Source organism: Cariama cristata, unplaced genomic scaffold (assembly GCF_000690535.1).
Source record: "Cariama cristata isolate BGI_N322 unplaced genomic scaffold, ASM69053v1 scaffold25936, whole genome shotgun sequence".
NCBI classification, from domain to species: Eukaryota; Metazoa; Chordata; class Aves; order Cariamiformes; family Cariamidae; genus Cariama; species Cariama cristata.
Window position 1 is genome coordinate 3,074 of NW_009620820.1, and position 125,820 is coordinate 128,893.

The following is a 125,820-nucleotide window of genomic DNA, read 5'->3' on the forward strand; positions in this document are numbered from 1 at the left end:
CACTGCTCTTGAGCTGAAGTCAGGGGTAGCACACAGCCAGCCTTAGACAAGTCAATTGTTCTAAACGGCTTGACAAAGCAGTAGCTGAGGGAGGCTTTGGGAGTTGCTCTGTATTATTGTAATAATTGTTACATTAAAAAGCTGGCTTTTTGCTTTTGTAATTCATCTTCCCTCCATTGAAGTCAGTGGTGTTTGTAGTTGGAAGGTCTGTCGAAGCACCTACAGAATGAGGTGACACATTTTCTGAATATCTGGTCTTTAAAAACAGGCTTTTGTGTCTGACCTGATCTTGAGGGAGCATGACAAATGGCCAGCCAGCATGTCAAATTCAGTGTTCTGTTGTTGTCCAATTAATAAACATGAAAAAAATGGCCCTCAAAAGAATGTAAGCACATATCAATTTAGGATAAACAGTTCTAATGCTTATTTAATGCTTGTTTAAATAAGTAATGGTGGCTTTGTTTCTTCTGTATGTCAAAAACACAGAAGTGAAAGATGCAGCATTGTTACCCACTAGGATGATTGGCTTTTAATTACAATTTATTTTCAGATTCAGAATCTCATTTTGAAATTAAAACAAAAAAAATAGTTGAAGCAAAGGAAATTTAGGATCTTTTCTTATCATGCAAGTGGTTTTTTTATTTGAAAGAAGTAGTACTCTGTCACTGAGGAGATGAGCATTTAGAGTCATATATGTTGTCTGTTTATCAAGAATGTGTTTATGGATTTTTATTCCTATGACCTCTGCAAAATCAGCAGGTATTAATGCGAGAGCAGCAGCTTCTAGCCTATCTCTGGCACTCTACATATCTGATGATGGCTTAGGTCAGTTAGAGCTAACTGACTAGTTGACAGCAGTGGACCATATCCAAGTTCTGATACGGCCTTGGAGTCTGTATTAAAGATTACGGTGAAAAAAAAAACTGGAGTCAACCTGGTTTAGCTCTCTGGTCACTTTTGAAATTGCAGAGCTGCTAGTTAGCGATTACTGAACAAATTGAGAGTGGAGTTCCTGTCAGCCATCATTAGTGTCAGCTCTAAATCACTGCATTTAATCAGTGTAGTGTTTATGAAAAGTACTTGTCCTGCATACTGCAGTCTTGCGTAGGATTTACTCATAAGATTAATACAGCAGGATCAGAGGCAAGATAAACATCTCCACATTGTTCATTGTCTTTAGACCTAGACTGAAATGGGACTACCTTAAGAAGTTATTAAGTAGTTCATTTTTTTCTCTGGCTTTTTGGCAGAGACAGACAAAAAGTGCCCTGCTTAGCATCATGTATGGGGCTAAGCAGAGTTAAGATTTTCTTTGGTTGAAAACGTATTCTTTGGAGATTGATCTGTTTGTGCTCCCAAAATTGTGTCCTGCATTTTGGTCTAAGCAGAAGTGTGTGATTTGGAAGTCTGGTATTGAGCAGCTCAGCCATTTATTATCTTCCCTTTAACTTAAGTGTAATTTGTTTTTAAAATGCTAAAATACGTGCCTTGCAAGAAACACTGAAGGCTACTGCTACATACCCTTTTGCCTCATCATTTCAATGAAGCAGTGTGAGGTACAGGAGAGAGACAGCCTGGCTTCAGGCACAGACTGAAGTGCCTCATCCTGGGAATCTGTATCCCAGTAGAGACCACTGGTAGGGTCATCCGCATATACAGTGCCTCTATATGGCGGCTCTGCATTAGGTGTGCTGAAGCCCTTTATTCCAGTGTCTCCATCTCCACTGAGTATGTAGGTATCTGCAGATGCATAAATAACACCGCCTGACTCTAGACCTTGAATTAAAATACCTGCTTCCACTCCCTTATTGTTCTTGTTCTTCCATCTCCAGTATCCCTAGAAATAATACACTTGGTAGTTCTTACCAAAAAAAGACAGAAAATACTAGTGAATATTCTGTTCTTCATTGTTTTTTAAAGAATTGTTTTTCATATCATGAAAAAGTCACTTGTCAGTTCTCTTTAACACTTCGGACTGCATGCCCTCCCAAGCCACATTTTTTATACCTTTAAATATACTCCAACATTATGTTCATACTAGTACTGGGGACACATAGTAGCAATGCAAAATATTGTATAAAAAGAATTGTTATTGGATGGAATGGTTTACAACATTGTCATGCAAAGTTTATGGCTTACTAAAACCTGGCTCAAAGGCATTCAAGTTACCATCTATCTATGCTTACAGTTTTGCACAGCTCCTAGCCTAGTAGTTTGCTCATGCAACTTGGTGGCTCTGAGAATGACAAATCTGCCCACAAAAGAACTTGAAGCTACAGTTCTGTTTTTGTTCTTCAGTTTTTGAGATGCCCATTATGGCATGCTGTTCATTGCTTGTTGCACTACTGTGAGTTTGATCAGTGGTATTCAAAGATGTTTGTGGTTTTAGATAGCAGAAGAAAGAACTCTGAAGACATACCAGATCTGATCTAAATCATTATCTTCATTAAAATCTTGAAGTGCATCAGGTTTTATTAGTTTCCAGTTAACTGTGTCTGTTTTCTAAATGACCTTCGTGAAGTTTTAAGGCTGAAATGGTCATTATGGGTATGCTGTTTGATCCCTCCCATAACTGCATAGAGTGCTTTATGACTTCCACCTATGAAGAGTACCTGTTGGTGATGCTGGGTAGGATATAGTTGAATGATACAGTGATGAGCTGACATTTACTGACTTTCCCATCTGCTTTGATTAAGAGATGCCACGTGTGTAGTAGGGGTCTTTCAAAAGCAGAGAGAATGTTACAGTGTTTAAGAGACATCCCAAGGAACTGTGCAAATGACCCGTATAATTTAGTAATGGTGTGGATTTTACTTAAGTTTTAGAAATTAGACATCTGAAGTCTGCTTTTCATTTGTATGAAAGACCCTTTCATTTTGATCTGTTCCACTAGTGTTAATGTATTCTGGTCTTGCTGATATGCTCCAGTGGTTATGTGCTAAGCATAAAAAGACAAAGGCAAAGAACCATAACTTTCTGGAAAAAAGGAGGCAACCATAGGAGAACATACTCCTTTCAGCACAAAGAAGGTGTTCTGTGTCTCTTATTGCTGAACTGGGCGCTACCAGCAAAGAAACTCGTATTCTCAGTAGTTGTTCCTTGTCTTGCCATCATGTACCTATCTCAGCCCGTTTCCCTGGGCTAGAGGAAGCTGGTCTAATCCTACACCTTACAAGGTCATATGATCAGAGCACATCTAATGTTTTCATAACTTCTGGCTCTGAGTGCTGAGATGGATGTTCCTGCCTGTAAGGATCTGCACTGCACAGCGTACAGTGGCTTTCCTTTACTCTGTGTTCTGTCTACCACCCGTGTGTGAAGTAAGGAGGAGAGGAGGTTTGGTGATGCCGAGAGAGAGGTGTGCTAGCATCCACTGTGTTGCATATCTGCCAGGACAGGCCTCCCTTAGAAGACACAAATCTTTATTTACAGTGTAGTACCACAAAGCTTGTAGCCATTTCCCAGTGTAACATACAGAGGCAGAGGAAGGATGAGAAACATGAGACATTGCTGCAGGAATTAGCAGAAATCTTACTGATACAACAGCAGAACTAACAGCACAATGAATGAAACCTTTCATCACTATGGTATCTGGATGATGTTTTCATAAATGTTTCAGGAATAGAGATCATCTTTCCTGAGAAAACCCATTTTTTGTCCTCTTACCTCAGAACCTTTGCTGAAGGGGTCTGACAGTAAGTCCCTTCTGATCTGCAGTGCTTTAGAATTAGCACCTTCACAGAGAAATCAGACTTACACATGATACGCTCCAGAGATACAAAGAAAACCAGAAAAGCTACTAAGTGATTTGTAGGAAATAAATTCCAGGCTTTAAAATTTTGAGGAAGTCAGGACAGAAGAAGTTGTTTTATTTTTAATTAATTTCCTAAACTTACAAGAGGCCTTTCCAGCAAAATACATCATATTTAGCAGTATTTCCTGACACAAACCTCAGCATTAATATTCCGTATGTAATACATTTTGCATGTTCTGTGACACATTTTTAGCCTTTGTCTTCCATTTCCACTCATTGCTGGAATTTGAAAGTTAGATTTTGCAGGCCAGACAGAATGTGGTGCTCAGAATTTTCTTACTGTCCCAGCTGCAGAAATTAAAAGCACTATTGCCTTTAGCAACAAGTAGGCTCTTCGGGTGACCAGGACCCTGTTTAAGTCTTTGAGCTACTTACTTCTCTATGATGGTAACACAATGCAAACCAAAAGCTCCTGTTAAAATTATGATGTTCCTCTGGTTCAGGGTCTCTCTGGTGACCTCAACCAGGAAGTTGAAGAACCTCCTTGAATCTGAGAGGCAGCCTGTAAAAAGCTTTAGCATTGAGAGCTGTGGTGCTCTACTGAGCATATGCACTATAAACAGTGAAGCTGGGACTCCAATTGTCTGTCCTGTTTCTCTCCCAAACACTCCCCCAAACCCAGTTGGGCTGGGACAGCTCTTAGTGATAACTGTGTGTTCATGTTGCTCAGTTCTAGCTGTCCTGGAGTGAAAGAAGATATTCAGAAGATAACTGAGCAGTGACAGCTGGCAGTAGATGGGCCAGGTCATGAATTGTGTTTGTCCTTTTGGAATTAATAATTCTGTTCATTTTTTTTTTCCTGCTTTTTTAAAGTAATGAATGCTTAAAAGAAACACAAAAGAAACAAATATTTGGCATATGCAGTAGTCAATAGTAGTGTGTATGCTTGGTCTGAAAATACATGAAGATTAATTACGTATTCAGTAAAATATTTTGAGTCTCTTTTTTATTATTAGCAAAAGACCAGAGCAATGCTACAGAAATCAAGTAGCATCTTGGTTATATTAATGATGGAAATTGCTCACACACCAAGAAAACAAGTTTTTTTCATTTTTCAAATCAAACTGGGATCTGTTGGCAAGACAATACTTTGAACATAGCACACAACATAGCAGGATATAAGGCCTCCAGTAACTTTCCAAAGTCCTGATAAACTACGTGTAAAAGATTGTACAGCAGCAAGAGCTGAGGAAACAGCTGTGTACATAATGTGCATTGTCTTTTAATGTCCCGTTTAGAAGACCTCAGAATGAGAAAAATGAAGGATTCCTGTGTTAGTTGTTGCCTGAAAACTAGGTGCTTTCTGTTCATTCTAATTCAGAGCTCAAAACTGCAAGCCACACTGTTTCCAGTCACTAAATCCAACGGTCCTAGCACTTACGTGAAACAAGCTTGTAGGTCACAATTCTATGTAGTAGCTCCTGTCATTGCAAAGGCAGTAGTGGGTTTGGGTTTGTGGGGTTTTTTTTGGATGGTGCAGGGAAGACAATGTCTGTACACAATGTGAAGATGATTGTCTTAGACTTGGAGTGCATAGTTTTGCTCTCTGAGATAAGAATGGTTTACTCATTTTTCAAACTGTACAAAATGCATGAAATGGCACTTTTTAACTGTGCAATGGTACTTAGAGAGTTGAAAATGTGAGACACGCATTAGAGGCAGAATCCATGGTGTAGAAAGAGGGAAGAAGGTCAGGTTAATAATAAATGCTAAGAACTGGAAGTCAAATATGTTCCTCCCGTATCACGAAACTACAGAATCACTGAATTGTTGTGGTTGGAAGGGACCTCTGGAGACCATCTAGTCCAACCTCCCTGCTCAAAGTGTGGTCTACAAGATCAGATTGCTCAGGACTGTGTCTGGTTGGGTTTTGAATATCTCTGGGGATGGAGATCCCACAACCTCTCTGAGAAACCTGTTTCAGTGGTTGATCACCCTTTCAGTAAAAATGTTGTTTCCTCTGTTCAAGTGGAATTTCCTGTATTTCAGTTTGTGCCTCTTGCCTCATGCTACCAATTAGAAGAATCTCGATCCATCTTCTTTACTCCCTGCCTCATGAAGTTTATGTACATGCATAAGAAGATCTCAAGCCTTCTTTTCTTCAGGCTAAACAATACTATATCTGTCAGTCTTTCCTCAGATGACATGCCCCTACATTTCCTGGTCATGAGCATGCCTGCCTTTTTTACCTGTGTGCTTTGATCCATAGAGAGAGGATGTCTGACTCAGTTCTGAGACTTACTCAGGTCATACCTGCCAGTTACTTAGAGATGCTTGGAAGGTAGGTGGTGTGGCTAAGCAAAAAAAAAAAAAAAAATTTAGTTAGGATTCTTGGCACTTTCTTACTGAGAAGAGATTGGAAAGTTCATTCTCAGTTATGCAAAAAACACATACAAGTTGGAAAAAGATAAAAGCTAAGTGGAAGACAACCACATGCAGAGGGGTGACACTGTGGAAAGAAAAGATGAATGTTGAAGATAGAGGGGATGAGAAGAATAGGAAAGATGAAAAGATACATGCATAGATTAAGGACATGATTTTGATAACCCACCCATTGTTACACAAATCAATTATGAGAAAATAATTGGTAGAGCTTGTATGTTATTTAACTGAATGAAAATCACTGTAATACAAGACTCGACCAGCATGAAATGACTGTATTTTAAATAACCTTTTTTTTCTTTCTTTTTTTTAATTTCTTCTCAGTTATCTTCATCAGCCTATTACTTGTAGCACTATTTAAATATCCAGATTAATCCTACAGATACATCTTTTCCCTGAGTTGTGAGTGCAGTTCCTGCTAGGAGAATATTCAAGGAAAGCTTTTGTATTAGTTAATTTCTTCTATATAGGTAACGGTTCACTCTCTAGAGCTTCTGTAGCAGTGCAGAAGAAAATGGTGAAAGGTAACAATTGGAAACCAGAGCCTCTAACGGTGGAGTATCTTTTAGTTCCTCTCCTGAAAGGTGTGATGAGACCTAAAGAGGGGGTAAGATTTATTTCAGTGGAGCAGTGAAAGTAGCAGTGTTCTGTGACTAAGAGAAAAGGTGAAGTCAGACCTTTGCTGGGTTGAAGATGGGCCAGAGGAGGTGTAGCCAGCTCTTTTATGTAGAGAAATATGTATCATGATTAAGGGGAACAGTATTTGTCACCCTCTAGCTTTGCATTTCTCTTGTGAGATAACCGATTTCCTTAGGATTGCTCAGGATTCAGTGATAAGATGCCTCAGCTCCACCAAAAGCTATGGTTGATCCCAGTACTGATTTTTTTTTTCTTTCCAGAATATTTATTTACATAAAATTTCCTGCCAGATTGGGACTTTTTTACCTGCAGGAAGGTTGAAAGCAAAGGAACCTTGAAACAAAGAGTGAGCTTCGCAAAAGGGTTTAGCATTGCCATTTCCCTTTGTGAATGACATGCAGATCCGCTTCTGAAGCCATCCATGAGAAATTAAGACATACTGTTTTAATATTCTGCTGAATGTACAGGTGAAATCTATGCAGTGTTTTTTGTAATAAAGTATAATTTATTCATTTTAATATCAGTTTAATAGTGATTATGTTGTATGATACATAGTTATATCAATGCTGTAATATTATAAAATGGGAATTATTTCTTTTATAGTGAATAAGTGATCCTCTGGGAAAAAGAATTGTCTCGTTCTATTCAGAACTCATCCCATGGTGTGCAGGTTTTATGCAATTGCTAGGGTGAAAACAAATTAGTGTAAGTGATCTGCTGGTATAGCAGAGCTGAATGACTTTTTAATGGAGGGCTTTCTGTTTCACTTCTAAGGTGCGGTGATGGTTCTTCCTAACCTATAACAAGTAACATTCCCTTTGTAGCCCTTAGGTAACGTATTCCCTACAAGGTATACAAGGAGCAGTGTAATTTTTGTGTTGAGTGCTTGAATAATGTTATTTTGAAAGCTAGATTCCAACTTAAACCTTTTAAGGCAAGCTTCTCCTGGCAAGGGTCCTGGGGCTGTCTGATGTTATCTAAGGCCTAGTTTGTAAAGTGAGACAGATTAACTAATTTCAGTTTGTTCCCCTTTAGACAGATGTATTAATAGCCAATTCTGTATGGTCAAAATCTTCTTTAAAAGCAAAACACTGAGAAAGGACAGAGATCAGGCCCAAGATCAAATAGCTATGGATTAGATGCAGAACATATAATCGAGGCAGTAACAAAGAACCTTTGACGACATCATTGCTGTGGCTATGAAATGGCTGAAGAAGTCTTTGGTCTTGGGTGCTACTCATCCTCTGATTTTGTATTATAAACTCAATATTAAAAACAAACACAGAAGTTAGAGGTTTAGTTGTTCTTGTGACTGTACTGATGGGATTTAATTTTGCCTTACACTAGTGAATTTCTAGAGGACAATTTTGTGTGTTGCACAAGACTTCATTTTTTAGTTCTAAGGACTGTTATTGGCACAAATTAAATGGTGAGTCTGCCAGATATTTGTACACACTAAACAGAGACTGAATACAATACAGATGGTCATAACTTTCTGCTAATATGAAAAGAATGTTTTATTTGAGATCTGGAAGTATTACTGAAACTGACTGATCTATCACTCCTGTGAAAGAAGTTTAGACAAGAAAATAGGTACTAAAATGGCCAAAGACAAGGTGTTTCTAGTGACCTCATGCATTTCTTTGCAGTCATCAAAAGCATGAATTATTTTGTTTTGTTTGTACTTATCCCTTATTATTAATTTATAGTAGTGACCGACTGGTCTATGTTCTCAATTAAACAGGTCATTCAGCACCTTATTTTGAGTTATGGCTGATGCTCAGTTTCATTTGATGGTAAAATCAGAAGCAGATGTGGATATTTGTAGTAGAAAAGGAAGTTCTCAGGATCCTTTTAACTTCCGAGTACTGTTTAGTGGGCTTTTAAGCTTTATTTATTTAAGAACCTGACAATTTATGAAAGGCCTGCAGAGCCTTGTAATGAAAAAAGTCATCTTTAGATACAGTCCATGAAGTTGATGGGAACTGGTTAAATATGTGGAACCACCTCTGTGTATGCTTACAAGTTTACAGGTCAAGTGAACAGACATTTTAAAATATATGACATTTCTGGAGGAAAAAAAGGGCTTTCAGAATGACTTTCTGGAGAGGGAAGAAGAGAGGTGTCTCCGAATAGAGGAATGTGGGTCAGGGTTAAGGGAAACAAAAATGACGTGAAATGCCACACAAATATTGAAGAGAAGAGGCAGAGCAATGCAAACCGTTACTTGGATTGTCAGCAGCTCTGGGTGGTGGCCTGTCCCTTATGTCACTGTGCTTTCACAGTGTGAAACAAAACACTAACTGGACCACCAAACATATACAGATTATTTAAAAATAGATTTATGTCTCCCCTCGCCGGCCCGCCCCCTCAGATATTGAATGTTTCTTTCTTTCCCTTGTTCTTTTCCTCTGCTGTCATACAGCAGGGATTCTGTGTCTAGAGTTGCAGCTGCAAGACAGGAGGGCCAAGCTGTTCAGTGGCTTTGTTTTGTTTTGATTTGTAGGGGCAATATGTAGCAATCCTGTCTGTTCCTCTGTCTGTTTCTGTACTTGGATCCACTGGTGCCTGAATATTTGAGTCTGTCAGGAAGCAGAAGGACAGCTTTGTGCTCTCTGACTTGTTAGCTCAATTTGTGTCTGTGTGTGACAGAGGTGCTGCCCCAAAGAGGAGGTTGTTCTTTTAGAGGCAGAGGACAGAAAAGCTGTTGGCTGCTTGCCTTGTCTCAAGGTCACATAGCTAAGGGATATTTGCCCCTCAAAAATGGTCTTTACCTGACGCTTCCCACTTACTCTAACTAATGACCTGCATTTTTTAAAAGGGCTTGGTAAGCTATTGTTCATGGGACCTACAGCCAGGGGACATTTAGTGATCACACAGAAAGACATGACGGGTTTATGTACCCTGCATGGCAGTTTGAGAGGGCATTGGTGGCAGCCTGGTTTTGTAAAGCAGAGATCCTTGCTAATTTACTAACCAGAATTAAATAGTCCTTTCTGAGATCCGTGTTGTCCTGGCTAGACTATGGGGGCCTAAGCTAGTTTGTTCATTGGCCATGCAGACATGTCCCTGTATTTAGGGAAAATGCAGAAGTTTGATTGCTATCTGCGTATCACTTGCTGAAAAACTAGGGTGATGTGTAATGCCATCCACTACCTTCATCTGCAAAGTTTGTGCAGCTTTGTGCTATGCACAGAGGGAAACAGAGCTGAAAGGATATTACTGAAATTGCAAAGCCACATCCTGCCAAAACTAAGCTTTGGTCCCGCTTCTGTACATATTATAACATAATCGCGAGTTGAAATCATATTCTGCTAGAGCAAGCTGCGTGCAGGTGGGATAGTCAGGGATTTGCACTTGCAATGTCCATTATATCTCTTAGCATTGTGCAAGTTATGTTTTCTTCCTCCATTACACAAGTTCCACAACTTGCATGTATTTGGGGCCTATTTTTCCACCTTTATTATAAATGCGATGTGCAGATTGAAAGGTCCTGTAGAGCTCAAAGACGCTACAGTTGCCAAAACCAAGTATGGATGGAACATATGTTTTTCCTCATCCTGTTTTTTGAAATAAAAGCCATTTTCACTGAAGAAGCTTGAGACAAACATCCTGAATGGAAAATTTCAGCCTGAATACTTAAGAAGTTGCGTAGAACTTTAAGTTGTTTACATTCTATTTTAAAATAACACAGTTAATGCTAAATATGTTAGGTATATGTGCTAATGATAAATAGCGGTACCTTTGCTGCCTGCAATGCCACTTGTCATAGACCGTCCGTTTCAGAATGTGTTTTGAAATGAGGCATTTGTATTTTTGTCCTACTATTTGTCTTCATATTGTCTTTTGCCTTGTCTTTATCTTCCTGATTATTTTCATTCTAGTTTTCCATTTCATTCTGGTTTTTCACTTCATTCTGGTTTTCCACTTACGACTTAAGCAACATGAGGAACGGTAGGTTTGGTTTGTGAAGGGTATTTCTGTCTGCAAGAGAATTTGGTTTCACTCCCTTTGGGATTTGCATACAAGTAGTAATGAAATCAAGCCCAACAGCAAAACACTTCTTGTCAGTCTTTCAGACCATGGAGCCAATGGTCTGTGCTTTGGTTTATGGTGTGTATGCTTGTTTTTGTTTAGTATCTACCTGAAATCTGTGCATTGCTAAATCAAAATCAAATTGTCCTGAAATATGGCCTGGCTTACTGGGAGAGGTTATAGAATCTCTGCACGTTCTTTGGACTGGCCTAACTTGGAAGCTTTTGATTGAGTTGGAAGCCAGACAATTTTACTTTATAAGTCTTACTTTAAGATTTTGCAATAAAGCTACTCAGATCAGTTCACCTCTGGTTTTGGAGTTTGTGTTTGTTAAGGTTGACTTAAACACATTTACTAGTCATCATACAATGACGTGATTTTTGGAGTATCATTCAAAGGTCTGTCAAATGTGTTCTGTTGTATTGATTGCAGCATGGTACAATGTATTATTGAAATAAACGCGGTAGTAATTTACATGCTACCGTGTTGAAAATCTGCATCTAATTCCTTCCAGGTAAGTTCACAGAGGAAGGAGAAAGTACACCTTCACAATTCCCAGCTTTAGGGCCACAGACAGCACCTGGCCACCAAGATGAGATTGGTGGTGGTCCCACATTTACTCATTACTGGACTGTGGCTATTTGTGACAGCAGTAAGTCCATAGGGTGGTTTCTAGTCCATAGCACATTAATACTGCATTTTTGCGGGCGCTCTGCCTGTTGTCCAAGAACCAATGTACTCGGAGAGTAATTAGCACTAGCACACTGTCAGGCTGGAAGGATGAAATGAGCAGGAATCAGTGGGGCATGTCCTCACTTAGGCATTAGTGAATATTGTCACAAATGTTTTGTGTGAAGTATTAGAAGGAACGATCCTTGAATCTGTAGATGGCAGCAGCATGGAAGGGACTGTGGGCAGTTTTGGTGGCCATGACAGACAAGCTAAAGTGATCTTGGCAAACTTGTAAGGGAGAAAAGCACAATTCACCAGGGGCAAATGGGGAATGCTGTGCTGGGGTTAAAATAACCAACAATACAAATGCTTGTTGGGAGGAGACTACCAATAAATCAGAAGTGGGCCTTATAATTTAGTGGATCAAAACATAAGATGACATTAAAATATGTTAGATCATCTTTGTTACCTCAGACTTTCGAGAGAAACAAAAATGTATCACTAACAGAAAAGGCGTTGCCATGGTGGGAGATACAGATAGAAGGATTTTGATCTCTTAGGAGCAAGCAGTTTGTACACAATAAAAAAACCTGAGTGTTCCTTTAGTCATTTGTTTCTTCAGCTGATTTCCTGGTTAAACTTCGTAACTAATTGTCTCTGGCTTGACATTCAGGCCTTGAATGCGTGATGCCATAGGAAACTTTGATGATTGTTGTCATGCTTTGGGTTTTGTTTTCCATGCATAAAATCACAGTTTTGAGGACTGCTTATTTTTCCAGGTTCCAGCTTCCTGGTGCAGTTGTGCTGGTAGTGAAGATTCAGTAGCTGACTGCAGGAGGCATGCTGAGGGTGCATTTAGGGAAACAAGTCACCTTGTGCATGGTCACTCTTTTGAAGCTTGTTTAACAGGCACTATACCCAAATTCTTTGCTTTTCATTTGTAATTCACTAGCCTGGCAATGAGTAGAAACTTGTTTCTAACTATTCCCATGTTCTCATCTGTTTGTAAAACCTGTTCAATTTCCCTTCATGGAGGGAGGTTTATGAAGCCTCATTGGGCACAGCTATATTTTTGCATTGCACATCAGATATCTGAGATGCTTTTGTTTTAAGACCACTGTTCCTAACAGAATCTCTTCCACCTCACTACCTTTTCCTTCATACCCATGCACTTGTATGTATGTGCTTTGTTGCATGTTATCTGCCTATGCGTACACTATTAAATTTCTTGTGGGCTTACTGGATAAACAACTCTTTTCCATCTGCCTTACATGGGAAGAGAATGACACAGCCACTGTTTTGTTTTCCAGAAGTTCAGTAGATTTCACCTTTTAGACAAGGAAATGGTAGAGGGAAGGTGGGAAGGAACATGTGGAAATACAAAATTTGCAGACCTGTGGCCATATAATCACAGTGGAAGATTTAATGGCTCATAGATTCCTCATATAAAAAGTTGATACTGTGTGTGACAGCTGTTTCAACATTTGTATCTGTGGTTTTGACTGATTCTTCACGTTTAATTGATCTGTCAATCCCTACGATTTTTCTAATTAATCTGTGGATTTATTTGGAACAAAGTAGTCACTAATAAAATACTTTTAGTTCTTAGTTAGCCTTACAAACTGTAGAGGATTTGTCCATAAATTACATACTGAAAGCCATGATAATGAGAGTGAGTGTGCCACCATTTGCAGCACATTTGCAGCACATTTTCACAGTGGGATATGGTGAGTTTTCTCTACTTGAATGGTCCAGCAAGTTTGGAACCGAATGGCGTTCATGTACTGAATGGAAAAGCAACATGGACCAAACTGGCAGCTGATATGCCTCCACATCACTCCCATTGCACTGAGACTGTTGGCAGCATCTGAACTTCAGTCCCATGGGTCTTCCACTAGATTTTCAGTGTTTTTATTACCTATTCAAACTGCAGTCTGAAGGAAGTTGCTAAAGCAGTGGTCAGAATCACTGCTGCCTGACGCCTGGGTGACTTAATCAGTCAGTGTGAAAAGTGTCTGATTTCAGATTGTGTCATGATTTCTGTGATTGTGCAGACTGTGACCATCTGAAGTGTGACTCAATGGTTGTCCTTGTCTAACCACAGGCTCTACTTGCAGATTGTTGATCTTCATTATAGAGAGTGGCTTTGCAAGGACTTAATCTAGCTGTATTATTTGAATTAAAGGATCCATATCATGGAGGAAGTAGTGTACAGATCAGCCACTGCTAACCCTTTGCTGAGGTGTGCAATTTCATTTTCTCTTCCAGCAAATATTACGGCATGCCCGTGGAAATGCCACAAAGGTGATATTTCTCATTACTGATGGATATTCCAATGGGGGAGACCCAAGACCCATCGCAGCATCCTTGCGTGAATTTGGAGTGGAGATCTTCACCTTTGGGATATGGCAGGGAAATATCCGAGAACTGAATGACATGGCATCCCATCCAAAAGAAGATCACTGTTACCTTCTTCATAGTTTTACTGAGTTTGAAGCTCTGGCACGCAGAGCTCTTCATGAAGGTATTAATGTATTAACCACACAAGTCTACAGAGAGCAGAGAGGTCTGAATAGAAGGATCTCCAGTACAGTCTTGTAATTACATTTAATGTAGTGTTGATTACTTTTTTATTTTTTTTTAATTTTTCCTCTTACTTTCTAGAAGAGGTGTTCATTCCTCAGGTACAAGAATAAACTGTGTTTAACTAACTCATCATCAACAAAACGTGAGCCAAATTCTCCTCCATGGTATATACACACTTAACTTCATTCAACTCGGTTTTGTCCACAAAGAACAGACTGTGGGCTTCGCTCAGTGTGACTTTTGCTTGAACAGATGAGCCTTGTAGTCAAATACATGATTGTCCAAAAGAGGCACCTAATACACTCCTTAGGACTAGCCTTAATGCTTGTTAGTATTTTACACAGCAACAAAAGCTAGTCTGTTCAGAAGTGGTTTAGATCTCTGTGTATATGGGTAAATATGATTTATGTTTATGACATACATTCAGTAAAACTAGAAAGAGCAAAGGGTAGAAGGAGAGTTTGGACTGTGGTTTTTACCCTTTTTTAGTATACTGTATTCTAAAAAAAGTTCTTCCTGAAAAATAGCGTAACTTTAGACTAGCAACTGAGAACACATAACTAGACCTTTGTTTGTGAGCCAGTGCTGCTTGGTTGAGCCTTAGAACATGCATCAGACTAGCCATTAGCATTTATTTGCTATGTTTAATTTTTAAAAGCATGCTACTTTTAAGTAAGAAGTGTGCTTTACTGCCATTCTGTTTGTTCCACGTAAGGTGTAATTGGTCTATGTGAATGTGCCAGAGGAAAGATTTTTTTTTTTAATATATCCACCTGGTTATACATGCTGTGACCAAATGCTCTCCTGATGCCAAAGATGGCATCCACCAAAGTGGGAAAAGCTGTCTCAGCAGCTTCTGTTGGGAGTGAAACTGCATTCTGGCAGTGTTAGACTCAAAAGAAACCGAGTGACAAAAATTGAGGATCTTTGCACCATGGATTTCAATGAGCCTTTCTCCGGAATAAGAACACCTTTTTTTTTTTTTTTACAGTTTGAGTGTAGCAAGGCTCTGCTTCATCCTGCCATGAGTACTGCTCTAGAACTAGAACCTAGGGTTTTTAAGAAGCATTTCACTAATGACATAATGTGAGACTGTGGGGGGAATTTTGTTCGGATTTTTTGTTAATAAATTAATACCATTTCAGACCTGCCCTCTGGCAGCTATATCCAGGAAGATATATCGCATTGTTCATATCTCTGTGAGGCAAATGAAAACTGCTGCGACATCATGGCAAGCTGTAAATGCGGCACTCACACTGGCCAGTTTGAGTGCATCTGTGAAAAAGGATACTATGGGAAAGGACTACAACATGAATGCACAGGTGAGTCTCATGTCTCAGTGCTTGGGTTTCTCTGTATACCCTGAATACACAGCTAATCTAGTTGAGAGCAAAATGTTGTCTTTGGGATTATGGCTATGAACCTGGATCAGAATGCATGGAAAACTCCAGCTGAAGACATAGAATAGCTGTAGCAGTCAAACTTGCCTCGTACCTTGTCTCCAGCAATCGCACAAAGTGATGCCCAGGAAAGAGGTAAGAATAGGGCAAATGTTCTGACACAGTAAAACTTGCCTGAAATGCAACTCACCAAAATTTGTAACTGGAGTTTACCGAGTCTGAGGTAATGCCTTTTGCACTCATGTGCTCTTAGTAAATTTTTCTTTCATGAATTTTGCTGATCACTTTTTGAACTTTCATGAACTTTCCTGTTTGGAAAGGGGCTGTGTATGTGGATCTTTACAGGATAAATCCTTGGCAAATTTGCAGTCAATTGAATGTTCTTTAATTCTCTCATGTTGACTTTCACTTACTAAAGAGGAAGAAAGCATTTGGGTCACTAAACAGAAACTTGTCGTCACATTTTGCTAAGATTGTTGTTACTGCTCTTTGGACAAGTCCTTTTTCTAGTATGCATTCAAAGTCTACAGTTGAAATAACAACAATTTACAGTTCTTTATGGTCAGAGAAGGTATGCAGGTTTTATCCAACTCCACTGATTTTTTGTAGGACAAAAGTTTCAAAATTGTTAGAGCTTATCTGAACTCTGTTACATTTGTTTGTGAGCTGAACAAAAGGAATACTTAAATATTTCTCAACTGGAAACAAAATACAGTATTTATATTGATCTTGTTTGTATTGTCATATTCTTACTTGTTTTCTGCGTATCACAGTTCTCATGGGATGTTTCCTCATGAGATGTGAACTGAGTGCAGTGGAGATCATGGTTATATAGCTGTTTATGAGGGCCATGCTGCTTTTTTAAATGTGATTTTCACTACATGTAGAGAATCTCTTGAAGTAACTTCTAAGAGTTGGTGGTTCTGTTCAGAGAATAGACACAGGCAGGTTTGTGACTAGAAGCTGAAGAATTCCTTCAGGGGAAGGTTTAGCGGTGGCTGTGATTGTTGTATGCCCAGATGAGGAGGATTGTAAGAATACACTGAGGGATCCAAACTATACATAAGCGCATGATGGGAGAAAGGTGTTGTCTGTCACCAGTGTAAGAAAGGGCTGAGATACCCCAGTATTTGTGTTAGGAAGTTGATTGGTTGTATTATAATCCCTGCTAGTTATCACCTTGTAATTCACCTTGTGCCTCTGGAACATCTTCCCATTGTTCTGTATTAAGAGAAGTAGGTAAGCAGGAATTCATTAGGTTTTGCATGCAACATAAGTAGGGGAATTGTCAGTGCTGGCACATTGGATCAGCATCCTATTTTATGTAAGTGGGTGCAGCTTTCTTGTGTGCTCAATTAACTGTAAACAAAGACATGCTATTCCATTTCGGTTATTTTCAGTTGTAATTCTAATTTATTTCAGACAAAACCAAGTTTTCATCGTAATTTTTTCATTTGTGTAATTCAACTCAATTTCCTCTATGGTGAGTGCCCTAGTAACCTACAGAAGAAAATAAATGCAGCATTTCTGCCTCTGTCAATAGCTTGTATCATTAAATATTGTTTTGAGCTATTCCTAATGATAGAGGGCCTATCATTTTAGAATTTCCCTTTCTACATGAAAGGATCTTCTGATGGGGTAAGCATACCTTTTGAGTGCCACCAAAAATGATAGAAGTCTGATTTCTTTAAATGGCTACTTCGCAGCTGCAGAGGAAATAATCAGCAGGTGCTTCTAAAATAAGTTTTTAAAAGGGCATGGTATTAGATACACTGCAAATAAGCTGATGATTGCATGCATCTGCTGTATATGTAAAGATAATGGAAGATGCATACATGCATTTTAGGGAGAATTTGACCTGAGTAGCTCAAGCCTGTTCTTTAAAATATGTCTGCTCTACTCCACTATTGTATTCCTCTGTAAGACAGACAGAAACAAAAGGCAGCATGTGTTCTTTAAAGGAAAAACAGGATATTTTGAAATCGTTTATTCTGAAAAGGATTCCAACCTTTTTTTTTTTTTAACGTTTCCCAGCTGAGCATAGCTGTGGCTTTATAAAGCATAAGGAATCTTAAGAATGCATCTTAACTTTTCTTCCTTGTATAATGTGCAGGAGGACTTTTGGCAAGTATACAGTGACAGGACTTATATTTTAATTGGACTACTTTTAGCTTTTGATTGGTTAAACTTGCAGACACTCTGCTAGCCTATGTTTACTTAAGACAGTAGGGCTTTTTTTAAAGAGTTTTCATTAAGACAGGAGATTGTTCTTCTGTGATATATCTGTTCTTTTTGCTGTTTTAGTTATTTTCTGTGGTTATTTTCTGTATGCTCTTGTGCTTATGCATTATACCACCTTACTGTTGTATGTGGTTTTAAATGTGAGGCATCATAATAACTATGTAAAAATTTGTAAAAGTTCTTTACTTTCCTAATTACCTGAAAACTCTCTCTCGAAAGCTTCCATAAAATAAAATAAGAGCCACATGCTTTGTGCTGAAAAGCAGACATTGACTTCAGTGTCCCACTCCTGTTCTTTCTAACGTTGTTGATGATGTGCCACAGAAAGAAGAACAGACTGACTGTTCTCTACTTTAAAAAGCAGACCAACAAAAGCTCCTTGGCCCACACTAGGAGCCTCTTGCAGTCAGAGACATCTATGACAACTGTGACAAAGAAAGGGAGAAAGAGGAAGAACAGAGGCAGTACCATAATCAGTTCCAAGTATTGTAGAGTACATAAACACCTCTTCTTCAATAATGCTTCACTTTTTTTTCTCCTTCCTTTCTTTCATTACAAATGTTGAGTTTCAAACTAGAGGCAGCCAAACAGAAATACAGAGGTCAGCAAAAATAAATCTGTGATTTCCACTATCTAAGACTGTGTCTTCCATTCCACCAATAAAAAGGTGGGCTGTTCAAGTCAACTGCTTGTTCCATGGAAAACTAAAACAATTTTCCAGATCTCCATTTGTATCTTCTTCTCTGTTTTAGGAAGTTAGCGAATATGTCTTTAACACAGCCTTTTCACACTTTTTTTTCAGCAATGGGTCTCCAGGGCAAGCTCTTTTTTAAGTGAGCTCTTGGCTTGGTTGACTTTTTAGATTCATGATGATGCAACTGAAGGATGATACCTATTATGTTCATCTCATCAGTTACCTCCTGGCAGAACCCCAGTTAATTGGGGAGGTCAGCAAACTGTTGTCTTACAACCAATAGTTTCTTTTATTTAACATGTGGACCCCATTTTTTGCAGCACAAGATATCCAAGAAGATGATGTGCAGTTGGCAGGGCAGAACTAATAAATGAAATACTTGTAGTCTATGCTAGTTATTCCTTCTTTTGTTTATTTTTGGTCCACTATTTGGGTATAATTATTGAATTGTAGAATTTCATCATTGCATGAGTATTAAATAAGTTGCCTAGGCTTTGATTTAAGAGTATACAGCATATCAGTTATCATCTGCACAGCCACTAAGGCAACAGTTTTGCCTACAAAACAGCACACGGATTATATCTGTAAAGAGCCTTTCCAATGAAACCTGAAATCATGTGAAAACTTTGACTTTTTTTTTTTTTACAAATTTTAATTCAGAATACATTCACTGAAAAACCTTTAAACTTTGAGGAAATGTAGGTCCAGCAAGGCAGGGGAGATTTGCCTTTTGTGGTTTCTTGGATTTTAGACCCAATTTTCAGCTGAGCATTTTTTCCCATGAGATTTTCAGGATTGTTCCTGTTGAGAATACAAAACAAAACCTGATGTTCATGAGTTGGATAGCTTTCTAGTTAGACCAAAAAAAGTGTTCAATATATTGCTAGCAGTTCTTTTCTTAGTCAGACAGGAAGAATTTTAATTCCAGTGATGATTCCAATGGCCTAGTCAAAGAAAGCTGAACGTCTCTTCTGCCATGCTGTGCCCTTCCTCCCTTCATTTTGATAGGAGTGTCTACTCCTCTGGAAGCTGGGTCAGCCTTTCTCAATATTGCTTTTCGGAAGGTGTTTTTTTAGCTACCCTGTAGGAGTTACTGGCTTAATGAAGCTTTACCAACAATCTTGAACTTGTCATACTGTATGTGGAAATTTTCACTAAGTTTACAAGATCTCTTCAGGCATCCAGAGTTAACAACACATACCACAGCATATGCTGTACTCTCCAGCAAGTGCCTGTCATGGATGTGAAGGAGAACCACCATCAGCACTCTGAGATTCCACTAGTAATTGACAGACAGGGAGAGAAAAGAGACCAAGAAAGGGAGTGTGAAAAAGAGAGTGTACAAAATGTCTCCGGCCACAGTAAAATCTCAGGCTAAATTTACCTGTTGAATCTGAACGCTTGAATTATTAGTTCATGGAACTGCAGATTTTCAAGCTTGTAGAACTTGGTTTCTTGCTGTCTCACAAGGCAGTGCCATTTGATGCTTTCATCAACTGAATCTGCATCTTAAAACTGGATGGAAGTTTGTTTTGGTTCCTCTTCTCTCCTTTGTTTTTAATTTCTAAATCAGAAAAATACTCTTCAGTTCTAGCTTAGCCGTCACTAGAAGGCTTCTTCTGAGACCTGCAGCAATTGAAAACTGACAAATTGAAAAAGAAGCATCTTCTTGAGGAAAATGTCAAATGGCTGCTAGTGTGTTATCTTGTGCCCCATAAACGTGCAGATACTGATAACCAAAAAGAAGAAAGCAAATAAAAATTTTAGACAAGACGAGTTGGACGAACTTGAATTACATCTGGGGGAGGAGTTGAGATGTATGTACTTAAGGAAGCATTGACTTCACTGGAGAGTCCTTGCTCTCTGTACAACACCTGTCAGTCAGTGATTCTCCCCTTTTGCTTAACAGCTATCTAATCATGAACGCTTTTCTGTAACCCTTTTGGGGGATGAGATACCTTTATATACTTTACTCTTTTATTTGTAATGTATTAATTTTAAAAAATGCTTCACCTGAGTGGAGCCTTCTTCTGTTACAGCCTCTATTCAGTGGCTTTTTGTCTGTAATAATATACAGAGGTTCTATTGTGAATATACTGTGTTAAAATGACTGGCTGTCGTGTAAGGAGAAGAGAAAACAAGAAAGCAGGGATCTAAACAAGAGGAAGGATGCAAAATACCCATGACTAAGCAATGGTGAATTGATGCCTAATTTAATACTGGCAAAAACATTCCTCACTGTCATTCTGTGTATTTTTTCTTTTTCTTACAAATTGTGTCTGACTCGTTATGGGTAACAATTTGAACATAACATCATGATGCTTAAATACAGAAGAAATGTAAATTAGTGTGTTTTTCTAGTGAGGGTATCGTAACATCAGGATGGGTAAGTACAGGAGAAATGTAAATCAGTCTGATTTTCCAGTCACAGTACTGGAAGATGAGTGGATGAGGAAGGTGGATATATGAAGCAAGTGCTATAGACAAGGCTATGGAAGTTTAGTAGGTTAATTATCTTGAAAAAAAATCTTTTTAAGACTTAAAAAAAATAATGCAAAAACATAATTAATATTTGCATAAAGACTGAAGAAAATGGCTTTTACAGATATTTTGTGTGGAAAATAAATACATCTGAAAGCATGCAGACATGCTCTTCCAGATTTTTTACATTGAAATCTGCTGTCTCAAAAATTTGTCCCCTGAAGCCCAGTATTTCCTGCTTTGCTGTTGGAAATTCAAGTAGAGATTCTCCTGCTTGTTGCTATAGGAAGCAAAGGAAAGGCTGAGTAAAAGAAGGATTTGGATGCTGCAAGATTTTTCAAAATGGAGCACACAATAGAGATAAATTTGTTTGGTTTCATAACTTAAAAGCATAATGTCAGTATATTCTTCATGTCAGGAGGGTTTTTTTTGATAGGAATGACTCTGACAGAGATGAATCTTAGCTTGCATGATACTACAGTATTTTTGCTTGCATTTTAAGTGACTTCTGGCACCAAAGTAGTTTGTTTCCCCTCTGTACAGTCTGCTTTATCAAGATGGAGCATTTCTGGCAGTGGAAGCTTCTTTTGCTGAGTTTACTCCTTGAAGGCTTGACCTTGTATCTACAGAGTGATACAGAAAAGTTTCCTAAGACACAGCGTGTATGAGGTGATAACAGGTTTTGTCAATTGCTAAAGTGTTTCTTACCATACTGTAAAACCTCTCTGATCTACTTTCCCCATGTGAAACAGTAGCAAAGCAAATTTTTTTTAAGTATGCATTTTGTGAATGTAAGTAGGAAAAAAACCTGATGAGGTTAGGATTTTATTTTTTTTTCTTTTGGGATTTAAGTATTCAGAACTCAAGTAAGGCAGATAATACAGACTTGCATGAGGGTTTTCCTTTGTTTTGGTAGAGGATTGTTGTCTTGTTTAAGATTATGTGAACCTCATAATTTCCAAAGTGGAATTTTAATCCAGATTCAGTCCATCAGAAAAACTCTTTAACAAACTGTAGAGTCACATAGTGAGCTTTCCAAACCATCATAGAAATGTGAAAGTTTTAACATCTAACCAATGGTTTTGCTTGCAAAATTGTAAAAAAAGGAGCTTTTCTTGGTCAATTTGGTACAAGTTTTTTCACCTAAAAAAATGACGCGTGCAGCACTGGTGTTTTTTAACCATATCCGTAGTTTTGATAAGCCTGGTGAAGTGAGTAAGAGTATTTCCAGTAGTGTTAATGAGTTTTGGATCAAGTCCTTGGAACTGAGTGACTCATTTTTCTCTCTTCTCCAGACCTTATGTATCAACTTATATACATCTTCTGTTGCAAAAAGTAAAATTTGAAGTAACATGATAGCTAATATGGATAATGATGTTTCATTGGAGTAGGATTTTCCTAACTCTGCACCATGTGGCTTGTTTTCTTTGCATTTAAACCTGAACTGTAGCAGAGAAAGAAATCCTAAACCTAACCAAAAACTACCAACAGAAAAGTTTTCTGTGTATACCAGCACCATTTCTGAGGAAATTCTTTAAAATGAAGTTGTAAGGTGAAGGTGAAAACCCAGATTCAGTTTTGACATGTGCAGACCAGAAAAGAAGAGGTGTAATTTTATGTCTGTGTACAGTATTGAAAAACATCTCATCCTTTCCAACTAGATGTCATCTGAGGCCTTAGAAAATAAGTTTCTATGCCAAAACAGACTCTTTCTTCTGTATTAAGTACAGAACTATTTCTGAAATAAATTTGATGGACAATTGGAAAATGATGCACAAGTTACCCTTTTTTCGTTATCTTGGAAGTGACTTCTTGTCATCACCTCAGAATGTCATGAAAATAAAACCTCTGGCCAAAGTTCATTTGTACAATTAGAGGAGAAAAATCAATCATCTGGAGGGCTTGAGAGGAGCAGAAACTGTGCTTTGAATAGAAATAGACATGACATAGAAATAGTCTCCAGCTTTCTGTGCGGATCAGACTTGGGCTGTCCCTGGAGTGCCCAGGCTCTCCTCTGGCCACAGTATAACCACTGCAGGCGGCAGTCACAATGAAGAAAGCTTGAAGTGTAATACAGCACCAGCTATGTTTAGCCTGTAGTTAAATGACTGTAAAACCTTTACTGTTAAGCCTGGGCTTTGCCTTGAGTCTCTAGAAAGGATAAAAAGCAGGCTGTCTTACCTTCATTGAGATTCTCTATGGTTTGAAAAACATCCTTTTCCAGCTGTGCAGTCCCAGGTGAAGTGGTGGTTTACAAACTTTCTGCTGAACATGTCTTCCTTAACTGCCTGAAACACTCATCAACCAGTTGTCACAGGTTTTTACACAGTTCAGGCTCATGCCATTTTAGCATAGACCTTTCATAAGCCTTGGACTGGTCTTGTGGATTTGAGACTCCTTTTCAGGATTAGGACTTGAATCATACCAGGCACTTACTGGAATAATTGTCTATTCATTGAATCCCTTAATGAAAAGGTTTTTACTGCAACATTCTTTGGTTACCCCTGTGGATTACATGGTGTCATCTTGCTTTCACTACCTTTTCAGAAACATGTAGTCAGGATGTTTTCATAGACACACGCACACACATATTATTCCTGAACTTGTGCCAGTCTCACAAATTAAAAGCAGACATCTTAACCTTCTGGGAGCCTTTAAGTAGCTTTTGTCTTAGAGAAGAAAAAATTAAAATTCTTGAAAGAGTGCAGTATATGAAATAAGATGGCAGTGTACAGCAAAGAGTGTTAATTACTGAAATTAGGAGAGAGGTTAAGAGACTTAGAGCTTTTTTTAATTAACTGTTTTGTCCCTAGTGGATCTCTGAGGTTCCAAAGCATCACCTTTAAGTACTTATGTCATTCCCAGGACGTAACTTGTACTACAGTTAACTTACAAGGTTTAGCCTTAGTGCCTGTGAGGTTGTGAATAGGTATAGGCATTCCTAGCATCAAGTTGCTCCCAAAATCTTGTCAAATCTCATTCATTTAACCAGACTGGAGCATAGCACTCTTCATGTGACAAAATCAGGCAGTCACTGTGTCTCTGCATTTGGAGTTTGATGGATTGTACATGGTGTGTTTGTCACTCGGTCAAACAAATTCGACTCTCAGCTGTCAGAATCAGTTTCCAATTGAACACAGAGTGTAGGAACATTTTCATTTAGATGTGGCGCTTCGAGACATGGTTTAGTGGATTTAGCAGGCACGGTGGCATTGGGTGTACAGTTGGACTTGATGATCTTTGAGGTCTCTTCCAACCATAATGATTCTAGGATTCTATGATTCTATTTGGCTTATGCTGTGATACTCACTCCACCCAGGCCAGTGAATATTGCAAAGGGTGTTCTCTGTAAGAATGAATTCTATTCCTTTCAACATTGTAAACAAAATTTTCTGCTTCTCTTCCAATATAAAGCAACTATTTTGTATAAAATGCAGTTTGTGTAATTTTGCAAGTGTTCAGAGATGATCATCTGTCAATTGCCCTGGGTTTACTGAGAGGAAAAAGAAAATGTAGAAACAAAAGTGCACAAAGCTCATCAGGTCATATCCCAGAGCTAAATAAATAATTTGTTTGCAGATTTTGACCTAAACAAAGTCTTTCAAGGGATATTTACCCAAAAGGCAATATAGATGTTCCTTCCACTACCTTTTGTCCATTTGGCTACCACCATCATTTAAGAATAAAGGTAGTTGCAAGAAGGGACGAGGTGGCTTTTCTGTTGCCTCTTGAGCTCACTTCTCTGTGCTTTCTGTGGAAAATTGTCTGGCAGGTTCCTCAGATCATTTCACAATCACTTCCAGAGGAGAAGACCTCTCTCTCCGTCCTCTGCAGCTATGCTCTTTGCTTCCTCCTGCTGTGCATATTCTCTGTTTCTTCAGCCGCAGGGGTCCAGAAGTACTTCAGGCTCTGGTACCACTCCACCAAAGGCAACAGGCAGCAAGAAGAGTATGCTGGAAAAAACACCAGGATGAAAAGGGGGCAAAAGGCCACTCAACTTGGAGCAGAATTAGGGCAAATAAGTTGCAGACATTTTATGATAAGCATAACCTATCTGCCCGATACTCAACAGCCAGAATGGATGTGAGCAGTTTTGACTGCTGTCTCCTAAGCAGCATTTTTTTCTTCTGTCACTCTAAAATCTACTGCAGATGGCCCAGCCTTCCCACCCAGAAACAGTGCTGACTGCATGGTGGAGCGTGACTGGGTCCCTTGAGAATGAGAAAGCAGCAACACAGATCAGTTTCATCAAACAGGAAATTGGTTTCTGCTGGTTTTGTTGGTGTTTTGATGAAAACAGAAATCAGGACTCTGCACAGAAATGGGAACCTCTTCAGGGCGAAACCCTAGGGTTTAATTTGTTACCATGCAAAACAAACCCAGACCAGCAACTCACACTTCCAATGCAGATGTTTTAGTAGGGCTGACATCTGAAGGTAGTTTGAGGAGTTGAATTTTTTCTCCCTAGTCTGAAATTTATTAAATATGAAGTGTTTTCCTCCACAAGAATGGGAAGAATGAATGGACCTTTGCAAGGCAGGGCGGGGGGCAATTGAGAAAGATTAATTTTACAGAAGTTGTATAATATAGTTCATCATATAGTGTAATTGTAGTCATGTTGTTTAGTTATCGTTTGGACCTGACAGATTTTAAACAAAACCGAGCACAATTAAGCACTAAGTTGCAGTTTTTCAATAGTGTAAAGCATAGAGGAATGGCAAAATCTCCATTTGTGTAGGTGTGTGCAGCTGTACAGGTTTTACACAGAGCTGCACTCTGTTGTAACAGCCTAAGATCTGGCTCCTTCTCCTGGCCATGAGGCAAATCTGCTGGGTTTTTTTCCGTGAGAGCAAAAGAAACATTTTGAGGATAGCTAAAAAAACAAGTGGGTTTTTGGCCCCAAAAGTTCAAACAAAGGGTGTTCCCTTGTAAATACCATAGTAAATACCCATGCAAAGTTTCCATCTCCTTGTAGCATGTAGTTTGTTTCTCAAACAAGAATGCCAGAAGATAAAGTACAAGAACTTTCCTACATTGTGGCTGCTAATGCTGCATGGCTTTTTTTTCACAGATTATTGCTATTAATTCCAGCCTGTTTGTTGGTTAGGGCCTCACAGAATAGTCCACAGTATAACATTCCTATTGCTATTCTCAGGCTTCCCTTTAGCTCCAGTTTTTATGGTTTTATGACATAGTTCTTGCTGCATTCTGACTGTGTTCCCCTAGGAATACTCTGACCTGGAAATACACATAGGTGGTATTAAAAACTGTATAGAGATGGAGACAGGAAACGTCAGTGCTCTGATGGAGCACAGAAATACCTACATCTACACAGGCTGGGAATACTCTAAGTCACATTATTTTAAAGGCATATATTTGTATTCTGAGTTTCATGTCTGTGTAAAAACGCCTGGAGCTTTGGAGGAAAATGTTGGCCTGTTACTGTGTTTTCTTTTCCTGTGCCTCATTTCACGTTTTGCCAATCTGCTGCCCTCAGCATCCCATGAAGCCTGTGTAGGCCTGGGAACGGCAGTCTGTCAAAGCCTACTGCAATAACTTTAGCATCATAGGAGACAAGCCCAGTGCGTCTTACAGCAGCAACATTAAGTTGCTGTAAGTTGCTTACAGTGCATGTGCTCACTCTGCAGAGTCCAGGACAGTGCAGAGCTGCTCTAATAAGTTTAAATGCAGCAGCTAACTAGTTTAAATCTTTTGCATCATTTTTACCTCTGGGGCACAGAGGTGCTATAGCTCTCAAGACAAAAGGTATGGAAGAGGGCTTTGGCTGAAGTAGTATGAAGTGCTGCAATGTTACTGTTTCAAGTAACTGAGTTCACAGGACTAGGTTTTTCTAAGTACAAGAATGAGAGTGGGTGGCTGAGTGCCTTATTCTGAGTCTTGGTGTCAACACAGAACATAAGAATTGCTTGCCAAACCTCATGGTTACACACCAGAAGATCTACATGTAGTTAAGCTGGTCTTTCTTTTGGACTTCCATTATTATCTCTCTCACAGAGGCATTAGTTTGTATACCTTAATATAGTCTGATCCTCTAGCCCTATTTCTGTTGTCAGCTTGGCAAAGAATATCACCTGAAATGCAAATATTCAGTTTCCCTCTTTTCAGGGTCTAAGCCTTTGCCTCAACATAGTGAGGATCAAAATATGCAGTCACTTGCAAATTCCTTCACTTCAATTTTTGTGTCATTGTGAATTGTAGAGGAGTAAAATACATATCTAAATTTTGCTGTCTTTTATTTCTGAATGGAAATTCAAAATACAATGCCTTCCAAAGTACATCACCGTTTTTAAAACATGACACTTCTGTGAGCACCCATATTCTTCTCAGTTGGCCAAGAACACTTCACAAAACTGTCCCAATGGCAGCGTAGGGGTGGTGGTTAGGTCATGGCACAGGAGTATGCAAAGGCAAGGATGTTTGGTCTTCATTAGTGACTTGATTTCAGCAATGGGAATAGCCAAGCTGTATTCACGTATGGCTTTTTTAGGCAGCCAGTAGCCCACCTTATGCCCACAGTCCAAACCCATGAGAACAGAAGTAATGTCATCACAAAAAATTGGACTGAGAAGGAGCATGCCAGGTTCAGACACTGAGGCACCCCCTGCCAGTATCTTTTTAACTAACATTAGCTAGGGGATCCTTTCATTCCCACCTTTTCCACTACTTAGCAGTGATGCTCCTTTTCAGTACTCATCCACAATAATGGCTCTCCTAGCCTAGGTGCCAGAGGATTTTGGCCTATAAGCAGTACTAAGCTGTCCTGTGGCCCCAGGAGCACAGTTTGCATGGCTCTCAGTTCCATTTGACAAGTGAGATCTCATGCTCTCCGAGCTTCCAGGATTCTGCTGTCTTCACTCTCCTGATAGCTTGTCACCATCACCAGCAGTTCTTCGGCAGCTGCCTGTGCACTTTCCACTATATCAAAGGCAAGAAGGCAACTTGCATCCTGAGAATATGTGGGAAGCCCCTTACTGTCTTCTTGTTCCCCCACTTCTTTTTAACTACCTATCCCTCAAGATGCAGGTGATGGATTACAGCTGTTACTTGTCTGGTTTTTGCCTCAAGGCTGAAGCACAGGCAAATATTAGAGGTAGCAAGTTCAAGGTCTATGACTGTGATGCTTCACGAAGTTGTCTCTAACATCTTAAATTTCACTTCCAGTGATGTTAGAGATTGATTTATTCTCACTGCTTTTAAGGTCATTTTGGGGAGGCCTCCGACATTGAAATAGTGCAGTGCCTCATACATTCCTACGTCAGAGAGGTAGTTTATCATCTGTCACTTGCATCCTTCAGTGGTTCACAGTCTGCAAAAGTGCAAGAAATTAGCCAAGAACTTGGCTCCAACTCAGGAAAAACTGCGATATTTTTAGACAGCATTAATTATCTTGTGAACCTAACTAATTGGAATTAAGTACTGTTTAGAAATAGATTTTCTAGCTAAAAACCAGTGGTTTAATATTCATAAGTCTTAGGTCCATTAAGCAGTAATTTAATTGTTATTCTTGCTTACCTTTTTCCTTTTTTTTTTGCTTCAGGTTGCAGTTAAGAATGTTCCCTCCTTCTTATTCTCCATCTCTGCAGGTGTAGGTGGCCCTGTTTATGGTAAAAGAGCTCAGAAAAAAGGGCATGAATTTAGAGAAGAAGGTAGGACTGGAAGTGTGGCAGACCTTTTTCCTCCCAAAACATCCAAAGGATCTCACTGCCCTTTAGAAAGAGAACAAGTAATTCTCAAGGTGGAAAAAATACCCTTGAAGCTGAGAAGGGGATGGAGAAGTGGGACAACAAAGTACAGTTTCACCTCGATGTACAGAGAGTCTGAGCACCTGATAGTTCTTGAAAGAATCTCACTCCGCTGTTTCCCTGCTCCCTTTCTGGCAGCAGGCTATTTCATTCTGATTTAAACAACTGCACTTCAGTAAAGCCTTTGGATGTTACAGGTTGCTACTTCAGTACATGTTTGGTCAATACTAATAGCAAGAAGGGGCCTTATGAACACATGACTCAGTAGCCAAGCATTACAGAACTCCTGCATTGCAGAAGGTTAGGTCTTTGCAGAGTGGCTAAGGGATGGAGATAAGGTTAGTGCTGTCTAATGGGGGATGCAAAGGTGTTGTTCAGAAATCTTTTAATGGAGGTTCTTCACAAAAGGAAGCTTTGTTAGACTGAGGACTAGGCTGTGTATTTGGTTATGGTACTGCAACATAATATTTATTATCATTAATCTTTTTTACCATAGCTTTTGTGGTGGTAAAGTTCACTTTGTTGGCAGGCACAGGACTTAGTACTTAAAACACATTCTTTCAGTTCAAATCTGAGTTGACCCTTTGGCTTGTGGCTGACATTGCTTTAGCAATTCATCCTTAAGGACTTCCTTTGTGTCTTGCAAAGAAATGAGAGGGGAGAAGGACAAGGGAAAATGGGGGAGATTAAGTGAGAAGCAGTCACTTCTGCAAATGTTTCTTGAGCAAACAGCAGTTAATAGTGAGCAAAATGATCTAGTTGTTTTCTCAGTGCTCTTGCTTTCCATAAATGAGACTCTATTTTGATCTACATAATTAGATAACTGTGAAAGAATTCAGGAGATCCTGTCAGTTTCAGAGTTTTGCATGAGGAATGGAGAATGGGATTTATGGCATTTTTCACAGTAAATCACGGGTATCAGTGATTCCAGGAATTAAGTAGAAACTGTAACACCAAGATTACAACAGTTTACTGAACTCTACACTGAGATAGCTGGTCTAGTTTCACAATATGTAAAAAAATAATTGGCAAAACCAGCACTTTTTATTGTCTGATTACTGGCCTGAGCCATTGCATGTGCTTCAGCTCTCTTAAGTTAACCAAATACTGTCTGACTCCTACCCTGGGCTGCTAAGTAAATAAACATGGAAATAGTGACATATGTTCTCCATCTGCACAGTCATGTGCTTTATCTTCGGTGCTCAGTAATGTTACTTAATAGGAGTGTAATCACTGTTGTTGAAAAGTATACTTAATGATAAAAATAAGGGATGTGGAAAAGAGGCCAAGTTTGGCACCTAATGCGGTAGTGACAGTTTATTGAGAGTTTGGCAGAAATGGCTTCACTTTCCTGTTTATAATAGCTTTTACTTGCCGCATTCCCCATCTGTGATTCAGCAACTGGAACTACTCTGATCTGCAGAGAAAGGAGGCAGAAATAGGTATCTTTTTTTTTTCCCCTTCATGATCATATGCACCAACGGCTGCTGGGAGTGGGTGTTGGAAGCAACAGCAGAAAGGGAGCATTTCATGTTAGACTAGTGAGATAATTCAGGACCATACAGGGTTCTGTTAATATTTTGCCAGAGAGACCAAGTTCACAATTTTTGTGTGAATGAGAAGATCTGAGGATGTGGAGTCTCTGACTCCTGGGTACCTCATGCAACTTGCTGCTCTCAGGAAAGCCCGTTTGCTCATTCTGTTTGACCAGAGTCCTCTTCAGTTACACTCTTAAGATCCAAGAATCGTTGAACACAAAACTGTGTTCAAGATGCTGAATAGGTGAACACAATGGAAATGGATCTTGAACCACAAGGCTTCTTCCTCACTGCAGAAACCTATCAGTGCTGTGAAGCTTGGGGTGCATGCTTTGTCAGTTTCTAAACCCCAGTCCCTTATTTTGGTTAAAATTAACTGAGGAATCACAGGAGTTAGCCATGTAACATGAGACTCTTGCTCCGTGCTTCTGGAAGAAAGTGTAGGCTGTGCTGAGAAAGCGCTGGCTGAGTTGTGGTGATTTCAGCATGTCCCAAGAGTCACAAGCAGTGGAGTAGATTCTTACTTCTGTCCAGCTTCCTCTGGGTGTAGCACATCAGGAGTTAAGGAATCAATTTTTTTTCTGCAACCCCAGATCAGACTTCTCTCTTTCCAGGTAGTCCCTGTTTCCAGTTGTAGATAAAGGAGGACTATTTCTTGCATTCTAGTGTGTGCCTCTAGCTCACGCAGTAGTTAACTGAGCAGCATATAGTGCAGTCCAGATGGAGCTTCTTCACTCTTCTGATGTATTTAACTGCCACCACTTGGGATTTGGTCTAGGGATAATTTTGGCCCTTTGGGCATCTAGTAGCTGCTTATTAGTCCATCCTGTTACGGAGATGATGAATTGGTAGATTCGTTGGTACAATGAGGAGTAATGAAAAAGTAAGAAAAAGTATGGAGTGACTGCTCCCTGCACCTGATTTGAATCCCCCTCTGCAAATGTGTCCTTTTCTTGGCCCTCCCTTTTACTTCTTGACTCAGAACCCTTTCTGCCAGCTGAAAGGAAGTGTGGAGTTATTTGATACATGGTACAATGGTTGAAGCAGGCCTAGAGAAAACTAGGCTTTCAGTGCCTTCAGACAAGACAAGTACTAGATATCTGAAACAGATACTTGCTCATCTGTGTATAGCACAAACTGAAGAAGATGTTGGGGTTCTTTTTAATGGGATTTGCTTTACTTCACCCTGTTTATATTTTTATACAGTTTTGTGAAAGCAAAAATATAACTTCACAGCAAGTATATTAAAATGGCAAGTAAGTGCACCTAGGACAGGATGGTGATGTTCCTTTTCATAGCCGGAAGCTATCGAGACATCCTGTGCACTTATAACAGTTCTATTTAGAGTAGCATGTACTGTCACATCAGCAGTGATCAAGGTTTACTGAGGAATGTGTGTCTGTGATTGAGGTGAAGACCATGTCCAGAGAAGCCTACTATATAGTACTTCTGCTGTCAGCAAAGCATTAAATGATTTTATTTCTCCTTTTAAATAAGGGTCTGATTGTGTGCAAAGTTTTGGAAACAACCTTCACTTGCACATAAATAAAGTCATAAATAATCTCTATTTGCATGGCAAACTTTGCAAGATCAACTGAGTTAATTTCCCAGAAAGACCTTTCTGTAGTTTTGGAATTTGTTGTACACTTTTAGCATGATATGTTTTAGAAATATGCAATAGCCTGAGGACATAAATCAAAAGCTCTGAAAATCAAAAGTGCTGACATAAGTTGATATCTGTAGCTAATAGGCGTGTTTATGTTTGCTTTGGGTATGCCCTCCAAATGTATCATCAAGGCTAGATTTGATGTCTGTACAAACAGCAAACGTGTAACACTGTCTAAAATGCCACTGAGATTTAAACCAAAAGAGCTTAATTTCAATACATGAATGCCATTTCTGTGTATACAAATTGCACAAGTTGTCAGGATATATCTCGTGAACCTGTAGCTTGAATGAAGCATAGGTAGGCTTCTTTTTAAATTACAGTACATGGAATCAGGATTTTCTCTTTTAATTCCTGAGAATGCTGCATGCTTTGAGACAAAGAGAGATGTTACTCTCTGTAAAAGTGTAGTAGTCTTTATGATTGTAAAAAATTTAAAGCACTTTTAAAAGCTCTGTGTCCTTGCAATGCACATGTGTGGTTCAAGTATGAATCTGTTTAAGGGACTCACCATGTTTTTAACATATAATAGTTGGTCTGCTTTTTAAAAGAGTTTTAAAACTGGGCATAAATGGATTTTCTATATATTCTCAGTGCTGCTGCTGTTAACGAGGAGGATATTTTGCAGTCAGAATCATTGCTTTGCAGTAATCCTATCTAAATGTGCTGGCCCCAAGCCTACCAAGGGTTGCTCAGCACATTTGTGGCTCATGGCCAGGCCTCGCTGTGGAAGAAGGTCCTTGTAGGCATCCTAACTTTTACAAGCTGTGATAGCTCTTGAACTTATATTCTTCAGCAGGCAGATTGTTCCCCACACTGTGTATGCTTGGGGTACTGAGATGTGATGTTCACCCAAGGGACTACATGTCCTTCCAGGCAACTTTCCAGTTCTTCTGACCCATGAGAGAGGATCCAAGAATCTAATTTTTATTGTGAACAAGTTATTTCTGCTGAAAATTTGTTATGACTGTTTGAAGTGCTTAAAGATCTAGAGCTAGGTCATCTCGAAGTGTCGTTCCAAATGCTGCAGCCTACTTGGTAGTGGAATATTGCAGTTTTGATGTCAGTAAACTCAATAAAAAAGTTTGTGTGAACCCCTCTCTATGTATCATGTATAGAAGTAGCTAAATTTCTGACTTGTTTCAGCCTGCGCTCCCCAGTGAGAGAAAATTTGTAAATCTAATAAAGCGATGGAGCAAAATACATCAAATAGGAACAGAGAAGACATCTAGCTTGTTAAATTGCTAATCATGTTGCTGTGAGAAGGATGCTTAAGGAATCCTGACAAAGAGCAGATGGATGAGCAGGTTCAGTGCTGTCTGAAATTAATGCAAAGCACATGCTGAGGATAACAGGAAATATTAAAGAGCTGAAGAATATACTGAGACTTAGCAGAAATCCTTCCCTGATCCGTACACTTAAAGGCAAGCTCAAGGTTTTCCTTTGTAGTCTTTGAACAAGTCATACATGTTAAATGTTTAACTAAAGCCACTTCCTTGCATATTTTTTGTAATCCTAGCATGCTTCTGGCTCATGCATTTTTTATGGCACCATACATGTTGCAAACTGCAGAAAGGTGGATTACAGTGTCTGCCAAAGATTTAGATTATTTTCTCCTTAGCTTTCCAAAGGTATTTTATGGGCACAAAGTGCCTGTTCTGATAAACCTACCATATAGTAAAACTAAAAATAAATCACCTTCCCAGATAGCTTAAATGTGACAACAAAAGCTGTACGTTCTGGAGGCAGTCTCTACAGTGGAGACCCATGGTGTGAAAAGTCTTTGAGAAGCAGGCTTAGAGATCTTCATGTGCCAGTCCACTGAGATACATTTCAGAGGCCAGGGTACTCTGTTTTTCTGCTAGCCCAAACCGAGCATTTTTTGGCTTGTAAACACCAGGAGAGAAACCCACGACCACGGTTCATTGTTTGGTTTAGTAGAATAGACTTGAAATTACAGAATCCTGGGGCACATCAGTGCGCCTTGTTTGCAGAATACAATAGTTACAGAAACAACCAAGAAGTTACATGGAGAGAGCAGGGGACTGAGGAATTTCATGCAATCATGGCTTCCATCAATATGCCTTACATGTTATCCGCACTCTTCACTTGCAGAGGCCACTCAAATGAACTGTGCAGCAGCAGCAGAATGGTTTTCGGAGGCAGGAGGGAGGGCTGGGCAGAACTACATGCTAGTACTGCAAGACATCCCAAACGCTTCCTTTGCTGTAGCAGTAAGTGAGAAAGCATCAGGAAGTCTGTGGCTGCTTGGTGTGGAACAGGGATCTCCATTTCCTCCATGACAACCTGCATTATCCTTGTAAAGCGTATTTTATTTGCAAGGCCATTGTCACAGGGAATACATAACATCTCCTTGTTCCTAGTGCTTCTTCTATCCGAGTGTGTGGCTGGCCCTTTGTCATACCTTGTCACAATGAGAGATGCAGATATCAGGGTAGAAAAATGTAGCACGTGATAATGTACTGTAACGTCTTTGTACTTCCTTCCTAATGAAAGTTTTTACTTCTATTTAGTGAAATAACTACGCTTCATAGTCAGGCACATTTATGGTGGTAAATTTAAAACATGACTGATGGCAAATACAGCTACCACAGCACTTGTTTCACACACTTGGAGGTCAGGGTAACATATTTTCTAATTTTCATATTGTTTTTGCTGTTGCCAAGGCACAAGAATCTTAGATGAAGTAAAGCAGTGGGAGGGAGAGCCCACACCTTCAGCCTGTAGCTCTCCTCCAAGGGTATAAATGTGAGTTAGTTTGAGGTTTTGGTTGTCCCAATGTTGCGGAGTACAATTCAAAGTAGTTCTAGGCACAGACTGGATGTTCCATGTAAGTTCCAACGAATTAATAAAAGTACAAGACCACATATGCCAGGTCAAAGATCCACATAGCCAAAAATCTCCTGTCCATGTATGTTCAGTAACAAAAACTGTGGAAACAGGGAAAGAATTGAATATAAACATGCAGTGATCATTGTTTAGAGATTCTAGGACCTATGGATTGCATAATTTTTAGTAGACACCAGCAAACCAAAATAAGAATAGGTATTCATGGTATACTGTGATTCTGGGACAGATCGTCCACTTCACTATGTTGAATGCGAATCCATGTAATCAATGTCATAAAAGTAATTACAGTAGCATAAAACCAGTTTGATTAAATGGAGAACTAGGCTTTCTTTCCTCATTTAAGAAATTTGGGGATTGAGTGATAAAGACTATTTATGTATTTGTGATTTGCATCAAAGTGTCATTTCATGTAGGCTTTACACATACAGGGAAAAAATGAGAATTGGAATTAGAGACTACAGTCATAGTAGCAGTGTATGAGTAGAGCTCAGATTGATGCAGGTGAGAGCAGGATATTGCCTAGCTGATTCCTGCCATATCCTGCAAAAGATAAACCCTTAATCGGATCCCTTATTAGCATCAAGTGTGGAAAAAACAGCTCATGCCAGGGATTACTTAGTAAATGTAGTTAGTGGGAGAAATTATGCATTGAAGAAAATACGAAATCCCTCAAATTATCTTTGAAATACAGTGGGATAAATGAAGACTCATTCCATTTCAGTGACTTAGATAGACTAGTGTAGTTGGAGAGGAAACTGAGCATGCCTGCTCTCCCAGGATTTTAAAAGATTTACATTTTTAAGGCAGAATTGTTTATCCCTAAAATTTGTACTCGTACTTTCAGAGGAAGAATTATGACCTTGTGTCACAGAGTAGAACCCATTGACACATGATCTCTACCTGTTTAAATCCAGACTAGACTCTTTATGCCATCGTGTGTGTTCAATACTGGTGGCTTAACTTTGCCACTGGCTTTAGTATTTGCAGTTTAAAAAAAGCGAGACTGGGTAATATGTGTTAAGTGTTTGGTGCATCTCCGAAATATACCTTATTTTGTGTTGCCACTGTTACAATGTTTAATTGTTCTTACTAGAAGATTAAAATATCAAATTTGTCATTATTATGGGCAGGCAGAACAGAATAATTCCTACTGAATTTGAAAGTCTGTCCTTTCATTTTTTGGTGGGCTTTCCTAACTTTCCATGTCCTTAGTTCAGCTTCAGGCAATGTCTTGACATATAGTTTTGCTGTCAATACATACTCGTTGACTGAAATGTTTTTATGCCTACCCTGTGGGTTTTTGTTTCTAGCAAACCTGTATCATATTTGCTTTCTAGTGATTTCTTTTCTATGTGCAGCTTAATTGTTTTTTGCTAGATAAAGGAGTGAGAAAGTGTGTTCCATTGGTGGCCTAAGAAGTCATGAAGCCCTGTAGTGTTCAAAACCAGAAGAGACATGCTGGATTTTCTTACATTTTTTCAGTTAGTTGTATACCTTGGGAGATCATAACTGAGAAGGAAAATGCAGGAGGCATGCCAAAGTAAGCATATATTATTTCATTCTCATTTCTGATCAGATGGTTATAGCACTGTCATTACCATGAAAAACAGAATTGGAATATGAATCATTGGTGAATATCTACCGTTTTATGAAAGCAGGTTGTTATTGATGACGTAAACGTGAACCATCTTTGTGTGCTTTAGGGCCTGTGCTTGTTTGAGTTAGCACACTAATCGCTGCCTCCAGATACCTTTTCATTCCTGTAACAGGTAGTCCTCTGGTGTAACTTAGTATTCACTATTCTGGTCTCAAGAGGAGAATTACATTATACAAAAAGCATTTCCTTGCTCCTCCTCTTGCTTGTGGGCAAAGAACAACATGGTTCACATATAGGCATTAGTTAAATCTTTTGTTGAGAAGGTCATACATGCAGATGTGCACATAAGTGTCCTCTCTGTTTAAAGGCTGATACTGTTAAAATAGTTTTCCCATTTTAAAATTCTTGCCTTTTTTGTCATTCTTGACAGTGCCAGATTGATGCTTATTTCCACAGGGTTCATTCACGCAGTTTTGAGCCTTTTCACAGGCTTTTTACCATCACATTGTTGGCAAGGGGAAGCAGGCCTTGAAAAAAAATTTGAATTGTTTTTGCAGATTAGCACTGGAAAATATGATCTGTCCCTGCAGTCAGTTTTTTTGGGTATATTGGGCATGTCCGTGAGTGCAGACTGGTGACTGAAACACGATGTAAATTTGTGACTGCTGGATTCTCAGAAGAGACCCCAGAGAGACACCTGTATGATCAGTCATGAACAGGGCCACATGTGATCTTCAGATGTGCTTGCCCCTCAAGTTGTCTCTTGCCTCTGAATGCATCGCTGTGTGTAGACTTGGGCCATGCTGTAGTGCTGTCTGGAGCAGAAGGGGATGAGTCTACAGTCTAGCTGGTTCAGGTATGAACAAGTCCAGTCTACAGCAGATGGCCAAAGCTCTGCTCTTCCACAGCTGATTTTGGATGGTTTTAACCTAAGCTGTGGCCAGGCTAATCTCTATGGCTGTGATGGAAACACATAGAGGTCAGTGTGCTTATGCTCCATTCTTAAACCATCTCTTGGCGTCACAGGATAGACTGTGTGACCTCACACACTTAGAAAGAGCTCTGTAACTGAGTGTTGTCTTGTGGAAATTTTGAATGTAGCTTGCGTGGAGTTTCGTAGTTGAATACTTCTAGGGGAGATGTGGGGTCAGTGAGCAGTTCAGGAACTCAGGCTTGAAAAAATGCTACATAAAAAGTCAAGATAGGATGTAGTCCCACTTTTTAGAAAGGCAATGGGAAGCATTTGAGGCATACGAAAAGAATCAGGACATTTGGGGAGACTTGACTTTCACAGTAGAGACATTAATAACCATTTTAACAGTATTATTTACCTCCTGCTGCTTCATTTGAAAGACCAGAATGTAAATGTAATTTCAGAATGAACCATTTTTGTCAAAGCCAAAAAGAAACAGAAAAGAGTGCTGCTTCTTCATCTAAGACGGGGTTGCAAGAAAAAGAGAAGTTAGATTGGGTTTTGGGTTTTTTTACTGTTTTTTTTTAATGAAACACTTATTTTAGATGTCATTTTATATGCCACGCATAGAACAGAAAAGACTAATTTACTTTCTCTGGCACGTGGAGACCAGCTTTGTCATACAGCAGGTCCCATGTGATGCTGAACTTGCACTCTTAAAAAACTGTATCCTTTTGGGTACACTTCATCACTTTGTGCTGGATACCAGTTAATTTTAACAAAGATGCACAGAGACTTCCACAAAGTGCCAGAGGGAAGTATTTCAGAGATTTCAGAGTAATACTTCTGATACTTAGCCAGTTTGGAGGTGATTATCTGAAGCATGAGAGAATATTTCAGAGAGACCTAATGTCCAGGGAGGTGATCTCTGCACAGAAGAAAGAAGCAGTAAGCGTCCAAGAGGAATGTCTTGGATGGGAAGAACAGGTGAACTATATGAAAGGGGTTTTTTTGCAAATGCTTTTCCAAAAGTCCCAAAACAAAAATAAAAAATTTCCAGCTCTAATTCTGATTGGATTTTTCTGCCCTTTTTCCTTCCTGAAATGCTTTGATTTGTACTTACATCCTTTACTGCTTAGGCATTTTCATTGTCTTTCTAAAAGTGTGTTTAAAATACAGATTTGTGAGGCCAAATTACAGCACCCAAAATCGCCTCTTAACTGCTAGTCACTTAGTTGCTGTCTTCAAAATGCAACTGTGAATTTTTCTGAAAAGGAAACAGAAATATTATCTCTGGAAGCTATTCAAAAGACCATGCTCCTTCTGGAAAGAAGAAGTGCTAGCTGTTCGTATGGGTTGATTTTTTAAGGTATAATCCATAAAATTTGGCTTATGAATGCCAATTCTCCCATGACAGGTGAGGAAAAAGTAGGCTGGAGTTTCTTGTGGGTTTTGTCATTAATAAGACAAGAGTCAGAGTATCTTAGCACCCAACTCACAAACCTGGTCCAATATCTACCAAAGAAGAGTCTGATACTGCCAGAATATCTGAGCTCCAGGAAATATCCTCAACAGGAGAGGTTTGCTTCAGAAACAGAGCATACCTGACTATGTAAGGAGGGAGGCACTTCAGAGTGTTTATGGTTGTACAGTTTTTTATACCATCTAGAGCTACATCAGATGGTACAAAGGGACTGTATGGAGGGGAGGAAAGTAGTAATCTGATCAATCAATACTTCACTTTATCAGCACCTGTTGATTAGTCACTCCTCCGTTTCTCACATCATGCTGGTGAAATAAAGAAAGATAGTTATGTTGGTTTCCTGAAGAACAGAATTCAAGGCAGAGAGGTAAGACTCAGATTTATCCAACCAGTCTGAAGTTCTCAGGTGAGAGGTGTCTTTTCCCTGTGCATTTTCCCTGCCTCTGAAGACATCTCCTGCGTCTCCTTAAGGCTTGTGCATGTAGATGCACAGAACTAAAAATATTAAATGGGATATAGATGAGTGCAAAAACTTCAGGGAGCAGTTAACTTTGATTAATTGTTTCATTGTTTGTGGTTCATAGATTTCACCAAGTATATTGTGTAGATCTTATATAATCATAACGTATAAATCAAGGGCAAGGTTTTTTTGCTAGCTCATGTTAGCTTGTTACTAAGAATTTGTATGCATTAAACTTTAGTGTAGTTTTGAATGGCAAGGATTTTGCCTGAACTAATTTTTTACACTTCTAAATCAAGAATGTCTTCATGAGGTCAGCACAGGTTTTATCAGTGAAAATCTGGTGTGTCTTTTGGGAACCAGGCTTCTTTTCAAGAAGATTAATTATGGACTTAATATCAGTCCCTGGGCAGTCCCTGGAGAGACCTCCACTAATTCTGGTTGGCTTTAGTTCACCCTTATAAGAACTCTGCAGGACTTTAAGTATGGGAGTGCTCCTGCTCTAAGTGACACTGGATGTACGATGTAGGAAAAAAAATAATGCAAAAAAGTAAATAACACACCTGAAAAATTATGCTAGCTGTGAAAGGTGGATATCCTGAACTCCTTTCTGTCATGTTTTCACAGAATCACAGAATCAATTTGGTTGGAAGAGGCCTCTGGGATCATTGAGTTCACCCTTTGCCCTAACACCACCATGACAACCAGACCATGGCACTGAGTGCCACGTCCAGTCTTAAAGACCTTCAGGGATGGAGACACCACCACCTCCCTGGGTGGCCCATTCCAATGCCTAATGACCCTTTCTGTGAAGAAATGCCTCCTCATTTCTAGCCTGAACTTCCCCTGGCGCAGTTTCAGACTATGCCTTCTTGTTTCCTGTTGCTCAACAGCTTGTCCACCGGGAACATACAAACCTGAAGGTTCACCAGGTGGAATCAGCACTTGCACCTCATGTCCTGATGAGAATCATACTTCTCCGCCCGGAAGTACCTCCATTGATGACTGTACATGCCAGGAGGGATATCGTGCTGTAGGACAAACCTGTGAAGGTAAGTGTTTCCGTCCAGGAACAGAATACCCCTGGAATGCACAATGCAGTATTGGGACCATTTTGTTATTTGTATTTGCACTGTGAAGGACACGTCAAATTGCATGCAAGATTTTCCATGTCATTCTAAAACAATAAAAGTACCAAGATGCAAGTCAAGTTGGAAATGAAAAAAATTGTTTTCCTTCAGTAGCCTGTTGCACTTCAGCTAGCATCATAACTCTGTTGTCCTTGTTTAATCGTTCAGTTGTTCACTGCCCGGAACTGAAGCCCCCTGAAAATGGTTACTTTGTCCAGAATGTCTGCAACAATTACTTTAATGCTGCATGTGGGATCCGATGCAAAGCAGGATTTGATCTCGTGGGAAGCAGCATCCGGCTTTGTCAGCCAAATGGCCAGTGGTCTGGATCAGAGGCTACTTGCAGAGGTATGGATGTCATATGTTTGAAAAGTCTTTTTCTGTTGGATTAATTTGTTCTCAACAGCGGTATTCTCTGCACACTGCATAGTTGGGTGTGCAGATCTGATCCTGTTAGCTCTTGGGTGAAAGAATGTTCCAAAGGTAAATGTCCACTTCAATCACTCTGTTTCCCTCCTTCCTAAAATGGAAGGAGGACATCTGCAATAGAAAATGCAGAGCAGTATTTACTAGGCAGACAGTCTTTTGCAAGTGAATCTACAATCTTCTTCCTTAAACCTCTCTCCACCTAATTACTATGAATTTTGTATCTACGTTATATAAATCTAGCAAACCTACCAAGTAGTCAAATGTATAACAAGGCCTTGCCACATGGGTGTTTTGGAATATTCACCAGACTTCTGGCATAGATGGGCATTGGTGTTGGAAGACATTAACCATGGAAGAATTCCATTTTGCTTTCTTGCAGTTCCTTTGTATGAAAAATAGGAAAGCTTGGGCCTTAAGCATAATCTTCAGAAGAATTTTGAGTGGAGTTTCACTAGGGAAGAATTCACAATATCCTAGAAGTTCACTGTAAGAGAATGTCAGCTGAAAAAGAAATAAACAGAAGATGTGAAAGGGAGGAAACATGGGAAGGACCATCCTGAAAAACATTATTTCTGAAGCTCTTACAAGTACATAGGAACACAGTTTTGCTTTGTTATCACTTGTCTCTGCTTGAGGTTGGGTTTTTGTTGGTTTAGAAGGGGAGCTGCGTCCCCATGTAGTCCTGTCTGGTATGTCTTCAAAGGAGGGCCTGAAAAAACAGGTAGCAGCCTTCATCTCCTCAACAGCCGCAGGTTGTAGTTCAACATGTTTGACTTGAGTTGAATGCACTTGGCATTAGTATGCTGCACTGAAAGCTAGTAAATAAGTCATCGACTCCTTTTGTAACTCTTGCCTGGCCTTAAGTTCAGGAAAAGAGGCAGGATAGATCTTCGGAGGCATTAGCACTTTAAGCCGCTACAGCAAATGCTGCAGCCCTTAAAGAAACAGCAAGTCGTGGTTCTGAAAAGAGGAATCTGAACTAGAGATCATTTCCTCAGGACATTCTTATATAGCAGTTCACTTCTGCTTACATGACAGGACTCTTCTTCAGATAATCCTGGAAAACTTAGTCTTCCTTTATAGCTTCCAGTGACAGAAGGCAGGAAGGAAAAGCTTTCAATAGAAAATAAATTGCTGGCCAGTACCATGAGGGTATCTTGAGAAGCTAGACTTAAGGCTGTTGACTTTCCAACAGTCAAAACATAGACAGAAGACACATGCTACTTCAGGTAGACTGGAATACTGAGAAAGAGCACCTGCCTGTCAAGGCTTCTGTCACACAGTAGCCTCCAGTGCAAAAAATCTGGGTAAAGCTGCAGTCAGCCACAAAGAAAGAATCCTTCATCTTCACAGTCTGTAGAGAAGTGGAACATTCTAGTATTTGGAAAACCTCCTGGAACATTTGAAAATATTCACCTATTGGGTGTTGGTGCATGATCTTCCTTTAACAGGGAATTTGTCTGGAAGGTGGGGAAAGAGAACGAGTCTGCCTTGAGATACTGTCTTGATGTTGAGTTAATACCCTTTGAAGCATTGAAAAGTTATATTTTTGCTTTTCTTGTGCCATTCTCCATCATACCGAAGACTTCCAATTAAAAAAATACATTAAAAAATCCTGCTTTTACATGTGCTGGATCTGCTAATCTCGATTCGTTCAGACTATGAAAGGGAGCAAGATCAAAGGCACAGTTTATAGCTGTCTTGTTAATCCCAGGAGTATTTTATCACATAAATTAAGAAGGGAGAGTGAAGGAAAATCCCTTTGCACTGCTTTGGATTTTGATATTAAACAATCCTCAGTTGTTCTGCTGGCTAAAATCTGCTGTACTGTTGGAAAGTGATTAATGCAGTCATGTCATGCAATTAACAGTGACCCATGAAAAAAACAACTACAAAGCTTGTATTTAATCCAGAAAAATGTGTTACAAGAAGACCCAGAGCAAGCAGAATATACCGTTGGTTTTTTCTTTGGCTTTATGGCAATATTTTCTGGTCATGGAAAAGGCCTTATTGACAAGAGGATGGGTTTAATGTTTAATGCATGTTTAATGCATGGAACCATAACCAGGATAACACAGGCTCAGTTACAAGTTTCTGCCAGAGTCATACTGAGACAGTGAGTAAGTGTGAACATTGAAAGACTGAGGAGGCAGGAGCACTACAGCTATGCAGTCCTTCCAGAAGAGGTGGCTAGACTTACCAGGTAGTGGGTGTGCCTTCTCTGTACACACATTATCATTGCTGAGAACATCCTTGGTGTTCTGAATTCGTTCAGGCTTCCTCAATAATGTTGTAGAGTTTGGTAGTATTTGCTTCCTTTTACCACAGATTGGGTATTAAAGGCTTCCATAGAAACCTTAAAAGAGAAAACCTATTATCTTCTATATAAAGCATGGGTGATTCAGCTGTAAAAATGTCTTTCTTACTCACTCTACTACAGTTAAGATACAGCATATTAGGAAGCTGCTCTGAAGCTCAGAGTGCCTCTCACAAGGTGGAAGTTTCAAGATCTTTTCTATACTCTTAAATGCACTTCCTAGAGGATGCCTGTGTATATGCAAGCACAAGAGGAATAGTACTTGCAGAGAGTAAACATGAGACAGTGATAATGCAAAGATATATTGGGTGCACCTGAATGGCTTTTTTTCTTTCTTTCTTTCCTATCTAATATACATAACTTTTTTCCCCACTCAGATGCCACTATAGCTGTTTTCAAAAAAGACATTTTTTAATGTGTGGTTTTTATAGCTTTGAGGAGCGTGTAGTTACTGGCATTTATACAGCTGGCTTTCATTTGAAGGAATACTCAGGATATCTGCCTATTTTTTAGTCTGAGGATGTATAGTGATCTGTTCAGTCCGTGTGTCCACTTGTAGGCATGTCCTGTCTCATCAGTGTGCAAAGTAAACAACTACTGGGAAAAGGAAAGTTGCCAAGTTGACTGACTTTTGAGTACATTTGGAGAGGAGCTTGTGGTTTGCCTTCTACCTGGCAGCAGCAAGGATGGGTTAGTTGGTAAAACTGGCATCCCAAAGCACAGCAGAGAAGTCATCCAGATCCCTGAAACCACCCATCACCAGAGTTTCCCCTCCTGCCAGCAACATCAACAGAAGCTGTGGAAAACAGTCCAGGGAGAACAGACTTTAGTGAGCTGTAGTTGTCTTGGTTATATTTTTGAGCACTCACACTGTTTGCCCTTGTGTGTTTTTCCTCCCCCTAATAACTGTTGAGCATACTGAGCAATATTTTAGTTGAGAGCAGGGTTTTCAACCAAATCTTGTGTTTTCCACTGGTTGTGGAAAATCAGTAGCTGATTATTGAAGAGAGCATGAATTATTGAAGGAAAAGGTGCACTAGGACCCAAGCAGACATCTACACATTTGGACTTGCTGTCACCTGTTTGTCATACATGTATCATCATCACATAGTCCTCGCCAGACAGTAAGTGTGTACAGCTTAGCTGTTTGAGGGACCCAAAGGCCAGGCAGCGTGTATGTAGCTCAAATGCCAAAGTGTGAGATACTGGCTGAAGAGGAGGAGAGCTGAAGCCAGGAAAAGAAGGAGGTCCTAGTAGAAGACCTTGAAGTTATGACACTGAAGCAAAGAACATAAATCCAGGCCATACCAGTGCTACTGCTTTTTTTCTTCTTGCTATCATTCAGCTGTTTTGGGATCAGTCTTATTTACAGTGTAGCTTTGTGTTAAATGGCAGCATCAGGATTCAGTAACAAAACCATAAGACAATCTGAGGATCACCCTCCATGCCCCACTTCCCTTTCTGCACACACATCCTGCACAGGACTGCGTTCTCCTTGACATCACAGTGCTTGCAGTGTTCGTGAGACATGGCGGGAGAAAGGCCTCTGTGCTGAGCAGCAGCCAGGACTGCTTCCATGGAGGGCCCAACACCTGGAAGGGTCTCTTTTGTCTCAGCAGCAGCCTAATTTGTTCCTTTTCATCTTGTGGTCCTGTTGTCTCTGAATGCCTGGTATTCCTTCTTCCTCTCTCTCTCCCCCTGCCCCTCCCATGATGAATGAATGCTGTTCTGATGTGTGGAGGCTCAATGTGTCTGTGTCTGCATCATTAAACTCCGAAGTGCCTGAGAATGTTCCTGAGCACTGGGACACTATTGTCTGCCCTGTTAATAAGCTCATAGACCCTTCCCTGGCATGCACTCAACCCATACTAGATTGTCCACTGGAAATCCCCCAAAGAACCCTCAGGCAGGGCTGGGGATTAGAAACTTCCAAAGGCACCCACTTTTCCACAGGATTCCATTTCCCTGCAGCTGTTCCATATTGAAGGCTGATAGACATTGCTAGCACAGGCCACACATAGTGTGCCAGATGCCTTCAATGGCTAGGAACATTTCTGAGCACAGTTTGCTAGCCTGGACTTATACCAGAACTTAGGTGAGCTTGGAAGTGTGTGCCCAACCTCATACATGCTATGTAAAACTCTGTCACAGGAAAAGGAAGGCATCAAGCCTTTGAAAAAAATCAGCCCTGTTCTAGCCCTACTCCCTACATTTGTAGAAACTACTGTAACTACTGTGCAAACCAGTACCTGTCCCATCCTTGAAAACCTGGGCAAACTAGTGTAACTCCACTGATTGTCAGTGCTGCAGAATGAACTGGTGGTTTTTTTCCCTTTGCAGTTCGAACATGTCCCAAACTTCAGGCTCCTGAAAATGGCCACATTAATTGTTCAACGGCTGATATCTCCTATAAGACAATATGTTATGTGACATGCAACGAGGGCTATGAAATAGATGGAAATACCAAACTGACCTGCCAGGGAACCTCACAGTGGGATTCAAAGGAGCCAAAGTGTGTGGGTAGGTATCTGATCACATTCTGTCTGTTCCTGTCAGAGTGTAGCCTTTTCTGACATGCTGTCATGAGTGAGAAACTCTCCCTATTTTAATATCCAGTGAAGCTAAGGTAGGAATGAGGATTTGTCTATGGATGTTTTATACAGGTTTTAGAAGTTGGAGTGGGGCAAAGGAATTTGTAAATGGAGAAAGTGGACAGATTATCATTGAAATCCAGTACAGACAGCTGATAACTAAGATTGTTGCATCTGGTGAGTGTTAAGACACTGTCACACAATGTGTTACAGGAAACATGAAAGTTGTAGGTCTATACTATGGATTATATGTGAACAACCAGGGGTTTGAGTTACCATCTTAAAGCTAAAGATGACCTCTGGACAACGACTAAGATATGTTAGCCAGGCACTGTGAGTGCTGTGTGGAGATGTGGCAGTTGTCACTTTTGCTGAACTCCCAGCAGGAAGTAGGAGTTCAGTTCAGTTAGGGACCAAGCACCTCTAAGTCAGGATTCAGAGGTCACACCAGCTGTGCAGAGATAGGTAAGCATATATTGCTGTTCCAGAAATAAAGGACTGTAGATTTCAGAAGTACCCATTTAGTACTAGTGGTAGGTATTAAATTAACTTAGAAAGGTAAGAGGAAGAAACACAGGTGAAACACTTCCAAGGATAGACGGCAGAAAAAAAGCACAATCTTAAAAGTCCAGCAATTCAGCAGCTGATCCAGTGCTGACTAAAGTCAAGATGAAGTATATGTCACCTGGGTCCAGTAAATGTGATGCCAGTAGAGTGACTTGGCTTGAACCTCTGGCTATTTTTTACTGTTTTACTGCAGGCTTAAGAAAGCAGACTTTGTGTCAGACAAGAATAAATTTTGAACTGTAGATATGTTCTCTAAAATGATGAAAATAATCCATGAGTATTAATTTATCAAGAGAGTTTTTTTACGAGATCCTAATCTTTCTTCTGTTGAAGTCACTGGAAAAACTTCAATTAACTTCAAAAGGAAAGGACCCTGAAATCCTGTTGGAAGATTATAATTGGAAGATTAACTATATTCATCACTTGAATTCATCCTTCCTAGCTTAGCATTTTGATTATTAAAATTCAGCTCTACTCTGTATCAGAAGATTTCTTCACACCATGCAATATTGCCTGCATTCCTGGATTACCCATGGCAATAGCTTATTTTTGCTGAGTCTGAAAATCTAGTATAAAAGTAACCTTTGATTGGCACAAAGAGTGTTAGCTGGAAAACGTCTCTGCTGCTTCTTCTTGTGACTGGTGTTTAGAACAAGCTTGCTGAGATTGTTGTTCAATATAGATGTGTGGAGTTTTATTCAGAGAAGGATGCAAATCAGAAGACTTAATATCGTGTCCTCAAAAACTACTGTTTGTACTCATTTTCTGAATGCTCATCATTATCATGGAGGTATTCTCCATTTATTTTTAGTCTAAACAGCTCCGAGTTATTATTTATCATCTGCTGTGTAAAAGATACCAGAAATCCTGCTGTATTTAGGCATTTGTAATTGATGATTTATTAATTTCCTATCCTTCTGTTAGAAAAATTAACCTGAACTGGGTTCAGTCTCTTACCTTGAAACGAATTTCCTGGACCTCAGGATACTATCCTAGTTCTTTTTTTGAATGCTTTTCAGTTTGAGTGCACATCGGGGCAAAGTTTACCATATTTAAAAGTTAACTTACTGAGGCTATGCTACAACCTTCTGTAACTATAATTGACACTGTACCATAACATAGCTTGGATTGTTTACAGTCACTTCTGTGAGGTCTGTTGTCATATGCATCTTTTTTGAAGAGACTGGAAGTTAATGCAAGTTTGGCTATTACATATGTTTTAAATTTTTGCATTTTTCATGAAAGGTGCTGTTAGCAATGACTTACTTTTGAGTAAGTTACATAAATTATAGATGGCTTACAAACACTATCTGCTGAAAAGGGAAGCTTCGTCATTTGTCCAATTTGAAAAAAAAATTTCCACATTCATTTTCTTGTGTTTCATTCTCCATTGGCCAAAGATTAATATCCAGCACGTTAAAATTAATGAATTTTGCAAGATGCCCCTCTCCTTGCTTTGTTCAAGTTTTAGTGGAGAAAGGTAAGAACACAGATGGTATCCAGTGTGTTGATGCCACCTAGTGTTGAAAGAATTACTACCCCAGATTTCTAAATGCAGTTGGCCAATTCTTTCCCTGAAACATTGTGTTTGCAAAGGGGTTTAAAGAAAGAGGCATGATTTGCTTGGTAATATTTTCATTTGTTACAATATTGAAGTTCCTCTTGATGTTGAGAATTATAATACAGTGTTGTGGTTCATCACAGGCAGTTGCAGATGAAAGCAGATTCTTGCTTCTCCTTAGAAGTACTTTTTTCCTCTTTCTCTGTTAATTCCCTATCCACATGACTAATATCATGGATTATCGCTCTGCTCCTCATGAAATCCAGTCTTCCTGGGTCTAGCTTGATCAAATTCTGGAACTGAGCGCAGATAAAAAAGCTAAACAACACTATTACTGTTTTTTTCCTATTAAAAACCTGTCCCACTTAGAAGAGATTCCCTCAGGTTAAGTATACCAAAGGTTATCCTGAATGTTGGTCAGGTGTTTCGGGATTGTGCTCTACTAGGATTTTGCTAGTACAGCTGGAAGCATCTCAACGAGGAGGGCTTTTAATGCTTCCTGAAGAGCTGCAGTTTTCTCTGCTTTTCATGCTTACATCTTTCACAGCCTTCCTTCTACTTGTTCACTGAGTAGTATACATTTTAATGCTTTTAACTTGTCTTTTCAAACACTGTTTTCCGAAGTTCTGATCTTTCTGGTATTTGTCAGTTACCTTCCTGTGGTGAGCAACCAAAAGTTAGGGCTTGGGGTTTTTTTTCTGGTGAGGTTGTTTTACATTGCATAGCCAACAGTGTGTGCCTGAAGTAAACAAATGTGTTAACATTTGTGATCTTTGCATTCTCTTGAAATGAAGTGTAGTAATTAATTGCTTGAAGTTTAATCACAATTTTGGTATTGAGAGTTTAAAGGGCAGGAAATACTTAGAACACTTAGACTCTTTAAATTTTGTTTCATGCAGAAGAACCAGTTTTCAGTTACTCGCTGCGTATTTTGGGAGAGGAGAAGAAAGGGATATGAAGTGTTCTGAATGTGAATCATTTCTGCATCATTAAACCATTGCTAAGAGATGAACAGAGCTTTCCCTTCTGCAGCTCCGTTGTGTTGTTCTTTGTGTACCCTTTGTGTAAAGACCTGTCTGCTTTCATCAGCTAAAGAGTTAGAAGTCTTCTCATTGGCAATATATAATGAAGCATTTTTCTTGTGTGTGTATTATCTGTTTTAAGAAATGTTACTAAAAGTCTACGAACTGCATTCATGGGATACCCCTTTTTGCCCTGTTCATTAATGCCTCCTTGTTTGAAGTAAAAATAACATGACTTGCCTGACATGGTAAAAACAATAGTTCAAAAATGAAACAAAGCTGTTGTGACAATTGAACCTGTTTATGCACATTGTGGTTTTTGGAAGTTTACACTTCGATGCAAATGGTCTTGAGAATTTGTAGTGAATTCTAGTAATAAAATAGTTGAAAACTTCTGCTTTAAGCATTTAAGCAACCATCAGGCCTTCCTGACTTTACAGAGAAAGTCAGCTGCCACTTATGGTCACCCTGAGTCTTTGCATCTGGGTTTGGACGCAGTCAAGACCAAGCCCAATTTCATTCAGTTTGGAATGTGGTAGGCAAAATCACATGCCATATCCCTAACCTACACTGAGCTCATGGCAGGGTGTCCTTTTTCTTTTCTCATTCTTATTTCAAAAGACAGTGTAAAAGATATAGAAGATAACAGATACAAGACTATTACCTCTGTCATGCTATGAAGATCTGGTTTCCATAGAAGGCAATGGAATGCAGCTGCAAAGCAACCATGAAAGGTGAAGTGGTAAAGGGGGAAAAAAAAAAAGAGAGAGAGAGTAAGATATAGTGGAGCTGCATGAAAAATACCATATTTTTGTACCAGTGAAAATTATGAGCAACAAAATGGAAGACCTGATATTCTGGGTGCTGTTTACTTCAGTCAGCACTGGAGTACAAAGCTTCAGCAGGTCTTACTGTTTTGAAGCACTCATAGCACATGGAGAGTCTTAAAAAGTCTACGTATTTTGTGTTCCCTCTGAGTTGCTATGTGACTTTATTTGCAGATTTTTTTGCATGTATACTTTGTGTATGTCAGTTAAAAGACATGTCCTGCTGGTCTCTTGTAGAAATGCGTTGCCCCATCCTCCAGAAACCAGCAGGCATAACAGTTCTCCCTCCCAGATGCGGGCTGGAGCCTGCCGTTTCTGGGACTGTGTGCCAGCTGATCTGTCCCAAAGGATTCATCTTGTCTGGAGCTAGAGAAGAAGTAAGGTGCATTTCATTTGGGAGATGGAGTGCAAACATCGAAGAGGCTCTGTGTAAAGGTAGAGACCACAAAATAATTTCTGTGTACACATGTGTGCAGGATTGAAGGGAAGCACACAGCAAATAACTGAGTGAGGACAGGTTTGAACTGAAGAAAGCATGATTTAGTCTGTAAGAAGTGTTGCCTGTACCAGTATAGCTTGGCTGTCCAATTTACTTGTAGTTTATGATAAGAATGTAGAGTTCAGAGATTGCTTGAGTGCCACCTTATAGTCCTCATCATCAACTGTCTCTCCTGCGATCCATCTCATAAGTCTGTTGTTGGGAAGCTGCCTGCTAAAAGGCCTGATGTGCAGGTAAATTTGAAATTTCAGAGTAGAAGCAAAAGCTCTTAGCTTAAAGATAGTCAAAGTGGAACCCACACTTCTAGTAAAACTACAATGATAATAATACTGTTACTGGTTTAGCAGAGGTTTATCTAAGCCCTGTAGTCAGAGCAAATCTGTAAAGGCTGTGTAAACCCTGGCTGATAGACAGGTTATAGAGGGATGGTTCATTTCAGTTGTCTTTGAACTGATTATGGCTGTTGACATGGCCTGAGCAACAGTGCACAAGAGTTAAAGCCAAAATTGGCTGACACAAGTGCACGGAGTATAAAGATGGGCAGAAGATGGGAACTTGTTTCTCTGTAATGGCCAGGAAGATTTTATCCCTCTTTTTAAACATAATATTTCCCACTCTGTGATGTACCACATTGTTTTTCTGAATCTTTTGTGTAAACCTGTGCCAAACCACAGTTTTTAATATTTGATGGGATCCCAGCACAAGGCTACAAGCTGAAGTGTTTGGATCAAGATAAAGCAGCATGGCTTGGGTTTTCAAGCTTTTAGATATTACCAGTGCATAAAACCCTAAAATAAGAGGCACCAAGAAACTCTGAAGGTTATTCTTCTCTAGTAAAAATGAACAGTTGCATTTAAATTGCTTTCATTCTTGTTATCTCTCTCTATCTTGCTGCTAACATATTTGGCCAGTTCAAAATAGCCATTTTATTTCTGACTTATTTATTAGTCTTTTTACAGAATTTCACTTTTCAATGGAATCTGCCCCAGCCTGAAGGCTGTGGTCAGGGGATTGTGAACCATGACTGGTAGTTATTTAAAAGAGTGCATTTCTAATAAAATTTTCATCAGAATGAGTTCAGAGGAAGGCAAAATCACTTGTATTTATTGCTTTGCACTCTTAATTACAGAAGTTTAATTGCCTGAGTTACATCTTTACTGGAACTATTCAGTAATAAAAATATAAGTGATATCAGTTCTGAGTTGTTTTAAAGCCTCCTGGGCATAGATGAGTTCAGAGCTGAATGCATCCTTGTCTCATGAGTCGAGAGACCATTTATCAAGCGACATTACAGCAATAAAATAACCTGACCACAAATGTTTTGGGAGGCCCTGTGCCAGGGAAATGAAGTACTTTAAGTTTGTCAGAGAAACTTGAGTCTTAAATCTTGGTGGTGATGTTACCTATGTTGTATCACCAGTCCTTTGAAACCATCCAGCATTGTCACATAGGTCACAAGAAGACTCAATTTGTCCTACGTAATACCTTGTAACAGGAGTTTTATTAAGGAACATTTCCAGCAGCTACTGCCAGAAATCTTGCTATTGTTTCTTTCAAGTCAGTTCCACACCACACTCCAGGGAATTTCAAAGTCACTACTCTTGTTCATAGTACGTATTACATGTCACAAACACTTTTCTTTTTTTAAGTCACTGATCATTATAAACAAATGTTTTCATTTGTATGTGTCATCTGTGGGCAGCGAAAGGACGAAGAAGCCATTCCTTCTTAATGAGTATTCTTGTGCAATGAAGGGATGAATAATAAGAGAAACAAATTCCTTCTGTCTTACTATTCCTTGTTTTATGGTTGCATGTAGAAAACACTCTCATGATGCTCCAAGATGTACAAGAATACAGCAAAAAATAGTCCCTTCCCCACGAGAATTTAATCTTTACGTGTGAGCCTGTAGGCAAGAATTAAAAAGGGTCAGAGACAGGTAGTTTGCAAACATGTACATTTATATTCCAGGCAGCACAAAAACCAGTGGTTATAACAAGTTGCAGTCTAACCATTATAGAGGTTTTATTTCTATAATACCACATATAAAACTAGTTCGTCTTTTTCTGGATCAGATATTGAAGCTCCTCGGATCCACTGTCCAGAAAATATTGAGACTGAGACTCTGGAACATCATAACTCTGCTAATATCAGCTGGCAGGTACCAACAGCTGAGGATAACTCTGGAGATGAGGCAAGTTAAAATCTATACATTTGACTGGAGGCAGTCTTTCTATAGCTAGCTATTTCAAATTAATTTTATGATCCACTAGAATTTCTTTCTTCTAATAAGCAGGAGTAGAAGAAGAATCTGCTGAAAAGTTTGTGTCTTGAGAATTCAGCATTTTCTGTCTTGGTTAGGGTTATGGGGTCACAGGACACTGCATGGTGTTTTAAGTGCATAAAATCTCATATGGTTAATTTATGTGGTCAAAAGAAAGAATGTGCCCTTGTTTATAAGATGGTGACAGCTGCTTTAAAAATGAGCTCTTAGAATGTGAAGAAGTTTAATAAACTCTTCTCAGAAGGAAGTAAACGAGTTCATTAATCTAAAAGGCTAACAAGAACACACTGTCATAAGTAAAAACTGCTTTCATCTTCCCAAGTGAGAAAGAAAAATTTTATTTTCCTATCTAATGCAAGGTTCAGACGTGGGCCTTTGGCTACTATGGGTATCAGAGGTCTGGAAATGGAGTTACAAGAAAAACTTGCTCCAGGGCTGTTTCATGAAGAGTAACATTCCCTACAGGCTCAGACATGATCAAGTTACAGCAACTGAATGCTTTATCATGAGTCAGCAAAGGAACAGTGACTCTGTGTGTGATTTTAGTTTGCTGCAAACACAGGAGTTTTTTGCACTTGGAAGCTGTGAGCTATTCCAGTAAAAGACGTTTAAGTTCACACATTTTCTGCTGTAGCATAGCCATGGTCAGGTACTGTAGCTCTGCTGACACAGGGTCATTCAGTGAACTGTAGAAATCAAGCACCTTAGCTCTTAGTTGTAGCTGGTTTGTAGCCATAGTTGTCAGATAAACTGCTTTGTTCACGTGAAAACAGTTCTTTTAAAGAGAAGTTCTTAAGACCATTCTAACCCATATGAAATAGTCGTAGCCAGCATGAAAGTGTCGTTTACTCCAAATGTAGGATTCCTTTGCTGTGCCAGAATGTTTTGAAGCATCTGTGGGCTATTGACTCATAAACATATGTAGATTAAAACTGGATATGTAAGTACTTATAGTCCGCAACTCCACTCATCTGCCAGGTCTGCTGCCCTTGCTGCTGGAGAGCTGAACTGCAGACAAAGCAGGTTCTGAGCTGGCGTAGTGTGCGTTCAGTGCAGAGAGTGAAATATGAAAGAGAATATTTCCCAAATATAAGAGTCAGTCTTAACTTTTCTTAATGTACAGTGCTGTGTAGTGCAGCAGGTCAGGGTCCAAATCCTGACTGAATAAATCCCTGTTGTTATAAAGGAGGCAGTATTGAGAAGGGGAGCAGAGCACTTTGTTGTGAAGTCCACCCTCATTGCTTGAAGAGGCTCTTTGCATTAAGAATGAGTAGGCTTGACATTGAAGGATACTGTTTTGTGGCCATTTCTTTAAATATGAATGTCGTGATTACTGACCAACTTTGTTTTTTAAATAACAAGTGTTTTCCTATAAAAGGTCTCAGTTCACGTTACCCCAGCTTTCATACCACCATTTCTTCTCCCAATTGGTGAAGTTGCCATTACATACACAGCGACTGATAAGTCGGGCAATGAGGCAAGCTGTGTGTTCAGTGTCAAGGTTATTGGTAAGTGCTGGTAAAAATCATTCTGCAAGAGTCTGTCTTGGTCGTCTTGATTCTAATTTTGTGCAGAAACAGACTGAGGCCTTTATGTGTGCAGGTATAAGCCCAGGAGTAAGATCATCTTTGTAAATGCTTTGCTGATCTTGGGTCACAGTTTGCGTAGCGTGCAGTCATTGCTCCCAGATGTTCAGTTTGGGTTGTGTTTTGTTCTGCTGTTCATTCTGAATGTTAATATTTCTCATCACACTGGTAGATTAAATGCTTTATTTTGTTGTCACTTATTGCCTTCATATATATAATTTTTTTTTCTTCTTGAAAGACTCCAACAAAATTTCCAAGGTTTCTGCACATTGCTGATGTAAATCATTGTTCAAGTATTTCTGTCAGACAGTTGTGTTATTCAGCAGTCCTGTTGAACAAGGTTTGCTCTGTAGAAAGTAAACAGAACACAGAAAACACAAGTTCAGAGGAAGAATTAGTCTTGTGCATTCCCTGAGCATCTACCAGTTGCAGCAGCTTACAAGTGTGCACCTAACTTTGTTGTATCTTCTGATGTGAACTTAAAACTGCTGTTTACTTGACTTCTGGTTATAGATTTTATTTCAGTGCAGTGGCAGTTCAGTAAGCTAATGTCATGCCATCTCTTCAAATTCTGCAGATGCAGAACCTCCTGTAATTGATAGATGCAGATCACCACCACCCATGCAAGCAGTAGAGAATGAGTACCCAGCAACATGGGAAGAACCACAATTTTCAGACAATTCAGGTGAGATAGGGCACCCCAAAACATGCATGGAACAGTGGAAGGCTAGGTAACTCCAACCTGTTCAGCCTTAATCACTTGGAGTTTAGGAATTTTTGAGGGTTTTTTTACTTACTTATTTTTAAGAACACATGATTTGGAAGACGTGCTACCATTTCCTTCTCCATTTGTCAAGGTTGGATGTAAGCATCCCTGTTTTACTTGTCACTGTTTTAGATTGTCTTTTAACTCTTCTAGGTGCTCCACTGACTGTCACTAGGAGTCATGCACCTGGAGATCTCTTTCCCAAAGGAGAAACAACAGTTCAATACACAGCCGTGGATCCCTCTGGCAATAACAGGACATGTGAGATCCACATTGTCATCAAAGGTTTGTTGTCTTAATCCTCTGATCAAGACTGTATGCGTTGTTTTAACTGAATATCATAAAAGTTGCAATGCTACTCCTACTTTTTCATTTAGTCTCCACTTTTTTAGTTATTCCCGTTTTATATTGGAGTAACTTGAAGGTACTCAGGATATTTGTTAGTACCAGCAAATAAATTGTCTAAGACTGAAGCAGCACAGCCTTGGATTTGGTCCTATAAATTCAGATTAGGTGTAAAAGCACTGAAATTATGATTCATCAAACACTAAAACTTATGGTAATGGATCCATTTTTTTCTCAGTGACAGATACAATGTGAAATGAATTAATAAATGTTACTGAAGTCTTACTTCAAATCTGTAGTTAAAAAGAAAATTTATGGAAATATTTCTGTAATCAACTACAAATACTGTAGCAGATACTAGAACACTCTTTAGATTTTAGAAGCTGTCTGTACCTATAGATACACTGGTGCATTTGTATTTATTGCATAGAAACCTTTTCCCCACCGTTCACTTTCTTCTTTAAAGGCCAAACACTAATTTGGCAGATAAAGTATTAAGGATAAAAATTCTATTTCATCTCTGCTGTCTAGTGCTTATGTCTCAGTTGGACATCTGTATAATAAAATGTGTTAGTGAAGAGAGAATTTAAAATCATGCAGAATCTTGGTTATAGCTTTTAGAAAAGGTAAGTTGCAGATGGATGTCCTATTTTCTGATTTGCGGTAAATCTTAGCAAGAAAAAGCCAGCGCTTAGAATTGACATTATTTCAAGTTCTACACTTTTTGTGGTTGAATGTTTGTGACAATCATTCACAATCTCCTTCACAATTGGCCTGTAAAATAGATCATAACTGAAGTTTTACAGCCAGTCCCTCCAAAGATGAATCCAACAAGTGAATATGTTGTTGCAATAGTGCAGAATGGATAATGTTTGGTTTCAGAATTCAGGATGTAATGTAGTTTACTAGAATTCATTGTATGAAAGTTCATGTAAAAATTTAGATTAATATTTTGTATTATTTTAGCAAGCACGTGCTTGAGGATGCACCTTTGCAGAAGAAGTACAGAAGGGCTTGGGTCTTGCTTTTCTGAGTTGTTTTAATTTCTCATATATATCATGAATTTTTTTAAGTCTTCACATTTCTAGATTTCAAATTTCAGTGGCAGAGTTTGAGAAGAATTTCGCAGTAGCCTGATCCTGCCTTTATGGAAGTAGCAAGTAATACTTCCACAGACTTCAGCAAAGGCGAGATCAGGTTGATACTGGGTACTTTGGAAATCCTATCAGTGCTGTTTTCCTGTGTGCTTACTTACTTCACCACATGCATCAGTATGTAAATCTTTGTATTTTTCCTAGGTTCTCCCTGTGAAATCTCCTTTGAGCCTGTGAATGGTGATTTTACATGCACATCAGATGAAGCAGGAGTTAATTGCACATTGCACTGTGCAGAGGGTTATAGTTTTTCAGAAGGATCAAGTGAGAACTACTATTGTGCATATGAGGATGGTGTCTGGAAGCCACCTTATTCACCAAAGTGGCCTGGCTGCTCTTGTAAGTCTTAGTGTTACTAAAATGAATCTGCAGCTCATCAAACACTATGTTTAATGAGGAAGTAAATGAAAATATTTTAGAAATTATGACTTCTGTTTTATGATAACAAATCTTCTCCATCCTCTACCTCCAAATTGTTACAAATATTGTGAAAGAATGCCTGGAAGTCCCTAAATGTGTTATTTCAGAAGCTGTCTAAAACACAAAAATAGCAGTGAATTTGAATCCTGGGAATCACAAAATAGCAAAGATGGCAAAGTAGACAAGGTCTGTCATTATTTTGAATTGTTATTTGAAACAGTTTGTTTACAAACAATATCGATGTCTTTCAAGAGGAATTTCAACAGTATTTGCAACTTCTTGATCCAAATGCACAGTGCATGCTGTATTTACATATCTAATTATCACCAAATCAGAAGCGTTTATGTATTTTCTTTCAGATGGACACATGCAAAACTTCAGCCGTGGAATTTCCCAGCTTTGGTGACATTTTAATAATAAATATATTAGAGCTACATATGAAGCCAGTCTTGGCACCATGTTGCATCCACTTCCATCACAGTGGATTTCTTGGTTTCAGCAAACGAGAGCAGGGTTTCAGCTATGAGCAAATGAGAGTTGTGTTTCAGAGCTATCTATCAGTTCAATGTCTGTAACTTGGACAGTTAGAAAGTCTGATTTGCTTACATTCTGGATGAGAATTTTTCATATTTAGCCTAACAGCATTAGTAATAGAACTTTTAATATTGCTTCTCACTCAGTAAAAAGTACAGTTTGATTGACAGCTCACAGGTTTCTTCCATGAGGAAAATGCTGAAACAGATAAATGACAGACCTTTTTTTAATGTCTGTTAGCTTTCCCAATAAATTTGATGCCTGCCAAAGGATCATATTCAGCTGCATTGGCTGAGGTACGAGTGATCCATTTTCATATATACAACACTGGGAAATTAGGTTGCTAAAGACAATGCTTCTTAGCTTAGTGTATTCCAGTTTTAGCCTGAATGATCTTGCTTTTACCTCTGAAACTCTTGCAATGACCAGTAAAAATTTATTTCTCCAACATTTTTCAGTAAATCGTTTTGCAAACCATGGGTTCAAATCCTTTGAGATGTTCTACAAAGCAACACAATGTGATGACAACAGTCTTCTAAATAGCTTTACTGATGCATTCCAGAGTGCGCTTGGTAAAATGGTAGGTTAGTAAATACTCCTTGCTTTTACATACTTTTAAAAAATGTACCTCGTTGTTACTTTTCCCAGCTAACTAATTTCATAAAAGGAAAATACATCAGAAACCTGTAAATGAAATTTATGCTTTTTCAGAAGATGAAAAGTCTCCTTTAAAAATAAAGATAATTCACTGGCATTTTAATGTAATTCAGTTCAGTCTTCAATGTGGCATTATATAAGACAGAATTTATAGAAGTGTCCAAGTAGCTTAGGGACCTGGCACTCAGCTTTTCAGTAGGCTTCCAAACAGAACCTGTGCAGTTTTGAAAACCCTAACCTCAGAGTTGTTTTTGAAAGTTGGATGTGATTATAAATTACATGTATTTTATTGAGAATATGTATAACATCTATCCATATAATATAAATGAATATAAACGTATACAAATAGATAAACTCTCCATTCGGTGCCTAAGTCCAGGCACTTAAATCCAGAAGCAGTGATTTAAATAATTTTTTCAGGTTTCTTGAGTTTCTGAATTCTCACTCTTATCATTAAGAGCTGCATGGCGCTGAATTTGAAGCAGTAGCATGTTCCTTCTCTACTGTGTCTCTTGCCTTCTGGTTCAGTGTCACAGTCTCCCCTCTTAATCCACAGGTCTGTCCTCAGCTGCAAAGCAGAAGCAGTAGGAGTTTGAGTTGTAGTCTCAGGAGTGGATGTCCAGGCCTACTGTGGTAGCATTGTGCCAGAAGAGAACACTGGGCATTTACAGATTTTTTGCAGGACAAGTTCCATATGCTAAAAGCTTTTCTATTAACTAAAAAGCATTATTAGCATATAAAGCTAATGGGCAAACTCCTGCAGCTTTGGAATATATATTAGTAGCCCTTGTCGAATGACTCAGAAATTATATAACACTTCAGGCAATCTCTGACCTGACACTTGGATCTAAATATCTGTTGCTCTCTTGCCTTGCTTCAGATTTGTTCTCTTCCAGTAGAGCAATCTTGGCTGGTTTTATTTCTGTTCCTTTTCCATAAGAGCCAGCTACCACCAGGTGACAGTGCTTAGACTGTTACTATCGGCAAGCAAAAGATAATAAGGAAAAAATGCTTAGTGACCTGCTCAAGCAGTTACATCAAAATGCAACAATCTGGCAAAACAGTCAAAAAGGCTGTTTTGAATATGCCTATTCCTATTCCCAAGAATTTGAAATTCTAGCAGAGATATGAAAAGGGGGGAGGAATCAGCAGGAGCTATCTCTTCAATGAAAATTGATATGGAAAAAGCAAAGCAATTCCAAAACATGGCCTAGAGACCAACTTGCTTGACACCTTTCTGGAAAAAGCAAGAAGTAACACATTTTATCAAAAATCATGCATTGGTCTATTCTTCTCTAATCTCCACTGCTTTTGTGGAGAGAAGAAATCAACAATACCAGAAAGGTTTCTGTTGAGTATTCTGTTCTGTAGTTTCTGTCCTTCTCAGATTTACCCTGTCATCTGAGGTCTCTTGGTGGAATGCACAAGTCCCTTTCCATTGGTAGGGAGAGGTGGGAGTGAAGAATGGGTGACAGCACTGTTGTAAACCTGACAGAATTACAACTTACATAGCTGGAAAAACCACAGATGTTTTCAAATGTGTGAGTTCTCCTGTCATCTTCAGCAGGGAGAAACAAGCTTGAACTTCTTTCTGTATTTTGGGATTTCACATGGAAGAGCAGTTAACTAAATGGACATCTTTTATAAAAACATCTTCTATAACAAAGAGCTTGTATGCGTACAAGTCGTCGTTTTACTTCCTAGCTGTATCAATAGAATGTACTTCTTTTAGCAGACTTTACCAAGGTTATAGGAGACATGAAAGGGGAAATCCAGTGTCACTGACAGGACCAGGGCTTTCCATTGTAACTAGAATTTTTTGTAAGTCAGGGGAGGAGGCTATGTGGTTTTATTTTCTTAATCTTGTTCTTTATGTTGGAAGGTCCCATCGTTCTGTAATGATGTTGATGATATCGACTGCAGATTGGAAGATCAGACACAGAAACATTGCTTGGAATATAATTATGATTACGAAAATGGATTTGCCATTGGTAATTATCGATTCTATAGATTCTTAGCCATCCAAGTTTAACACAGTGTAACTCCTTTTGTTCTCAAGCATGCGATATGTTGTGTGAGGTATTTTTTTTAAATAGCTATAGAGCTCTTAAGATAGTAAGCAAGTACATAATAGGCTTTATAACAGTATTATGGAACTGTTTGCTGTCTGGTTTTGATACTGCTTCCTATATAGTGTAGAGGAAAGTTTACTGAGATGCTTCATGATGTGGAGGGGGAAAAAAGCACACACACTGAGAGTCCTACAAACCTGCTTGGTTAGCCTGGAAGAAAATAACTTTTTAAAAGCATACAGTTTCAAACCAAAATACTGAGAAAGTACAATAGATGGTTCTGGAGATTGTTAAGAAAATGAGGAGCATCCTTGATGCTGGTTCAGATCAGCACAGAACCCTCACCATGTAAAGCTATACAAGCTTAGTTTGCCCATTAGCTGTGAAATTACTTCCTACATGCAAGGGCAGATTTTGAAGAATGACTGTAGCTGTATCAGTGTGAAAGCTGGGACAGTCCTAGTGATTGTTCCTGCTTTGCTTTATGCCAAGTTAGTTGTCCTTTTCAGTCCATTTTCAAACAGGTTAGTGTCCATGTTGTACTGCTGTTGTCCTTGTCATTTCAGAGTCCCATGGGGGTGCTGGGAGCACAAAGGCTAAAAACATAATTTACATTAGCTGTCTTATTAGGAGGCATTTTAGCAGATCAACATCAGAATACATACTCTTGTCATAGGACTGTGGCTCTTTTACAGTTTTGTAGTGGAATTACTTGGTAGAGTTTCCTGCTTATTCTCACTTTTTAGACATGCTTCACCGAGTTTGAGAGTGCATTTGTTTGTAATTAGACATGGCGTGGCAGGTCTGGGTGTTCCATTTGCAGTTGTCAGCAGGGTAAGGATGAATACTGATGACAGTTGCAGCCGACTTGTAAAGGCACTTGGAGGAAACAGTGTTGAGGACATAGGATGTAGGGTCCTATTCTCTTCTGGTTCATGTCAACCTCTTATCAGAATAACCTTGTTGCTGTTTTTATGGAGTTTCTTGTGATATTACACTGGGGAGGCAGGAGAGAACTCTCTTCATGTCATAAGACATAGCATTTTAGAAAACTAGTTGTGGAATACTCACATGGTATTAACCACAAAGCTGTGGGGTTAATTTGTCCTAGTTTCCACTGTAAATTAATCTAGGTGACTGCTAACAGGTAATTGGCAGAATTTTTTTCTATCTCCATGTTTTTTAAAAAAGGGCTAGATCAATGAAATAGACCATGAACCTCTAGATTTAGTCATTATGAAAAGGTAGATTATATACAGAAACAATTGTTTAATTGTTTATGGTTGAAAGCATGTTATAGGTGGAGGACATTATACAGAAGGTGAATTTGACTCACTATGTGTGACAGGAAATGCCTTTCTTGGGGGTATAAACACATAAGGTGATGTTACCAGCTGCTTCTGAGAGGTCAGATGATGGCAGAACTATTCAGCAGTTGTAAGAAGATGCAATGGAGACACATGGCATAGGCCGTGTCTGTGATTGAGCAGGAAGAGGAAGAGAGCAATATGGAACTATTTAAGATGATGTGGCTGACAGGTGAGGATCCATGCAAGTCAGGGGAAGAGAAAGAATTGTGACATGTAACTTTTATAGCAGTATATCTTTAAAGCCTTGGCTAACTGCACAAGATTCAGGATCTCTAGGATATTAGCTGGGAGTGAGACTGTTTTTTTGTTTTTCTTTGGTCAAAATGCTGGCACAATAGGCACTTGTGCAGAGGCAAAGCAAGCACGCATCGTTTGGAGCTTCAAACAGATCCTCATTCTGTTGAGGATATATTTTAGAAATAAGTACAGGCACTTATTTTCCACAAGTTGTTGCTTCTTTTTTTGTTCTTTCTTAATGCCTTACAGGACCTGCTGGCTGGGGGACAGCAAACCAACTGGATTATTCCTATGGTGATTTTGTTCATGCACCTCAAGAAGAAGACTTATCCAAGCATCTCTCTGCCTCTATGAAGGCAGCACCTGCTCGAGTCAAAAGACATAAGCTGAACGTTCCAATGACTGACCACAAAATCAAGTTAATATTTAACATCACAGGTGAGAGAAGTAAAAATATTGTCCTTCTCCTATTTGTTATTTTTAAAAACATGTTTCTAATACATTCGGTAAAACTTTGCCTACAGTTCACAAAGCCTGCTGGAGATGCAGATGACAGTTTTCTGGAGATATTCATAGCCCCATTTCATTACAGACTTTCTGCTTGGGGGAAGGATCACATCCTCATGTTCATGGAGAGCATTATGCGCACGGCTTGCTATCCACGTTCCACTGGCAAGCTTGAGTGTTGCACTTTTGATATATCCCACAGTACACTGAAAGTGCTGACTGTAAATCTGTGTGCTTTTTGTGTTTTCTGTTTATATCCCAGCTAGTGTGCCCCTGCCTGATGAAAGGAATGATACGTTGGAGCTGGAGAACCAACGACGGCTCCTTAAAACTCTCGAGATGATCACAAACAGGCTGAATAGGACTCTCAATAAGGAACCCATGTATTCTTTTCAGTTTGCATCCGAACTCATTGTAGCTGACAGCAACTCACTGGAGACCGAGAAGGCCTTTCTTTTCTGCAGGCCTGGTTCTGTGCTGAGGGGAAGAATGTGTGGTAAGCAGGATGACTTGCTCCTGACATGTATTTAGAGTCCTTTTGAAAAGCAAAGTTTTAGAGGATGTTTGCAGAGGGTTATGGTTTGACACAGTCCAGTGCTTGTGATCTCCCAGAACAATAAACTGCAAAATGCTTTGCGCAGTTTGACTTACAGAGGATGTTTATGTTCCTAACCAAGGCCTGTGGAAAAAGGATGCTCTTGTGCCCAGGATTCCACTCCCATGGGGAAATCAGGCATATCCACACTTGGTTATACACAGGAAAACAGTACTTGGTATGCAGTCTTTTAACCCTATTAGTCTTGTGGGTGATATGTAGCTAGGATAGGGAATTGGATTCCATTTCCTGTGCACAGTGAGATCTTTGCAGAGTTCCATTTGCTGAGGAACAGAATCACGTTTCACATAAACAGGGTTTAACTAAATGGGAACTCCAGAGGCAAGACAAGTATGTACGATTGTGCACTCTGAGGGGAACTTCGTGTTTCCAATGTTACAGTTAACTGCCCTTTGGGTACATATTACTCCCTGGAGCATCATACCTGTGAAAGCTGCTGGACTGGATCCTACCAAGATGAGGAAGGGCAGCTGGAATGCAAAAGTTGTCCATCTGGTACCTATACTGAGTATCTACACTCTATGAGCATCTCTGAATGCAAAGGTGAGAACTTTGTCTTCTTCAGTCAGCCACTTCTGAATGCTTGGTGGCATCCTTTTGGTCCCCATGGTGGGAGTATTGGAATGAGATTAGCCTATGAAATGAGGAGCAATCCTAACAGCCCCTTGATGCATACATAAAGAGAAAAATCCAGGTTTTCACTACTGCTGTGGCATGCTGGTTGCCTGGACCGATGTTTTAAGAAGAGCTGGCCTTTGAAGCTTTGTTTCGTTTCTGTCTTGAGATTGTGAGCCCATTTTGCAGGGACTAATACACTTAGAATAATGCCATTCTTGCCCTTGCCAGCCCCTCTCCATCCTATCGTGATCAAAGATAAAATGTCTGCATCCTACACAACACTGCTGGGGCATGGAGCACCTCAGCACCACTATCTTTTTGTGACTTGCTCTGAAAAAGAAGTTGCTAGTTTTATTTCCTGTTTGTTGTCTCATAATTTTATTGATTAAAAATGAGTAACTAAGTTGCAATAAATCATCTGTGAAGCTGAATGAAAGAGAATTAACTGGTTAATAAATCACAAATGCACTATCAGTAACTTAAAACATTTCCCCTTTTTTTTTGCTTTTTGTACCCATGAAGTCCTTCAGAGTAGAGTAAACTCTAGAAATAAAGGTCCTTGTGATGTGTATTGTGATTTCAGCATTATTTTCAGAGGTCAGGAACCATGTTTCCTGTTGGACATTGCTTAATCTCTATGAATTCTTCTGCCTTATAGCTCAATGCAAGCAAGGAATGTATTCACCTAATGGTCTTGAGACCTGTGAAACATGTCCACTTGGCACATATCAACCAGCATTTGGATCCAGGAACTGCATCTCTTGCCCGGAAAATACATCAACAGTGAAAAGAGGCACAGTGGATGTCTCAGCTTGTGGAGGTTTGTAACAAAAGGGGCTATGAAATTTTTTTAATTAAATTCTGAAAATTTTTAAATGTTGCTTTAACATCAGCTAATGTCATCCAATTCATTTGCCTGAGATTGAATTCCGCTTCTGATTAAGTGTGGACCAAGCAGCATTTCCCAGCAACATGATAGGTTGTTTCCTGATACTCTGTTTATTTCAAATGCCCCCCTTCTGATTTCCAAGTTGGATCGTATCTAAAGATGAATAAAATGAGATATCTGATGGGTACCTAAATGAAAATAGAAGCTTTCTCCTTACAGAGAAGAAAGAGAATGACAGGATGTTTGTCACTCTTATCTCCGGAGCAGCTTCTACATCTTCTGTACAAAAAATACTGAATTTTAACACAGTTTGTTCCATAACTTTTTTCAAGAAATTGTCCTCAGAGGCCTTTAGGAAGCTTTATCAGAAGGATTCCCGGGGGAAGTAGTCTACAGGGATTAATGGCACAAAGAAGACTTGTCTTTTGTCTTTACTCCTTCTGAAGGAAAAAAAAAAAAACACACCAAAAACAAAACCAGAAAAAAACAGGTGTGAGAGATAAAAGGGAAAGGAAGCTGCATTTGAAAGCTGCCCCCAGAGGAGCAAAAGGAATAGACAGAAATACTTCCCAGATATTTCCATAGTCCTTTGAGAACTACATGTCACCTAACAGCACAATTTAAATAAGCATCTCCTACAATTATGAATTGCTGGCAGGTTTTATCCTACTCCTTTAAGTCTGAGGGACTATGAGGGGAGGAGAGAAAATGATCGGAAAGAGGTGGGAGGAGGTAGGATGGGGGTGCAAATGATCACTCAAAAAAATGTTCTTTTGTTTTTGCAGTACCATGTCTTGCAGGCGAGTTCTCTCGTACGGGTTTGACACCTTGCTACCCTTGTCCCAGAGACTACTATCAGCCAGACCCGGGAAAGTCCTACTGCTTGTCTTGTCCCTTTTATGGAACAACAACTGTCATTGGTGCCAGATCCATCACAGATTGTTCAAGTAAGCCAAATTATCTCACTGAAGAAAGTGAGTAAAGGGAGCATCTAAAGGATGGCCAGCAGTAGTCTTGACAGAAAACATCCCACTTACTTTCCTAACGAATGCAGACCTTTGTTTTCAACCAGTGAAGTTCACAGCTGGTTTTGCCTCCTGGTGTTGCCTCTGTGTTATGTAGGAGTGGCTGTGTGATACATAAAAAGGCTCAATAATAAAATATACATATGCAGAGTGTATATACACACACACACACATTGTATGTGTATACTACATGTATACACCATAGACAGAGTTTTTTATATATATATACACACAAATATGTATATGCATGTATATGTGTGTGTACAAATACACATAAAATATATTTTCTATGTAAACACACATATATGTGGTTTAGAAATGTATATGCTTACAAATACATATTTGTGTAAAATAGATACAAAATACTATGTGGTTACTGTACAAGTTTGCTTTTTATTCCCACAAATTCACTTTTTTCAGCATATCTTTAGATGCAATACTAACATGCAATTATTATGCCCTCATTGAAGAGGGATTTTGCCATGCAGTGTTATTAACAGCACTTTCATATCTTTCCTCTTTAGGTTTTGGCTCTACTTTTTCAGCTGCTGAGGAAAGTGTAAAGATGGTACCAGTCTCTCCAGAAAATATCAGCAAGCAGTACAAAGTCAGCAGTCAGGCAAGCACAAGATATATTTTCCAATGGTATCTCAAATGAAAGAAAGACTGCCTTATGCAGCAGTAAATGACTAAAGCCTTTTAAAATGTTATTGTTATGCTGACTGTATTTCCTGAAGAGATGAGAGCAATGATCATGAGGGAATCACTCAATCTCTCTTTGTAATGATAGTAGAACTTTCACTGAACAAAGGAGGCTGCATCAGCTATTGGCAATCTTAAATTCTGGATTTGAAGCCTTCACCTGATGTATGAAATACTTATCACACTTACAAAAGAAATGTAAACTTCATGGAGGAGGTTCAGCCAATCTATAAAAAGTAGATTGACCACACTCAGTCATCTGATGTCTTCCATACACTGGATTCCAGAAAATTCTACCAGGCATCTAAGTCCCAGTTGTAAAATGTTTGTTTTACTTATTGCAACATAGATACACTTGGGAGCAGGCAAGCAGAGCTCCCTTCTGCTGGGAGTACCCTCTTTGAAATGCAGGCAAGACCCTATGTGAAACCACTCTAGTGACAGTGTTTGCCAGAGATACCCCTTATGCCCACCATCTCTCCCACCTGCCCGAGTCTGTAACTTGTGACTAGACTGCTTTGTTTGAATCTAAAGTTAGGATATTGTGTAAACAGGAGCAAAGTTGACTGATGATAAATCTGGCATGAACCATTATATAACATATGGACAGGTGACAAACCAATCTCCTATGGTTTTAGTTACCATTTACTTAAGGATTTTGCTGAATTCAGGTTTGGTACATTAGAAAAAGTAACTTCACACAGTGAACTTCCCCACCAGCTCACCTGATGACTAGTAGCAGGAAGTGATGAGCTGGTGTAAAAGGATGCAGAGAACTCTCATATAAAAGCATAATATAAAGTCTCACATGTCACATAGCTAAGAAAGTTCGAAGGGAACAACTGGGATGATCACATTTTACTAAGTAAAAGGTAATTTTCAAATTCTAATTCAGATTCCTGGTGTTTTTGTCTAGAAAAAAGGACGGTTGGTGTGCTGAGGAGATAAAGAGGAAGAGCTAGAAGTTAGTGGCAGTGACTTTTTTTTTCCCACCTTCCCAAAGTGACTATATAGGGTTTGGAGTTTAAAATTAGATTATTTGTTCCACCTGTATTTCCACCTTTACTGTAATTGTATCATTCTTACCCCTGGCAGGTCTTTCACGAGTGTTTCCTGGAACCATGCCACAACAACGGGACATGCAAGCAATTGGGAAGTGGATATATTTGCATATGCCCACTTGGATATACAGGTAAAAAATTGAGAGGAAGGTGGAGGAGCTAACATGTCTCCCTGCCCTTAACATGAGCGACCATAAAGGAGCAAAACATTTCAAGATTATAGCCTAATTGGAATATCCGTCAGAGATTTAGCATACATAAGTATTAAGAAAAGAAATAATTCCTTATGTTTTCGCTGAATTATATCGCGTTTAGCAGAAAAGGATTTTGAATGGGGTTTCTTTCAGTGGAGTTAGTGGATTTGAAAATCCTGTCACTTGGCAATATTTATGATTAGCAAAAGCTGGAAATTTGCACTGTGAACAGCTAATACCACTAGATCTGCCTGTACTTCTCTTCAATGTTAGCTTCCCACTTGCTTCAAAGCAAACAGATGACTCGTTTTTCAGCTATTATCAAGAAGCGATCTCTGTTACTTGTGATAGATATTAAATGCCACTATCTGGAACTGATCAGTCTGTTGCCTGATATGCATCATACCTTTCTAGTAACATTTTGACTCAGATCTGTGTTAAAAACAAAATCTAAAGAGAAGATCATAAACCTGAATGTCTGCTAATGTGCATAATTAATCAATTACGTTTTCCTACATTAAGTAGTCACGACTTCTGTGTTTCGAACAATTTCAAAATTTGTCTCTGTTCTCAGTCCTTTATTTTGCATTCTAGGTTTGAAATGTGAAACAGAAGTTGATGAGTGTAAATCATCTCCTTGTCACAACAATGGAATGTGTAAAGATGGCATTGGGACCTTTGTTTGCCATTGTCAACCAGGTTATTCAGGTAATTTATTTCACTTCATAGCTCTTCTTCAGACAGGCATTGTTTCAGTGCCAAGTAGATAACACAACAAATAAAGGCTGTATAATTCCACGTCCATGGAATTATAACAGGAAAGCAATCTGATCTACAGGTTAGAGTAATGTTCTACCGTGTGTGAATAGGTTTTGAAATATGAGGATGAGCATTCAAGGACAGTCTCTGTGTGTGTGTGTATGCATGTATGCTTCTGTTTTGTGACATTTCTGACCTGAAAAAAAATGAATGAAGTTTAGCGAAATAGTAAATACTCACAGGGAAAATGCTTGTGAGACTGAATATGGCCTGACTAGACAAAGTATTTATGCAGTTGTTTCACTGCAGCTCTGTGAGTGAGTGGGCTTTTCCTTATCTTTTTTCTCGGTGTTTTTAACTCTCACTTGCATGGATGTTGAAGGTATTGAATTCTGTGGAGAAACTTAACATGCTTGAGTACTTTGCCAAAACAGCACTTAATTTCTGAATATTGAAATAAACTATTGAGGAGATAATTCTATGTGATTAAAAAAAAGACCTTGTGTTTTCCACCAGAAGTGGTCTCCCTGATTTTTCTTGTTTATGGCTATACATTTCTCAACAGCAACACTTGCTGAATATTTTTCAAACTTTATAAAGACAAACCATGGACTTGGCATTTTTCACATCTCAGTATCTAAATAGCACAGGTGATCTCTGTAGATGTTTGCAGTAGTTTGCAAACAAGGAATTTTATCACCTGCTCTCCATAGCCTTTTGTTATGGAAGCCATGTAGTGCTGTTCTGTCTTCCACGTTTCAGTCACTGCAGCATGCAGACCTTGACTATGTGTTGATCATACCTTGTAACCCTTGCTGTTTAAAGGTCTCTTGTGTGAGGAAGACATAAATGAATGTAGCTCCAGTCCATGTTTGAATGGAGCCCACTGTGCTGATGGCAAGAGTGGTTACCGCTGCACTTGCGCAAAAGGGTTCACAGGTACACCTTTTTCTGTTTAAGTCAGTCTTTGCTGTTTCTGACCAAAAAAGATGTCTTCCTACCTTGTCCAAAGTATTTCAATCTCATTGCTATATGTTACATATATTGTATGTTGATATGGATGTACTGGATTCCTTAGGTCCATCTAATCTCTCGGAGTCCCTGTAGTGTAAGCACAGCTTCAGAAGTATTTACTAAGTAATCAGTCTTCTGTCACTAGTTTTGCCATGAACTTACTGTGTGATGTTGAGGACAGAATAAGGACATTCACATAAGTGCAAATTGTTTTTTTAAGTTTTATTTAAAAATGAAAAATATTGTAATAGTAGACAAGATGGTCGATATTAAAACTACTCCCCATCCCCATACTCAGCTTCCTACAGTTTAGGCATATCTGTTGATTATCATGTGCCAAAGAGTCTGGGTTTCATGTTTCTCCTTAGAGTTAAGGTTCCAGCTAAATGTCTTTTGTAGCAGTTTTTCATTAGTTGCTCAGAAGTTTCTCAGGTGATTTCGTAATTCAGCCCAAATTACTCACATAATGGCCAATATCCGTTTAAATTCCCCACAGTTTACTGAGTGTAAATTTCTACAACTGCAAAGATGGTTCTTGTAATTCTTCTATGACCACTTAACCTCAGTTAATGGAGTAAATCCCAAACCTACATGGCTACCCTGGTGTTTGCTGTTTCCCAGAAGATCGGCAACAGTCCTTAAAACAGAGATGCGTTAGTAAACTTTCTTAGGTTAATTCAAAGCAGAGCTGTGACTTTGTTTCTTTTCTTCTCAGGTGCTCACTGTGAAATGGAGGTCAATGAATGCCTTTCAAATCCGTGTCTTAATAGAGCTATTTGTGAAGATCGAGTTGGCGGTTTCTCCTGCAAGTGCCTCCCAGGTTTTATTGGTGTCTTGTGTGAAAGAAACATCGATGAGTGTCTCAGCAGACCCTGTAGGAATGGAGCTACATGCAGAGATGGTATCAACGGCTTCAGGTGAAAAATAGATGATTAATATAATACAGTGTGGAAAGTCAGATATATTGTGGTGCTTCAGCCTTCTTAGATTTCAGCAAGGCATTTGGCAGCCTGATCCAATATAAATGGTCCCTTTATGGACACTAAAGGAGATTTTAAAAGGGAAGAAAATAAATCCTAGTATCCTCACTCTTAAAAAATTCCATGGTAGGCAGCAAAGAAAATATGCAGAGTTTGAAGAGTAAGCATGGTAGGACTGCATGGTTTTAATATCGGTCTTCCAAAAGAAATCCACTTTCCCAAGCTTCAGGGGCTTGTCTTGCTTTCCACTAGAAGAATAGATGATAACCAGTTATGTACCTGATCATATTACATTTCTATAGCCTGGAAGACAGGGAAAGTTGTACATATTGAGAATATAGAGATTAAAATACAAACAGTTTATGGAATCTTCCAAATATTTATTTTTATACTTCAGGGTATTTGAACTCAGATCAGAAGTTACAAATACGAATAGCGGTATCATATCCTAGATCACTGTAGAGACAAAGAGATAGACGAGCTGTTACTGTCTGGGTTTAATAACTCACTCCCTCCCCAAAGCCCCAGAAGTTATGGTGTCTTTTAAACACCTTGGTTTTCCAAGTAACAGAGATTATGGTGCCTTTCTCCTGCCTTGGTTTTCCCTTTATGTAAGCATATCTGCCTGAGAAGTTGAGTACCTCTTATCTGTAATTCTGTGGACCTAGAAGACATGCTTCACTCACAGGAATGCAGTCATTGCCTTTCCCAGTTTCATATGAGGAACCGCAGGCACTGTGTTTAAATATTGTGTTGTCCCTATCAAGAAGAAATATTATGCAGCTAATAGAATACAAGCATACTTAAAGGAACAACGAAAATAAAACTGAGTTAATTCTGTAGTATCTCTTCTGTTGATCTTTTTTTTTTCAGTGTATTCCATTCCAATTGGCAGATCTGTCTTCATGGCCAGGATTCTTTGTTGTCACAGCAGCCGCTTTGAAGTGTGCTTCTCTTTCCTCTGTAGGTGTCTGTGTGTGACAGGGTACACAGGACTAAACTGTGAAGTGAACATCAATGACTGTGACTCCAGTCCCTGCTTAAACCAAGCCACCTGTGTGGATGCCTTGAACTCGTACGTTTGTAAATGTCCCCCTGGCTTTACAGGCAGCAGGTGTGAAACAGGTACACAGGACCAAGTGTCAGATAAAGGTGGCTTAACTAAGTCTGTGGGCAAGATTGGCACTGGCTGGGCTGATTTTGTACAGCTTCCCCAGAAAGCAGCTAGAGTGGTGGGACTCTGAGAGGCAGAGTAGAGGCTATGTGATTGCAGTGTTAATAAGTGTAATTGCAGACAGGTAACAGTATGTGTGCTGTGTCGTATTTATATTCATTTACCTTTTCTAAGGCATAGTTTTATCTTTTTAATACCTAGTAGGTCTATTGAGTTTAATTTATATTTGCTCTTTGTATCTGAGTTAATAAGCTCTTTTTGTTGCTTGTATTTCCATGTAGGGCTTTGCATCACAGGGTTAGAGATTAGTATGTGGTATTCTCATCTTTAGAAGTCCTAAAGGCATCAAATTCACTACAGGCAAAAGGGCATCAAGTTCCCTATGGTCAGGCAAAATGGGTCACACCTAGTGCAACTTCTTGGCTGATGCTGGAGCTTGGCCACACAACCTCGAGGCTCAAATCCATTGTCTTTTAGCCACTCCATGAAAATTATAAAGTGTTATACTAATAGCTGGTGAATCTTTAAGTGGAAGCTTAAGAACCTGTGTTGATTTTACAGAGACAGTAGAGGACATACAGATAATTTAGACCTGCCATCCTATGTCAGAGTTTAGTAATACCCAGCTTTCAGGAGAGTTCCACTTGATACATTTACATGTACTATCCTTGTAAAGCATGTCACTTTGCATTGAAGAGCAGCACAGAAGTGCTGTTCCACACAAGTGCAGTGTATTCCAGTAAGTTCAGAACAGAAAAAATCTTGGGGTTTTTCTTTTGTTTGGTTTGGTTTGGGTTGGGTTTTTTTTTTAATCTTGACTCATGTGAATAAAATGGAGCGAACTGATCACACCTCTTTGGGTTGTTGGATGGCAGATGGATATGTCATTTCATTGATAGAGGCCTGAAAAGCAAGGCTCATGTTCATTGTTTGTTAAATAATCAGCTTCTTTTCCAGTTGTTTGTCTTCAAACCCTGTGTGTTTTCTAGCCTTGGAAAGCTTTATATGCTGGCTGATGTTAGACTGCTATACATTCTTTTTACCTCTGATCAATTTAAAGTGAATAATTTTTGTAGATGGGTTGCATTCCATTTTATTGCATTTGCTTAGATTCCATTTGATTCTCTTTCTGGGTTTTCAGGAATGTAGCTCTGAAAACTCTTTGTCTTTGTTGCAGAACAGTCCTCTGGTTTCAATCTTGATTTTGAAGTCTCTGGTACCTATGGATACGTCATGCTTGATGGTGTTTTTCCATCTCTTGGTGATATCACATGTACATTCTGGATGAAATCCACTGACACTACAAACTATGGGACTCCTATTTCTTATGCAGTGGAGAATGGAAGTGATAATGCATTTCTTCTGACTGATTACAATGGGTAAATCACAGTTCTGCTTTTCTGTAGCACACAGATGTTTTGAATTGATAAAGAAAGTGTAGACCAGAAGTCTGAATATCAGTTTTACCTACTTTGGGGTAGAAAAATCTGCATCCAAACTCCGTAGCTGGAGTTACCTCTTAGTTTTGTTTTTCTTCTTGCGTTGTTTCCCTCTTTTTTTTTTGCCAAATAGAATAGTGATGGCAAGAAAGCAGTGAAGTTTAGAAAGCAGGATATTTTTTTGTCTGGACTACATTTACATCATATTTAAAGGACACATTGAGACAATGATTGGATAAAATGGAGCTCAGCACTCAGAGTACTTGTAGTGTGACTCCAAAAGCAGAGATGGACCCCAGGGGCAAGTTTAAGAATCCACTATACAGCCAAGACTTGAGTCTTCATCTTTTGGTGCAAAAGCACATTACTTATTTCATCATGCTTTGCATATGTTAACCATAAATTTCCAAGTTCACTGAGAGAGAAGTATCTTGTATGATGATCTTTGAAGAGAGATTTCTCGTACGATATAGATACAGTTACCTTGTTTGGCAAATAACATTTCTTTGAGTCATGTGGGACAGACCATGCTTTTAAAGTTGCTGCATGCAACTGAGCATGCCTTCATCTTCCTTCTATGCAGCTGGGTTCTTTATGTAAATGGGAAGGAGAGGATCACAGACTGTCCTTCAGTGAATGATGGTAACTGGCATCACATTGCGGTCACATGGACATGCACGGATGGGGCATGGAAAGTGTACATCGATGGAAAACTGTCTGATGGTGGTAGCGGGCTCTCTGTTGGCTCAAAAATCCCTGGTATGCTTTATTTATATTATACCAGATCTGTTGCCTTCATTCTGTTTTTATTGCAGAATTTGCTATGCCTGCAAGGAAATGTTTATTTTGGTGGGTTTTAGTATGTTTTCACATTTTCAGCATTTATGCAGGGCTCATGTTTGCTGTTCTTGTTCATGAGGACAGTTCCATCAGCGGTGCTGAAAACCTAGTGCCAATTTCTAGAGTAAACTAGTAGGTAACTTGTTGTGGAGATGACAGAGTTTAGTCCACAAAGGAGCCTGTGCTGAGCTGATTTTTTAATGTCTTCGTGAGAACTGGTTTCTTACACAACAAACTTAAGTTTAACTGGCATATCCCTTAAAAATGCACACTCAGAGTTGATTGACTTAGCCTTCTCCTGTTACTTTCAGACATCTTTTTAAAGTTATGTTTACATTTTTTCCTAATAAGTTGGGTTTTGCTATTTCATTGTTTCCTGTGATCAGCAGTCTTTCCAGTAATATCAGAAGACATGAAAAGGAATACCTTCAGCATTGAAGAGCTGCGAAAGGCCTGACATTAGATAGCTGCAAAGAGATTTGCTTTTGATAGTGTTTTCATACTACTATTGTCCAATTTTACATACGGTTTCCAAAAACTACCCATATTAAAATAAAAAATAAAATAGTGAAGCATTTTAGTCTGCGTACCTTATGCTTGCCCCTGTCTTTCCCGGTTACATCTCCAGAGACAAGATCTAAGGAAATGTGCAGTCTCCGTTACTTTTTGCCCTTTGCACACAGTCTGACATACAAGATGCATGTCCACATCATCCGTGCAACTCGTTGAGAAGAGGAAATTTAACTGTACGGCATCTCAGAACATTGACTGTTTAATCACCAATGTGCTTCTGAGGGCTTGGAATCAAGTTTATTCTATCTGACTTTCTAAGCTTTTGTTTAAAGCAGGAAGTGCAAGTTAACACTGTAAAATATGGCCCACCTGCTCAAAACTGCATTTTGCATTGCTTTGTAATCTGCTTCAAATACTGAGCTAGAAGTCGTCTCATAAAGCCAATACCATTCCTGAGGCAGCCATGTAGAGTTTCTGCTCTCATTAGCATGAATTTAGTATTAAAACGTATTTGAGAGTCACTTCCAAATTGTTACGCTCACTTACCTCAGTATAGCATAAGGTTTCCCAGAGGTTTGTTGAGAGAGTTTGTTGAAGGTGGCTGGTCTCCTGCACTACAAAATCTTAGTAACACAAGGTAGCAAAAGCTTTGTTCTGCTTAGCTTTTAATCTTTCTATGAGGATCCCTGCTGTAAGGCTTTGTTTCCTATCGCTGTTCTAATTTTCTTTGAGTTTAGGTGGTGGTGCGCTGGTACTGGGTCAAGAGCAAGATCAGAAAGGAGAGGGATTCAACCCAGCTGAATCGTTTGTGGGCTCCATCAGCCAGCTCAACATTTGGGACCATGTCCTGTCTCCACAGCAGGTAAGTCCTTACTGCCATGTTTGAGCACAGGGGTAGGATGAACATTTAAAAAGGCATTCCAAGTTAGCATATTGGATAGACCTCTGTTCCCACAGAAGTCAGTGGGGACCAGATGAAGCTCTGGCTTATGGTAGTAAGCTTAGCATAGTAAGTAGAGTAGCTTTTAGCAAAATGAGGTGTGGTAAAATCAACACTGAGTCACCTTCTCTTTGACTGTATTATGTAGCTTTGAAAGAGAAACAAAGGCATGCACAAAAGCTAGCAGTCCTGCTAGAAGAGGGAGAAAAGCCAATGAAACAAGCTAAGGGCTTGTTACAGTTCCCTCATCCTGCTGTGTGAAGGCACCAATAAACTTCAGAGGGGAAGCACCAGAATTTCTGTCAATGCGTTAGACACTATAAAAAATCTGAGCTATATAGTCCCAGGAAAAAGTCTGAATGGGCAGCATAATTCACTATTAGGCTACTTTTATTCACGTACCAAAAATAAAAGTTTGGCACTAAACTTTCAGAGTTAAAAATTACTGTAGATCAAAAGATGTCTGCAAGGACAGTGATCCCTCAGCTTCTCTGGGAGACAAGCTTTGATGCTTACTTACCCTCAGAATGAAATTTTTTTCTTTATATCTAGTTGGGACCTCCCACTTCCATTTATGACTACTGTTTCTTTCTCCCACCATGCACTGCTGTAAAAAGCCTGACTATATACTTGATTACCTCTCCATAGGTACCAAGCACTGCTGTTAGTTGTCCCCAAAGCTGTCTCTATTCCAGGCTGAACCAGCCTTGGTCCGACAACCTCTTCTCACAGCGCAAATACTCCAGCTCATCACCTTTTTGATGCTCTGCCCTGAACTTGCTCCAGCTTGTCAATGTCTTTCTCATACTGAGGAGCACAAAATGGAATGCAATCCTCCAGATGTGGTCTAATAGGCACTGAAAAGAGGGAATAATCCCTTCTTTGGTTTTCTATGTGACTGTATTCACACAGTCAAGGATGCTGTTGGTCCTCATTATTGCCAGGGCACAGAGCTGGCCAATACTCAGCTCACTGCCTCCCAGAGCCCCTAAGCCCTTTTCCACAGAGCTGCTCCCTCTCCAGACTTTGCCCAGCCTCTACCATTCAGAGGTTTTTCTTTCTCATTTATTCTTGTTGAATTTCATGAGGTCTGTGTTGGCCCATTCCTCGAGACTGTCAAGGCCCCTATGGATGCAGCTCTGTTCTTTAGCATACTGGCTGGGCCTCCCAGTTTGATATTATCTGCAAACCTGATGACAGTGCGCTCCATCACCACTTCCTGGTCATTAGTATTTCAATCCTGAAGGTCAGAAATTATGAAACTGTTGGTAACACTTGAATAGCAAGGACTGATGTTCAAAGTTAGAAGCATTTCTTGTGGGCAGGACCTTTGGGTTAAAAGGTTTTGCTCTTCTCCTGGTGTTTTTTTAAGTTTTTATCACTATTTGGTGGCTTATCACTGCTTGTTATCCATGATCCAAATAAGAAATAATAAAATGAACAGAAAATAGAAGTAAAGCAGAATTTTTGCTACCAGCATCCAGTCTGCTGCTTTCTCCTTTTCTTTGCTATTTTGGCTTCCTGCGAGGTTCAGAACTGCCCAGCAATCTGCTTCTGTTCTTGGGTTTTGGGGTCACTAATTGTTGCATTTGCAAGTCAGATCTTCAGGTTTTTGTTCATTAGCTGTTTTGAAGCTGATAGGTATACATGTGATTTTACAGGTCACACTGATGAAGAGGTTAAGTGCTGAGTCTTTCTCAGTAGTTATCTGTCCTTAATGACAGGCTTGATTAAATTCCTATTTGCTTCAAATGCAAAAAACATCCTACAAAATTAGGACAAGGAAGAAAATCCTGCCCTTTATTTATAGTATCCGTATTACTCATCTGAAAAGACAGACATGAGACCAGACAGGGAACTGAGCCAAGTAAGCTACCTATAAAATTTTTACCTCATTAATTTCAGAGCTCGGGATAGTAAGTCACTATTTTTATCTGTTATTATCAGTTTTGTAGTGGCCCGTTGGAAGTGTTTAGTAAGTCTTGCCTTCCTATTCTCAGCCATAAAGAAAAGCAGGTGACAGAGTATGTTGCCCAGTGAATAACGTAAAGACCAAATCCACTCTTTAAGGTTTTTCTTGGAGTACATTAGTTGCTCATCCACTTGCACATTAATTTTGTATAGGTAAACAAACAGTCCGGTTGTTTTGTTGCTGAGTAGACAGCGTATGGGACTGTGAGGTCCTTTCTGGCCCTCCATTCTCCATCATATGGCTTGGAGGGGCTGATTCCCAAACTGACTTTCCCACACTGGAAATTTTTCTCTGCATATTCCTTGCAGTTTATCTGCAGCCCTTGGGCTAAGCAGTTTCCATGAGCACATACTGTTGAAGTGAGATCTTTGAAATGGTCTCAGAATAAACAGAGCAGGTTGCTGTCTTCTCCAGCTAACCTGACTCTTTTAAAAGAGTCTCGTCTGCCTTGCTGGAGATCAGGGTAGAGGAAATGTGAGAATAATTCAGTCTGAGATTCGTGGTGTACCTTCCTTTCTCTCAAAGACAGACAGTATAGCAGATTACTCTTGGTAGTTGATTTCGTCCGCTGCAGCCTTGACAGAAGCCAGTCACCCTTCTGAGAAAGGCAGTTTCCCAAATGTTCCACATGAACTGGGCACACCTGTGCTTTCTAACCAGCTATCTGTGCCCTGAAGCCATGCTGCATGTATTGTATGGGTAGGCTGTCTGTGCTGAGATGTACACAGCCCACTGGGCTGCTCATCTTTGCTCTTCTTCGTTCATTTTGTCATGCTGCTGAAGGAAGCATTCCTTTCTCCCTGCCAGGGAATTGTTGGAATGACTCTTCAGCACAGAAGAGCCAAAGAGTAGGAAGTAGTCTCAGTAGCCTAATTACTAACATCTTCTCTTAATTGAATAACCAACTTTTCTCTGTAAACTACTTCCCTCTCTGGTATCTTCAACAAAGAGGAAATCTTTAATTATCGCTTTGGTGTGCATTTATCCTCCTTGGGGCACATATGTTTTTTTCAGCAGCTCTGTGGCTGAGATATGATTGCATCTGCCCTGATAAGGAGAAATGTAATGGGAAGTAGTGTGCCAATAATACACCTTAGTCCCAGTCACCTTCTGGGACTATATTTCCTTTCTGTTTGTGGAGTTACAGTGAACAAAGCAATGCAGAGTGAATCCAAAGCCCTGGTCTTTCATTTGCAGTTTTAAAACATTTTCAGGTAGCAGAAGTCTCCCTGAGCATCCAATGGAACTAGACGGCCTTCTTTTTTAGAAATGTTGGGGCCAGGACATCTGAGCTCTCTCCAAGGGACCGCTATGGAATATTTATGCGACATCCCATCATTAAGGGTCTCTCTACATATTCTTATTGTTGCATATAATTTACACTGGCAATTGCTTAAAATTGCTGTGCCATCTGGGGTTGTTGTCCCCAAGTTCCTTCTGTTGGTGGCCAGATAGAAATATAATGAAGTTACTATGTTTAATAGATCCTCAGAGTCACAGCGAAAATGCAGAAATATTTTTACCTTACTGAATTTTTTTTTTTTAACATTAAAATGCAATACTGAAACAGCTTAAGAATTCCCATTGGCTTTTCAGTTTCTTGTAGTAAGAATGCAAAAAAAATCCCTAGTGGTGCCATTAAAGGATTTATGTTTTAAAAGGAAAACTTTTATATCAAAGATGTTTGACCAGATCTGCTCTCAAGATATGAATCTGCTGCTGATCTAAAAGTGTGTTCCTTTGTTTCTCCTATTCTTAGTTTGCCTATATAATTCCTGTTTCAGTACATGGTTTGTTATGGCCCTGCCCTGCTTTGGCTGACGTCAATGCCAGTACTGCTGTTAGTGTTGGCGTGGGTGGGCCTTGCCTGGAGTGTTTTGAAGAGCCTGGTGCATTGAATTCACAAAATTCATGTCCTGGAAACAACAAATCGCTTTATTAAACTGCTCCTTTTTGTGTTTCTGTTCCTTAAACCTGGTGCAGTGCTAGCAGAGTTTGCGGAATGCAGATCTTCAACGTTAAGTTCCCTTTGGGTCCTATTTGACATATTTCAGCAAATACATCAAGTTTTCTCTGCAGGTTGCATTCTCACACCTGCCTTTTTCTTTGACATAAATACCGTTCTCTTTCACGCTAACAAATGCAATTGTGTTTTAAGAATTATGATTTATACTTTGCTTGTATGAGAAGTATGCCTTCAGATATTGCCTCAGTACATGCCTGTCCACAGCTAGCTGGCTTATAAGTACAGAAAAACAAGCAGTTCAGCCAGAAGCCTCTTGTGCTAGAAAGGATGGACATTGCTTATTCAATGATTTGTTCTAGTGTTGCATGCAGACATGGAAGGAATATTATTTTTGCATTCTTTTCCTACATGCTCCTTAAACAGCACCTAATCAACTGTTTTAAATCCATAGGTAAAATCTCTGGCTACATCCTGTCCAGAAGAACTCCAAAAAGGAAATGTACTAGCCTGGCCAGATTTCCTGCCAGGAGTTGTTGGAAGAGTGAAGATAGATTACAAGAGTATATTTTGTGCTGGTTAGAACTTTACTTCCTAGAACCCTTTTTTTTTGAACAATATTGTAAGACTCTTTTATGAGGTCAAATATGCTAGCTTGCAGAGTTTGACCTACTAACCTTGAATAAATTATTTTGATAATTTGACAGTTAGAACATTCAGTCCTTCATTCCTCGAATTCCAGAGTTTTGTAACAAAAGTTCATTGGAATCTCTGACAGAGATTTATTGCTTCCTGAATTGAAATGGGGAAAGATGGGTCAGAAAGAAGTGTTTCTTGTCTTTTATTCTAAAAATAATTGGATGGTGTTAAAATACCTACTGCCTCCTCACCTCTTTTCCTGCAGATTCCTTTTCTGATGTTATATATTGATGATTCTCTAAACCCTTTGAACCCGAGCAGGATGTAGCATACATAACACTTCCCAAAGCTGGATAAACTTATACAGGATCAAACAATCAGATAACTAATTTATTTGTTTCAGCAGATAGCTGTATCTCTCACTGTATGCATATATTTTGTCCACAGACTGTCCGTCTTTGCAAGGATCCATACCACATCTGCGGGCCTCTTCTGCGGATTTAAAGCCAGGGTCAAAAGTGAGCCTTTCCTGTGACCCCGGCTTCCAGATAGTGGGAAATTCTGTTCAACACTGCCTTAACCTGGGACAGTGGACACGGCCTTTTCCCCGCTGTGAAAGTGAGTTATCTCAGTGGGCTGGCAGGATTAGGAAACCCTAGCTTTTATTTCGACCTATTTCACTATTCATGACCTGTTTATCCGTGCAGCTATGTTGCACTTGAATCTGTCAATGTTACAGCATATACATATAGGCTTAAAACTAAACTCATCTTTTAATGAGCAGGAACTACACCACAACCAGATTCTGCCATCTTTTTCAGTCAGTTTCTGATGCCCATGGCAGAAATGAGTCTGTTTGGATCAACAATCTGATATTCTGAACTTTCCTCCTCAGTGGCACTTCGGTGTGAAGTAAAAGCCTTGGCATTAGTGGGTTGTAGAGTAATTTCTTTAAAAGCAGGAGATACTTCTGTCAGCACTTAGAAGTGCTCCAGGACTTAAAGGATTTATTCTAAGAAACTGGGCTGTTTACATTCAGGTTGCCAAGGTTCTTTGATTCCTGCTTTCCTGCTCCTGCCTTCTCCTTTCCTTTGGTTCTCCTCTGCTGTAACTGCACATGTGAATGAAGTTGCATATGTTGCAGCTGACTGTGGTTTTTGTTTCAGCAGAATAATAAATTAGCTCCAGAAGCAGGTATTGCATGATCCCAAAATTGATTAGTAGTTTGGACAAAATCTTCAAATTTGTTAAAAATATCTTAAAAATAGTTTGATCTAGATTTGATGCGATTTTCGTGTCTTCCTCTTTATTCAGTTGTTCATAGCACAAATCCAGGATCTGTCTCCTGCATAAAGAATAGGATGCATGTGAGGATTTACCCAAAAGCAAGTCCTGCTGGGCAGAGCGTAAGTTCAGTGACAGAGACAGCTTTGCTCTTTATTGGTGTGTTACCAGTGACAAGCCACCAGAATCCTGTTAGTGTTGTCATCTGATTTCTCTATATTGGGCCAGCCAGTTTTACTTGTTGAGCACAGAGCTCAGACAGAACAGGGCTGACCTGCCACAAAAATGCTGAGTGAATGAGGGCCAGATTCACCCACTGGCCTTTCTCAGCCTGTTCCACAAGCACAGGATGAATGGAAGTGGGTTGAAGATAGCTATTTCCTGCATGAAGAACTACACGGTTTATAGTGGAAGGTGTGGTACAGAAAAGGTTCTTCTACTGACTGAATCAGTCTCACTGTCATCCCTGCCTTCACCCACCAGGATCGTTTTCCTCTTCTTCCGACCAAAGACCCCGGAAACCACAGGTCCCCTTCCCCTGACAGCCTGTCTTTGTTACAGGCTCTTCAGTTCTGTAGCTCTAAACACGTCACAGTGTCTAATTGTGTGATCCTTGCACACAGCTGGGAAGCAAGGAGTTACTACAATCCATGTAGTTACAAAGATGGGCTGTGTAGCTGTTGGAATAAGTTCATGTCATCTTATTTGAAATGAAGATGCAGAGAAGCAACTCTGCTAGAGTAAATAGGAGCCTCCGGCAGGCAGGTACAGTGATGCCTTCTGCTGGCACAGCTGGGATCAGAAGGGCTTTTTTACTATAGTCAAAGTCAAAGTGATGCCAAAGGTTGTATGTGAGGTCAGTTCCAGTCTCACCATCGTTCATGCACAACCTGGTCTCAGACCAGTACTATAAACTCTTAGCAGTAATCCGTTAGCTAGTTTTGCAGTGTTAAACCAGAGTAACATTGAGCTTGTTTTTCAGTGAAGGGAAATAACAGGAACCTTCCTGGAGGCAAACTTTTTCCTTAAAACACACCAAGGATTATTGATTATGAGGGGAAGGGTCCTGTGACTGAAGGGCATCTGCTCAGATCTTAATCACAGATGTCTCCTCCAGAGCTAACAGAATAGATGGAGCTGGAGAGTCCTGCTCACTCTCTGAATGACAAGGACCCACAAAACAAGACCCTACACTGGACCTGGAATTAATTAGCTACCTCAGAACAGGTCTAGGCTTCTTGCAGGTGGGATTCCACAGCTGCAGAGAAAAAATCTTTGGTAGTGGCTCTCATGTGGAATTATTCTGAAGTTGATCTGCCTGCTCTGCTAATGTCTGTGCTCTCTTTTCATTCATGTTGCAGGAATCAGCTGTGGAGTACCTCCACCGTTAGAAAATGGATTTTATTCAGCTGAGGACTTTTTTGCTGGCAGTACCGTTACTTACCACTGCAACAATGGGTACTATTTGTTGGGCGACTCCAGGATGTTATGCCTGGACAAAGGGAGCTGGAACAGCATTTCACCATCTTGCCTTGGTGAGATGTGCCATACATATGGCTGCATGAGCTGGTGATATTGCATTTCTCCTGTGCCCTTGGGTTTGGGTGGGATTTCATTCTGAAATTGTGAAGGCTGGCCAGAGTCTCAGAAATTGCACTGCAAGATATTCACAGTTTCTGAAATACTGTGCTCAGCATTGTGTGAAACCAAAACTACATTCTCGCACCTTTATCTGTCAGCCCTCTTGTGTGCCCCACACCCTATACTTAATAAGCCTGCATTGCACTCCAAGCCTCTCTCCTTCCAGGTTCATTTAGCTTTGGAGTCCTTGCATTCTCTGCTTCTAACCTGTGCATTTCCCTGTGCTTCAGCACGCTGTCAGTGTCCCACGCTCTCTGACCAGGTTCTTTAGATGTTCCACATGTGGCGGTTGTAATGTTTAATATCAAATTTAGTTATTTGAAGGTAGTTGATGCTACACAGGATTCCTGATTTAGCAGAGTGATAAAAAATATACTGCATAACACACTACAAATAAATGCAAGTTACACTTAGCAAAATACAGAAATTGCAATACACAGTTCAATCACAATACCAATGTGTTTCCCATTACCAGTCTATAATATGCTCACTGTTGTGATACTGGGCATCCCCAGTAGCCGGGAATGGATACGTGAATTGAAGCCAGCTCAAGTCCATTGCTAGTTGTCTGTTTATACTCTGTGTTGGCCTGTGCCACTTATTCAATTCCCTCCCATGCAGGGCTAGCTAACTGTGGGAGACATTCTCACTCTTTTAATGAACTCAGGGAGAAGCATTTACACCATCAGTTGATCCACTGAACTGCTTATAGCTGTTTATCTAAAACAAAGACTACCTTCCTGTCCCCTTGTGTAGAGTCAGCTTCTTTGTAACGGCAGTGTTCAGTCACACCCTGCATTATTCCCTGAGCTTCATGGGCAGATCTCCTTTGCCCATCTCCTCGGAGCCTTCTTCCACCGAGGGAGTTTATTGGTTGTTCCACACATGCCTGTCAGCAAGCAGCTGCAGCATTGAGAGGGCTGGAAGTGCACTTATGGACACAGTTCATCATGTAGTTGCCACACCATAACTTACTTCCTGGTCAGCACATAATTTTTTCAGTCCAGACACCAGTCTGTTGTTCCTCTCTTTGCTTTTCTCCTTTGCACTTTATACCAAGGCCTAAAGATGAGCAGGTTCTGAGCAGATGCTGCAAGGTTGTCTAAATAGTTCAGTGTCTCTGCATCTGTAGGAAGCATGATCTTGCAAAGGAAAAACCCTGTGCCCCACCTTCCAGTTTGTCTTGTCTCTCATAAAGCAGAGTAGACTAAGGGGAAAATGAAAACAAGAGTGGCCTTGGCACCCTGACCCACCCTTTACCTTTCTGATTCACACTCCAGGCAGGTGCCAACAAAGCCTGGTACACCATTTGCATTCCTTTTGCTCTGTTATGAATCCTATTCATAGTGTCCTTCCACTCTTCCTTGCCTTACAAGACATTACAGGAGGAGCAGTCATTCCAGTTCTGCTCTGGTGGCACTTTGCATTCTCCTGATGCTTGTGTAATTGGCAACTGTTTTGATTTTAATGTGCAGCTTTCATCCTGCATGTCAGAAAGAAATTCCTTTTCTGTTCAGAACATTGTTGGGTTCTTTTCATGCTGGCCAGACTGACTCAGCAGTGAAGAATAAACACTAATTCAGTAAATTTTGTTGCTTTTTTGCCTGGAAATGGGCAAACAACTGCAGCTATATGTCTGCATGGTATATCTAGTTCAACAGCTGTCCGGTAGCATGGCTTTTAAGTGAAGAATTGTTCTATCTCTAGCAAACTGGTTTATATAAAGAATCCCTGATGCCAGCATTTTTCAATTAGATACTTTGAAACTGACCCTTTACGATTTATGATTCATTGATTACATACCAAGGACACTTCTGTACAGTCAGGATTTGAAAGCTGATACGAAGTATTCTGGAGTGAGGGATTTTTTTTTGCTCTACAGTACGAAGCCACATATAGCACACATCATCAATTGGCATTTCTAGGCACTACGATCATATAAATAGTTAAATGTAATGACTAATATATTTTGAACTCATTTTAACTTTTCTGGCAACTGCAGGCACTTCTCGTTCCTAATCTAATGTAACTCTCTTTGGCAAACATGGGGCTCTAATAGTATTTTATGTTCAGAGTGTTTCCCCCCTTGGCTAAGTTTTCCTGTCTTACAGGTGGGAAGTTTGAGATACAGAAGATTTCACAAGCAACTCTTTAATGCAGAAGTCCTCCCTCGTAGTATCTGTCCAAACAAGTAGTAACAGCACATGAGTTACAATGTCTGTTCTTTTACTACTTGGAAACTAGATACTTTTTGTGGAAGTATTGACTGAATGTTAATAGGATTTGCCTCTAATTTTCTCACATTTCACAATACTGTATAGTAAATTATACAGAAAGCATAAATACTAATTTGAATATTAAATATTTTTAATAGTGCATCAAAAATGTGATTGGAGTAAGAGTGATTTTTCATTATGCTTACTAAAGCGATTCCTCTTGACATTTAGTGAGACACAAATTTCAAGCAGGTGCTTAATATAAATAACACCCTAGAGACATGTTTTTTGTGTTTCTTTTTTATAGATGTTGATGAATGTGCTGTTGGATCAGACTGTAACGAGCATGCATCTTGTCTCAACACAAATGGATCCTATGTTTGCACTTGCATCCCTCCTTACACAGGAGATGGTAAAAAATGTGCAGGTATGGGAAAGAAAAACATGAGGCTAGACTTTCCAAGGTTCTGTACAGGCCAGTGTCCTGTCTCCCGCTGTGGAAGGCAGTTTCCAGTAATTGATATCTGGGCAGGGACAGGGCAGGCATGCTCTCATCTCCAGGTCACTTTGGCCTGAATGAGGCTGTGATGAAGTATCTCCTTTTGTTTCTTAAGAACTTACCTCTCCCTATGGAGACAGTTGTCATTGGGATTCTGCTCAGAGAGATACATACATGCAAAATCCTCTTGCACATGGAGCACATGCTGAAGACCCAGGAAGGCCACATGCCACAATGTGTCGCCTCTCAGAGCAGAGCTGTGCAGTGAAGAAGTATTTGAATACAGGCATCGGAGTAGGGCTTGAGCTGCCTGTGGAAACATTAAGCAAGGTAATTTTGCATGAAGATGACAAGCCAGTGGCATAGGTCACAGTAAAAGGTAGCTGAGCTGATTTCATGTTTAGGGCTCGACATGCTGGAACAGGCTTTCCCTCACAGAAGAAAAAAGGACTGTGAGATGTGTTTGCTTCTGACAGTGAATGCAAACTCAGTTACAGAGGGTTCTTCCACATCAAGAATAGCTTACTTGCACAAATCTTCGGTGCTTGTCACTAACATACAGAACAGAGAAAAGCTGGTAAGGCTTTAAAATACTTATGAGGTTTTCCACATGCTCTGCCTTCCTACTTTCAGAAAATTCCCAAGGATATCTCCTGCAACTTGCATATAAAACCTGGTACTTAGTTATGTTATTGATAGTTTCTCTCTTCCTCCTCAGAACCAGTGAAGTGCCGTAACCCAGGAAATCCAGAGCATGGCCATTTATATGGGGACACTTACAGTGTTGGCAGTGAAATAACATTTTCCTGTGAAGAAGGGTTTCAGCTGACAGGAGTGACTAAACTTACATGCATGGAGTCTGGAGAGTGGAGCCACCCAACACCATATTGTGAAGGTGCAGTTCCTGGGGAGAAGGCGTATTGTAATGTGTGGTGTTAGAGGGATGGAAGGGGAAAGGTAGTAGTGTAGAACCTTTAGAGACCACAGCAGCTAATGAAACCCTGTCCTTGCAGACCTGGGTCTCAGTGTTGAAGTCTCTGTTGTCTTAAGGGACGTAAGCACCAGTTCAAGCTTTTCCAATTGTTGTCATACTCATAGTGATACTCTGTTATGCAGATTCTCGAACGTGTCAAAGGCATAGACTCATCTCATTTTAATGCAAGCATTAGAAATGTCTTTCTCCTCCACCCAGCCTCCCATTTTCAAGGAACTTGTGGGAACTTAATGTCTTAAAGATCATTAACTGTGTTTCAGTGGATAAAAAGCAGTCAGAGAGGACAGGCTGGTGCACATACATATACATGGTATAATTGCAGAAATTGTTGCTTCAGAAAACCAGAACTAAGGGGGTGAAGCAACAGTGTACAATGAAGGTGTGACAAAGACAATGTCAAAAAAACAATTACTTTGTCCTTTGTCAAAAAAACCAATTACTTTTAATATGGAGTCCTCTTGACAGTCAAGCGTGTGATTTGTAGAACAGCTCCAACTACCTGTTTTCAGTTAATCCAGTTTCTCAGTAAGGTGAAGTCAGATAAAGAGCCCTAAATGTCAGTTATAGCTTAGTCAAGAACCCAGTGTTACCTAGAGCTTTACACCTCTTCAAACCTATTTAGAGAAAACAAAGCAAATCCTGGTTTTCTGTTCTTTTTTATTTGTGTTGTATCAACCTCTGTTGTCATCCTGTCTTTTTAAAGCTATATCCTGTGGTGGACCAGTTATTCCAGAGAACAGTGCCATTTTGGGCTCAAATTTTACATACCACAATAAGGTGGTATACAGGTAGGAATTTAGTATGTTTTAAGTGCTATATTAATAATTGATTGAGAGTCTGGCAACAAATGAGAGTACGGCTGAATTGAGAGAGTGGTTGAAATGAAGGAGAGGAGCAAGATGGGATTAAAGTAGTGGAAAGACATTGGTTATAACCATAGCTATTCACTAGGAGAGCTGAATGTTTATTCCCGTACTACTTCTCAATGCCCTGCAGAGAAAGATGGTGTATGCAGGTGTGGATGAAGAGAGAAGAGGAATGGCTGATTATGTTGTGCATAAAAGGCTCTGTGTTAGCACTTCTTTTCTTCTAACTCAGGTGCAATGATGGATACGTCCTAGTGGGTGAAAAGGAAATTCTGTGCCTTGCTAGTGGCATTTGGAATCATCCTCCCCCCTCCTGTGAAGTGGTGACTTGTCCTAGCCCACAGGATATCAGCAATGGAAAATACACACTCACTGGCACAACCTACCTTTCCTCTGTATCATACACCTGTGAGAATGGATACAGGTAAATGCAGGGACATTCCTGAGCCAAGTATTGGCGGCATGCTTGCTTGAAGGTCTAAGTTATGTCTGAAAGAGACAAAGCTGGGATCATTGCTCAGAAAGATAAAATACTAAAATAGAATGTAAGAAGACTTCTTTATATTTTGAAGGTACTTTCTGTATTTCATCCTAAATTGGAGCAGTTCAAGAAGGTCATTCAGGATTTGCTATGTATATATATATGCAATGCTTTCATTTTACCATCACGCTTAAAGATATATTTTGAATATTCAGAAAAATAGTTGTCATTATTTTTGGAAGTCTTCATTTGTCTTTAAAGATTATCATACCTCTTCAGCTTTAGCGTATACCCAATATTATTTTTGTTATTGTTTTACAATGCCTTTGGTGAAAGAACCTTCTGCAAGTTACTAATTTACTCCTTGAACTCTTTGTAATAGTCATTTATTCTGTTTTACATTTGTGAGTAATAATATTGGAAACACATTTTTAATATGCTGCAATTAAAAATTAATAGTGTAGTGCTGTATCCAAGGATGTGGCTTCAAGTGCAGGTTTCTGCCTCTCCTGGTATCTGCTTGTTCCTCTACCAGATATACTCTGACATAAGCGGTCTCATACGGACCTGTTTAAGTCTGAATTTTTTTCTGTATTTTCCTGCTGCAAGCATTCCCTTGTCCAGATGGAGGCAGGTAGGTGAGGGGTGCTCACTTGGTGAATGTTTTAACCGTGTTAATATAAAGGCATACGTCCGCTGCAGTCCAGTGTAGTGTTAAGTTGTAGATCCACAGTGAGGGCTTATCTGTACCCCACTAAACCAGGCGGTGTTTTTACCAATGCCAGTGAGTTTTTTGACCATGAACTTAGAACATACAGGCAGCAAATACCACAAAAAAATGCCCTTTGCCTGTCTAGCATAACTTGGTGAGAGAGTCCTCCCTCCTGTGGTTACCACTCCAGGGGAAGCGCTCCCAAACAGTGTCCCTCTTACGCATTATTTCTGAACCTGTATGTGGACCCAGTCTCCTCCTTCAAGCACCTCTTACGTACTTCTTGTCTTAAACATATTGCCACACGTCAGCAGAGCCCACTGCCCTGAGAAGGGCCTGTGCCCTATCTGTAAGGGCTTTACAGGTCAGTGTTGTTCTCTTCCATTAACCCCTAAGCTCATTTCAGTCAACTGAACATGGGGGTGTAATACTATTTTAGACTAAATTGTAGGGAATCAGACACACCTGTGCAGGGCTCTCAGATATGCCATGGGACGTACTGGGAATCCACAGGCAGCTGACAGAGCAGCTGCAGGCCAGGCAGTTCACCGAGGGCATCTCAGGGTGTTGAATACCTCTGTTTAGACAACCAAGTCACACCTTTTGTACCAATCCATTGCTGTTTCCTCAGCTAAGGAAACAAAAAAATACCATCAACTTGAACTGTATATGGCCATTCACTCAAGCAAAATCCTTTACCACCTGAAGGAACTGAATGTCTTTTTGTAAACAAACCTGAACTGGAGCATTTCATTCAGTTTTTTGAGTGAAGATAGTGTTTAAGTCCTTGAGTGAATCAGGTCTCAGACTGAGGCCTAGTTGCAAGTCTCAAGATTGGCATGGTGTTGATGGTGTACAAGTAAATCTTTAGGCTTAACTAAATACTTAAGCACCCTGTGACTTTCTTTTGTGGCTCAAAGATGGGCAAAGATACAGCAGAAGTTATGTGTGTGTCTGCATGGCACATCAATTCCACCAGCCTCTCTCTTCAAAATAATCTGAAGACCAGCTTTTTTGACAGCAGCAGCAGTGCTTTTTCATGAACAGAGGGTGAGATTCTGGCCTCCACTGAAGTCAGTGAGAGACTCCCCTTGGTTTCAGTGGGGCCAGGAAGTCAGTGAGGAGTAAAGCACCTCTTTCTGTTCCTCACCTGGACTGAAATGGCAGCCTTAATAATGATCTTTGTGTCTCAGCCTTCAGGGTCCTTCTGTGCTTGTCTGTGCATCTTCAGGGAACTGGAACAGCACACCTCCAACTTGCAACATTGTCTCTTGTGGATCCCCTCCTGCCATCAAAGATGCAGTCATCACTGGGAATAACTTTACTTTTGGAAACACAGTCTCTTACGCCTGTAAGGAAGGGTATGTAGATTAGCATTACTGGACTAATAGTCAGGACGAGTAAAACTGTTGCATTGCTTCACAAGTCCTTTATAACTGCACACATTCATTTTTACTGCCTCTCTCTTAACTCTCTGGAAATTAAATGTGATGGAGATGTTTTTGTGGGCTGTCAAGTTAGTATGGGACATGTAGGCATTTCTTGAAGTAGTTTCACGGCAGCTGAATACACTCTGGAGGTGGAGAACGGAGAGGAATCATGGGGAATGATAGACCAATTCAATAGGAAGCCCTCTCCCTTGGAGTTACTACAGAACTAGTCCTTCCGTGGTAAATTCAAGGCCCTGATCATAAAGAATTAACTATGTCTCTTCAGGCTGTAAGAAAGCTGTTTCATGTGTTTTGAGAACTCTGTTCTGGTGTTCTAAATTCTGCTTTCTTAAAACCGACTCCTCATTTATTGAGGTGCATTTTTTTCCTTTGATTTCCATCTACTTAGTGTAGTGACCTTTTCAGACTGTATTTCATCACAAATGAGGCTCCGTTTTGATGATGTCAAGCATCAATGTAATGCTGGACTCTGATCCTGCAAGAACCTTTGCACATGCTTATGTTTACAGCCAGTGAGCAGTCCCATTGAATTTCTTGAAACTGCTCTATCCAAAAAACAGAACAAGTATGCAGAGCTTTTGGCAGGTCAGGCCCTAAGTGACTGGAGGATTTTCTGCTCCTTCTTGATGGAAAATGGTAGATTGATAAGCCACCATTTTTCTCATAAACTGGCTTTGCAATATTAGCAAAGCATCCTTATTCTGTTTTCTTGACTGTACTATGATTTAAAAAGCTACTTCTCTTTCCTGTGCAAACATTTTAAATGGGATAGGATAGCAGCATTCAAAGAGTATCACAGCTGCTGTGACAATGAATAGTGTGGATCATATTAAACATTGGCACATGATAGGCTCTTTTTCTGGAGTCCAATCATGAGGCTTTGAAAACAAGTCCTGCAAGTAAGACAAAGCACTTTTACAGATGTTGCCATCAAAATCTGAACAACCAGTTTCCAGCCAGCAGCTGGAAGGAGTCACTGAGAACTTTGCAGTAGTTATTGTTCCTTTGCTTTCTGTGAGTGCACACCAGAGAGTTGTCAGGACTGAGGAAGAAGATAGTCACAGGTACTGTGACTACACTGTTGCATGTTTAATCAGCAGAGTTTTAAGTGGGGTGATGAGCAGCATGGAGTAATGCCTGTCACTGCATCCCAGAGACAGATTAGAGTAATACAGGTACAATAACAGCAGTCATGGTAGAATTTCATTGTAAAAGATTGGATTTTATTTCTACTCAGCATTAATTATTTTGTTGGCTTTTATAACAATTTTTACAGTGTTTTTTTAGGAAGAAGTTGTTAAAAATTGCCATGCACACTATTGGCAATAGCATCTCTGGGTTACTCACTAAGGAGTTTCTCATTGCTTGCAAGTGTGAAAATAGATTGATAGGGCTGATATAGGAACCCAAAAGGCCTTTATGGGCTTTTCATCTCTTTCTTCTCCATTCAGTTATGCTAAAGGGGAAGAATTTCTCAGTGGGAGCATTTCTTTGAGGATTATATGGACTGTCCCAGCACAATACTAGGTCTGTTGTTGCAGTTTCAACCAAAATGGAAGTTCAGGAACGGTAATCAGATGGACAGATGAGAAAGAAGCAATATACACAAGGTGTGCTAGGATATCCCTCATTGTGATACCTCACCCATGGACATGTAGGCTTTAAGATTTTCCTTTTGAAGTTGATCATAACTTTTGTAAAGGATCCTATTCTTCCAGGGTGCTAGCAAGCAAGCTTGTGCTGCAGGGGCTTCAGGAAACTGTAGGTAGCATTTGACAATGCTTGTCTTTTTGACTTCCTGTGTGGTTTCCTTATCCACAGTTACACATTAGTTGGCCCTGCAACCATAGAGTGCTTAGCCAGCGGCAAGTGGAGTGTGAGCCACCAGCAGTGCCTGGCAGTATCCTGTGATGAACCACCCCATGTGGAAAATGCATCACCAGAGAGTGGCCACCGCCTCTTTGGCGATATAGCTTATTACTTCTGCTCAGATGGCTACAGCCTGGCTGATAACGCTCAGCTGCGTTGCAATGCAGAAGGGAAGTGGGTGCCTCCAGTGGGCAGGGAGATGCCCCACTGCATAGCTGATTTCTGTGAAAAGCCATCCACCGTCTCATACAGCATCCTGGAGTCCATTAGTAAAGCCAGGTTTGCAGCTGGCTCCATCGTGAGCTTCAAGTGCATGGAAGGCTTTATTCTGAACACTTCAGCCAAGATTGAGTGCCTTCGAGGGGGCCAGTGGAATCCTTCTCCTTTGAGTATCCAGTGCATCCCCGTTCGCTGCGGAGAGCCTCCCCACATTAGCAATGGCTATGCCAGTGGGGCCAACTACAGCTTCGGAGCAGTGGTGGCTTACAGCTGCAACAAGGGGTTCTACATCAAGGGAGAGAAGAAGCGGACCTGTGAGGCCACTGGCAACTGGAGTGGCAGTTTGCCCACATGCCACCCAGTATCCTGTGGAGAACCACCGCAGCTTGAGAATGGCTTTATTAAGGTACAGAATGAGTTTTCTCATCTGCCTGGTACCATAGCAAACTGAATATGTCTTCACGATTGCCACTGTTGAGTTTTTCTTTCTTCTGTTTTGCTTTCCTGTTAAAATTGAGGAAGCACGTGACTGGATGGAATAAGCAAAGGGAAAAACGGATTTGCAGGAGAATCGTGTCTGAAAAACATGGACACTTCCATGGGATTTCCTATCTTAAAGTGGGCTTTCAGTTAGGAAGACTCAAGATACTATATGACAATCAATTGATTTCCTTAATGTCTAACTCTTCATTTGTTTGGTTCATGGGTGGCTTTCCAGTGCCATCTGGAGACATTTGAATTACTGTTGCCAGTTCACAAGTCTCGCTGTTTTCACTGCTATGAAAAAAAATTTGATTTGCAATAGATAAATCACCTTGGGATAATTTCTCTCCTTTCGATGCGAGCACACTTCCCTTTCCTTATCAAATTACATTGCAACAATGCCTGAAGTTAAAAATCTCTTTGTGGCAGCCCAAACCTGTAACAACTACTTAACGTGTGCTGTGCTTTGATGCACAAGGGTAATATTGTGGTAAGGAACATCAGAGACACTACTGTAAAGATTTAACATTGAATTTTTAAAGCATTTTTCCTCTGAACATCCCCCTTCCTTCCTTAAATCTAGCCATCAGGGAATCTGCATTTGCTAAAAGTTGGCAGGGGGGTTGCATGCCAGTTTCTACGTGGGCTTCCAGAAGTAATAGCAACAATTTCTATTCAGACTCCCACACTGATACATCCTCTAATTAATGCGTATCCCTCTGTGTTGTCTTCCTTAGGTAGGATCACTCCTCCAGTTATTCCTTCCAGTTAGAGACATTTTTTAATACCTCAGTCAGAGCTCATCCTGCAACTTTGAGGGGCTCCTCAGCTACCAGCTCAAGACCCTGCAGCTGCATATGTGGCACTTATGAACATCTCCTAGTAGTAGTAAATCTGAGGGCTCCAGCCTTGAATAAGCCTGTAAACTAAAGAATCATAACAACCATAGGCCATTTCATGGCAGCTTCTCCTGACCCATATCTTTTCTGTCTTCCTGTCTACACATCTGGCCTCATGGTTCAGGAAGGGGGAAAGCAGCAGAAATATGTTCTAGCTTTTACCTTTTAAGCCTTGAATTTTCCGTTTTCTTTTGATGGTGCTCTCAGATTTCCTGACAGCAGAGTGCATCCTTTGAGGCAAGACATTCTGTGTCAGTTATTTGAATTCATTCCTTTGCAGACAGACTTTACCGCTGTCTGGGATTCAGCTAGAAGCTAGACCAAGAGAACACAAGAAATTAAATCAGCCTCTTATTGCCCAATCATACATCTTCATTTCAGACATGTCCCCATCTTATCTATTTTGCAGGAAACAACTGGACGCTTCTTTGAGAATCAGGCACATTATCAGTGTGAGTCTGGCTACCAGATGGTTGGGAGCTCAGTGTTTATCTGCCAAGCCAATCGGCAATGGTACAGTGAATCACCTCCTTACTGTGTTCCCCTCAGCTGTGGAAAACCAGCACCCATCCAGCACGGCTACTCCAAGGGAGAAACTTTTGATATGGGGTCCAAAGTTGAATTTTTCTGTGATGAAGGCTATGAGCTGATTGGAGATGTTTCTTGGACTTGTCAGAAGTCTGGGAAATGGAGCAAAAAGCAAAGCCCGAAGTGTGTGCCAACAAAATGTCCAGAACCACCCTTGGCAGAAAACCAGCTGGTCTTGAGGGAAGTGACTTACCAAGTTGGTGTAGTACAGTTCTCCTGCAAGGAGGGTTATGTTTTGCATGGCTCCTCTGTACTGAAGTGCTTGCCCTCCCAACAGTGGAATGATTCCTTTCCCTTCTGCAAGGTTGTACAGTGTCCTGCTCCTCCATACATCCCCTTTGGTGATCCCTTGACTTCGTCCTTTCATTTTGGTAGCACTGTGAAATACATCTGCGTGGATGGGTTTTTACTGAAGGGTGAGTCTACCATCATATGCCAGGCTGATGGCTCATGGAGTTTGCCTTTGCCAGAATGTATTCCTGTGGAGTGCCCTCAACCAGAAGAAATTCAGAATGGTATTGTTGATGTGCAGGGCCTCACCTTCCTTAGCACAGCCCTCTATACGTGTAAACCAGGCTTCGAACTGGTGGGGAACACAACTATCCTCTGTGGAGAAGATGGCCAGTGGCTTGGAGGAAGGCCAGCTTGCAAACCTATTCAATGCCCAAGGCCTAAGAAGATCCTCAATGGCAAACACTCATTCACAAACTTCCATTATGGGCAAACTGTTAGGTATTCCTGTGACAGAGGTTTCCAGCTCCAAGGGGAAGAAACGCTGAGATGCCTAGAGACAGGGGAGTGGAGTACAGAGGTTCCCTCCTGCAAAGCTGTAAATTGCCAGCCCCCTCAGCCCATCGAGAATGGATTTGTGGAGGGTGCAGATTATAGCTATGGGGCCATGGTCATTTACAGCTGTGTGCCAGGCTTCCAGCTGTCTGGCCTTGCCATGCAGACCTGTGAAGAATCAGGCTGGTCTAGTTCCACACCAACCTGCCTCCCAACAGACTGCGGCCTGCCTCCTCACATTGACTTTGGGGAGTACGTGCAGGTGAGACATGGAGAAAGACGTTCTGACCAGGAGAGTGTAACAGAGAGTCCCTCCCTTACACATATGTTACTTGCAGACAATTTGAAAGACTTCAAAAGCTCCTTGAAGGAAGACAGTGCAATGCAGCTCACCACTTTCTTATTTGGTACTGTCATTTTATACACATGTTACTCTGGCTACGAGCTGCTGGGAAATCCTGTTCTAGCTTGCCAAGAAGATGGGGCTTGGAACGGCAGTGCCCCCAGCTGCGTTTCAATAGAGTGCCCTTTCCTGTCACCCCCAGAGAATGGTTTTTTACATTTCACTGAGAACACACTTGGTAGCACGGTGCAGTACACCTGTAAGCCAGGGTTCACACTTGTTGGCTCAGACACACGACTGTGTTTGCCAAGTCGGCACTGGAGTAGCACTGCTCCACACTGCAAAGCAGTAACATGCAACTCACCTACCCAGCTTATGAATGGCAGCATAAGAGGAGAAAACTACTCTTATGGGAGTGTTCTCTACTATGAATGTGATCCTGGATACCAGTTAAATGGCCCCACAGAGAGGACCTGCCAAGAGAATCAGAAATGGGATGGCAGTGAACCGATTTGCATTCCTGTTTCCTGCAGCCCACCACCAGTTTTGGAAAACGGTCAGGTGACTGGAGAGGAGTATACGTTCCAGAGACGTACAGAGTACAGCTGCAACGAAGGTTTCGTGTTATATGGGGACAGGAGTAGAGTCTGCCTTGCAAATGGAAACTGGAGTGGAATTGCTCCAGTTTGCAAAGCTGTGACCTGCCCTGTACCAATGCCACTTGCCAATGGGAGAATTAGTGGCTTAGATTTTAGCTTTAAGAAAGAGGTACACTATCAATGCAACGAAGGATATAGCCTGCAAGGAGTGTCTACGCATACCTGTCAGAGTGATGGTACGTGGGATTCAGAAGTTCCACACTGTGAGCCAATCATTTGTGGACCTCCTGAAGACATCTCCCATGGCTTTCTGAATGGCTCAGGCTTTACCTATGGGGAGTTTGCCCAGTATGTATGCTTCCCTGGTTATGAGCTGCATGGCAATCCTTTACGGCAATGTTTGTCCAATGGCTCCTGGAGTGGAAGTCTTCCGTCTTGCCTACCCTGTCTGTGTCCTGCACCACAGATTCAGAATGGGGTCGTTCTTGGTACAGGTTTCAGCTGTGGGAAACGTGCCCAGTTTCAGTGCTTGGAGGGCTTCAAACTCCTAGGGCCTTCTGAAGTCACCTGTGAGGCAGCTGGCAAGTGGAGTTCTGGGTTTCCTCGCTGCGGGCAGATTTCCTGTGGCTCTCCACCCATCATTCCCAACACATTTATCAATGGGAGCAGCTCTGCAGATGAGAACACCATCATTTATACCTGCTTGACAGGTTTTGTCATGCAAGGGAGTCCAGAACTGACTTGTGTGGAGACTGGTGTCTGGAAGAAGCCGTACCCAAGCTGTGAGCTGTTAAGCTGTGGCCCACCACCTTCTGTACCAAATGCAGAGGTTCTTGGGAACACTTACACCTATGGGAGCAAGGTCCAATACAGGTAAGAATGCTGCTGCCATTCTGCTTCCTAAAATCTCTGAAGGAATGAAGATGGAAGGTTTATGCACCTTCAATTAGTGCAAGTTTTTAAAAGACCTAGAAGAAAAGTTTTGACCTATCATATGCTCAGATTGACAAAGCCCATGTTCCCATGCATATGTAAAATATTATTTGGACCACTGTCAAATCTCCAGCAAGGTATTTCAGCCTGTTGGGTTACACTCCTCCACTGCCTTTAATTTCGCATTCCCCTTTGCGTTCCTCTTCACCTCCTCTGAAACACTGGACACTCTGGACATTCAGGTTTTCATAGCAGGAGGCAGCAACAGTCAGCAGGGTGTGCAAGTTTTCTGCTCTTTTGGCACCCCATTTACATTTTCCTCCTGATTCAGGTGCCTGTCGTAACACAGAAGGGCTCATCTCATCTCTTGTCCCATTTTCTGTATTCCGGCACTGCACTGTCAGCAAGTGTTGCTGATGCAAAGTTACTCTTTAGTCAGATAGAAGAGAAAGGGGGTTTCGTTAATTTCCTGAAGTGTTGACACTGCGGATCTCTTTCTCCAAGGTAAGGAATTCCTTGGCAGAAGGGGAGATGATTTTTTTGCAGTAAAAGCCAGTAATGGTATGGAACAGATCTGGGAGATGGCATGTGGATGAATTTCACAGTATCAGTCATTTCCATGCATCTTTAACAAGGTGAAGGGGGTGATTGTGTCTGCCTTTCTACAAGTAAACCTACTCGTGCAGGCCAGTTGAGTTACTCTTGGGGAAGCACTGTGTGGAACAGAACAAAATCAGCCTTAAATGTCTAAGGAAATGGCCTGCAGTCAGCCTAAGGTGTGGTTTGTGCTTGGAAGAAAGTGAGGTTATCTTTAGAATTGCTTGGTGCTCACACACTGTTTACCTAACCAAAAGCCCTCCTTGCAAAGGGAAAGGCAGTGCAGGAAATGCACTGTACCTTCAGTACCCTCCAAGCACTAAAGCTACCAACTCACTTTCCGTTGTGGTGCTGCAGCAGCATTAAGCAGCTGGAGATAAAGTCTGAAGCTTCTGTCTCTTGCAACAGAATAAACTCAGTACAGGCGTGCTTCTTACAGGGTTACCTTGAAATAACAGAGAAATCCCAAGGTGTTCTTATGAACAACTAGTGCTGAAAAATTAATGCCTGACTTTGTAGTTTATGGGTTAGCTCATCCCTAGCTGTGTCTCTGTGGTCAGGTCTTCATGCTGTGTTGCAGATGCCTGGAAGGCTACACAATGGTGACAGAGGTGGATGTATGCATTTGCCAGGAAGATGGACAGTGGTCTCCTCAAATTATTTCCTGTTGTCCCAGAAAGTGTCCCCTCCCAGGAAATATCACCCAAGTAATCATACTTGGGGACAACTTCACTGTGAACACAAACATCACTTTGTCATGTGTAGAAGGCTATACTCTGGTGGGAGCAAACACATCTACATGCAAGGTATAGTGTTATTTGCACTGTTTTATTTTGCTGACTTTGTTGAATTCAAGAGTCCTCCTCATGCCCTCATTAGGTTTTGGCCCTTAATTGCACATAACAAAAAAATGTAAACCATGTCCTGCAAAATACAGTATGCTTCCTTGTTGCCCAGTAAGAGCAATTACTGGTTTTCCATGTATAGATTTTCAGAACTAGAAATTATTGATTTCTTCTTGCATCGAAAACTAATGCTGTCCTTTAGAAAAGCATTCTTTTTATCACATTTCAGGGAACAAATCATGTCTGAGATTTTTACAAATTATGTCCAAGATTTCTAATCTATTTTGAGGATGGTATGCAGAGCTCTCTTTCTCCAGAATAACAAGCAGCACACATTTTAATCCACTGTGCAGTTGTAGAGACTTGAATCTTCTGTATGTTAAAGAGCAAACATCCTCATCAGTTCTGCTAATAATCTTTTGTCGCATTAGCTGTGGACAACCTTGACTGAAGCTTGTAAATAGACTCTTTAGAACAAGTAAGTCTGCTCATATGAGAAAAGCTGAGCATGCATGTTCTTGAAGAATCAGCACTTCATAAGGAAAGGTTTTCCGCTTATTTTGCTGTTTTAAACATCTGTGGAAGTAGGATTAGGTGTGTTTGATGAGTGTCCCTTCAGGTACCAGACTTCCCTTAGTGAGCCTGGGAAGGCAGCTGAAGCACTTAGTCATGGTGTTAGACATGCAGCCAGGAGAGAAGTACAGAACACGGAATCAGGCAGTTGTAGTTTCCCTTCTTCTGGTGTGTTCCCTGAGCTATTAGGTGACATCGTACAAGTTAACTTGCTTTTCCAAGCCTCTATTTCCCCATTTTCTTTTTGTTCCTTCTGTTTTGTAAGTCTGTGCTGAACATTGCTGCCAAAGCTGAGCTCCAGCCAATGCTGACATCTTAAAAGTGTTACTTACATTACTGAGTTTTATTAAGGATTGTGCAGATAATATCACATTAACCACATCTGTACACCCACAGCCATTGGATGCTTCTGCTATGATTTCCTAACTTTTTTATTTAGATATGACTTAAGCATATAAAGTGGTGCATTCGCACTTCTAATTACATTTATTTTTCAGGAGAATGGCATTTGGGTGCCACCGTTTTCTGATGACACCTGCATTCCTGTGTCCTGTGGGACCCCAGAGTCTCTAGAGCATGGATTTGTGGTCGGCACTAAACACAATTACAAAGATGTGGTTCTTTATAAATGTGATGCTGGCTATGAATTACAAGTAAGCAAGTTCAAATCTCCAGCACTCTAAACCTTTAGTTGTAATTTTCAGTTTTTAAGTGATGCCTCTGAGAATGTATTGTATCTGGTCCATATTGATATATTTACTTAACTGCCACAGAAGTTGGATATCTGCTGTTGTTGTTTTTATTGTCTGTAGAATGCTGTTGGTATGTCTGGGATAGTCCTTGAATGACTTAAGGGTATAACTGAAGCAAATACAAGCATCCTGTTCAGAGATACATATTCAGCAGATTCCTTTTGGGGTTTTTTTAACTGAAGGTTGTTTCAGCCCTCTGTAAATACAGCATTATATATGGTTGTGAACATAAGTCATGGAAGAGTTAATTTCTCATGTATTGTTCTCTTGAACTGGTTCTCTGGCCAGTGAGATTGCATTCTTCCCTCGATTTCTTAATGTCCCAAGCATTATGTCTGGTGCATTGTGCCTTTCAGACTCAAAGCTCCAGATAAACTCCACTGCCCTCAGTTCTATGACATTGCTAGATGGTATGAAAGTGCTCTCTCTTCTTTTAGTAAGTCAAAGAGATTCCAGTTTGTTTGATGGCAGCTTTACTCCCTGATGGAGAAGGGAACAAAGTTTTTCCCTGTCCATGGTTTTTATTGTGAACATCGGGCTCTTATACCCACCTGAGTTCTGGAGCAGCATTGCTGTCCTGTTATCAGGACTCAGGCTAGCCAATTCAGAGCTGCCTCAAGTGTGTTTTCTAAAACCGCAGTGAATTCAGAAATGAAAGTATGTTGCTGGGGCACAGCATAGCCTCAGCCATACCCAGGTGATGGCAGAGTCAGGCACAGTCATGTCCAGAGGCATGAGGTGGTGAGGTGTCTCCAGGACAGAGGCTGGCTCTTAACACTGTGTTTTGTGAGTACCAAGCAGAATGCAGCACTGTGCTTCCTTTGTTGTGTTGTAACACCAATAATAAATTAAGAACTTCATGCATGTGAACTAACCCTGTCAGGATTGAATTCACTCAATCACTCAATATAAAAATAAGGAGAGTTTAGAGAGTGCTTAGGTAACAATACATTTTAATTTGAATTATGTTGCCACGTATCTAATATCACTGGAGGTGGAGGGGTGGGTTTGTATTTAGATGGACAGGTAGAATTGCTATTTTAAGTAATTTTTGGAGGTAATAAGCTAGTGCTTTCAGACAGTAAAAAGTCCTTCCAAGCTTTGTGTTCCAGCTTTGCCACCTAGCGTCAATCTATCTCCCTGCTGTTGAAGAGAAGTCCTGCTTTTTTTCCTTTGGGAAGCTGGGAAGCAAAGTCCATTGAGTGTGATGCCATACAACGCTTATGTCAAACAGCTGCTCTGGTCAATGGGTTTGCACATTACTTCAAGGGACAAATTTAGATGTTGTCTCCATGTCTTGCAATAAAATAAGAAATAAATCCTGTGCTATCAGACTGGCTATAAAGCCTGTACAAAAGAAAGAAATAACATAAGCAAATTTAAAGATTAAATGTTTTGGATGTGGTCAAAATCAGTACGTTATGTTTATAAAACTCAGGCTTGTACTGTTGCTGAAAAAAATGCTAATTAGATTTTCTGTAGGTGAGCCCTGGAAGGACAAAATTTGACATCATAAGACATTCCTGGGAACAGGAATGGTAAAACTGACAAGAAGGATGATACTCCAGGGAGAAGGACAAGAGAACTGACTAACTGGCCCCACAAGCTTTTGGTTTATAAACAATACTCTTAACTTTGCAGGAAGGAGTTCTATCCTAAATTCTGCTAGTAGACTTGGGCTGTAGCATTAACTATCTCTTTACGTGGGTTGCACATGGAGGGAAAACGTCCTGGCCTTGCTGGATACTAGAGTTGGTGGGAGGAAAGAGTTGACTAAGTCAAGTTGTTCTTTGAGCATTTTCTTTTGTTTCACAGGGTGATGCAGAACGGACTTGCCAAGAAGACAAGCTTTGGAGTGGCACAGTGCCAGTGTGCAGAAGTACGTTCCACCCAAGTTTATCACTTAATATTGGTCCAGGGTGATTTTACACAACAGAAAACACTAATGCTCATTTTGCTTTGTAACTCATACTGTCTGCATTTGCCTAAAAATTTTTGGTAATTACCACTGATAACAACCTGGAATTGTTGCAGAATTGCTGGTATGTGCAGGTAATAGTGTGAAGGAAATCACTACACCTTTCTCCCTTGCTCCTGTATCGCTAAGAAAGCTGTGCAGACAGCTTCCAAGTTTAAATAGTTCTGACACGTAAGGTCATGATTTCTGGGGTTACTGAGGACCTCTGAACACCTTAGTTGCCAGGAGTTGCAGGTACTTAGTATCCTCAAATGTAACTCTGTGGATACTCATTCTCAAAGGTCTTAATTTCTGTGAGATCTCTGATACCCACTGACTGTAGTCCTGAAATAGGAGTTGTCCATAAATACTTACACGGACTTCAGCTGTTGGCTGTAAGTGGCAACAGTGGAATTTCCCGAGGCTTCATGCCAGCACAGCCGTAATAGATTTTGTCTTTTAGCAGGAACTGGAAGCACCAAGCATGATACTGTTCTGCTACTCAGGAGCAAGTATCTGAGAATGCCCAGAAAAACACTGTGTTCTTTCCCTGTTTCTTGGAGTAAATCCTGTGGAGGAGCTGTGAACAGGACAGGCCATATGCATTATGTCTGATTGGAACATATTCCTTATGTTACAGGAATATCCTGTGGACCCCCAGACATAATAGAAAATGGATCTGTTCAGGGAGAGGAGTTCCTGTTTCACAGTGAGGTTTTTTACAGCTGTGACCCTGGCTTTGAACTACAGGGACCAAGCCGAAGGATTTGCCACGTTGACAAAAAGTGGAGCCCCTCTGCCCCTTCATGCACACGTAAGTAGCAATCACAGTAACATGGCAGCATTTCTCCAGGATAGCTGGGGAACAAACTGAGAGTGCTTTTGCTGGTTTCCTCGCAGTCTCCCCCTCAAGGTGCAGGGCTGTAACAGGAGAAGCCAGAGGAAAAGCCAGCAAAGAAATTCTCACTGGCAGTTCCTCTCTGATCTGAAGGAAGCTCCTTTTGGCACATTAAAATGGCACAAGCATAGAGTCATAGAGTGCTCAGGTCAGTAGGGAAGGAGTGTGGCCGACTGTATTTGATTTGCCTTGCATTGTGGTGTGCAGGGCCTTGGACATCATGTGCTGGGATGGTTTGTCTCTGCCATGCCAAGGCAAAAGGTGATTAATTGTGGGAGCATGGAAAGAAGGATTTATGACTTATTTCATACAGCTTATAAATGCCAAGATTTTATAGTCTTTACTAATAAATCATTTCCTGTCTTCTCATGGTGATGTCATAGTCCTACCCCTTGCATTCTTCTCTCTCACCTTTGACCAGTTTGTCTGGTCTCCCCAGTAAGTGTGGGACAGGGGGCAAGATCCATCTTAACTGCTGTCATTTTTCTTGGGGACATCTTGAGATCACCTTCCACGGTACAGGGAGCAAAGGAGACTGCAAATGTAGGCTCTGGCCTGCTCAGAAGAAATACTCTGGGTCACTCTGATTGAAAACGCCTCATAGCTTACCACACCATCAGATACATTTGGGCACATGCTCTATCAGGTGTCTGCAGCCTGAACTCCAAGAGAGGGCAAACAAGACATTGTATGACCTTTCTCCTGTAATACTTCACAGCTTCTTTCTTCCCATCTTTCCATTAATTCAGTGTGTGAACAGAGCTGTCAGACAGTGTGTAACAGATAGACAGAATGGCCTTCGTTGTCTGTATAAAACCAAAGAGTTTTCTCCTCTCCTAGGAATCACGTGTGGGCTGCATCCCTCAGTAGAAAAAGCACAGGCCATTTCTACAGGAAGCACATACAGAAGTAATGTAACCTTTGTGTGCAACTCTGGGTACCATCTTGTTGGGCCGCAGAATATCACTTGTCTTGCCAATGGGAGCTGGAGTAAACCCTTGCCGTTGTGTGAAGGTAACTCTTTGATTTCATGGCCTGACACATTCCAATCTGGGATAAGCAGTAGTTCCTCCCTTGTGCATGTATATCATATGATCCAGGGATTGCGCTGCTTTTGGGAAACAATTCTGTAATGTGCATTAAAAGTAGTGCCTGAAAAATTAAATGTGTCACAAGGAGCACTGCCTGTTGTCAAGCCAGAAAGAGCTTAGACATCATTTTTCCCAGGGTTTTAATCTGCAGTTTAACAAGTTTAATGAAAGATGAGGTTGCTTGCTATCTCAGAGAAATCAAACCCCTAATAAAAGGTGATGGATTGTGAGGACAAGTGACTTTTCTCCCAGCGGCCTTCTGTAGTTAATTATTAGGTTGATATTCTTTTTCTGAACTTTGCACCCCAAGAACAGTCTCAACAGCTCAGCCTTTAACCTCCACACTCCTCACATGAACAAACACCATGAATGCATGATGTGTACCATTTTGCAAATCGCTGCTTTCAGGTGCTCCCTCAGTAGGTGCTGTTGCTTAGGCCACAAAGCAGAATAAGCGCCGAGCAAGAACTGTCCGTGTCATATGGAGTGGGCAGTAGAGGGTGGAAACAAGGCTGTCAACACAAAAAGAGAACAAAAACTTAAGATCCCAAGTTTGAACAGATACTCAGTATTGTTGGATGACTCTGTCCAAAATGTAAAGCATATAGAAGCTTACTAAATTGCAGTGTCATTAACTTTTGAGGAGTGTTCTCAATCCCTGGCCTCTTTGCCCTGAAAATACAAAGTCTGGGCTTCACATTTTTCCCTTTCTTTCAGAAACACACTAGTTCATTTCTTGCCCATTGCACTTCCTTTCAGGCTCTTCCTGTCTTTACTGCGTATACCTCAGGTCTCCCGAGCTCGGCTCTACCCAGCATCCTGCTTGCTTTTCGTAGTTGCTCCTGGCATTCTTACACGGAGCTCATATATTGATGTCTCCACAACCAGCTGCACACAGATCCAGATGGTCCAGCATGCTGTGGCAGCTTCACCGAAGTAAGACAGATTATGATCTCCACTCAAGGCAGGTGTTAGCTTCCTGTCACCAGAGCCAAGAAAACTGCATGATGGCTAGGGACTATCAGATGCAGCACTGGGCAGCCACAAAGTGCACAGATCACTGTGCAGTACAGTGCCCTAATGCTTTGCAGACCTTATAGTAGCAACCTGGAAAGTTGATAGGGGACATCCACATCAGAGAGGAGGGGTCTTTAGGACCTAGACAGGCACCTAAGAAAAGTCAGACACTAGCAGTGCCGAACGAATGTCAAGGAGACCATCTGGAACAAGGTTGAGCACAGCCACTTCACCAACTCCTCTCCTCCTCTTGCCTGATGGCCATGTGTCTGTCTGATAGTCTAATCTTCAGTCATCCCAGCACACAGACCATCTAGGAAAATCAAATGGAAAATGAGATACAGAACAGAGTCTCTTGTGTAGCAGTGGTAACCCAGCTTGGATTGCCTGCCTGCTGGCTTCAGAAACATAGCTGAGAGTCTTGAACGGAGCAATTAGTAATATTTGTGTCAGCATCTTGCACCAAACTCATCCTGCATCTCATCTGGTATTGCTAGGTGAAAAGGAAGGTGCAAAGGGCTGCAAGTTTCTGGGGTATCTCAGTGGCAAGAAAGAACCATTTCCTTGTTCTGCCCCACTGACCTCAGTATGAAGTCATAAATGTGTCCTCTCTTTCCCAGCACCGTCACATTTTGCTGACCTGAAAAACTGGTGGCTGTGGCTTTTCTCCGTCACTGGGAGGAGCTCGTTCCTTAGCTTGGCTACATATCCTTCCCAGGGCTACTGAACCTTCCCTCAATGCTCTTCGTGATTTATTAGTTTGTGTCCACTACTTTAAACATATTGTGTGAGTAATTCAGGAATTGTTGGAAGTCCAGGTCTGATATCAAGCTGAATTAATGAGAGCTCTTCCTTTGCAGAGACCAGATGCAAAGTTCCAGTTTCCTTGCTGAATGGGAAGGCGATTTCTGAAAACAATACAGTTGGCAGTACAATAGCATATTTCTGTGAGAGGGGATACAGCTTGGAAGGGGAACCTGTTGCAGAGTGCACAAGAGATGGAAGATGGAGTAATCCCTTGCCTCTCTGTAAACGTGTGTGTTTGTTTTGTAATGAAAAAGTGGTCTCAATTTGTAAGCACTAAAGGCTAGACTGCTCTTCATTTAAACTGACAGTGAACAAGAACAACCTCTGCAGATCTTTGTGGAAATGTACTGTAATTTTCTTGTGGAGTGGCCATGAGCAGAATTTGTCACTTGTAGTTTAAAAAAAATTGGATTGGCCCATATTGAGAGATTTGTTGGTGTGCATCGCATTTTTACAGAGGAACAAAGGGAGTGGTTACTGAGACATGTTAAAAGCACTAACTTGTCTGAGTGTGGTTTTGTGACAATAAAAGAACAAGCTGCATTCTGCATAGCTCACTGTAGTTGGAAAGCTGACATAAAGTGGAGTCAATTTAGTCAGCCACTTGATGTATGAGGAGCAGGTGAGAGAAGTTTGGAATAGAAGGCAAAAAGGAGACTTTATTGTTGTCTACCATTGACTGTTGGGACAGTGTAAATTAAAAAGAGCCAAACTCTTCTTAGAGGTGCACAGTGGTGGGATGGGAGGCAATGGACACAAGTTGCAACAAAGGAAATTCCTATTAAGTATTTGAAGAACACAGGAACAGTGACCCAGAGAGGACATGAAGTCTCCATCCCTGAAGGTACTGAAATTTCAGCTGGTTAAGTCCCAGAGCAACCTCTGAGCTAGTTGGCCCTGCTTTGAGAAGGAGGTTGGACTTAATGACTGTATAAATTATTCTGTGATTGTGTGAAATAGAACCTTACACAGATGTGTGCTGTGCACACACACCCACAATAGCCTTCCTTGTTGCTTTATGTGTCTGATTGTAGTCTTAGGGTGGTTAATTGAGACATTTGATTTTTTTATTAGAAAGGACTCATAGGATTTTAGTTTCAGGAAACTGGCATCAATCTCTGCTGTATATAGAGTCCAGCCTTTTCCGTGTTCATGATGAGATCAATAGAGCATGCAAAAATAGCTCAGCAGGCTTACAGCCAGCAATAAGTAAGATTATCAGAGAAATTCTAAAGTCTGATAAACACTATTGTAAGTCTCTTCTCAAACACCTGGATTTTTGCTGCCTCTTTGTTGGTCCAGCAGGTGTGGTTCTTTTTTATAGTAAGGTTATGGTAAACAGGAAGGACCAGAGAGAACGATTCAGTAGTAACAAGTAGGATATACCCCACTTAAATCCTTCGTATGTCTTCTGCCGGCATCAGTAGAGTATGCTAGCAAGCCCTGTGACAGCAGAGAATCAAACCTTTTATTATTACTATTTTATGACCCAAATCTCATAACTTTACATCAAATTACAAATTGGACTTGTGCACAACATCCATTTCTATTGTTTTCATATGACTTGATCTTGAAATTTGCAGAAACTATTCTAAAGTATTTTCTTCTTTCCCTCCATCTCTTTTTCCTCCCTTCTCCTTTTCCCTCACACCCTTTCTTTGAACAGCAAACCCTTGTCCTGTGCCTTTCATAATCCCAGAGAATGCCCTTCTGTCCGAGGTGGATTTTTATGTTGGTCAGAATGTATCCATCAGGTGCAGGGAAGGCTACCAGCTGAAAGGGCAGTCTGTGATCACCTGTAATGCTGATGAGACCTGGACTCCAGCAACAGCTAAGTGTGAAAGTAAGTATATGAGGTATGAGGTACAGTTACATAAGGGCTTGGTACTTTTCAGAGGGCTGGTGACCACAGCTGTATCAGACAGGAGTGTGACGGCACAGGTGTGTCAGCAGTGCTCTCCACGTCAATGCAGTTATTCTGGAAGAAGAGAACTTTTGTCTGATAATTGCCATTTGGAGAGTTGGGTCACTCCAAGAGATCCAGGAACATAAAGGCAACCTAAGAAGCTCCACAGAAGAGCTATTTCTTCTTTCTAACAGAGTTGTTTCTTTAAAAGGATCCAGAATATGTCTATGTGGCTTGATGCCCCAAGAGCATTTGTCCTACTATCTACTAGGCCCTACTGTAATTTTCTTCTCAGTTTACCTTTTGCAAGCACTGGAGCTGGGATTGGTTGTTGGGTACCCTAAATATCCTGAGAATGATTCCTGTGAGATTGTGGGTGATGAGACAAGAGTTGTAGGGAGAGCTGCCACCTTTTATTGTACTTATTGACACTGACAGAGGCATAGTGTCCTTTTGCAGACATGTCTGAAAGCTTTTTGGCTTCTTGCAAGCAATATTGTTTAGTTCAGACAATGACATCACCTCACTTCTACAAACCCAGTCTCATGTATATTCTGGGACTATCAGAAAGTTTCTGGTCTATATGGTGGATATAACCATTGTTGCATTACCTAAAACTGCTGTTCCTGGCCATCTCCCTGCTCACTGGGTGTACGTACAGGTTCTCTGTGGGAGTGTTTGCACCATAAAGAAGTCCTACTTACTGATTTCCCATCAGAGGTGTCTGGCACCTCCCAGGTCCTTTATGCAAAGCACTGTGTCCAGGGTTAGAAACTATATCATGTAGACATTGCAACTCACCAGCCTCTGGGTGGTTTCTTTTGTTTAGAGATATCTTGCGGCCCCCCAGCTCACACAGAGAATGCTTTGATACGTGGTAGCTTCTATCAGTATGGAGACATTATCACCTATTCATGCTACAGTGGGTACATGCTGGAGGGGCCCCTGCGGAGCATTTGCTTAGAAAATGGAACATGGACAACACCACCTATCTGCAGAGGTAAGTCTTTTTTATGAACAGAAGCGTATCTTAACTTGGCATAAGCACGGAGGTGTCATCCTTGCTGCAATAAAGCTGAAAGTGAAATTTTTGCTGGTTTCAGTGCAGTCGTGGTTTCCCTAGGGCATTTAAAATGCAGGGTGTTGCTTTAGGAGGGCTTCCACAATTTTTCTCTTTAGTCCTTGCTGATCTTACAGTTTCTTTTGCCACAATGTTGTATCCCACACCTAAGGTGCTCTCTCCTCACATCTTTTGTGAGAAAGTGACAGAACCAGTCATCTTCCTGACATGCTGACCTGTTTCAGATAAGCACTGCCAGTCAGTTTTTACACAGTCAAAGATAAAGCACTGCAGAAAACAAAAGTAAGAGATCCAGTGGGTACTTCATCTCTCACTGTGTTTAGAGCTTGGCAGCTCATGAAAATTTTTTTGCCATAAAATCTTTAAGGATAGGTTGATACAGCTCTCTAAATAATACATACTAAGTACTGCAGAAAATTAGTGGTTTTAACAAAATACTAAAGACAAAGTCAAGCCTCTCCACCCTTGGCATACCAGCAGGAAAATGTCATTTTTTGGTTTGTTGAGCTAAAAAATTCACTTGTTTAAATTACAGACTTAAGTCGTCCACACAGAAGATTCAAATAAATAAAAGGTTTTGAACAGAAAATGGGGGAAACCAACACAAAACATAGACGAGATGATAAACTAAACAGTTAAAACCAGACATAAGCATCTTCAATGGCATAGCAAAAGGGTTCCAGGGTCACAGGGCTTTGATGGAAGAGACCTTGCAATCTGCCATTTCCATATCAGAAGCTTGACTAGCCTTCTGGTAGCTATAGAGCAGTGAGTTAGCTGTACTCTGAAGTCTTATCTCAGATGATGTTAACAGCAGCCATACTACCAACTGAGCCTTAGGTATTTTGTTTAGAAATGTGAGTATTAAAACCAAAAAACCTTAGGGCACATCAGCAGCCAGTCACAAGCAGCCCCTATCCTTGAGCTCAAAATCTTGCACAGAAGAGGAAAGGTGCCAGAATGCTCGTCTGGGAACATTAGAGCCATCATCAAAGTTGTCAGGTCTGCCTCTCCTCCTACGAGTCTCAGCTTCCCATGTCGGAAATAGAAGCAACAATACTTCCTTCCTCCTTGGCAATTTTCTGTTTAGTTCAGGAACCCTTTGGCGACAGAAGATTCTATACGGTGCTAAGCCTGACTCATCAGGGTCCCCTCATCAGATTTTTTGTATGAATTCTGACAGCAAAATATTATGAACATTAGGACCTAGACAAGCTGAGTTGCCCTACTGTATGAAATCAGGCACTCTGTTAAAATTCTGTATGTGATAGCTATAATTGCCTTGCCTAAAAATTACAGATCATTAGATCATTTTGAGGAGACCCAGAGCCAAAGAAGTGGGCTTGTAACTCCTGAACATTTCCGGAATAGAGAAACTGCTCCTGAAAAACAGGTTTCTCCTGGTTATGTGACCATGGCTTGCCATTAGCATGAAGAACCACTTGTCAAGTAGCCAAGTAGAGAAGATACACACTAAAAGCACCAGTGTTGCTTCAGATGCTAAGAGGTATCCAAAAGTCCTGTTAGAAATATACACTCCCAAAGCACCAAGCCCTTTCTGAAAAGTCTGCCAAGTATCGTCATTTCTTTCTAAACTGCGGTGGCTACAGAATTGAAGGGATCTCTGCATTATAGCTACTCTACCTAATCTGGAATTCATTAGCAAAATTATTTGGATATTATCTCTTCAGATTGTAACACTCTGGATTCTTCAACTGCCCCTTTAATATCCCTACCTTTACATTCTATTGTTATTTAGTATTTATTACTTACACAGAACCCTACTTTATGCCAAGGGCTATATTTTTCTGCTAAGAGAGCTTCTTGCCATTGGTGACTAGCAACCTGGAAGGTCTGATCTGCAAAACACTGTCAAATATATGTCCTGTTTGCAACACCATGGAGTTTATTGGGACTGTTCAGAGGAACCAGTATCAAGGAAAATTATTTCAAAAAATGAACTAATGAGGTGGGCAAATGATCAGGGTGTAGTGCAGGAAAACAAAGCAGAATAACCTGCTTTTTGGTGTATTAAGGGAGAGGAATAACAATTTCCCCCCCTCTTTTCACTTAAAACGGGAACTAAAAAGGACTAAAGATGTTTCTGAGAGGACTGACCTGTGTTTTCATGACACATGTCAAAATAATCTTTCAAAACTGCTTTATAATTAATCTGAGTGATTTGCCTAACAAAAGGCCTACAGGACCGAAGCCTTTGTGGAGTACTTCAGAAGCGACATGAAAGCACTCTGTAATGACTCATGCTGCATTTCTTGGTTTTGGCTCTGTGAGTTGATTATTAATGTGTCCTATGCCTGCTTGAACGTTCTGGCCCAGTTGAACAGGTTAGTTAATGTAAATATTATAATTAAAAAGCAGACTTCATTAGCTTCTTTGGAAGAGCTGTCGCCACAGCTGCACTTCCCTGAATCACTACTGGTTAGATGTTGCAGGACAGATTCTAATCTGAGTTTCAAGGGTGAGAAGTATTTGCCTGGTTCTGCCAATCGTAGACACCTGTAGGACTCGGCAGGCTGCACAGCTTGTCTGACTCCTGTTTTTTCTCTCTGAAGTGCTCTAAAATCTGTGCTGTTTGCCCTCTGCCCATGTCTTGCTGACTGGGAGTGGTCAGTGTGGAGCTGCCGACCAAAAAGTTCGTACCCCATCAGCAAACAAGAACATTATGAGAGGACAGCTGAGGCAGGGAGGAAATTGTTCACTTGCAACCACAGGAAAGCTTTTGGGCAGAGCTGATAACAGAAATTATTTTTTCCTCTTCTTACTCTTGTTTGTCTTGCAGCAGTGTAATGCTTTTGTGTCCTGTGGAGATAACTCTCAGGCATGGATTTACAAGGGGATCTCAAAGATTAAGGTTGATACCATAGATGTGAGATCTACTGCCACTAACTGAAGTCACAGTTAATGGTTCCCATTCTCTCCCCAGCACATCAAGACTGCATTTGCCCTACTTGCTTTTACAGTAGCATAAAAAGAGAATGATATCCCAGCTTAACTTACTGCCCTAAGCCTTTCTCTAGTCTTTTCTGTTGAGTGAAGAACAACCCCCACAGCGCTACAGGCACAGAGTCTCTGCCTGTGTAAATTGGTGTATAACAAGTGCACACCTAGGGATGATACTGTCTTACTCATTCAGTTTCACAACCAGGGCCTGGGCAGAAATCCAGGAAAAGTGTATCTCTGCCTGAGATTCTGGATCGCTGAGTGGGATGAAGTTGCCATCCAAAGAGACTTCTGTAACTCATAAAATATCCGCATCTTCTCCATTGACAGAGAGAGAGGATACATTTCAGAGACCATTTTTCATGGGCTTTGATTTTAATGCGGGATATCATTTCTACACAAACCTTTTACTTCCCATCCCATTACACATTCATGGGATATCGTTTAAGTGGTGTGGATCATACAAAGCTTTAAATGGCTTTTGATTCAACTTTCATAATTTTTCATTGCACAAGGGAAATCTGGTTGGCACACTATTCTGCTTTAGTAACACTCAGAGACAAACTGTCTGCGTAGTCACAGATATTGTTCAAAATACCTGTTAAAACACTGCAACTTCTGTGAACCTGCCAGGGCCTAAGGTGTCTTCCAATTCTCATTATCAGGTGACATTTGATGGGAAGCCTCTTGAGATTGAAAAATAAAGTGGCAGAGGCCAAATCTTGGAGGCTGTAGCTTGCAGCTTGGCATGGCTTAGCTGCAAGAGTGACTCAAGTTTGGCTCTATCAGGGGAAGACTTGCATTCTTTCCAATGTGGAGCTCAGGTCTGAACAGTGTTTCAGTGTGCTAAACCACTGTTTGTATTTAATACTAACATTAAACAACATCTGAAACACTCAAAGCCTAAACTCACATTTTGCTCACCTAGTAACTAATTAAAGATAGGAGGCAATTAAAAGTTCATAGTGAGTTTCCTGAGGTTACTCTGTGTTCATAACTACCACTAATTAGAAGTTAGTCTGATTACTTATTTGTTCTGTAGTGTTGTCTCAAAGCCAGAATTTTTGATCTTCTCTGTACACCAACATGACAAGGATTGTACTTGCCCCAATGATCTTTAAGTCTAACATGTTTGTACTTAGCTTGCCACATGATTTTGTAAAGTAGTCCTGGTTTCCCTAATAGTCCCATATTAGCCAAGATACAGTGTAGTGTCATAGAAATGATGATGAATTCCAAAGCCTGTCTAGTCCAGGCTACACATTGGGCTGGCATGATAGAGTTCACTTCAAGTTCCTCGCTTTTATTAACAGGTGTGCAAACCAAGGAGCACCAGTCAGCATGAATGCTAGGTGAGGTTTATAATCACACTTTGGGTTCCACAGGTAAACACTCCAGTGTGCCACTGCTGCACCCTTCTTGGTCACTCCTCATTACACTGGATGATAGCACAGTAAAAATTGCTTGTTCCACCAGAGCGTTTAATCTTACTTTCCACAAACGCTGTATTATGCCAAACAACATTATCTTGGTGTTTCATACCAAGGTTACAAGAAAGCTTGATTTTATTTTAGAGTTAATTCAGAAGAGAAAAAAAAAAAAGGTAATAGTTTTTGTTTGGGGTGGCATTTTTCTGTTTTGTTTTAAAAAAATGAGTGGGGAAAAGCAGATAAAACAGTGTCAGCCTTGAAACGTTGTCCAAATAATTTACCCAACTATGACAGAATCTTCAGATTTTTCTTTCTTGCTGTGGACATTTTGTTTTAACGGTTCCCACGCTCTTGCTCACAGTACCTAGTCAGACACAGAGCCAGAAAACAATGTAGCCCTTGAAATCGAAGTCAAGTTATGTTTCTAAACTTCATTACAGTTGTTTGTTCTACTTCAAGCTTTACAACTGCAAAGATCTGTTCAAGATGCTGAATTACTAAACTTCTAATTAACCGTCTTGATTTTGTCATGAAATTGTGTTGTTTTCAGCTGTCTGTCGCTTCCCATGTCAGAATGGTGGTGTCTGTGAGCGACCAAATGCCTGCTCATGTCCGGATGGCTGGATGGGTCGTCTCTGTGAAGAGCGTATGTATCTCATCCCTAAGTGTAATTTTAAGGATGCTGTATGTAAGACAAGTGAATTTATTGCAGTGAACCAGGTGGGAAAATTAAAGGTGTAAGAGCCAGAAACACAAAAATCATTACTTTATTCTGCTTGATAAATTAGAGAGAACAGAAAGGAACAACTGATTGCTTGTTTCTAGACAAATGACCATCCCCTTACACCTCCAACCAAACCAAGCATTTTTTAATTGATGTGATTTTCTTTGTGGGTGCTCTTTCACTATGGTTGAAGAACAGCCTGCTTCAGTTCTCTGAAATCTGTTTCTAATAGCAATACATGATAGTTTTGGGGAAAGAACAGGAATTAGAACAGAAGAGATATGAGTGTTCTGCTGGTGGCTGCATTTGTTTCTTGGCTTCCTTTTTTATCAGCATGAGATTATGAACCGGATCAATTCATGTTCAAATAATACAACTGTGTCACCTTTTCCATGCTGTCCTTCCTGACCTGTGTACCTGTACCCCACAAATTCTGGGCTGGCTTTTCCTGGCCTGAGTCTGTGAGTAGTTAGAGAACTGGGTCTGTTGTGGTTGAAAAGAGCCAAATCTGCCTCGACTTTGTCAGAAATTTCCTGGGTAACATTGGGAATGTCAGTTTGTGCCATGTTTCCTATTTTCTTTGTGATGATTTTAGCACAAGGAATTGGGGAGGGCTAACCCTTTCATGCTGGCATAGCTGCTGCACGAGAAGCCTTATTACTGTACACATAGTTAGGCGTGGGTCTATGTGGATAGAAAAGGGAAGTACCCTTAATGTATTTAGTATTAATTATGGCCCTGTTGTAAAGCTTTAGTGTGTCCCAGAACACCTGCAGCTGACATTGTGTCACTGTCTCTGGCCCTGAGTATACATGGAGACCTACAAAAAGATGTGGCACCTCCTCCTGTAGGTTGTGGAAAGGAATGTAGTTCAAGTATTTTGCTAGGTAGATGTATCACATCTTAAAATGGTCCTTAAAACAGGTCCTTTACCTAGGCAGCTTACAAGTCTTCTCTATGGCAGTGTCAGTTCCACGTGGCACAAATTAACTGCAGATACAGAATGAGGAGAAGAGGTTCAGCAAGTTTTGTCCTTCTGTGTTTACAGAAACTCCAGCTATGTAGCGCATTCACTCAGCCCCTGTTTTGCTGTCACTATGTCTGTCAGTATCACCATAGCCAGACATGCACAGTCAGCCCTGTATGTTTCACAGTTTCAGCAGAAGAGGACTGAGCCCTGTGTCTGCCAGAATTGTGTTTGGTATGCCACAACTGACTTCCTTACCTTACCATTAGTAATGATATTTAATACATTCTTCAGGACCAGAGGACAGATTTTATTCCCCCAGTCATTTTTGATCTGTCATCCCAATTCAGACCCTGTTTTCCTGTTTTCGGAAAATGAACAGGAAGCTGACTAGCCGGATCACACTTCATGCAGATACAGGCACTCACTCTCGCTTTTTTTTTTTCCTCCTTTACTTTGGCCAAGGTAGCGAGGAGAGGGGAAAAGGATTCCCACAATCGGTTAGTGCTACCTCAATTTTGCAGCATTGCTTGTCAAGCAAGGCGCACTGGTGAACAGAAAAGATAGGTTTAGTCTTTGGAGTTTAGGGCCTGTTCTGGAAGTCAAAGGGATTTTTGAGTGCTAGCACTGAGCACTGATCTGTCAGGATGAGGCCACGGTGAGGCCACAGAGCTCTGACAGAATTTAGTCATCTTGTAGTTCACAGTACATTTCACAGATAACAAGAGAGATTCATCTTCCCAAAAGAGGCCTAACCACTCTAAAAACATGCAAAAGATGCAGAACACTACTAGTGTAATGATACAGACAAGTAATTCTTGGTGATATGGCTTAGTCCTGTGAGCTCCGTGGAAGTTCACTGTTCTTTTCTTATCCAGGCTGACTGCACCTGCTCAGCTTGGCCTCTGCTGTGCAGCGGAAGAGGAAGAACTTCGGCATCAGTCCTCTGCAGCCGCCATCCCCCCTCCCAGTATAGAACTCCAGTGGAAGTGCCACTCAAGAGTCCAAATTTGACACCTAGCTCAACTCTTGCTCTTATTAGAGCATGTTTACACAAGTACTTCATTCAGTTACGGTAGAGATGGTAGTTTTGTGAAGGAACAGTGTGCACGTTAGACAATTTTACAGATCTGCTTACAGGAGCAGTATAGCTTGATTGGTGCTCAGTCCAGAGGCCATCAGTCACTTGGTATCTGCTTTGTTTCTTCCCCAAAGCTTCCAGCCACAGTCAACCTGTTGCACCCAAAATGCCTTGTATCAAAGCTGTCTTTCCATGGGGGCTTGTGGTGTCCCCTGTCTCAACATGTTTTCACTGGCCCAGACCAAGTGCTTTTCTATGGACAGTGCATAGATTAACTTGTTTTGGATGTTACATTGTGGGACCCCAAGGAATCTACAAACAATCCAGTTGTTTGTAATTAAAGCATGAACTGATTTTGTTAGCCACCTTCACAGAAGTGGGCAACGTCTGTGTATTTTACATGTGAGAAACAAGCAAACAGCCCTGTTTGTTTCCAGTGAGCACAGAGGCTACAAACTTCTGAAGGATTAGCAATTGCTCCAGTCTGACCATTTGTTTGTCATCATTCCTTTTCATTTCTGGCTGCCGTGCAATTCGTGTTTGCTGCTCATGCCTTGTGGGTAGATCCTACTCAACTCTGCTGACACTGCATACAAACACTTTGAGGGGTAGTCGAGTTTCTAATTAAACATAATTTCTTATCTTGCACACTTTATTCTTTGCTTTCATGGGAGATAATTCTTTTCACTGGTTCTCTTCTCTCCTTAGCAATATGCATTCTGCCATGTCTCAATGGAGGTCGTTGTGTGGCCCCTTACCAGTGTGACTGCCCCCCTGGATGGACTGGATCACGCTGCCATATGGGTAAAAATCCTTTCACCTGCATTTTTTTCTCACTTTTTTTTTGACTTTACTATCAATACCTAGCACAGTTCATTAAGGACTCTGTAGAACTAGTAAGCTTCTCACAGGAAAACCCAGGCCTGCAATAATATTCCTGGAGGATTTGCTGTCCCCAGCTGCAAACTATTTTTACAGTAGTCCCTGATGAGTCCTTAAAATCCTCAGAAAAGCTTGCTCCCAGAAAGGACAGAGAGCATTCATAAGAGTTCTGTCTGCAAAAAGCAGTTTGAGAGGGGAGAGAATATCCAAAGAGAGGAATCAAACTACACTGTCCATTCCAAGAAGAGTTAGAATTTCATTTTCATCTGCAGCACATGCAGGTCACCATTAAACTCACAAACAAGCTGCAGTTACTACAGGGGTTGTTCAGCACATAGCTGTCTGGTTTGGGGGATTCCCTGAGTTCTGAGCTTGTGAACAGGGCAGAGCAAAACAAGGATTTGTTGAAGGATGGTTGAGTTTAATGGGTACCATGTACATGGTACGTGGGTACTTTTCATTAGGCATCGTCTAAGTTCTCTGAACAAATCTAACTTGGGCTGCAGTTTACTAGATCTCTTACTTGCACCTAACCAAGGCTGAAGGGCATGTAGCACACCAAAATAGTGAGGGCTAGTAAGGGAGTGATCCTAGGCTCCAGACCTGTGTCCTGGCAAGTCAGCTTGTGTCAGATGAGGCTGATTTGCAATTAGGGGTAATATTTGAACCCAAGTTTGGGATATATGGTTTCACATCAAGACTAAATAAATGTCAGTTTTTGAAAGGCTTGTCCCTGTGGAAACAGCCAGTAAAACTCATAACAATAATCACTGAAATGTCCTTCAATCATTATTAATTCTTAATCACTAATAAATGTTAACTATTTTTAAAAGCTATTTTACAGTTTATTCACTGTATTTTTATTGTGCAGTTGCACCTTAATTGATTGTTAACAGAGCCTTTACATGAAAACTCAGTTTTGCCTTCCTGCAACACTTTGGAGTGGCCAATTGGGTGAACTGGAGGAGGAATTTGTGCTTTTCTTAATGAATGTTCATACTCTTTGTACAAGTGATAAGAATAGTGAGTCTGGGGGATAAGCTGTGTGATACACTGCAAACACAACCATTCTTCAGCAAACTGAAATTCCAGAGTGAACATTTTAACTCAGAACTACTGTCTTTTGAAGGGACACGTGCCTAGCACATAATGCATAATTTCCTCTCAAATTTCACAAACTTTGCAGCTATAGTAGCATAGATGTTGAGAAGGATAGGTGGCTTCTTCACTTTTGGGCCAGTGATTCAAATCTGTTCAGGCTGACTTGCTTTTCAGTAGCTAAAGAAAAAATTCTAGTGAGCAACTGCAACTATGCCAAGGCCCATTCATAAAAGCTTGTAACCACTGCTTATGAAGTTATTAAACCACTTCTCATTTTACTTACTGGTCCTCACCGTTTGCAAAGTGAAATGAGAAATATCTGGATTAACTGCTGGTCTCACGGGAATAATTATCTACATAAAGTGAGAGCTAAAGGTGTTTCATTCATATGCTTCATTCCAGAATCAGAAGTCATTTTCAATATGACAAACTTGGTGCACTTAATTGCACAGGGTTAGTCCATGTCTGCGACCTCCTGCCATTGTTTGTTCATGTTTGGCCGAGAAGAATCAGAGTAGTGTATTTCTATCTCCTTTCGCATTCCTGTCATTACTCATTTCCATTTCCTGTAATTCCATTTTAATCAGTGTTTTGTAATACATATTCTTTGCAAAAATACTGCCCAGAATTTGTCCTTACAGGTATCTTTAGGTCTGTCCTCTAGATATAGCATTATCTGCTTAAAAGACTTCACCCTTTTCAGCTTTTGTGCGATATAAATGTCTGTGTCTGAAGGACTTCATTAAGTGAGTCTCTAAATCTGTTCTGTAAGCTCTATGGTGCTTTATCTCCCAATAAATTGATAGGAAGTCTCAATAAAGTCTCAAAATTGATAGGAAGACTTGAAGCTTTGACTTTTGTTTGGATACTTGATATCCTTGGGTTACGCTGTCAGACAAAAGCAGCTGCAGCCATTTCACAGCTGGCCCAGCATGACCATATCAGGCAGGCTAGTGTTTGTTCTCCAGTTCAAATGCCCTGTACCACCTAGTCACACCTCTTATGGCTACCCAGTGTCTTTCAGGAACTTACTGTCATTCTCCGCTTTCTTTCCTTGTTTCCATACAGGTGCCATTGTGTGAAGTCTTACTCTTTGTCTGCTGTTGATCTGTAAATGGCTTTCTGACCTTTAACTTTCTCTGTTTCTGCTGACTCTTTCTATACTTTTTTACCACGTCTGGTGTATGCTTGTCCTGGCTACTGTTTAGCCATCACATTCCTTTCAAATAGACACCCACATTTTCTTCCTAGGAATAAGGCCTATTCTCCCGTTGATCTTTGGACTCTCTTAGTTCCTCCTGCTGCTTCCACTTGTGTTACTTTTTTTGCCTCAACTTGAGGCAAAAAGAACAGAATTTTTAAAGCAACATATAATAATACACTGGCTGTTTCATGCAGCTTATACACTGCAGCAGATAGCAAAAGTAGTAGAGACAGTCAAATCACATTCAGCAGAGATATGCTTCTAAAGCTGCCCTTTCCAGAACAAACCATATTTTACAACAAACTCACAGCTGATGTTTAATGTTGTAGTTTTGAAAATAGTCTGTTCTTAACAGAATAATGCAGGATTTTCAGTGCCTTGGTCCTTAACCAGCTTGTTGTGGGTGTGCTCATTAATGCAACTCTCTGTGTGTGTTTTTGTGTGCAGCTGTTTGCCAGTTGCCTTGCTTAAATGGTGGGAAGTGCATACGACCAAATCGATGCTATTGTCCCTCATCGTGGACTGGACATGACTGCTCTAGGTAAGTATTGCTGAGCACTGTCCCATAGCTAGGCTGAATCACCCCCTACTGAACTCTAAATATGAAGAATGTGCAATTAATTTTGCACATTTTGAGCACCTCTAGATCCTGTAAATCAGTGGCCATTGGATGGCTCATGATTTATGGATAATCTGGAAACATCTCAGAGAGTGCTCTGCAAAATGATTGCCAAACTTCTAGAAAATCAGGAAATGGTACATTTACATGTAAGCAGGGATGCAAACCTGCAAGGTTTAGTCTTATTTTTAATGGTGTAAGTGTTCATTTTGAACTGTATGTACCTCAGCTGGGTCCAGGTTCAAGACTAGGGTCATGCAACAGATGTTATAAGTAATAGCTCTTCTTACACCTAGTGTTGAGTGATGTAAAGAGTACAACACAGTGCCTCTGAGTCAAGTCCCAGTTCAAATCACATGGCAGTGCAGTCCCTGTATCAAGAGCTGCAAGGACTAGGCTTAGATCTGGTTCACCTGTGCTCTATTTTAGAGAGTTTTAACAGTGCTTGCGTTTTGTTTTGCTGATTCATGTCTAATGGGCCCAATAGCGGACTCAATTTTCAAATCAGTGAGCCCCATCACCATGCAAGGCAGCATTTACAAGTCTTAATTGTAGCTTTGTTTTTTAAAGTTAGCTTGTGAAGTTTGGGTGTTTGGCTTTCCGGGCAATCTGAACAAGACTCAATTTTTCTTTGGAAAGCTGTTTTATTTCATGCTGCCATTAAGAGCCATTTACAGCCCTGAAGGGGGAAGGCAGGTGGAATGGTAATGACATTGTTGTGGTTGAGAATCAGGTATAACAAAACATGCAGCATGAGTTCTACTCCCTGCATGGAATATTAATGAGGGCCATGAAACACACGCCAGCAAAAATATTTTTACGTCAACTCACACAAGCTCCTACTGAACACATTGGTCATTATCCTGGAGAGCGAAATAAATAACAGCTGAATATTAATATTTTTCTCTGGGATACAGACAAAGCCTGTGACATTGTACATTTTTTGTGTTCTTCTTTCTGGGCAGGCAGTAACAGACATTCCCCCCCATCTCTCACATACACTGATTATCTTAAAGCTACAGAAAAGATGCTTGTTTGAGAAATTACATTGTCCAAAATGAATAGTTTTCATTTGTCACCTGTGATTATATATGCCTAAGTGAAGCAACTTAAATATACTGTCAACAAACACTATCCAGCTTGAGACTGAAAGCTACACTTCTGAAGTCTGATAGTGTTTCCATTTAGGACATGAAGCAGAGAAGCCCAGTTCCAGTGGATTTAGCAGCCAGAAATTACGGAGTTTATCTCTGAGGCAAAGCAAAGTTTCAGGCTATTGCCAAACTGGACTCTTCTTGGGTTTGGTTTTTTTTGGTGTGTCCAAGTGTACAGCTCTGTGCAGCATTATGAAGCCTTGAGAGAAGGTGGATTATTAGCCCTACAGGCTTGCAGCCTAGCAGCTTGTCCCTTCAGGAGCTGTTTGAGAGGAAGCTTCCGACTGGGGCGGTGGAGGGGAGGGGACAGAAAAAAGCACTGAGATCTGTTTTGTGTTTGTTAAGCTTTGGCCTCAGCTGCTGATGGCTCTTTATGGGGTATGATACTGTTCTGACGACTCAGAAACAATATAGGTGTAACAGGAGTAAATGGCACAATAACAAAGATTTGCTGTTGCAGGTTAACTGGGTGTGATTTATAAGGGGAAGCTGAAAGGGCTAAAAGCTTTTATCAGCATCCAGGACAAGACTAACTCCAAACCACTCTGCAATGAGTCATGACTTACAGTAAATGCCAGATATCTCTATTCCCCACACCTAACCTCTTCCCCTCTCAATATGCCATCTTGAGCTGTGGCACTCTAATCCCTGGTATACTTTCAGACAGCATCCTCTTGTGCCTCACTGTTGATCTTGTTTGGTATGTTCAGTACAGCACTGATTTTATTGTGTTTGGTTTTTTTGATGCAGGAAACGGAAGGCTGGATTCTATCCCTTTTAACATCAGAGCAGCAGTTCTACATTCAGATATCTTTCTTCAGCCTAGGCACCAGGGCTTGGAATCTAGTGCATTGTAAATCAAATCCATTGCTTCCCTTCCCCCCCAGCTCCCTTGTTTTGTATTTTATTTTGTGATACATTTTTACTATACCTTTCCATTTTTAAAGAAATCCTCTGTATTTTTCATTTACAAAAGTATTATCAAATATATGCTGCTACACACACATCATACACATACAAATGTAAAGATTCCTACTGTCCACTGAGGAAGTGGTTGTGTAAATTGAAGTCCTTCCCATTTCTTACATAGAGTAAGCTAATTAAACAATACTATACTGCCAACTGTGATTAAACAGAATGTGGCAATTCTGCTTACCATCTTCCAAACATACTGCTGTCCAGCAACTCAACAGTAAAGACTAGTTACACCAGGCTAACTGAGCTGCTAAACTTTGCATTGGGCTTGTTTCTGAACTCATGTCGATGTAAATTAGAAGTACATGTGATAAAGCCTGTGTTGTAATCAGTTTCTGGAGGGCATAAGAAGATTCTGTAATGTATATTATGTGACATTAACATCATTGGAGAATAACTTAATGGAAGGCACCAACCTGAATTTTACCTGATATTTATTGGTAAAATAGTCAAAAATGTAAAAGAGATGAGAGAACATTATGTCATTCAGAGAAGGATGGACCAAGTCTAGCCAACAAGAGCCTTTGAGGCTTTTTGGGTTACGGGCAGTTCAGGTGTAGCTCTAAAGCTGGATAATCCAGATTCCAGCAGTGAGGAGCAGGTGGACCACTGAAACTTGTGCTTCTCACTTGCCAAGGGACTCACCACCTGCCTGTAACCACCATCTCTTTCCTGTGTAAATTATGAAATACATGTCTAGCAGCTGTCTGCTACGTGGGTGCTCTTGATACATGGGGTTTGGGTCCCAAAGTTTCACTGCCCCTAAGATAGAGAGAGAAGGCACCAGTTATGTTTACAGGTGAAACTTTGCTGTTTGCTTACAGAAAAGTTGTATTTATGTTATGCAGAACCTTCAGAGAACTGGAAAAGGCCTCTCTTGAGTACACACACAGGCAGAAGTGCTCAGCTGAGTGAGAAATACTGAGAGCACACATGCTGTCAATTTTCTCTTTCTCACACTGTTGATCCCGTTGCATCTGAGGACAACACACACCTGAATGCTATTATTAAGTCATGCTCTAATGAACTGAGGTGCTAAGGTTTACCTATGCTTAAGCAGGGTGGTGGAATTACAAAGTGGAAATCACATGCATTTTTTGAGGTCAAATCTTTGGTAATTATTGTCACTTAGCAAAAAGTCTGATCTATGAAAGAAGACATTGCAGTGAGAACCTGAGGGTCATTGATCAGGAGCTCCATTTTTCCCAGTAATACTAGAAAAGCATGACTTGCAGTCAGCACTGGGAAAGGAGGAGAAATAAATTTTACCTTCTGTAGCAAAAACCCCTGTGGATTAAAAGTGTGCACAACCTGCCCCACCCCTCCCTCCTTTATAGATTTACCTTCCTTTTATGAATGCATGAACTTGGACACAGGAAAGTGATATGACACCAAAATGAGCTTACAGTTACAGTAATAGGGCACTAGTAAATACTGACACATAACTGATGGCTGTTAGCCCAAGACCAGAAATGGGGAAGAAAGAAACAAGTGAAGTTGTAAGCCAGTACAAGCTTTCAGCCAATTAAAAGAAAAACAGATAGGTAAATAATAGGAGTCATTAGGGGATCAGATTAATGTGAATGTAGATTCCTTCCCAGTGGGAGCTGCAACCAGCTGAAGAGTTGTCATTTCAGCTCCCACAACCTTCTTTTTCTAATGGACTCTGCTAGCACGTAGCAACAATCTTCAGTCTCCCAGCTCCACAGCCATCGATGTTTACAGCTTTGACTGAAGTTAGCATTCAGTAAATAATGTCTGCGTTTCAACCCATAGTCACCACTATTTGTGGGCACTTTGTTCCTTGGCATCCTTGCTGATTTAACAGCACATGAATGGAAGCTGCAGTGAGTAACACAGGAATTCTCAAGGGAAGGAGTTCATGGGTGAGAAAAACAGATCATTATTTGTATGTCACTGTTATGTTGTGGTCCCTTTTCTAGTGTGCTTCTCTGGTGTGTGCCCTGATTGTGTCCTGGTGATCTCCAGAGCAGAACAGCAGTGGTGAGGACAGTGCTTAGAGCTGGCAGGACATTGTTGGAGAGTTTAGGGCTACAGGATGGCTTTTAGCACTTTTTCCAGCTTCACACTAGTGACAAGTACATGGAATCCTGGGATCAACCCAGTCAGCACGTTTTGTAAGGAGATGTGGTGGTAGGACAGAGTAGCTGAAACTCGAGGCTGTTATATTAGTGCTGTTGATGATGTTTTGATACTCGCTGGAACACTTTCCCCTCCCTACTCAGTACTGTATTGTCATTTATGTCACTGCTTGTTGTGTGTTTTAAATGACTTTTGTGTGATGCACTTTACACTGTAAATAAAGTTGCACCCTGTTTAGTACCGATATAGAGGCAACATGGCACTCTTTTTTTAATGCCTTGCAACAAAAATATTGACCTGCCCTTTAGGACCTACTGGCAAAGCACAAGTGTCAGGGAAATGGAACTTCACTCACGGGAAAAGACAAAATAATTGCCAGTAATCTTAAGAGGATGTGCTGGATTAGTCCAGGTTTGTTCTTTGGATAAAAATGCAGTTAGCACCTAATTTTTCAAATCCTTTCTGCTGCTAGAGCATATTTTAAAACTTTCAAGGGCCAAATTTACCACTGGCATAAACAGATGCACTAAAACCTGCTTCACTCACTATTTACACCAGATGGAGATACATCTTGTTTTATTCTGCACCAGTACTGGAATTTTTAAAGCTATGGAGATGCCCATATTCAAAGACAGTTGAGGTAAAAAATGTACTGTAGCAGAGAGCTTTGTAGCTCAAACATCACTCCTCCGAACAAGGAGCATATATGACATAGCAGTCAAAAGATAGGGTGTAGAGTTTTTGATGGCAATGTTCATAAGCTTTTCAATGTTTTGAGACATAGGTGTAAGTGGAGACTTTGACGTGGAAAAGTTAGTCAGTGTTTCAAAGCCTCCCCTTAAGCCACCAGCCCAAAAGCTGGTGTGAGGTTACAGACAGTGCTGTTAATGAAGCTTTGAAATTTGATGTGCATCTGATAGAAACGCTGCAAATTTATATCTCAAATTTACAATCCTCCAAATACTGGCAATAACCCTGAGTGGGAACAGCTGGGCTGCCTTTGCACGTGGGCTCAGATCTTGTGTGTGCTGTAAAAATACAGAGCACTGCCTTATTTAAAAGGAAGCATGTTAAGAATGAGGCTGTGTCCCTGGCCCTGTCCTCTTTGCAATGAAAATTGAACAAGTTAAAATGCTGAAGGGAGTCTGCTGACACCTATGTCTGTCTGATCTTGGAAGTACAGTCGGAAAGGGACGAGTGTCGGCTCTGATCTCGAGGGGGCACTGGACAGGGTTAGTGTGTGCCAGCCGTTGTTACCGTGAGGAGTTACCTTTTTACCTTGAGGTCAGTTTGAGCACTGATCTCTTTTGCATCTCAGCGCAGGAACAGTTTGTGCATCTCAGACTTGTCTTAAGAGCTGTTTAGATCCTCGCTGCGGAAGGGATCCCTGCTGCTTTTACTGCACTGCGAGTGCTTTTCTGGGAGAACATATCCTGACCATGTGTTTCCAGCAGTGAGAGACAGGCATTGCAGTACCTAGAAGCAGGCCAGGTGGAATATACAGCACTGTTATTGATCTTTAAGGTTATTTCCACTCATGCACATGAAGCAGAGCACTTCACATATCCATCCCATTTATGACGAGCTCCTCTCCCACAACCAGGGCTGCATTTCCATTACCTTTGCTTTCTAGGCTGACATGTTGCTAGTGCCTGCCAATATCAAGGTCTGCATGGTTGCCACCTCCCCGAGCTGAGCTGGAAGCACTATAAAAGCCAATGCTCTTCACAAGCTGATTGACATGGTTCTTTGGTGCACACTGGTCCATCCTGCCAGATGTCAATCATGTGGATGGACCAGCATCACCACCTTGTGCTACAAGAAGCCCCATGCATGGCCTAGTGGATAGGACACCAAGTTTCTCCCAGCCAGTGACAGGCTGTATCACCCCAAGAAAGTCACTTCAAGTCTTCCTATTTCACAGGCCAGATGAACCCTTCCTTCTCCACCAAGTGCTGCAGATGAGAGCAGATAGATGAGATTCAAGCATGATTTTCATCATTATTAATGATAGCCCTTCTGCAGATGTCATCTATACACCTCATTGCTAGCTCAGTGGACCAGCACTAACCTTAATCTTCCCAGTGTAATCTCTTTGCTGAATGTGAATCTTCCTCTTTCAGACTGTTGTTTGCAGGCAACAGCTATTGAGCAGATCATCCCGGAAACTTGAGTCCCCCCTTTATCTTCAGAAACTTTGAGGCTATGACAATGTCAACCAGACCAGACCAGCACCAGTTGTGACTGATTGCACCCAGAGCCTGCATGCATGCCAAAGGCGAAAAAAGGAGGTTGCTGGGCAGGACAGGTTGGCACTGTGATGCTCCTGGCCTGCACTATCTAGCATGCCAGGAACATGATGAGGACTGATCCTGTGCCTCCACCCAGCACTCTTCTCTCCTTTTTTTTTTTTTGCTGTGCTTTATCCCAGCAGCCTCAGGAAATCAGTCTGTCCTTATGCAACCAGGTGACAAAGAACAATCATTGCAGTCACCACTCCCTGCTCATCCATGCCATGCAAACAAATGCAGGGCTTTCCCGGTCTGCTCTTAGTCATGCCTTCCCCTCCTTTCCCCTCCTAGCTGCTTTCTCAGCAGCTTTTCTTTGCTTTCAATATCCCGGCTGTAGTACTTCCACTGCTCTTGGAAGAGGAGCGTCACAGTTTTTGCAGCTAACTCAGAGGTAACCGGAATTCATTGATGTGAAACCAGCAGCCTCAGTGGCTGGGGAGAAGCACAGTGGGAAGGGTGGTCAAGCTGTGCAACTGCTGGTGCAGGCAGGGCT

At 40.5% G+C, this 125,820-nt stretch overlaps 1 protein-coding gene across 1 annotated transcript; it reads left to right on the forward strand.

The window, feature by feature from the left end:
- Positions 1 to 13,784: 13,784 nt before the first annotated feature.
- SVEP1 (sushi, von Willebrand factor type A, EGF and pentraxin domain containing 1) lies at positions 13,785 to 120,925 on the forward strand (the record flags this gene model as incomplete). Its single annotated transcript, XM_009701735.1, has 47 exons — positions 13,785 to 14,066; positions 15,274 to 15,450; positions 40,129 to 40,287; positions 40,534 to 40,713; positions 45,452 to 45,631; positions 49,917 to 50,114; positions 52,254 to 52,372; positions 53,841 to 53,970; positions 54,626 to 54,733; positions 54,968 to 55,099; positions 56,458 to 56,652; positions 57,726 to 57,847; positions 59,807 to 59,915; positions 61,853 to 62,041; positions 62,373 to 62,606; positions 63,108 to 63,269; positions 64,003 to 64,164; positions 65,019 to 65,180; positions 65,783 to 65,877; positions 67,056 to 67,152; positions 67,810 to 67,923; positions 68,800 to 68,913; positions 69,704 to 69,905; positions 70,936 to 71,093; positions 72,320 to 72,521; positions 73,165 to 73,340; positions 74,672 to 74,796; positions 79,264 to 79,387; positions 79,896 to 80,066; positions 82,094 to 82,267; positions 84,897 to 85,016; positions 85,807 to 85,983; positions 86,786 to 86,870; positions 87,181 to 87,372; positions 89,335 to 89,502; positions 91,414 to 92,086; positions 93,472 to 96,251; positions 97,489 to 97,714; positions 98,824 to 98,979; positions 100,894 to 100,957; positions 104,902 to 105,075; positions 106,515 to 106,691; positions 107,584 to 107,754; positions 112,777 to 112,872; positions 115,707 to 115,802; positions 118,633 to 118,726; positions 120,709 to 120,925. Coding segments are annotated over 47 exons (10,232 nt in total), but the record flags the coding sequence as incomplete, so codon positions are not given.
- Positions 120,926 to 125,820: the final 4,895 nt, after the last annotated feature.